The 144,179-nt window shown below is 34.1% G+C and overlaps 6 protein-coding genes across 14 annotated transcripts; 3 read left to right on the top strand and 3 right to left on the bottom strand.

Moving 5' to 3' along the window:
* Positions 1-5,683: 5,683 nt before the first annotated feature.
* LOC128181434 (neuropeptide F receptor-like) lies at positions 5,684-9,567 on the bottom strand. The gene is made up of 2 exons (XM_052849832.1): positions 9,429-9,567; positions 5,684-8,366 (listed from the first exon to the last, which is right to left on the bottom strand). Exon 2 carries the CDS (start codon positions 8,356-8,358, stop codon positions 7,144-7,146), a length of 1,215 nt encoding a protein of 404 aa, XP_052705792.1. The 5' UTR covers positions 8,359-8,366; positions 9,429-9,567; the 3' UTR covers positions 5,684-7,143.
* Positions 9,568-11,597: 2,030 nt separating this feature from the next.
* LOC128182000 (A disintegrin and metalloproteinase with thrombospondin motifs 18-like) lies at positions 11,598-36,397 on the top strand. 2 transcript variants are annotated; one of them, XM_052850588.1, is made up of 14 exons: positions 11,598-11,648; positions 11,746-11,782; positions 12,527-12,717; positions 12,962-13,048; positions 14,508-14,637; positions 15,433-15,656; positions 15,876-15,956; positions 16,053-16,204; positions 19,045-19,079; positions 20,717-20,831; positions 22,966-23,109; positions 27,578-27,713; positions 34,658-34,777; positions 36,277-36,397. In XM_052850588.1, exons 1-14 carry the CDS (start codon positions 11,598-11,600, stop codon positions 36,319-36,321), a joined length of 1,548 nt encoding a protein of 515 aa, XP_052706548.1. In that variant the 3' UTR covers positions 36,322-36,397. The 2 variants fall into 2 exon arrangements, with proteins under 2 accessions (XP_052706548.1, XP_052706549.1); XM_052850589.1 differs by lacking the exon at positions 11,598-11,648 and having other exon boundaries at positions 11,770-11,787.
* Positions 36,398-48,701: 12,304 nt separating this feature from the next.
* LOC128181994 (DNA replication complex GINS protein SLD5-like) lies at positions 48,702-55,373 on the top strand. Its single transcript, XM_052850580.1, has 7 exons — positions 48,702-48,882; positions 50,619-50,765; positions 51,599-51,652; positions 51,743-51,840; positions 52,925-53,013; positions 53,136-53,226; positions 54,216-55,373. Exons 1-7 carry the CDS (start codon positions 48,796-48,798, stop codon positions 54,310-54,312), a joined length of 663 nt encoding a protein of 220 aa, XP_052706540.1. The 5' UTR covers positions 48,702-48,795; the 3' UTR covers positions 54,313-55,373.
* A 9,818-nt stretch (positions 55,374-65,191) lies between these two features.
* On the top strand, positions 65,192-81,010 carry LOC128180913 (protein phosphatase 1 regulatory subunit 3B-like). 8 transcript variants are annotated; one of them, XM_052849106.1, is made up of 3 exons: positions 65,192-65,321; positions 68,543-68,755; positions 78,222-81,010. In XM_052849106.1, exons 2-3 carry the CDS (start codon positions 68,680-68,682, stop codon positions 79,199-79,201), a joined length of 1,056 nt encoding a protein of 351 aa, XP_052705066.1. In that variant the 5' UTR covers positions 65,192-65,321; positions 68,543-68,679; the 3' UTR covers positions 79,202-81,010. The 8 variants fall into 8 exon arrangements, with proteins under 8 accessions (XP_052705066.1, XP_052705068.1, XP_052705072.1 ...); XM_052849108.1 differs by lacking the exons at positions 65,192-65,321; positions 68,543-68,755 and adding an exon at positions 73,146-73,276; XM_052849112.1 differs by lacking the exons at positions 65,192-65,321; positions 68,543-68,755 and adding an exon at positions 74,886-74,909.
* Positions 81,011-82,709: 1,699 nt separating this feature from the next.
* Positions 82,710-96,922, bottom strand: LOC128179331 (metal transporter CNNM4-like). Its single transcript, XM_052846729.1, has 6 exons — positions 95,577-96,922; positions 93,366-93,509; positions 88,395-88,523; positions 88,018-88,173; positions 87,089-87,169; positions 82,710-86,824 (listed from the first exon to the last, which is right to left on the bottom strand). Exons 1-6 carry the CDS (start codon positions 96,886-96,888, stop codon positions 86,202-86,204), a joined length of 2,445 nt encoding a protein of 814 aa, XP_052702689.1. The 5' UTR covers positions 96,889-96,922; the 3' UTR covers positions 82,710-86,201.
* Positions 96,923-100,733: 3,811 nt separating this feature from the next.
* Positions 100,734-142,520, bottom strand: LOC128182156 (uncharacterized). The gene is made up of 56 exons (XM_052850765.1): positions 142,027-142,520; positions 140,301-140,466; positions 139,662-139,820; positions 139,207-139,560; positions 138,726-139,067; positions 137,906-138,259; positions 137,435-137,779; positions 136,744-137,097; positions 136,211-136,558; positions 135,723-136,073; positions 135,248-135,592; positions 133,128-133,481; positions 132,602-132,946; positions 132,078-132,434; positions 131,561-131,905; positions 130,672-131,025; positions 130,130-130,474; positions 129,606-129,962; positions 129,089-129,433; positions 128,200-128,553; positions 127,658-128,002; positions 127,134-127,490; positions 126,617-126,961; positions 125,728-126,081; positions 125,186-125,530; positions 124,662-125,018; positions 124,145-124,489; positions 123,256-123,609; positions 122,729-123,073; positions 122,205-122,561; positions 121,688-122,032; positions 120,800-121,153; positions 120,273-120,617; positions 119,750-120,106; positions 119,233-119,577; positions 118,345-118,698; positions 117,818-118,162; positions 117,295-117,651; positions 116,778-117,122; positions 115,890-116,243; positions 115,363-115,707; positions 114,840-115,196; positions 114,323-114,667; positions 111,043-111,396; positions 110,487-110,835; positions 105,080-105,113; positions 104,804-104,916; positions 104,487-104,594; positions 104,129-104,175; positions 103,781-103,972; positions 103,291-103,482; positions 102,613-102,798; positions 102,294-102,320; positions 101,951-102,142; positions 101,428-101,775; positions 100,734-101,203 (listed from the first exon to the last, which is right to left on the bottom strand). Exons 1-56 carry the CDS (start codon positions 142,240-142,242, stop codon positions 100,854-100,856), a joined length of 17,034 nt encoding a protein of 5,677 aa, XP_052706725.1. The 5' UTR covers positions 142,243-142,520; the 3' UTR covers positions 100,734-100,853.
* Between the last annotated feature and the right edge of the window lie 1,659 nt (positions 142,521-144,179).

The following is a 144,179-nucleotide window of genomic DNA, read 5'->3' as shown; positions in this document are numbered from 1 at the left end:
CCCCACCCTACCCCCGGGGACCATAATTTGAACAAACTTGAATCTACACTACCTGAGGATGCTGCCATTTTAATTTGAGCTTTTCTGGCCTGATAGTTTTTTAGAAGAAGATTTTTAAAGATTTTGTCTATATATTTCTAATATGTAAAACTTGATCCCCTAATTGTGGCCCCACCCAACCCCTGGGGACCATGATTTGAACAAACTTGAATCTACATTATCTGAGGATGCTTTCACTCAAATTTAAGCTTTTCTGATCATATAATTTTTTAGAAGAAGATTTTTTAAAAAAAATTCCATATATTCCTATGCAAAACATGACCCCCCTCTTGTGGCCCCACCCTACCCCCGGGGACCATAATTTGAACAAACTTGAATCTACACTACCTGAGGATGCTTCCATTTTAATTCGAGCTTTTCTGGCCTGATAGTTTTTTAGAAGAAGATTTTTAAAGATTTTGTCTATATATTTATATGTAAAACTTGATCCCCTAATTGTGGCCCCACCCTACCCCCGGGGACCATAATTTGAACAAACTTGAATCTGCACTACCTGAGGATGCTTCCATATTAATTTGAGCTTTTCTGGCCTGATAGTTTTTTAGAAGAAGATTTTTAAAGATTTTGTCTATATATTTCTATGTAAAACTTGATCCCCTAATTGTGGCCCCACCCTAGCCCCGGAGACCATGATTTGAACAAACTTGAATCTACACTACCTGAGGAAGCTTCCACTTTTATTTGAGCTTTTCTGGCCTAATAATTTTTTAGAAGAAGATTTTTAAAGATTTTGTCTATATATTCCTATGTAAAACTTGTCCCCCCCATTGTGGCCCCACCCTACCCCTGGGGACCATGATTTGAACAAACTTGAATCTACACTACCTGAGGAAGCTTCCACTTTGATTTGAGCTTCTCTGGCCTAATAATGTTTTAGAAGAAGATTTTTAAAGATTTTGTCTATATATTCCTATGGAAAACTTGATCCCCCCATTGTGGCCCCACCCTACCCCCGGGGACCATGATTTGAACAAACTTGAATCTACACTATCTGAGGAGGCTCCCATTTTAATTTGAGCTTTTCTGGCCTGATAGTTTTTTAGAAGAAGATTTTTAAGGATTTTGTCTATATATTTCTATGTAAAACTTGATCCCCCCATTGTGGCCCCTCCCTACCCCTGGGGACCATGATTTGAACAAACTTGAATCTACACTACCTGAGGATGCCTCCACACAAGTTTGAGCTTTTCAGGCCGAATAGTTTTTGAGAAGAAGATTTTTGAAAAATACCAACAAATTTTCAATAATTCTCAATTATCTCCCCTTTAAAGAGGGCGTGGCCCTTCATTTGAACAAACTTGAATCCCCTTCACCTAGTGGTGCTTTGTGCCAAATTTGGTTGAAATCTGCCCAGTGGTTCTTGAGAAGAAGATGAAAATGTGAAAAGTTTACAACGCCAACGCCGACAACGACAACGACAACGCCAACGACGACAGACAACGGACAAATTGTGATCAGAAAAGCTCACTTGAGCCTTTGGCTCAGGTGAGCTAAAAAGACTAACCCCAATCAGAATTATTTTAAAATTGAAATTTTACAAAAATTCTGCAGTTTATTCTGAGTAATTGATGATCAGTAAATGATGAATTTGCAAAATATTGATACATTCTAACTTATTAGAATTTCGTTCGTGATTAGTTTAAATCGGGATCGTTTCGATTTTAAGATTTTCCCTTTTATTTTTTAATTTCACTATTTCGTTTCAATTTCTTGCTGAAATATGATTGTACAGCAATTGCTTAATGCGAGTAACAGTTGTTTTTATCCATAGATTTAAAAAAATATCCACAATTCTTGTTTTTCATTTTCATAAATATTTTTTTTTAAAAATACTTTAAAGTTTATATGGCCGTCTTGGGTATGTATTTATAGATAATTGTATTGGGTTTTAATTGATACCAAAGTTTTAGCTCTTAAGTACCCTTAAACAGCTAAAACGATGTCTCTGGTTTCTATAAAAAAACCCACAAAAACATTTATCTAAAATTATTGAAAGTCGATATAGGTGTCATTTTTATATAATAATTTCTCAAAAAGTCTTCATCGATCCATCAAATAATGCATTTTTGTGTGGAGCCATCTTAAATAGCCTTACTTATTTTTGAATTAGATACCGCTATATAGCTTCTTAAGCAAACTACTCGCCCGCTGCAATTAATACTCGTCTTTATAATAGGAAAGCTTTTCAATTATTTCCTCAAGAAAAAATCCTGAAAGGGGTTTTGCAATTATCATAATGCTCCAAGGATGATCTCATGATACGCCTACTCAAGGAAGTAACTTTTGTCTGGACTGTATGATACGTACATGTATTACGTACAAATATTAAAAGGAAGGAAAAAAAAGGTATTGTCAATGTCACTCGGACTAGTCTTGCAAGCATGTAGTTCAGATTAATTAAATGAAAGTCATCATATCCAGTAAAATAAGAGACGTTCACATTCATAAAGCATGTAAACAATCACAATCTATGCTTTTTATGTTTTCGAGAGTGTTGAAGAATGATTCAAGATTTTAAAAAATCCCAGATTTAAAAATATAGCATTTACTGTAACACATTTTCAGATATCCTTCTGATAATTCTATAGATTATGAGTTTTAATTTATCAGTTGTGGACTTGGACGAAGTAATCCGTTCGATGGCAGATGATACAAATGCTTTTGCCTTGAATCAACCTTCATTCTTATGAATTATGACAATTAATAATTATTTAAAGCCTCTTAGATCGAAGATGTATTGGTTTTCATATTTCCTTATTCGTTTCAAACTTATGTATCTGTCTCAAACATAAATGGCCCTTCCTTCTGATGTATGACATCAGTAGGATTATGACATTTCACTTCCTTTTAGAAGAACTGACATGTCAATGTTAATGACTTTTAGATTAGATCAAAGGACTGAAAGGTCTAAAGTCTAGTTGATGATCCGGTTAGACGAATTCCATTCAACACTTAATGCTACATACTTGCAACTAGTTGACGACGAAATGTAGAATCGGATATATTTCTTTGTTATAACAAGCGTTAATAGGTATTAATGACATATACAGTGAGTGACTTATGTTTTAAAGCTACTAATGCAGCAAGGTGGCGGTAAAATAAAGTAAAGTATATCAAGCAAACATGCAATGGTATGGTGGCATATCTCTGCCCCTTGTGTGCAAGTTATTTTTCTCTTAATTATGTTGACATACAAGATTAATATGTTGACATGCAAGATAGTTATGTCAACATGCAACATAACTATGTTGACATGCAAGAAAACGGCAATCAAATAAGAGTTATAAAAAATCTCAAATATCGCCAACATGTGACATTCAAGATGCTAGATACGCTACCTATTGATGTCAATGTGCAACTTATTTATGTTAACATGCAACTTCTTTATGTCGATATGCAACTTATTTATGTCAACATGCAACTTAGTTATGTTAACATGCAAGATAAATATGTTGACATGCAACATATTTATGTCAACATGCAACTTAGTTATGTTGACATGCAACTTATAAGTTGCATGTCAACATATTTATCTCGCATGTAAACATAACTAAGTTGCATGTTGACATATTCATCTCGCATGTCGACATAAGTAAGTTGCATGTTGACATAGATAAGTTGCATGTTGACATAAATAAGTTGCATGTCAGCATATTTATCTTGCATGTTAACATAAATAAGTTGCATGTCGACATAAAAAGGTAGCATCTAGCATCTTGGATGTCACAGGTGGGCGATATTTGAGATTTTTTGAGATTTTGTATAATTCATATCAGATTGCAATTTCTTGCATGTCAACATAGTTATGTTGCATGTTGACATAACTATCTTGCATGTCAACATATTTATCTTGCATGTCGACATATCTGATAGAAAAATAACTTGCACACAAGGGGCGGAGATATGCCACCATACAATGGATATTTATACACATTTAATTTAAGCAGTCTATACTTTGCATAAGGCAATTCTATGCATGGAATAGATTTAGTTAAAACTCTTGGTTTTTGAATATTAAAATTTTAATCATTCCAATGTTTTAAAATATGGTAAAATGCTCTTCTATTAAAGAATTCACTGTCCTTGAATGCACATTTTCTTTGCTCGTGGTTTTGAATCACGTGAATATTAAATCGATGAAAAGACTTAGTGACCAGCGAGCAACATGCTATCTGGACCTCGAGCTTAGAGAGAATTATCGTCCACAAAAGCTTTCTCCTTCCATGGGAGATTAGAAAACGAAGTCTTACCAAGCCTTCCAGAAGAACATACTTTATGCGTTGTGAACGTTATTTGTTGAGAGAGAGAGAGAGAGAGAGAGAGAGAGAGAGAGAGATGTATTGTACTTTTGAGCATGATATAAAGTGCATGTATGTTGGTTGTTTGTTTATTCGGGGTGTTGATCCGACCACCAGGACTGTCTGTTGTTTCAGTGAGCGAGAACGTAATACTGTCATTTGTACAGGCATTCCGGTTATTCTTTTCATAAAAAAATAAAAATATGGTACGGATCCCTATTGTTTACATTATAAAGATTAACAGCTTAAGCTGCACTTATTTCTCTTTCATTTTTTTTATGGAACTTTTAAAATAATTAGAATAATTAATGTTTTTAATATATTCAATTTTATTTTAAAATGAAAACGAATTTGCCCACAAATTCCAAAACTTTCATTGGTTATTCCATAGAATAGGTAACTAAAATGTTTATATAATGCATGACTGATTAATCAAAATAGGTTCGATATATAATTACAAACAATAGTGAAATTTACTAATAGCACATATGGATATATTTGAAAACACATATTCATGTTTCTTGATTTTACTATTGAAAGGCCAGCCATTGGGAAAAGAATTGCTCATGCATGTTCGTTACTTGTCATCAAGTGTGTCATCATCCCAGAGCAAAACCTGTGCTAATTGCATTTAAATTACTGATGCTTAAATGATGAAAATATCATCCCTGTACTTGGAAAAGAAGAATAAATGATGTTTCTTTAAATTTGCCACATGTTCACAATGTAATATCAGCATAATTATTCTTGACATCAAGTTATGTACAGAGTAGCTAAAAGTCAAATGTATTGTTAACTATATCATTAAAGAGGTAGGTAGTAGAGGTCTATTATAACAGTACCAACACAAAATACTCTTATTTGTTTGATTAAAAAAGCAGTATGTCTTTAATAGCAACTTGAAATTTTAAGCGCATTTTTTGTAATATTTTATAGCTTCTACTATTCCTATTCTTTTATTTTTTGTCAGTGCTTGAATTATGAAATCTTTTATGGAATTTTAAGTCATCGTGAAACGTCGTTTCTTCAACAAAAAGATTTAATGAAATTCCTCAAAGCATTTTTTCTGTTCATGTTACATTATAAAGCTGCGAGGAATCTTTTGAATTATATTGATTTTAGATAGTTTTCACGCGATTTTTTAGCACACAGGACCCAAAATGACAATAACACAACTGTATGTGGCAGAAGCTAACAAGATGGTCCATAATTTCAACAAGCCATTTCATACGAGCATTAGTGGCATGCTGTTTTGGCAGAATTAACTCTCGCAGAGTCCGCCAACGTATAACGACAGAAGAGCATTAAGTTATTAAAATCTTTTAATAATATTTTGACAATTGTTTCTAGAAATAGTAAACAGAGTTCAAAAATACGAGGAAAAATACAACAGCTTTCACTTAAATATAATTTAAAGCAATATACCCATACAAAAAATGAATTCGGTTACTTTATCTTACTTTTAAAATCATATACTATATGCACTGTGTGGATTCTAAATGCCTTGATAATTACTCATAGACCTATAATTAGAATAAATATACCATTATTTGTGAGAATCTTTAAAATTCAAAATGTTACAATGTCACAATATGTATATATTTTCAATCGATATGGTGTATTTCTTTGTTAGAATCCTTGAAAAGCGTAAATTATTTAGCTCGTTATCTATGCTCAAATCAATATGAAGCCAAAAGAATGTTGCAAATTTCTAAATAAGAATAATTGTTAACATCTTTACAAAACCATTTTTAAAAAACTTTCAATTTGATGTTATATTACTTTGAAAGCAATCTTAAGATGCCATGGAGCACCAGTCGATACTAATGTGGATAAAAGTACATGTACATCATAATTAAAATACTCTCAATGTTTTAGATTATGTTTACAAGTTTTTGGGAAATGTTAAAATTATGAAACCCCCAGCGAGATTTAATAAAGTCATGACTCACAAATTCATTGCTAATGTTCCAACCCATTATTCTCCATTGTTAGGTATTAATTTGAAGAGGAAAAAAATTGTACAATTATACTGTATTTTATTGTTTATTTCGAAAGGAAGAACGTCCGGAGAAGGCAGCAAATGAAGTATTGAAAAATACAAAAAAGATCTTTTGAAAACAAATTAAGGAAGTACATACATTGGTAAAACAGGTAACTATTTAGAGCTTCCCGATGTAGTGATTTTTTTTATGTTTATTCGACCGTGAACCTAAGAAGAATATTGGAGCAACAGAAAAGATGCTTAGTGTTTCTTGAAATGCACCGCGAACAAATGAACATTTTTCAACATATGCACGCATAACTAAAATCATAGGATGCAACCAAAACAAAACATAGAAATGAAATACTTTTAATTTGACATAAATCAAATATTTTTTCGTTTGTAAAAACCATAAACTCTTGAAACAAGGGCAAATCTGTCACGGGAGTTTCAAATTTTCATCAGAAAACTTAGAGAGGGGAAGAAGAGCAAAAATTGACAATTTATTCTCGAAAGAATGTTGCACATGAGCCTCAGATGTCCTCGTTTGCAATCGGGTTTTCTTGAAATTAAAGTCCAATACAAGACAAAGTACATGTACAATTTCTCTGGATAGTTTTATTGACTGAGATTAAATCTGTAAGGGTTTTTTTCTGGTGGAGGGGGGGGGGGGGGTTAAAAAGGACAAAATTTGAGTTGATATTTTGTTCTACAATTATGAGCGCACTGACTTTGCTGTTATATTACATTATAATATTTTTAAAAAAAAACCAATCTATTCTGACAATGTTTTCAAAGAGATCACAAAGAAACTTTGGAATCAATCTGCGTTTTGTGGGTCGCTATATTACTGATAGAATGTGCAGTGGTTGAATGTCCATCTCGTCCGTGTCCACCTGTAGACATGACGACCACTACACCATTTTCACGATGACTCTGACATAGATGAAACATTTTGATGCAACAACCTTTGCAAAAGATTTTCATAAACTCGTTTTTAAAGTTTTCGTTCAACCATCCGTACAGCACTGGGTTCGTACATGCCGAGCTCAACACTAGCATATGACAAATCACATAAACCAAATTGATATTGATGGATTCAAGAAACAATGCCAACCGAAAGTCACTGAGAATATTGAAAATATTCAGAGGTAGCCAACTTAGTGCAAAGATTATCCCAATAGACGCAAGCAGGATGTTTGTTCGCCGCTTTCTTTGTGAATTTCTCCGTTGTTTTTGTCTTTGAACATTAGATCTGGCATTTAATGCATTCTGCTGACTTGCCATTCGGTATTTTAGTTTATTGCAAATACGTAGATGTGCCACAGTCACGATTACAATTGGCAAAATATATTGAACAACCATTGATGCAACAGAGTATGCACCTTTTTCTTCTTGTAAAGAAGTGTCTTCAAAACACAGACGATATTTTATGTATATATTCATGTCATTAAACGGCATATACTCCTTGTGAATGGAAAATATCAGCAAAGGGCTTGCAATGAAAAAAGATATGATCCATATCGACAGCAATGCAGCCACAGCACCAAGCTTTTTCATACTATCCTTTGTGGGGTAAACAATGACTTGAAACCGATCGAGTGCTATCGCTGTAATGCTGATTGTAGAAACAAAAACATTTGTTCCTTGGAACATGGGAACGAATTTGCACATAAACTCACCAAGTGCCCATTGTGTTCGTAATAGTTTGTATAAATTTATTGGTTGAGTAAAAAGACAAAGCGTCAAGTCCGATATTGCCAGATTAATGATGAAGATATTTCTAGGCGTTCGCATGTGAGGGTTTTTGGCCACAGCGTAGCAAACCAATCCATTTCCAAGGGCTCCGAACACAATCAACACAGAGAAACAACTAATTAGTATATATTCGGTACTTTTACTAAATTTCCCTTTGTCCATGTCTTGGTACAGTATTGAAAGTAGTTGAGAATCCTCCATTGTGTCATTAAGATTCCAATTCGTATAATTGAAATCAGGACCAGCTCTGTCGTCCATCTTGCTTTCTAAAAAAACGGACAACAAAAACAGAACACTTAAGTGGGTATTTAATTTTACAATATTAAAAGATAAACTTATAAAATAAGAATTGTTCATTTACGTTTACACAGTCTCTAGTACTGATTTGAGCTATGTTGAAAATTGTTTTAATTGCAATTTTCCTCTTAACAATAGAATTAACACTGTCATTGAAATTGTATTGTAAAGAATTGTATGACGTTTAACGAATTCCTAATTTAAATGACAACGCTTTCATCAAGATTAGGCTCTTTGTAAACAAAATGTAGAACTTTTCAGATAAGATATCTATTCCAAGAATGAAAATACAATTGAATCACTTAATGTCTATCACAAGTTAGCGAGCTTCGCAGCACATTTTCACCCGATACCTGTTTTCAATCGGCTATAGTGTAATCTCAGCAAGGAAAGCACTGTGGTTTATAACTGCTATCAATATGTTTTGTAATAAGTCAACAGTCTATCGTTCACTAGAACTTTTGTCTGTTTGCAACAGACAGTATAGAAATATCTTATAACATGACAAACTGCAATGTTTTCAGTGAAATTATACTTTATATTATGATTTGTAGAGAGGGATTGAGAAAAAAAAATCTAATAAGCCATGGATCATAATTATTTCTCTTTGTTCGATTCGTATAACACTAATAAAATTTAGGCCATTCGAAAAAAATCAAGAATGGCGTATATGATTTTGCATACAGAGTCCTTTTATATCCGAAGTAAGTGCTAAAGAATTATTTCTAATAATGTATAATATTATTAAGTTTATAACATTATCGGGACATGAACATGTTAAAACACTCAAGATTCAAATATGCAATGAATGTGCTACACGATACAAGAAATTTTTATAAGACATGTTCAAAGTCTAGTTGTCACATTTTGCTCAGGAGCGGATGTTATAATCGCAGATAAAACGGTTTAAACAATAATTTTATGCATAAATTTTTTTTCATGTATCATTACATATATTTCAAAATCAAATTAAAACAGTTCATCTAAATTCAGATGTTAAAATGTTATTTGACGATGGTTTATTGACTTACCAGAAATGCTTAAACTTAATGCTTAAAGCCTCTGTAGAAAAAGCTCAACAGCATACATCCGTTTTCTGAGTATAAAGTAAGACCAACTTCGCGAGAAACCCACGGTGTCTCTAATAATGTTGCCTTGCTCAGACTGTTGTTAATTGCTGGGGAAAGATGGGGCTTCAACCTGTCACTTATAAACGAACAAAAATCAATTTCTCTCTCAGCTCATTTCACAGGTCCTTCACCAATACTGCGGACGTCCTGATATCTGTCTTTGAATTCTGAAAATTAATATTGGCAGTTGAGACAGAAAATATGCACAGAAGTTCACTCTTATGTAATTTTATTCAGCGATTGGCTATGTCGTAAATTTGAGATGACATCGGAACAACATTTTTGCTTTTTAGTATGCACTGTTATGTTTAATGTATTTTGTTTTTAGTTTGTCTATCGTCGTTTTGTATCTCGGTTTTATGACGAATGTTGTTGATTCAATGTATTACTTAATTATGTAACTAGAAATACTGTTGTTTGACACGGATATGTAGATTTGGCACAAAATTATATAACCCTATTCAGTTTGTATTATATTTGTTTAATCATGTTGAAACAATGTTATTATCAGCTGTAACTGCTTTGAGAGTTTGTAGACATCACTGTAAGTATACATGCACAGCAATTTAAGCATACTTTTATGCAATGCGTACTGAAAATAATCATAAAGGTGCTTCAAAAGATATACTTTTCAGAATATTCTTGAAATATGAAATGTACTTCGAACGTTCAACAAACCAAAAATCAACTGGAAAGATGGACAGACATACAACCCAATAACAGGTTAGGCATTATTTGTTTAACCAAAATAGCCAAAGAATTTCATTATATTATAAAGATTGAATCAATCATACTATCTTATTGACCTATTCATCTAAAGATTTCTAATTAAAAACATTATAGTTAAATACTGAGAAAAATGCGTTTTAAATATTTATTTTCCTTTTTACTTAATGACTTTTTTAATTATTAAATTCTATCAAGTACATTATAAACATAATACTATGCTTTGATATATTTTTTTAAAATGACGAGTTTTATTGTTAATTTTAATACTACATGTAATAACTTTGTTAAACCAATAGAAGTAAAGATTATGTTAATTATGATTTAGCTTTTACGTTCTACCTGAAAATCAGTTAAAATGTATCATCATAAAATGGGCAATATCCGTTAGGATAGAATCCGATTTTTAGATACTGCTGTGTATGTGGTGTTTAATATCTGGTCCTTGAAAGAAGTGCGTTAGAGTGTAAACGATATCATTTTGATTAATAAAAACATTTTTACTACAAAGAAAAAACAAAAACAAAACAACCATTAAAAAAAAACACATTTAATCAAACTCTCACCTTAAACTGTACAGTAAATAACCAAAGTTGTTTGCATTTATGGTTAATTATAATTTTGTCGTAATTACCTTAAATTCTAAGAGTATTCAAAGCCATTCTCTCATACCAAAAGGTCTAGCATTATGTTACTTCTACTGGCAAAGATAAGAAATTACATTTTGTCTGATTTTGGGAATCTGAAATGTCATATAATCTGCTATAGAACACATTCTGTGAGATGAAGATGTAAATTTAAATGACGATGTCACTTATTTCGGGATTGTAAGAGGACAATTCTAAAATGACATTGACATTGTTTTTTAGGATGTAAGGATTTTGCCTCAGCTAGGCTTAAAATGCAAATGAATCACATGTTCTAAGTTTGTCTATAAAGCTTTCAAAATGTCAATGAATTCACAAATTTAATGCATTTGTTGTAAACAGCACGGACACGCTATTAAATATCTAATATAAAAATGGTTTTGTTTTCCATCTAGAAAAATAAACTGACAATATCATAATTACAATTCACTCCGGGAGAAATTGAAAATTCAAAACTGCTTCTTTTTCTCAATTTGAAACAATTTGGGTACGTTATTAATTTACCAATGAAATTAAATGCATTCAATTTATATTTGATGCATGTAAAAATGGTATATTGTAAACACGATATAACAAACGAGAAATGTGTACATTTTAGAAGATCCTTTCTTATCTTTGGCCCAGTTTCTTGATTGTGTATGATAACATTGGATTCATTGATAACACAAAATGTACTGATAATCTATACATATCTATAATGGCAGCCACTTTGACACTCATTACTGCTTGTATACAATACGTTGTTGTGGTAGTGTATTTTTCGATATTTTTATAATCTATTTTTTAGAAATTATGATCAACATTAACATAAATTTGTGAACATTTTGGAAAACATTTGCTTTCAGACACGTTGTAGCACACAAGGGATTTATGTTCGCAGAGGTAAGGTATGCATCATTATCTTACGGTCAATGATCTTGCCTTTGGTTCCGCGCTGTTGTACATACTAAACAACAATTTCCTGACAAAAACTGAAAACTCTGGTGGATAACTCATTTTTCTGATTTTTTAAATTATGCATAAGCTTTATGTTAAGACAAATGTGAATATACACTCCATGTTAATCTGTTTCCATTTTATTGACATTTAAATTGTCAATCTGCAAGAAGAACACAAAACAATAGTAAATCATCGATAAAAGTTCGAAACATAACAAAAAGGTGATTCATTTGCAACAGGTATTTTGAATCTAAATATCTATCAGAATTAATCTACACAATTCGCATTTTCTGCATTATTTTTTTTCTTAATTTGGTCAAGGTGGGGATAACGTTTTATGGACCGGACAGAAAAAAGACATGGCTACATAAAAACAACATCGAATATTCCTCTAACAAATAAGAGTATCATTGACAAACAGTTCTATATCAGCATGCAATATTTTCAAAGCTAATTATTCTCTTGCAATAGAGAAATTAAAACTGCAGACCAATGCAAGTGCACAGAAAGACAAGTATCCTAGACTCTTTTTTTCAAACATTGATTCTGAATAACTTTAAGCATTTTCTTGTAGCGGGATATTAAGAAAATTACAGTGAATGACATGTGAATTTTATGCAGACATGTGTTTCGAAAGTTGTCTTCAATCGTTGCAATTTTTAATTCTTTTTTCAATGCATGTGTCAGAAATCTCCCACCACGAGATAATAGATTTGACAATTACGGATGATGGTGCTAGGATACAATTTGTCGCTTTCCAAGAAGAAATCCAATTGTCTTTGCAAAAAGTATCCTCCACAGATTTCATGCCGGAAAATCTACCAATTTCAGTCATAGAGAACAACACTGTGCGCAGCTTTAACTTAAAGTTTAAAGAGGTATATATATATGTGTACAATTTTTGGATTTTAATGGATTTTCATGGGAAGATAATAGATTTATTTATGTTCAGCTTCATGTATTTAACTGTTTTCCCTCATTTCTTCCTTTTTAAACACGGACGTAAGTTTGAAGCTTGTTATTTCACATGATTTCATAAAAGATATGAAAACTATTTATATAAATGTATTCAATTTTTTATATACCAAACATTTATATTGAAATGAACGCATTATGTTTCAGCACGGGATTGAGTTTTACCAAGAAGTGGGTGGTCTGGGAGTTTTCTCTATACAATGTTCGTCCTTCAATAACAATGCTTGCAGAATAGTGAGTAGTCATTGATATATGGGTAAGGACAATTCTTAATGTACGAAACTTATGACGTATTTTCTGTTTTTCTGTACGAATTCTGTTTTCCACTATGGAATCATAAGTCATAAGTGTAATCGAAATGCCTCGAAACACGTCTTCTTGGTGATTCTCTTGAAAACATTTACATGTATCTTCATTTCACTATGTGATTTCAGTGAAAATTATTTCAGATAATATGCATGTTTACTGTGAAAGTTGGATTATTGATGTTAACGTGGCATAAACAAAAGTTGTTGTGTTCCGGAAAGGAACAAAATTATTTAATATTAAGAAATGGTTTTATGATAATAACCAGTCGAGGTGGTAAATAGCTTGAATTATTTAGGCATGACCTTGAGTTTTAATGCTAGATCTGATCCAACACAAAAGGTACTGTCTCAGTAGTGTTTGATACATATAAAGTCAGTTCCTAAAAAAAGTTGCCGAGGTGTGGGGTTTTCAAAAAGGAAAGGACGTTGAACGTATCCGTACTCGACTCTGTAAACTCATTAATGTACAAAGAGTGTTCAATTCGACGCCCTATTTCATGATATATACGGACCTAGGTCTTTTGCCTTCTATATAATTTTAGAAAGTCAAAAATTATGAAATACTGGGAAAAGATTTTAAATTCTCAAAATTTCATATAAAAAAATATATGAGGTCTTCCATCCAACGTGAAAGCTCTTGAATTGGTTTTGCTCTTTGGTTTAAGTAGTGTTTTGTATATACAAAATGTTCCAAACCCTTGAAAGCTGTTTTCAGAAATTAAGCAAAGACTATCTGATGTTTTTTGTCCAGGAAAAAGACGCTTTCTCTGAATGTCTCTCATAATGTTACGTACATGAATATCTGTATGATTCTTTTGGTTTGCAGTACTTTTTAAGGAAATATATATCAAAAAATATTGTTTATCATGTGGAAAAATATAGATTGTCTGCACAAAAACTATCAAGTGAACAAGGTCGTTATAACTAAACTGCACGTTCACGTTTGCATTTGTAGATTCTGTGTCTTAATAGGATTGAATATAAATATCAGTTCATCATATAAATGTCCAACATAAAATCATTAACGGTGTTTATAAATAAAAAAGTATTACTGGTCAAAGCTTATTTTTTCAAAGGTTTTTAAATTAACTATATATATTTTTCTTCAGAAAGACACAGGTTACAGAAATAATTTGTTTTAATTAATATGTATATCTTCGACATGATGTGATAAAATATAATATATAATACATATATGTTTATTTGATTATTACAATGTACATTTGTGGTAATATCTTATCATGACAGATGTGTCTGTGTACTGTCAACACGAATTATGCATTAACATGGATTTATACAATGTCTATAAACCATGTGTTTTTGAGCTAATAAACAATAGTATACTATATCTAAGTAACTCAATGCTTACTTAAAAATCTATTAAGGAAGGATATACAATTATCAACAACTACGAAGTAATAATTACACCTGTGGAAATGTCCGACCACTTTAGACGGGATTCGTCTTATAATGGGATATATAGAATATGGTGGCGTTCAATACCCATTGAAAGAGGTATCTTAGATTAATATTTCACATTAAAAGACTATCTTTAGACTGCATTGTGACTAAACAAGTATTGTATTTTACCTGCGAATGTCTTATACAAATAAAGCAAAAAGTGTGTAATGAATACTGGTAGGTTATGAAAGGAAACGCATTGATTCCTTTGATATGCGTTGTAGACCCATAGAGGCGCTAAAAGCTCATATGTGGCATTGTCTTATTTTATCTTTTCATGGTGATATTATAAAAGGGAGAATGGGTTGTGACAGTAACGCCCTATTCTTGCTGTATTCGTTATTGGCCTTTAATGTTTGATTTGCATTTTCATTTCCTGTTCTTTGCTTTTATCAAAGTCTATGAACTGCTTGTAAATCCGGGTCATTAACTTCAGGATTGTATATCCGTTGCTAAACTACATTCTAGCTCTAATACAGTTGTTAAAGCGTTTTTATTCCACTTTATCTTCCCGCTGAAAGATTCCAGCAGATAATTGACCAAATCATGGTCATTTTCTCAAGTTCGCCCGGAGTTTTAATCAAGGACGAATCAAACGGTTTTGCAACCGTCCTTCTTTTCATTATCTATTTCTTTCTTGTGCTCTTTTGATCAGATATGTGTTCATATCAAGGCAAAAAAAAAAATAAAATCAGAAATTGAATGAAAGCGTTTTACGAATTTTATACATAATGTATGAACTTACACAACTTTTTTTATATGACGATAAACTTCAATGGAGTGATGCACTAAATCGATTAGTTTTAGGCTTATTTCATCATGTCAAGAATAAAAGAGAATGATTTGCAGAATTTCAACCCAAACGTGAAGCAGATGGTCGCATCTCAAAGTTAAAGAAGAAATTCCTCTTTGGATTGCAAGATGATGTTGCTCCAATCCCAGGGACAGTGGATGCAAACGTTGAGGTGTTGGTGTGGACTGACTTGTCGTACATTGACTCCTTTCACCAGCTAGTGCAGCATCCTCATGTCGAAACAGACGTGTTGAAGTACGTGGCTACGGTGGTGCATGCGGTATGTTTGATAGGACCTCGTGACAATTTCTCTTTTACCATCATCTTAAGTCTTTGTCGTAATATTTTGATAGATTTTATAGGTTTTGATTTTTTTTAAATCACATGTATTTAAGAATTAGTGTACGAAAGAAAATATAGCTTTAAAAATCAGTTTTCAAAGAATTTCTTTTGTTGAAGTAAAACTTGTCAAGTAAAAAGTATAATCTTCATTTCGAAGGGAAACCAGATGTTCCACAACGGAATAAAGGATCCGTCTTTGAACATATCGATATTTTTAACGGGTGTTGTAATCTGCAAGGTAAATAAAAAATGCTGTAACTCGACGTTTGTGATGTTTTGTATGTAACGTGTTACGCTAATATAAGGTCTACACTCCCTGATATCTATTATTTAGTCAGCAGACTGCAGTCGATTTACCTCCGACCTGCTGCACAATGGCACAGTGGACAATCACCGGGCATTGGATCTATTTGCAGAAACTCTGGCTTTGGCCTATGGTAATCACACACTGCGGTTCCACTACGATTATGCGGTGGCTTTCACTCGGTAAATACTAATTTAACAGTCGAAAACAAATAATGCAATTGTCAGTGACGCACATGGCTTTATTCAAACAGGCAAATATCAACCCTTTCCTCAAATGTTAACTGATTTTGAACTCATTACCGTACGGTTACTTTGTCTAGAAGAGCATTGATAGTATTGACTAGGAGTTTATTTCGCAAAAATACATAGACTGGGCCTTCTCGGACGTATTGACCTTTATTTGAAACGCAAACAGCCAACAGGATATCTCATCAATTGATAGCAACTTTTTTCATCAAGTATGACAAAGCAGAGTCCCTTCCTCGTGACAGACGAACTAAGAGCAGCCGCGTTAATCTGATTCGTCTGACACTGATTGATGAAGACATAAAATTCCAATGGCGAACAAGCGGCCGCTGTCCACTCACAAACGGTTACACACATAGAAGTACCTTAATTGTAAGAAAATAGTCTTTACGAATCACAGAAAGCCATTTCAAGGCTTGTCTTTGTAATGACGTTTAGATTTGCCAAAGACCGACACCTAGAATAAATAAGCCAACCTTGAGCCAAGTCGTGACGAGAATACAATGTAATGCAATAACCTCTGGGATCCTATATATAAAGATATAAGGGACAACAGTTTTATTTCAAAAACTATCTTTATAAATGATCAGCATAAGCAGAGAGATTCCTGTCGCTAGTAATGCGATCAATCATAACCATGGGTGATGTCAAGCACCGTTTTCATTGTGGAATAAATATGGTAATAAATCCGATTTTCAAATGTTTGCTCAAAACAGCATATAGTGAGTACAACTTCAGGGGCCATGTAACACTATTAAAACCATAAAAACAAAGTCACGCTCAGCGCTTTTGGGCATACCATTATACTTTTTATCACACTGGTGATAGAATTCACAGTGGTGATAGAATACAACGTCTTCTCGATCAATATAATATCAGTCAAATTTGACCTGTGAATAAGGGGTTCCTTTAATAAGTAAGCTTATGGGCTTGCTTAGAGTGTGTCTAAAGTGAAATTTCGTAGAAACTGTGTAAGATTTCTACTAAATAATGGATTGTTTAACTTACAATTTCGGTTTATATATTCTTTTTTTTGTCATTATATTACACAACTGCAGCGCTACTTTTCGAATCTCTACAAAAATCTGTTAGTTTTGCAAACATGTGCATGATACAGTAACCTCGGTTGACCAAACATTGTTGTTTTGTTATTGCTTCATTTGAAGAAAGCTAATGTTCGAACCCCATATGTTACCACTCAAAGACATTAAGTGTTCCTTTTCCCAATATTAGGCAACAGAAGATCTTTAGGGTGAAATAAGCACCGGCAAGATCCGCGGAAGAGCATCGAGTAATACAATATACATGCATAAACGATACCCTCTCACTTCCACAAAAGAACAGTAAAACTAATAAATTTAGATTAATAATGTTTTGATTGTTATTTTCGAAGAATTCACTTGAAGAATAAGTCTAATCTTCTTTTCGGCTTCTTTACATATCAAAAATAGATCTGGCAAAATATATTTTATATTTTGAAGTTTAAGAAAATTAAAAAATCAGAATTTATTTATTTATTTATTTATTTATTTTATTAATTTATTTTTTGGTGACTATTACTTAATATACCTGATAAGGAGTATATTTTTGGCTTATAATTTGTATAGGAAAATACCAATTTTTTTTAAATAAAATTACTTTTAATAACGAATGTAATTAACATTTATCAAATAATAATAATTATAGCTCCAGGGATTTTTTTACTCATCAGTAATATTAATTGCGAATTTTTGTTTATAATTTTGCTAAAAAAAATCTGATATTCCAAACAAATTTCAGCTTTGCAAGCTTTTGAACACATTCAACCTGTAAACAAATTTGTGTAAAAATCCCTAAGATTTGTATTCCCGCTGTATTACTTACTTTGCTTTTGGGTTATTTATAGCCACCTACGGCTACAAGGTTTTCATAAAATGTAATAATGAGAAAATATTCCAAATAAGATAAGAATAGAAAAATTAGCAAAATATCTTAAAAATATTTTAAAAAGAAAAGAGAAAATATGGGCTATGTTTTATTTTTTCAGTTATTTATATCAGTTTGTTAGTATTAAATATGTAAACATGTTGTGGCAATATCATTTTAATGAAGAAGAAAAGCTAAGCATTTCAAAAAAGATGAAGTGATATGCCTTCATCTGTTTTTATAATCATTTACGTGTGTGTGTGTGTGTGTGGAGGGGGGGGGGGGGTATTGGCTTTGACCTTATCTAGCTACTATAATAAGATTGTCAAATTTTAATGAAACTGTCACTTGAATGGTTCCTTGTGAGAAGATTTTACGAATTTCTGAATATTAAAAGTTTGAGAAAACTCCCTCCTTAGTAAACATGTGGGCTCAAAATTATTGCATATATACGTTTGCATACCTCGTTTACTTTGTAAATGACGGTTTTTCTTCTCGGAAATAAAATTTCAAGAACAAGAAATTCATGAAAATGGCGAGCATACTGATGTTAACCCGATCACTATGGAAACATTACATAGGTCATCGACCATTCAATCAGTACCAGTTTGTTTTTTTGTTTTGTTTTTTTGAACATACATAAATCTGGAAAACAACCCAAAATGAGTGATTTGGAACGTTTTTATGTAATTGGCAAATTGGGCAGTAGAATTGGAAAATCAATTTCTTGGGAAATTCGATGTCCAGTTTCTTGACCTTTATGGAAGAGGCATTTCGTTAGAAGGAATAACATACTAGAATATTTTTCTTTTAAATATATCTTACAACTACATTAATAATGGCAAAAGACTTCTTTTTGGTTTTCCCAGATATGATTTAGTCGACCCAAATGGAACACCGATTGGTAAGTTTGCTTTATCTCTGGTTAAAAATATCTAAATGGGAATAAAAAGTTCTTTTTTTGGTGTTTGTTGATGGGTTTAACAGACCTAAGTAATGTTTATAACTTAAGATAAATAAAGTTTAAATATTTTGAATAGATAGTCACAGCTTTTAAGATGTACAAAATCCCATGATGTGTGAGTAAAGCAAGCACGTACAATGTATAACCCAGTCAAGAGAGCATAAAAAAGAGGCCTATGGGCCATATCGCTCACCTGAGCAGTAATAGCCTTAGTAAAATCGGCTTTTAATGTGAAGTCATATGCATGATAGCTGGACAAAGTAGTGGAATAGATTCTGTATAAAAAGATTTTCATATTGTTGTCCAGACATTATCAAGTAAAAAATTAAGCATCTTTTGTAACAGGAATATTTTATGGTTATATTACCAACTGGGTATTGCAGTTCTCAAAAAGACATTAAACAACTGCTTTTATGAATGCATGTATACTTACACCCAACTTTGAACCTCTTGCTGGGTCAAAAAATGTTGAGGGACCCTAGTTTAAACAATAAAGAAATAGAAATATGTCAAAATGCTTGCATTTAAGTACAAAAACTTAGTGCATGGTGTGACCCAATCCTACCACCTGGGATCATGATTTGAGGAGGAACAGAGTGTATCATAATTCCTTGGCTAGCAAAGATGTACTTAGGGATGCTCTCACACAGTTTACAGCTATTTTGGTCTCTATTTCCTATTTTAGAAAATTGAATTTCCTTCACCTAAGAATGCTTTGTATCAAGTTGAAATCGGCCAAGTGGATTTGAGAAGGAGTCGAAAATGTGAAAAGTTTCTAGACAGACGGACAGACAGACGGAAAAAGATAGGAAAAGCTAACTTGAGCTTTCAGCGCAAGTGAGCTATTGATAAATACGTACACGATATGACCTTTTACTTTCGTCCAATATAAAGAAGAGCAATGACACTTCGTAGCCTTTTATTCAATTTATGAAATGAGTTGACGGTTTGCTGTGCGATATTTCATAGAGGGAGAATGTCAAATCCAAAGAGACTAGCATAAAGCTGAATAAGGGACAATGAAATCTAGGATGGTAGACTCAATATCATTTGCTGAACAAAAGACACAACATCAAAACAAAAGTTCAAAAGTTGACAGAGCTTGACTGTTGTAATATCCTCGTACAGATGGAATGAAAGTTTGGACACCTTGGGAATATCTATAAAGCAATACATTCTGATAATGCCATTCTGTCGTAGTAATAAGTTAAGCGTCCAGAATAAGAATTAGTTGGTTTTTTTATCATTCCAAACATAGTTTTCTAATTATCGAAATAACGAAATCAAGTCAACGCTTGTTCCTCGGTTGACATCCTCTGTTACTTTTAATTAGTGAAATAAATTACAACAAATTACCAATCAGATATTCCTTAAAAGTTAATATATATGATATCTCTTAAAATGAGTTAATATTTTTAGTTTTTAAGATTTAAAATTTAAACATTTTTTTGGGGTCAGCGTTTTCTGACATCTTTATACATGTAGAAAGGTCGCCTCAAGGAGACTATGACGGTCGCCATCCAGCCCTCTCAGACTTTATCTTATTTCTGTAAAGACTTATTTCTCTCGTCTTTTAGGTGTTTCTTTCACTGATGATATTTGTTCAATTCGAGACGGAAAGTCGTCCTCCATCATTGAGGATCAAGGCGGTTGCACTTGTATTGGGACATTGGTACATGAATTGGCACACACGTAAGAATTACTGCATAGCGTTCCTTGCATCTATCGGTGCCTCACTGTTTGACAAAGTGGCACAGTATATGAAATTTGTTAAACGTTAAAAACTGTTTAAACTAACACTTGTCTTTTTTTCTTTTTACCCTTTTTTCTTCGCTTTCATTTTACCGAGTAATTAAGTACTATTTCATGTAATGATCATCTATTCAGTTTATTTGAAAATAATGAGAATGATGACGTTCTTATGTGTGTATGTGGATTATAAATGATAAGACTTTTTTAAAATAGGCAACAAAATTCATATCTATTAATAGAGCAAACCAAGACAAGAAAAAGATAAGTAGTGTTCATGTACATGAAGAAATTGGGTAAAAGAAATGTTAAATATTAAATTTTTGAATTGATTGCAACTAAATTACTGATCTCTCTAGCGGGCGAGTTTTAAAAGGAACAAATATATCAAAAGTGATTTCAACAGCAATTGCATGCTTCCAAATGCTGTCATTTTGAATATAAGTACATTTATTCATAATATCAAAAAACCACTGCGTCTAATAAGCTAATAAAATTCATATACATTTTTTTAAGTGCTTTAGTTGTTTAGCCTTGTATTAAGGACGATTCTGGCCGTGATATACAGCATTCAAGACTAATGTTTCTTAATACGAGTTTTAATTATCATGGGTTTTATAGTTTCTCGTTACTCTTTTAGCGGAATATTGAGTACACGTTTTAAAGATACCAGTTAATTTCATTTGTAATCTACTTCAAGCTGGATGCATCTAATGGTGTAGAAAACCTAAATAGCGTTTGGGGCTGAAAGTGATGATCTGTAATCAATCAAATGTCTTTGTTCACGAGTTCCCTGGAGAACAACTGCAATAGCGAGTTTCTAAAAGAACTGGAATTTTGTACAAAGATTTCACCAGAATTTTCAATGTAAACTAATGTCCTTTGCCTGTTTGTCCTCGTAGACAAGAATGTCAACATTAAAAAAACATTCAACACAATGTCGCACTTCTGCAGGGCCATAATACCTTTAAAAAATACTTAAATGTGGACAATTCTGATATACGAGTTTGTTTTTATGACGTGTTGATACTGTTTATGGCAGTATAATTCGGTTAGTGTCTATCAGTTGCACTTGGTGAAAAAAACAACACGTTCTACCTCTCCTTTAATCAAGTTAGTAAATGCCAGTTGTGTCGTCTAATGGCACCTAAGGTCGTTGTTACGACACTAATAATATTTTCAATCTCGTGATGTTTCTATTCTAAACGAAGTAAAGGAACTTAAATTCGAATTAAACAGTAGTATTGACACTTCTCCCCTTATAATTGTATGTTTTGTACGTCTAATGAGAGTTTTTTGCGTTCGAATTCTTTGTAATTTTCTTCCAAGTGATCAATCTTGATAAGGCGTTCTTAAGAATGATTCACAAATCACGAAAACCAAGGCAACGGTTATTTCTTTGTTCCTATTATCTGAAAACCTTGTGGATTATCTGTTTTGGATATCAAAATGAAAAAAGTCTCAAGAATATGCTGTCAAATTACAGGTATGATTTTTTTGCTAATCATTGATTGATTGCAATATATTAACGCAGTGTCAATTTCTGTTGGGAATCATGTTTGTAGTTTTAGGTGGATCAGTAATCATAAATAAACACAACTTTGATTGATATCAAGGTAGCCCAGTACAATTTGAAATAGTATCTCAAATCAGCAAAAAGTTTGCAATTTTGGATTTAAAAAAATTGCTTTCGAAAATTTAATCTAATTAACATAAACAAAAACCCCAGGCGGATTCGAACTCATTGTTCTGCAATTCACAAGCCCGATACTTTATCCACTGGGTTATGAAGATATTCAAAATGATTGATACGAACAAGTTCGAACAACTAAACAAAACATTTAAATGGCGAAGTGTCTAAAAAGTATACGTCTTAGTTCCTTATTTGTTTATATCTCCCAGAAAAAAATTTGTACAAATTGTAGATGTAATATTTTAATAAGCCCCCAGAAAGAGTTAAAATCTTGATATTGAAGTTTCGGGGGGTGGGGGGGGGGGGGTGAAAAAATTATTCTTAAATTTTGTGTTATTGTATTTTCCCAAAATTGTGTTTCAATGATGCTTTGTTTGTTCCTAGCCTGGGCTCTGATCATGATGGATGGTTCCGAGGGACGCAGTGTGACGCCAGCAATGGTTATATAATGGCCTCCATCTCCCCCCTGACCACCAACGGATTCTACTTTTCTCAGTGCACAATCAATTCCATTAAAACAAACTTAATGTAAGTTTTCTTTTTTTCCATTGTTTGAGAAACACTTTGACAGTTGGACACCTTTCTTAATTTCATTCGCACATACTAACGTCGCTCGAGAAAAATGAATTTAAATGCATGATGGCTACACACTCGAGATCATCTATTTGTGTTTTATTGTCAAGGACTGTATTGGCCATTTGAAATTATTTTAGGGCAACAAAAGGACAGTTTAACTATCTGTTTTTCATATTCATTTTCAAATTGCCTAAAGTAACCCGAGTGGTATTTTCTCGTAAAAAACGAACTCTACCTTTAAGTGTAGTGTGTTCTCTAGTAATTTTCTGCGGTTTTTATAATCTTGAAATAATGGTCTTGCGTTCGTTAAAAGTTCAAGTTTATTTCAGTTACTTAGAGTTGTTACATACTTACAGACGTCAATACTTTTGCATTATGTGCCATAAAACTTCGACATTTTATTTTCATTACAGAATAAAACTCCAGTTCTCGTTACAGATTATAGCAAAAAAAAATCCACATTGTTGCTCTATCGATCGTAACTCTATTCCTGCTAGTAGAAAGTCATGTCGATGTCTTTGAATCTCTTATTCTGAGCCTTTGGGTGATTGAATATTTTCATACTTTGAAACAACAGAATCAAGTATCTGTTTTCTTCAGTTCCACTTAAAACAAGTCTCTCTAGAGAAATCATTGACATTGAATTGTCTTTGCTGTCATATCTTGTGAACAATTTGATTATATTATAATCGTGCCAAACTTCATTTGACAATCGACAATACGTTATGCAGACTATAAATACAATGTATGATTTTTCTGTAAAAATATTACCTTTATATTACATTTTTCTCTAGTGATTCGTTGCATTCTTATTCTATCGACTGTTAATTAGCGAATACCATTAATCAAAAAAGGAAATTTTACAAATCTCAACAAAGATGTAAAGCTTGACGGGTTTATATTGTCTGATTCATCTTGTCACTTTGCTTAAATTCTTCTCTTCACTAAAAATATCCTTGACTTTATGGAAACATGTAAGGGATTCGTGATATGGTGCAATGATGGGGTTTTTTTTTTACATTATAAACACAATATTAAGAGCTTTTATTTTTTTCATAAAGTCATACAAAAATACATCTTGTAGTCCTACACAACGAAATCATTTTGTGGATATTTTATCTTTATTGGCCGAGAGCTATGGTCCAAATTTGAAGTTCTTCGCCAGCAAATGATGACGTAGTAATTTGAATGATAATGCTTGAGGCAGCTTGAATCAAATCAAGAAAGCTATACGGCAGGTCGATAACGCACGAACCATTTTCTGTAGGCTTTAAAAATAATTTGTATTAATTATATCTACATTTTTGTAATGCGCTGTTGTTGCGATACTAAGTAGAGTACTGTATCAGAGATATTTCTATCCTTTGTACCATTAGCATGGCGCACTCCTAGTATGTAGTTGTGGTGGATGCATTATCTTTATGATTTTCTTTAAACTGAATTGATTCTTTATCACGTTTCTTTTTAAACTAATCAGTCATTTTTAAACGGCCTTTCCTTTCTTCTTCTCAAAGAATAAATTAAACAAAAATATTAGCACCCCAACTAAGATTATAAAAAAAAACTACTCACTGTTGTGAAGTTTTATGTTTATGTTCCTAGTGCTTAATATCCATGCATTAAGCGCTAGGAACATAAACATAAAAATATTTTATTTACTGGCCGTCTATCTGTTGAAAAGATTTCCGGATAGTTAGTACTGTTGGTTCATTTAGGGATCAGTGTGTAAAAGACATATTTATTTTGCGCATTGGTCGACATTAATTTTATAAAGCTAGCGGTATAAATTGTGGCCAAATCATGTTTCTTCATTTATTGGTTCTTTTTAAATCCGACATTTCTTGGCATCGGTTCAGATCTCCGTTCGGACCACCATATTCAACTATTTACCAGATCGGTGATTTAAGGTTAATAAACTGTCCTTCCACACCCATCCCCTCAATTAAAGACTGATTTCTTGAATTATTGTGTATGAATTACTAGTATTAGATATCTTGTTAAAGACAATTAAATGTCACCCTTCTTGGGAAGTTTTGCGATAGTTTACAATGTAAGATTGCTATTTAAGACTTGACTACACTAAAGGTTCTAGATGTGAATAAATTGGACTATACTTACACGTATGTGGCGATCCTTCTTATGAAGGATTTATCTGGCCCCAGGATCATGAAGCAAACTTAGGCTGAAGTCAAAAATATACACTATCTTAACGTCTATTGATTGAAAACATTGACAAAAATGAAATGTTAAACGAGTATTGATATTAACGTTGTCAATTAAGAAATTCAATCGTCATTTTATGATGTTTCATGATCCTGAGGCCTGGTTTTAGTCTTGGAGCATTTCCTAATGCTAGAAATCTGCATGCACTTTTGTATTATATCATGTTTACTAAGATAATGCTGTTTTGTTTTTAGTGTTGTTTTTTTTTTTTTGTTAATTTTTTTTTTGTTTTTGTATTTTTTTTTATTTTTATTTTTTGGTTTTGTTTTGTTTTTAGGTTTTTTTTCTTTGTTTTCATTTTGCATTCCTTGGCTGTTAATTGTGGATTAAGCGATTATCTGCGATTGTACATGTTTATTTGCAAGAATCCCGCGTTTTTACTTGCAGCAATTTTCTGCTATCTTGAAATTGAGCCGTTGAACTCTCGTAAATAACAAAATTGCAAATTGTTATATTGAACCAAATAGTCAAGCCAAAAAGTTTTCTCTAATACATATAGGATTCCATCCTCCACGTAATGTAATTACGTGTAATTGTGAGAATAGAAACCCAAGTACTTGTTCCGACTTAAAATCCAATCTTAGAAAGAAGCAGTGCTGTAATTAATCGAAGGTAATGCGAAGTTCAACATTCTTGAGAGTATTTATTTGATAATTGTCTTAGAGCGACAAACAATTTTCTTGTACGCTTCTTGTCTTCATGAAATTGTAAAACTTCAGTACAGATTTATCTTAACGTTGGAGGACGTTTGGAGGATTTCCCACAAAATAAGGAATAACCAAGCAATTTTTTCCTGAAATAAATGTAGTTTTAGATATCTGTCTCAGATCCTTTTCATGTTTTGGTTTAGTTTCATTTTTTTATTTAATTTTAATTTTCATAAGTTTATGTGTCAATGTTGACAACATACCAAACTACTTAATATAGTTTTATTGCCAATCACCAGAAGGTGTTTCGTTTAATCTGATTCAGTGTTCAAATGGAGTTTTTTTTCCAGATGTATCTTATTTTAATACAAAATACATGTAATGTAAATCTCCTATCAGTTTATAGCTGTCTAACACTAACACCATGTTTTATTTATTTGAATTTTGATATGCTTGTGTCATTGTGTTACGTAATAATTAAATCAGGACGTCATTGGTCTGATTTTTAAACTATGTTAGGGTTTTATTTATTATGGTATTTAGTACTAGTGGTGTAAATCAAGTTCAAATTCAAGTTCAAGTTCATTTATTTTTCACTCATAACATATAATGTTACATGAGGCGCAGAAGAATTATATACAAAAGTATAAGAAAAGCAGGATTTACAAAAAGAAACAGAATAAAGTAAACAATGAATTTGTTATAGTTGTTACGTAGGATGACCGACCAAATCAAATATTTTTCTAATTAAAGTACACATTTTCATAAGTATTACATGATTTGAAGATGACATAAGTGTTCTAAATTTTAAGATGTTTGGGTTTTTAAGATAATAATTACTAAACAATTTTTTTTTTTTTTTTTTTTTTTTTTTTATCAAACATATACACGTGTATCGTGTTTATCATTGCTTTATTAAAAATACTTACGGAACCAATCAGTGCATTTTTTTTCTATTGTTTTCATTCCTTCTATAATATATAAAAAATTAAACACCAAATAGTATGCAATAATTTCAGTGTTCCTGAATGATAAAAAAAATTAAATCACCACAAATGACTTCGGATGACTTAATTAGCGCCATTTGTTTGAGTTGTACATTTTAAAAAAAACTGCCTGTCGTGTATTATGGTCTTCAGCACGTCTTGGCGCGGAGAGCGTCGTATCAGTGGCGGCACGTCGTTAGGTGGATTCTTGAGTTTTAATAAGATCCCAGCGGTGCCACATTACCCATAATAACCCTTCAGAACTAAATGTCCTAATCATGCAATCTATTGAAAGAGTAGGAACAAGTTTGTTATTTTAACATGTTAATCCACTTTAAACTGGTAACTTTAATCTTATATAGCGGGAACATTTTATGTATTTTATTGAAATTATCATACTGGAAATGCTGAATTTACAAGCTACTATAGTATCTTGGTGTCAGTTTTGTTTTTACACCCATTACGTAAATTCATATTTATTTATTTTTTATTTTAAATTTAAACATTTATATTTGGGCAATAGTGTTATTGTTTGATAATAACTGTCTTTTTTTTAACTTTTAGGAAGCCCAACGCTTCTTGTGTGTTGGACAGCCCCCACTTTACTCCTCACTATGAGACCTTGACCCACGAACTGCCAGGTCAAATCTACAACGCCTCGGAGCAATGCCGGCAGATCTACGGAACATCCTTCTGTCTGGTGATTTTCATACAATACATGTAACACCTGTGTACAAAGCTACAAATCTTACACTTGTACAATGTAGCAATTTCTCTTCATATGGGTTCTTATGTTTTCTCTTATATGGTATTTAATGTTCAAAACGCATGCATTTCTTTCCTGAAAATCAACAACTAAATGGATTCAAATGATGACAAATTACGTCATTGTTTTTTTTACAAATAAAATCAGTGATCAATCAGATATTGAGAATGAAAGTCATTTGGGGTATTTCAGTCGAATCACCACTGGCGCGTTTCGCGTTTTTAGCTCACCTGAGCTGAAAGCTCAAGTGAGCTATTCTGATCACTTTTTGTCCGTCGTCCGTCCGTCCGTCCGTCTGTCCGTCCGTCCGTCTGTCTGTCCGTCCGTCTGTCTGTCCGTCTGTAAACTTTTTACATTTTGAACTTCTTCTCTAAAACCGCTTATCCAATTTCAACCAAATTTGGCACAAAGCATCCTTATAGGAGGGCGAATATAAATTGCAGAAATAAAAGTCAGATCTGTATTCAAAGCGGAGAAAACCTTGAAACTGTAAAAAAAGGGGGGTGCATTTTAAAAAATCTTCTTCTCAAGAACTACTGATTCCAATTCAACGTTGTTTAGCATAAATTATCCTTATGGGAAGGAAAATATAAATTGCAAAAATTAAGGTCTAATTATGTTTCAAATCTGAGTTATTACGAAAATAATAATAAAGGAAAGGCGTGTTTCAATCAGTTTAATAGCTTCGGATTCGGCATTCGGTAAAATGGGTAGACAAGACTTGGCCTGGGCAAAACAAAAGATTGGCAGTTATTAATCTGCCAATCTCATTAAAATTTCAGGATATTTGATGGACCAGTATATTTGTATTTGCTGTAAATATTGCTGCAAAATAATGCGTATTTGGAATTGACGATTGCCGATCTGCCCCGGCTTTTATTTTGCCACGGCCCAGGTTTGCGTACCCATTTTACCAAGACTCGTATTCCATACATCTAAAACGAGGTTCTTTGTTTAAAGCAGCCATGACATTATACGAAAAAGGGTCGATCTGACTATGATGAATTTGCTTGTTGTGCAACAGTTCGCGAATGAAGGGAGAGTTTTGAAACATGCAAAATGTATTTGTGCCGATTTTGTGAAGTAAATTGAGGCTAAATATTTCAATGCGTTGACAGTTTTCACACATGAAGTTGGTGTTAGCTTGTTCTGATTTTCGTTTCGTTTTCATTATTTATGCTTTGTAACCTGGGAACTATCGTCTGTATTTCGTGATTTTTACGTATCAAATCAAACAGAGACTTCGGTAAATCAAACAGTTAACTGTTTACCTGCGCAAATTAAGCAAAATCTGATGTATCAAAAAAGTACTGAAATACAATTCATTCTATCGGTAATTCGGCATTATATTTTGCGTAATGGTATATTAATGCAATAGGTTTTGTTGAGATGCTCGGCATTTTCTCGAGTTTATTCAGTTTAAATAGAGTTTGATATCGCTGTCGGAAATATGTAGGTATATACATGTACATGTATATATATGATTCATTTCGAAAAAATAAATTGTGTTCTTTATTTGTTATAGTGCATGTTTCTTGTGTTTTATATAATTGTTTACAATTTCTATTTACTAACCATATTTGAGTGTTAAGCTTCGAATTATAAGCAAGATACAGAGATTTGCTCACAATTCTATGTTTGTACACAGATCTTAAAAACTAAAGATTAAAAAACTAAAAAAAATTTCAATATTTATTAAGAAAATTTTCAAAGTCTCTTCTTCCAGAAACCAACTTTAACAACTTATTGCATTGTAAACTTAACCTTTTTTAGCTCACCTGAGCCAAAGTCTTCTCAAAAACTATTAGGCCAGGAAAGCTCAAATTTGAGTGGAAGCATCCTCAGATAGTGTAGATTCAAGTTTGTTCAAATCATGGTTCCCGGGGGTAGGGTGGGGCCACAGTAGGGGGATCAAGTTTTACATAGGAATATATTGAGAAAATCTTTTAAAAATCTTCTCAAAAATATTTGGCCAAGAAATCTCAAATTGGCATGTAACCATCCTTAGGAAGTGTAGATTCAAGTTTGTTCAAATCATGGTCCCTGGGGGTAGGGCGGGGTCACAATGGGGGATGAATTTTTATAGATAGAGAAAATCTTTAAAAATCTTCTTTTTAAAGAATTTTTGGCCAGAAAGGGTTTAAACTTGTGTAGAGGCATCCTCGGGTAGTGTAAATTCAAGTTTGCAAAATCACAGTCCCTAGTGGTAGGGCGGGACTGTGATGGCGGTTTGAATTTTTACATAGGAATATGAAGAGAAAATCTTTAAAACTATTCTGGGAAAGTGTTCGGTTCAAAACTCAGTACTTAGTGTGAAAGCAAAGGTTATGCAGATTTAAGTCTGATGAAACCATGATTCCCTAGAGAAAAATGGGGCCATGAAATGGGGGGGAGGGGGGGTATATAGGAATAGAGACAAATCTTCTTACAGGTACAACAACAAAAGGGGCTTGGTATTTACCAAAAAATAAGAGGTTGATAAAAATTGGCAGATTTTCAATTTTTTTTAGCAAGATCTACTGTACTCAGTTGTCAAGATATTTTGATACTGTAATGCTAATTTGATCAGAATTAAGGCAATTGTTGCTCAGGTGAGCGATGTGGCCCCTGGGCCTCTTGTTATTTTAAATTTGAAGTGCAAGAAAATCCAACAAATGAAACTTCCTAGCAGGCATGCATCGTCAGCGATAATTAGTTATTTATGTACTAAATTTAAACAGGAAATATATATATCCATTAACAAATTGATTTGAGATTTTAAAAAAAAAATTCTTAATTGTTGGATTCTACAGATAGTTCATGCACAGGCGCTGCATATCGACAATTTAAATAGTTAGAAGCATCGCCTAAAATATTGATTTCTTTACTTTTTGTACAGAAATAATATGAACTTATTAGTAAATAACATTGTTTTTGCCAGGTTAGTTACTGATTCAAAATACCTGGAAGTGACCCGGAATACGCTATAGTGGTGATGTTTTATGAACCCCTGTCAAAGTCGCTATCTCACAGATAGTAATATGTTATGACACAGATTAGTCTCCTTACATAATTCTTTTCCTGTTGGTACCAAACAGCAAATAAAAAATGTTATTTTTACATATTTTGCAACCAAGTTATAAAACTTGATTTGAAATCTCCCAAATGACTGTATTTTTCTGGCAGGTTTTGTTATAAAATTTATCTGTTTTATCAATATTGCATGACGGTATTTATTCCTAAAATGCAGCAATCAAATGCAACGAAATGATGACACAGCGTAGAGTTTATAGTTAAAAAGAGCTAGAGCCACAAAGCATCAAAATGTGCCTTAAAATTTTCACAAAACTCAAGTTTGAAACAATACAAATTGTAATTACTTATAATGTAGGGCACAATATTCTGCTTCTATGCATATGAATTTTTTTCACTTCGGCCCCACCGTTTAGCACATGCGCATCATCAAACATACTATGATCGTTAAAAATGGCTGAAAATTGTAGATTTTACTGCAGTATTTCCCAAATTTGAATGTGGCCACACTTGAGTACCTCTTTGAAACTTTTAAAACTGAGAGATATTGCATAAATGCTTCCGCCTGCAAAATTTCGTAGAGGTACTCAAGTGTGGCCAATGTGTATTTTACAAATTTTGAAAATTTTAATAACAGAAAATAACACTGACCACTCTATTTTAGGGTAATTATTTGCTTCCTTTTTATTGAAATAGCAGAATTTAATTAATAATGATAAAGAATTATTTGTGATTATTTACAAAATCATCATTTTATTAAATATTTGAGGAAGGAATCTTGAGTTCTTTCAGTATTTTGCCAATAGAATTGACCAGTAAAGTATGCATTTTTAAAAAGCATTATTTCTATGTACCACGGTATTATTCAATTGCAGTAGAATATGAGATACATGAACATTGCTATAAACGGAAAAAAAAATTAATTGGCAAAGTTAACATTTTACGTACGTAAGTAAATATATATTCCTATACCTTTATGTAGAATAAGCGATAGCATGTATACGTAGCTAGTTGTGGGTTTTTTGTCAAACGGTGAAATGTATTAAACGAAAGGAAAGATGCAAGAGATTTTTTTCACACAAGCACGTGTTCCTGAATACCGCGGGAGAAAGACAGTCGACATCACATGAAAACATGTACATACATGATAAACTGAATTTATTCCGTCAAAAAACTTGATTATTTAATTCCTAAGTACAGCCGTAATTGAATATTAAGCCAATCGTCCCTTGCATAAAAAAAATTTGCAAATGCATACGTCTTTTCTTTATCAGCCATCTGTTAATCAGTGTTGATTTGTCGCGTGGTCAATGTATTTCCGGTGAACCTTTACATGCAGTTACACTCCTTTCTTATAAGATTGATTGTGTCCGTTTCGATGAAGATGGCTTTTGGTATACACAGCTTAGAATACATTATCAGCATGTGCTCTATATAGAAGTCTAATCCTAATTGCGATGTCTTTGTTGATAATTTGTCCAATAAAATAAAAAATCACCCTAAATGTGTGTACATCGGTGACTTACTTTTGCCTATAAAATTCTCGATTGAAATCATCTTTGATTATTTTATGCGTATTAAAGTTTTGTATGGAATATAGAAAAAAAATCAGATTGCCGGGCCATTTCTTTTAAAAAAAAAAAAACAACGATGAGTACAGAGAGATTTGAAACAGTATTTGTTTCCATTCACCCCCCCCTTCCCTACCCTCTGAAAAAATCGATTTACGGCCGAGTTCACTACAAATCTATAGATATGATAACACAAATTCTACAGGCTTGCTATGAACTCGACTTTTCAAGACAATTTTACAACATTATTTATGTGCTACTGCTTGATGTTTTAAATAAAAATGTTCATTTTAACCTATCTTTGCTCCGAAATAGTAAACCCACATTCTCTCTCTCTCTCTCTCTCTCTCTCTCTCTCTCTCTCTCTCTCTCTCTCTCTCTCTCTCTCTCTGAAATATGATCTTAATTCTCAAGACATTTACGGATAGCTTATCACTTGTAACAATTCTCAAAGGACATGAATATCACTAGAAAAAATGAAATGTAAATGAATAGACATTATGGCATTTATAAGGAATAATTTTAAAACTCATAAGAATATTATTAAAGAAATCGATATTCTTTTTTCATTTAATTAATAAAAATTTAAACACAGCTGTAATGTCATTCTTTTGTTCCAGCAGTCAAAAATTTTACTTGTGACAGTCCGATATATTAGAGAGCTTCCTGATATCAGACCATTATCAGTGGTTACAACACTGTTATTCTTTAAAATCAGGCTGTCTCAGGAATCAACAATGATATTCAATGGCTATATATGCCTCAAACACTTCTGTACGAAAAAATATCACTGTTCTCGGCCCTATAACGGGCCTCGAAACTGTTTTATATTATTTCATACAGAACTGCTTTCGGCATACTAGTACATCCATTACATAAACACAGTCGCTAAAAGGTTTTATTTTTCATTTTTCACTTGAACAGTTCGTGAACGGTGAGCGCACAGTGATTGCACTCTAAACGAACGGCGAGTGCACGCTGAGCCGAATTTGGATAGCGCTTATGAACGGTGAACTGAGAGCGAACGCAGAGCGCAAAGTGAACGTTGAACGATATATGTACTCTATGTGAACGCAAGATGAACGATTTATTCGGAGTGCCCCGGGCGGTATTGTTACATTGTGTTTCGTTGGTAATCAGGAAATAATAACAATAAACTACATGTTTGTATTGTTATAAGCCTAAATATAATAGTATCTGACTAAATAATAAGTGAACACTGAACGAACGCAGTGAGCGCATGCAAGGCGAAATCTTTGTGAACGCATGGTGGGCGATTTGTGCACGATGAGCGGGAACGGAGCGGAGCGGAGAGCGCACATGAACGCACGGTGAGCCCACGGGAAACTGGGGAAATTAAACATTTCAAAGAACTGAACCCTGGCATCTAACTGCTGTAAAGCGCCAGGATTGGGTAAAAATATCGAAGCCTTGAAACAAGTAAAATAATCATGTAGAATAATGTACACAGACTGTTACAGTAATGCATCAAAATTCGAGATTACATATAACTCTATTAAATTCAAATACCGTATCTCTGACATATTTATATATTTATTTTTGATAATTTGTGATTATATTGGTAGAATTCAATGATTAATCCTTAGTTATACATTGCGCATCATCAGCATTACTTCATGCAGTTTCAAATTGCAGAAAAAAGAACTTTTAAGACACTGACATATATAAATGTACCGCCGTTATATTGACCTTCAGCACTGGTCACTGTAATATGTTTTAAACTATATTGTAAATAAGCTTTTCATGCTATTTTCACCAATAATTTTTTTTTCATAAATTAATTATAATGTCTACATGATAATTTTATTTATGTTTTTTTGTTTATTTTATTAGATTCAAGTCATACGTAGTTTTATCAATTCATGACGTTACTTAACAAAAATGACGTCTGTTCTACATTTTTCATCAAAACAATGCCATATTGTAAACTTCGTTTATAAAAAAGTATGATAGATATCGAAAAAAGAAAAAGAGTTATGAAAAGCTAAGATCCTACCCTATGTTTTACCAAAATATGGTAATTTTTATTGATAGGGCATTTTTTGATGCTTCGTGGCTCTAGCTCTTTGACGCTTAACCACTCTAACAATCAATCAATCAACATTTGTCTTACGTCCAAAGAGAGAGAGAGAGAGAGAGAGAGAGAGAGAGAGAGAGAGAGAGAGAGAGAGAGAGAGAGAGAGAGAGAGAGATCTTTGGTGCAAATAAACCATAGCAAAGTTGAGCTAAGGGACCAGTTGCCGTTTTTTTTTTTTTAGTGTTTATTTATTATAGAGCATCGGGACGACTCTCGAGGACATCTGCCATAAGATTTACTGCTGGGACCCCGTCTTGTCCAATGTTTGTTCCGCCAAGTCCTCGGCGGCTCCCGGAACTTCCTGTGGACGCAAAAAAGTAAGCAGTCTGTGTTAGCGCTCTCTCGTAAAACGGTAAAATAAAGTAGTATTCCGTGGGCGTTAATAAAAATAATAAAATTGCCAGTCTTTCTGGTCGTAAAATTAATCATATAAACAATAGACTTCATGTGTACGATCGACCTTCGTTTGGCGTTATCACCCTATAACACTGTAGAGCAGGGATGGGGTCAATTACAAAAGAAAGTAATCAATTAAATTACAATTACTTGCTTAAATCCTTCGATTAAATTACCATTACCATTACAAGAGTTTTCAAATGTAATTAATTAAATTACAATTACTTTGCAGATGTAATTAATTAAATTACATTTTCATCAAAATTTACTAAAAACCATATATGTACCACCTTGATATTCAATAAACATTTAAAAGTCATATCCCCTAACCTACACCTATCATGTCAACTAAAGTATTTCCTGCATGCAAAACTTTTCTTCTGAAAATTTTGTCCTTTGCATTTATATCCACTATTTTTTCATAATAAATACAATGCCAAAAATACAGGTTAATATCGGGTAGAAGGCAGACTATAATTGATATCAAAACATAATTTACACTTGTTGTTTTATACCTAATTGTTTGCAACAAGGGAATACACCCTGTGGACATGTTTGGCATCTAAAACGTAAAACCCATTTGAAGCCATACATTTTAGCTTTATGTTTTTTAGGCTATCAATTACAAAGCATGACTTGATAGTTCATTTAATTTAGATAACACTGATTTTGTTTGTTAATTAAACAGTTATTTTTGTTTAACTAATTCAATGATAATTGACACACTAACTATTCCAATAAGAATGAAAATAAGATCAAGCAAATCATCAAAATTAATACATGTGCTTAATGAAATTTGGGAAAACTTATGATTAGATATTGAATCACTGAAAAAAATCATTTTGAAAAATATTTAGTATAATTGATATGATAAATTATTAAATAGTTCAATAATTTTTACTACTCTTCCTTACTTTACCTTGTACCATCGATAGTGTGGGAAACAATGGGTAGTGAACAGTTTCATAATTTATATGTACATCAGTGTGTAATTGAAAGTAATTGAAAAGTAATTGGATTTACATGCCTTTTTGAAAGTAATTACTTGAATTACCATTACATGTAATTGAAAATTTGACCAATTACACATTACATACAATTACATCAAAATATGTAATTAATTACACTCAATTTCCATTACAAATTACCATTACCCCATCCCTGCTGTAGAGGAATCACAATCTAAACGAGTATAGTTGACAGTTTTACTTGTATCATCAAAGGATTTGACCTTAATCTTTATATGGACAGGTTTGAAAATAAATATTTATCCACATATAGGCGACACATACCTTTTTTCATCATTATTGCATTTAAGATCATTTTTACAAACCTTTGTTCGATTCTTTTCTCTGTTTTGTTTTATTGCAATCAATCAAGATTTTCTTTCAATCTGATTTTTATTTCATTTCATTTTCAGTGGTGTCAGAATGGAGAATGCATCTATGATGACCGTGCACCATAGGCCTAACTCTTGTTTTTTACTGCTTTGTTCTCGCTGTGTATGGTGTCGATTAATTGAGAATAAATTTGATGTTATTTGTTTGTTTTTGTTTTTTTTTATACATTGTACATAGAACAGAGTACGGGGAGGTATATTTATAGATGTGTGCTATATCCTACTGATTTTACAGCATAAAGCTCTATTTACTATGAATGTAGCTGCGTATCGTCAAAATAAAGTGTACCCATGTCGGAAGACTATTGAATTTTCTTGTAGCTTGATGTGTACATGTGTTGCGACCAAATAAGTATTCTCTTTTGAGAATGGGACGGGCGTTCATCAAGGAATAAGACTACATTGCAGCCATTCTCCAGAAATGGTTCCAAATATGGGATTGCTTTCAGTGAAAAATGAACTTTTGATATTCGTGTTTTAATTGTAATAATATTGAAGTACAACTATTCGCCGATATAATTATGAAATTTGACACACCAAAATTTCTTCGTTCACAAAATATTTGATTTTGACGACCATATTAAAAACCCTGTTACGGAAGTCAGTAGTAAATTAATGCAACTAATCCTCGGCCTGTACAATAACAGTAAACATCACTAGCCACTTTGTTTGATATCATATTGAATACGAATGACATATTTGACGGAATCATGAAGAATTTAAATTTAAGGGGAACATATTTTCAAAAATATCTTTATTCTAAGAAAATCTTTATTTTCAACAATAAAAAAGAAAATAATGCATCATCTTTCAGTCAAATTCAAATGTAAACTAGGAACAATTTCATATGTTCAATGATTTTAATTAAAATATTGAAAAAATATTGAAACAACAGAACATTAATATAGAGATGTTGAGAAATTGTACATCACAAATTGATGTCAGAGGGATTTTTAAAGATAATGACCCAAAGTTACGGAAGTTAGCAAATGACCTTTTCATGGAGAATATAATTTCCAATACATTTTACAACCAAATATTAGAGAATAAAAATCAAATACAGGTTATTCATTGTAGAAAATACATTTTTAACTTAATAAGCACGCTTTTTAAAAAATGTCTTTCCTTTAATTAGTATGTAATCAACATTACATAGATTTAAAAATGTTGACATGAAATATCTGTCTAAAATAGTGAAATACCTAATTGTATTAAAATTACATGCTCTGATGGATGTACCAAACACAATTATGAAATATACCGGTGTTGTATAGCAGTTTTTCCCCCATAATAGCTTTTCCCCCCGGAAAACCTACTATATAGTAGCTTTTCCCCCATAGTAGGGTTTCTCCCTCACGTTTTTGGTTCATATTTTATAAAAGATAAATATGGAAACCCAGTGAAAATTAAAATCAATGTTCCTTCACTCCTAAGTTGCATATATCTGCATTCATCTGTACAGGTTAAGTTTTGTTTTGCCGTTTTATTATTTTTTATAGACAATGCTAAAAATTGAACATGTATTTAATGGAATTAATCATAGAACTTATAATTAAGGTAATTCCATTGATAAAAGTACTTGGTTTTACAAGATATACACTTATATGCATAATTCTGTGATCAGAATTTGTAAGTGAAAACTGTTTTGGGAATTTTTTAATTAAATTTATCAGTCCTTTTGTCTGTTTGTGCAAATTTTTATCCAGGCTAAACCTCTGTTTTAGAGAAATTTTGTTTTCAAATGTTTCAGAGCTCGATGTTTAAAATCCAATTATAATGAATATAGTGCATATAGCTAGAAATAACTGCATCGCCAGATTTTCACAGTGGCAGTAGTTTACCACTTGTAGATGACTGAAAATTTCAACCCTCTGGGTAGGAACCCTCGATGTTTCAGGGCCCGATTTTTGAATCCCCGGGGCCAATTACCGGTATACTGATTGAATAGTGTTCTATAAGTGTGGGCCCGAATCTCAAATTCTAGAGATGACCACTAAACCATATTTTCACAGTGGTAGTGGTATACCACTAGTTGATGACCTGAAAATTTAATCCCCCAGGGTAGGGGCCCTTAATGTTTCAGAGCCCGATGTATGAAATCCAATTATAATGAATAGTGTATTTTTGGGGCCCATATCTCAAAAACTAGAGATCACATCATCATATTTTTCGGTCATTTAAAAGTAAAAACTTCTTTTAAATATACACACTCACTCATATATTTCTTTATCAAAGAAAAAATAAACAAAAGCGCACATGTTTGCAACTTTTTTTGCCAATTGATTAGAAGAACAAGCTTATATCTAAAACAAAATAAGTCAGCTCTTAAAAAAAATTTGTGAGTTTTTTTTTCTAATTACCCTTGTTTCATTGTTCGAGGAAACAATATGGTACACAAGTAAATCTTTATTGCAAAAAAATATTTGAAATAAATAATATGATTACGTTTTAGGTGAGTGAATCGTATACATATATCTTGTTTTATATTGCATCGTTTTCAACATTGTATATTTATAAATCACGTTGCAAAATAAAAAGCAGAAAAATTAGCATGCAGTAAATGATATTATATGCATAAGGGTATTCAGGCTTCGTTTTACATTTTCCAGAGTAACCAGCAAAGTTACCGATTTCGTTCTGGTTGTGAAGCCATTTCATTTTTTAAAAAAAAGTAAAACATTTCAATTTCGCGACATATCATTGCGCTCTGTCTCTCGTTTCATATTTAAAAGTAGAAATATATGATTATATTTAACGGTATTAATTTAAAATTAGTAGCCTTTTGGACCAAGGGAGCAGTACGTTAATTTCCACTTCTTATTCCCTTTCTCCACAAAATTAAGACAAGATTGGTCGGTTAGTTTCTTTGGAGGAGCTTACACATAGATGATAATGCATGGGAAAATTAAAGTTCCAAACCGGCGTAATTTCACTCATATGTATTTTGACGGGTTCTGTGAAAAATGTCATAACGTCGAAGTCATACCTGTAGATAAGCATCGATTAGATGAGAAAGATTCGAGGTATTCCGAAATCCATGTAAAAGGTGTTCCAAAAAGGTGTAACAAAAGGTGAAATAAATGGTGATACACAATAATGTTATGAAGGCGCGTGCCTTTATTCATATCAGAGGTGAAATAACCATATATTTTATTCTATGTGTTGATAAATGCCATAATTAACCTTTTATTATGAGAAATTCATGTCATATCAGTTATTGCAAATTATTGCCACATATGGCCCACCATAAACATGACCGGAATGTAAAAAAGGGGGGAAATTCCACTATGTAGTAGTCTTTCCGTGGGTGTAATCTGGCTATAAAACGGGGGAAAACCCACTATATAGTCAGCTTTCCGTGGGGGAAAAACTGCTATATAGCCATTTTTCCGGGGGGGGGGGAAACTGCTACACAGCCATTTTTTCGGGGGGAAAGATGGCTAGGGGGAAAAGGCACTATATAACACCGGTAAAAAGTCAAACATATAAATCAGTTGTCTTTTTATATTTGATAAAAAGCTTGGATGGTTCGTTACGGATGTCAGAGATTATAATTTCACAAATATCTACTCCTATGATGTTTTAAATAGTCATGAAATTTATTGGTTATATCTTCATAAACCTCGAATTCCTTTTTTATGTGGAGGAACTGGGGTCTTATCCCCATTAAAATATGGGTTGACTGAATCCACATCTCACCTTTTTCGGATTTTCACTTTATATGATTCTCCATGTTTGCCTGCTTTGCATTCATGTATATACGCATATAATGTATTAATGCATATATATACAGATGTATATGTATTGTTACTAATAAGTCAACTAAATAAGGTCTGTTTTTCGCAAGTATAATATTTTGTACACGGATGCTTCAGGATTTTCTATTTCTTACATTCTGGGACAGAAAGATGCTAAAGGGCGAGAGACAGTTGTAGCTTACGGTGGACGCGCACTCAGACCGGCCGAGAGAAATTGGTCGATATCTGATAGAGAGTGTCTAGCTTTAGTAGAGGGAATCAAACACTACCGAATTTATTTAGCAAATAAGAAATTTCAGGTTTTCACAGATCATAGTGCAATCACGTTTGTCAAGAAAGTGAAAGAAGTAGAAACAAATAGCAGATTGGCTAGATGGGCTATATTCCTTCAGGGCTATCAGTTCGATATCACTCATAAGAAGGGTAGAATACACTCAAATGCAGATGCTCTCAGTAGACGGGAGTATCCACAGGAACAAAACATTGCAATGATTCCGGGCGAAAACAAGACAAAAAACATGCAGGTTCAGACAGAAGCCATTTACTCAGATTTTGATCCACTGGCTTGTGTGAATGAGATATCCACAGTATCAAAAGAGGAGTTAATAGAATTTCAAACGAATGACTCTGATTTCAAAGACATCATTGCGTACATGGTAAATAAAGAACTTCCAAACAGAGGACGTGTTGACAGGAGAGTCATTCTAGAGTCTCAAGACTATGTTTTAGATGAAGGTGTTCTATACCATTTCTATTATCCAAAAGGTAGAGGTCATTGCGTTGACAGACTGGTCAAACAACTAGCGGTACCACATCAGCTGCGAGATGACGTGTTGAGGTCATATCACGACTCTTTACTAGGACGTCATCAAGGCAAAGATAGAACATATCAGACAATACGCTACAAGTACTTTTGGCCTTCTCTACATGCTGATATTGGCACGTATGTTCAAACGTGCATTTCGTGTCAGCGTGCAAAGGATGACAAACATAAACACCCAGCTCCCCTCAGACCTTTACCAGTACACGATGTGTTTTCAAGAGTTCATCTTGACTTACTGGGTCCGTTAAAAACAAGTCTAGTGTGTTAGTTATCACGTGTGCATAAACGTGGAAAATACAGCGAGTGTTGAGCTAATTCCCTAGTAATCGTCTGGTACAGAAAATACCCCATACGGTACAAAGCCGGCGGTTATAATGTAGAGAATATCCTTAATGCATAGGCGTCGGAAGCAAATTGAAAGTGGGGGGGCTAGACTAATCCTCAGAAATATTGAGAAAAAAAACCTCCCAAAATCATGGAAATCCTAATCCGTGGGGGGGGGGGGGGGGGGGGGGTAGTATACCTATGCTTCAAAAAACAAAAATTTCTTACCCATATTTTTTTTCCTTCCAAAATCATGAAATTGCTAATCCGTGGGGGGGGGGGGGGCTAGTATGCTTCTGAATCTAACTTCTCAATCTTTCAAGCTAAATTTAGGAACAATAATCTTTCCTGCGAGAAAAAGTGGGGGGCTGAACCCTCTATCATGCTATGTTTCTAATGGTTAGGTATAACTTGGCAAAAAAAGTGGGGGGGGGGGGGGCTAAGCCCCCCCTAGCCCCCCCGGTTCCGACGCCTATGTAATGACAAAATTATGAACGCGGGAAAAAAAATATTTTCGAATAAAATGGGAAGGTTTCAGTTGTAAAGATAATTCGTGGGAACCGGAAGAGAACATTCCCAATGCATTAATACAAGAGTATTTTCGAATCAAAAGTGAGCGCAGGAGGCAAAGACGCCGTAGAAATTGAACAAGTCAATTATCTTTTTAAAATATTAATCCCTATATAATAAATTTTGTTTGTCAAACAGGCTTAGTATATGGACTCGTCACCCATATTCTGACTCTGTTAACGGTTTAGCGAGCAAGAAGTGACGAGCTTGGTCGTCTAAACTCAGACACAGCATCACTAAACAAAAAGAAAAAGTTTTACATTCTTTACAAATAAATATATGATGTATAGGCCAAAATAGCAAAATCAAATATTTTACAACTTACTGCAAGTGATGCACAGGTCCTGTGTTGTTGACTTTTCTAAATAATAACGAGGTAATTTTAACTTCTATTTCAAAAAAAAAAAAAAAATCGTAGAACTGTTACTGTTTGTTGTCTCTCATTTCCAAGTTAGAGATCTACATAGTCAATTCATGTCATCAGTCGATCTTGAACATTTTTTTTCTCAAGTTAAATATAGGTCAGTATTATTGATACTGTGACTTGAAGTGCTGGTGTTTTCTTTAGAAATAAATTAAAATTGTTAATGATTAACGGTTAAAGTGTCAGTCAAACAGCGACAGGGTCTATGCAAATAGTCATGCTTTCCTGTTATACATGTATTCATTTTTTTTAGTATTGTCATAAAATAATTATCAATTGATGACGAGGATGTTCATACAGAATATTTAAAATGTGTGTGATGTTATATTGATTACTGGTGAATTTGAACAGTATTTATCAAATGGATCATTTTACGGAAGCTCCAGGACCGTGAAATTTCTATCGTGGACACATGCGACGTCACTGCGATACCTTCCACGCTTGTTTCCGGATAAAAACTGTGAACATTAATTTGTACATTTAACTATGATGTGTTCGAGCGGAAAATTCCTACTTTAGATTTTTTTTCTTAACGCATGTGAAATAAGACTTTATAGAATAATATTTTTGAAACTGATTATGAACAATCTTTAAATAATATCAGTCATTTATAATTATATGCATATATTAATTTTTAATTGTTGTACTCCACTGCGTTCCACACATTTTTTTCCTTTACTAAATTCTTGATAGCCAATTATTGCACCCCCCCCCCATTTTTTTTTTCAAATAACTCGATTAATTTGCATTTTTTTTTTCGCTTTATTTAGTTTCTTTCACTACTACAGTATATTTTTTTTAATACGTTTCTTTCCTTAATTTTTACGGATTCGGAGAATCCTTTGGGGACAAGAGGGTATTATCACCATGTAAAATGTATATTTTACATGTTGCGAACATTTTCTATAGTTTAGCTTGTTGGTAAATTAACGTTATTTACTCTTCTTATGATCGTGAAATTCCTCCTGACTGTGATGTGATAGAATGTAAATAAATGTTTATCAAACGTCTTAACTGTAACAAAGAAATAGGACATCAAAGTAATCAAGTGTAGCTTTAGGAAATGATACTTATTAGAAAGGCAAGATTGAAGGACAATGGTTTCAGCTAACAAATGTGTGTTTGACACTAATAGAGTTAATGCAATTACATAACAATTAGCGGATTAACGCAGGTGAATAATGGGCGTTTACCTGGGAGATGGTCAGTTTAGGGATAAAGAAATATTCTCTGATTGGATAATTTATACATGTCAATTATTTAGAAGGTCACGCCAGTAAAATATTATACAGTTATTTAATGCTTGAGCAGTCAATAGACCAGAATATTTTTCCCGAGGTGCAGGGACAGCTCAGTATGATCTATTGCCCGAGGCCAACGGCCAAGGGCAATAGATTATACTGGGCTGTTCCCTGCATCAAGGGAAAAAAATTCTGGTCTATTGACTGTTCAAGCATTAAATAATTGTTTTATTACCTAATTCCTTTTATAGTTTTCGGGGTTTACAATTTGCATATTGCAGATGGTTTTCGTGCCATTATGCAATATACTAAGATATTTTTTTTCATCTTTTACATGCACAGAACCTGTTGCATGCATTACAACATCTCAATTTAATAGTAGTTTAAACAAAAGAAGGGGGGGGGGGGCTTAAACCCATTAGATTTTAAATAGTCTTTTACCTTATTTGAGGCTTTAAAGCTGTTGATTATTTGATACTCCATTTTGATAACATTGAATTTGGTTTCACCAAGTACTAAAAACAACGTCTATGTAAAGGAATATACATTCCCTGAGAACTATCGAAAGGATGTAACATTAACATACCCGCGTTCTGAAATACGTTGCCGGTCCAATAGATTGCAGTCTATTGACCGGCGGTCCAATAGATTGCAGTCTATTGACCGGCGGTCTAATAGATCGCAGTCTATTGACCGGCAGTTCAAAATAGACGCAAATATTTAATTGGTAATAAAACAACAAAATCCGTTTGATTAGGTAATAATATTATATGTTTTATATAGATGATAGCTAGTTAGTTGAAGGGAGTCAGAGTTGATGATAAGAGGTTAAGAGTCAAGTTACAAGGCGTCCGTCTAATCCGTTACGTTTCCCGCGCTGTTATATGTAGGTTAACTGTTAACATTAAGTTAGAATTATTACCATGATAAGCGTATGGAACGCCATGGCTGCCTTATGTTAGATGATTTTATTATATGCTGTGGGTCTATTATTATATGCTGTGGTTCTATAATTATATGCTGTGGGTCTATAATTATATGCTGTGGGTCTATTATTATATGCTGTGGGTCTATTATTATATGCTGTGGTTCTATAATTATATGCTGTGGGTCTATTATTATATGCTGTGGTTTTATAATTATATGCTGTGGTTCTATAATTATATGCTGTGGTTCTATTATTATATGCTGTGGTTCTATAATTATATGCTGTGGGTCTATTATTATATGCTGTGGGTTCAATTATATGCTGTGGGTTCATAATTATATGCTGTGGGTCTATTATTATATGCTGTGGGTCTATTATTATATGCTGTGGGTTCATAATTATATGCTGTGGTTTCATTATTATATGCTGTGGTTTCATAATTATATGCTGTGGGTTCATTATTATATGCTGTGGTTTCATTATTATGTGCTGTGGTTTCATTATTATATGCTGTGGGTTCATAATTATATGCTGTGGTTTCATTATTATATGCTGTGGTTTCATTATTATATGCTGTGGGTTCATAATTATATGCTCTGGGTTCATTATTATATGCTGTGGGTTCATAATTATATGCTGTGGGTTCATAATTATATATGCTGTCGTTTATTCGAAACTAGCTATTCGAATTCGGATTTCTCGTTTTGGAGTTTACATTTACAAGCACTTTCAGCTGACACCAAGGACAATGGTCGTGTAACCTTGACTGAGACCCATATGCTAAAAATTGCTTTTCAGAACTTTGTTGTCGCCGGGCGCATAGTGTTTCACAAACACATCTTGTTTCAATTTATCAATATTATACTTTCAGTCAAAGCAGAAAATGTGTTTGTGTTTTAAATCTTTTATACAATAAAAAATGATTAAAATACTGAGTATGCAAAATTGATTTCTTGTTTTATTTACTATTATCATCTATAATAATTTAAGCTTTACTATTAATCGTTGATGTTTTAAAAGATTCTTTAAAGGGAGTACAAGCTTGAGAATCTATACTGTCATTTGAGAGTACGTTACTGAAAGTCCAAGTAGCTCAAAAAATTCATGTCTCGGCATCTCTCTTAGCGCAGCCGTACGTGTTTGCTTACGAATTTTATCAGGACACATTTTTATGCATCCGAATCGTATATTGTTTTTGTCCTGTTTGTCTGTCTGTTGTCAACTTTAACCTTCGCCATAACTTTTGAACCATAGGAGAAAGAGACTTCGTATTTAGTATGCATACTTCACTAATTAGGTGCTTTTAAATGACACCTAGGATAATGAGTTTGTGACCTTAACTGTGACCTATATGCTAAAAAATTGCTTTTTCGAAATTTGTTGCCGCCGGGCGCATAGTGTTTCACAAACGCATCTGATTTTAATTTGATAATTTGTTTGCCCCCCAAATGCACCGTTACTGTATTTCTTTTATGGATCCGCCATCATAAATTTATTAAGAGAGTGAGAAAATTCTGATCTTAAATTCATGTCATTTTAGAATTATGAGTAGTTTTTCAAAGGGAAAAAAGCCAAGTTAACCAAAATAAATACAAGATGTGTTTGTGAAAAACTATGTACCCCCAAATCTTCGATGACAGTGGCATAAAATACCGCAAAATTGAATCTGTGTTGGATTTCCGGGCATTGGGCGAGGCTGAATGCACATCTCTACTTCAGTTCCTCAGACAAATAAAAGATAGTGTTTTCAACATTGCGTACATATATAGAAAAGGTAACGCACTATAAAAATGTGTCCTGATAGAATTCGTGAGCAAACACGTACGGCTGCGCTAAGAGAGATGCCGAGACATAGAATTTTTTGAGCTACTTGGACTTTCAGTAACGTACTCTCAAATGACAGTATAGATTCTCAAGCTTGTACTTGATTTTTAATAGCACACTCCCTTTAAAGAATCTTTTAAAACATCAACGACTAATAGTAAAGCTTAAATTATTATAGTTGATAATAGTAAATAAAACAAGAAATCAATTTTGCATACTCAGTATTTTAATCATTTTTTATTGTATAAAAGATTTAAAACACAAACACATTTTCTGCTTTGTCTGAAAGTATAATATTGATAAATTGAAACAAGATGTGTTTGTGAAACACTATGCGCCCGGCAACAACAAAGTTCTGAAAAGCAATTTTTAGCATATGGGTCTCAGTCAAGGTCACACGACCATTGTCCTTGGTGTCAGCTGAAAGTGCTTGTAAATGTAAACTCCAAAACGAGAAATCCGAATTCGAATAGCTAGTTTCGAATAAACGACAGCATATATAATTATGAACCCACAGCATATAATTATGAACCCACAGCATATAATAATGAACCCACAGCATATAATTATAGAACCACAGCATATAATTATAAAACCACAGCATATAATAATAGACCCACAGCATATAATTATAGAACCACAGCATATAATAATAGACCCACAGCATATAATAATAGACCCACAGCATATAATTATAGACCCACAGCATATAATAATAGACCCACAGTATATAATAAAATCATCTAACATAAGGCAGCCATGGCGTTCCATATAAGCGAGTTCCCCTTTTTAATGTGTACGGAGTGGAGAGTAACTGTTTATATGATTGTGTTATTGACTGGAATAAATGTGGAAAATACAGCGAGTGATGAGCTAATTCCCTAGTAATCGTCTGGTACAGAAAATACCCCATACGGTACAAACCCGGCGGTTATAATTACATGAAAAATGACCACTTTGTTGATTTTAAAACATAAGAATAGATTATCCGTAGTGGAAAATATACATAAGAAGCACTGGAATGAACAGATGCCAAATCTGTTTTTTCCCGATATCCGTAACGCTGCAGCAAATATTTAAAAAATATTGTCAAATGATAAATTGTCTTAGGTGAATTGGTTTTAATCTGCAACAGATATATCTCTTGCAAATAAAAATAAACTAAAACAGATAAATCCACACATAATGATTGATATTTTTTTCGATAGTTTAGCACACTCTCATCATATTTTTCTCAAAAATGCACTTTGTATCAAAATATTAATTGCTTCAGTTAAGAATATCAAAGTTCCTTTACTTTCTAAACTCAGGCCCGTTTCGCTGAACAATCCAAATTATTATCGATGGAAAACCGAGCCATATATTACTGATTGAAAATACTGTTACGGATGTCATACGTTACGCCGGTCAGGGGTTTTGGTAAATTTTCCTCTCACTGTACCATGCTATTACATTATTTTTCTACAGCTTTGGGACACTGTGTTCTCCAAAGGCATCATGAATAAGTTTTTCAAATGCCATGAATTCAGTTGAAAATGTCGTTACGGAAGCCAGGCCTTGAAATGCGTCAAACTCAATTTTCAATTTTATAATCGATGATTAAAAAAACACATAGATTTTCGACACTAAATTGTATATATTTTTCTTTTAATATGCCTATGACATTCAATTACTATAATATCAATAGATATTGTTTTGAATATCATCGCTTACTTTTAAGTCAAACACGTGTTACGGAAATCAGGACTGTTTCAGCTACAATATATAAATCGGGGGGGGGGGGGGGGAGAAAGAAAAGATTGTTATCGACAGGTTTTTACTGACAAAACACGCTATGTGATTCTGAAATAAAAAATGAGTTTTAATTGTCTCTTTCATCACCGTAATACTGTTTAGTATTGTAGTAAAATTGAAATATTCACGCGCGACATGCTGAAAAATACACAAACCGATTTTTTATTGAAATAATTTGACATCATTTGACACTTCAAATGCATATTGTTTGGTATCAAAATTTGTAATTTTTAATGTAGATATCTCCTGAGAAAAGTATCAGCCAAATACATTAAACGGCAAATAATAATTTTGTGATGAATGCTGGCGACAACATTATATCATAATTGGAACCATTTCTGGAGAATGCCTTTAATATGTTCATCCGGGATGAAGGCAATGCCTGTCCACTTCTCAAAAGAGAATACCCAAATAAAGTGATAAACCATGCAGCAACAATTTTTTAAAAAAATTCAGTTAGTTGTGTTTAATTATTTTTTTACCAATGCTAGCTAATGCATTAGTTACAAAGGTAGCTTTTTTTCCTTTATAGTTGCACTTTCATTGAATCGACTTTAAAATTATAGGTTTATTTAAAAATAATAAATAATAAAAATGATAATAATAACACACAGCACCTGGCGTTATAATTTTTTCTCATAATAAAAATAAATACCCTATATCTAGAAAATTTTATTATGTCAGGTGCCTGTGTACTAATATTACAACCGGGATGTGAGTAGAGTACTATTTTTACCGCCTGCTTGTAAGGGAACTCTTCTGTGAAGAAGATTTGGCGCGCTGGTTAGAATTTGCACAGATTAAAAGTACGTAAATTTGCTAAAATAGTAAGTTATTTTAAAAAGGAGAAAACAATGGCAGACATTGACGAAATCGACGGTGTAAGTGATGAAGAAGTGGAAGCTTTAACGGCAGGCGAAGTACTTCAAAAGCTTGAGGAGGTACATCTATAGTAACTTTTTAACACATAGTAGATCGTCCATCTGATTTTTTCAGACTGGGAGCTACGCACAGACCTGCAGCAATGACTTGAGGCATGGATAAGTGTTTTCTTCACATTCTGCTGACTAATTAATTACATATACTCGTACTAAATCAAACCACTAAAAAAAATTTAGTTACAAAAAAAAAAATCAAGGTTGGCACAATTTGGAACCATCTCATCAACTGTGGTTCCAAATTAGCATCAGAAAGTTATGACTATATTGTAACTTTTTGCTTAAGTACAAAAAAGCCATAATAGAGTGTAATTATCATCAATTTTTATTTTTCCATGAAAATAAAATAAGTACAAAAAAATCATATTCATGATAAAGTTTTCATTTAGGTACAAAAAAGTTATAAATTAATATGAGTTACAAATATTTCATTAAAGAAGTAACTGTTAGGTAATCAATCAATTGCCTCAAAACGTTTAAAAGTTATTGTGTAGCAGGATGGGAGAAATGATGACAGACCGGATTGGTATTCTGACCTGGGCTCCCTGAATTTCTAGTCAAGTGCTCTTCCAACTGAGCTATCCAGCGTTGATATTCGAACTAGTCTGACTGTAACATTAAAAGATCCTCGCTCTTAAAGATCACTCCAGACTCTTCCCCTGGCAGAAGTTAACCTGTCAGTTCCAGGGGTTGGCACAGCACCAAATGAAACAGGATGGGAAAAATATTAATAATGGTCCAAACCTGAGATCCAAACCCTGGCCCCCTGAATCTCTAGTCAGGTGCACTACCAAATGAGTTATCTGGCGCTGGTATTGGAACCCGTCTGACCATCTCAAGTGCAAAATCTTTAAAGGAGACACAATTTTAGTGGAAATCTTTACTTGCATTTTTTACAGAACAGTTCAAAGTTAAAAACTATCACTGCACTAAAGGTCACCTTTTATCAATCTATTCTGGATAGCTTAAAAATAAAGCTATATTGCTTATTCAATCTGTAAAGCTAGAGATCTACTGGACATGATTTGCCAAGTTTTTTCGCCTGTTAGTAACACACTGCTTTGATTTGACCTGAATAAAATATACAGATATTTTATTTCACACAAAAATCCAAATAATTCCTCATTTTTCAGTTTTGAAAAATTTCCTCAAAGCTTCAAGTATGTTAGGATAACATTTTGGATTCAAGCATCTTCGCTAGCCAAAGGTTTTCGGTCCACTTTGCTCCCCATAAACCCTTGGCAGATTTCATTACAAAAACTCAGTGACAAGCTCCGTTTACAGGGAGCAAAGTGGACCGAAAACCCTTGGCTAACAAAGATGGGATTCAAGGTGGTCTAAACTGCTTCAGTATTGTAGAACTCTTGTGCACCCTTTTAATTATACAGTTTAATTAAAGCAGCTCTCAGCTAAGAATGATGTACTTTAGTAAGTTCTACGATCAATTTACGGTATCCAGTTGATGTACTGATATATATTTTAATAAATTTACAACCATAATCCCGCATCATCCTCAGAATGTTCATTACTGATTTCAATTACCCAGACAAGTAAGATAAGTTTTGGCTAATTAGAAAAATAGATATGGCCAATAAGTAGTAGTAGTCGGTATCATATCCGATTTACTTTGAAGCATAGAATGAACTTGAATTTTTGTTTGATTATTTGATGAACATGTATTACATGATTAATGGTCATATTTCAGTGAAGCCAGCAGTCAAACTATTTCTTGTTTATAGGCATGGTTAAATGAGAAATTTTCTCCTGAACTCTTGGAGGCAAAAACCGATTTAGTTGACTGCATGTTGGAGCAAGTAACAGAAATGGAGGAAAATATCAAAAGAGCAAAAAAGGGGGATTTCAAAGTTGTTTTGCATCGGATGGAGGTAAAAAAAAAATAGAACTATATGTGTGATTTTATCATTTAAATGATTATTTATAGGACACAAATATTATGAACACTAAGACTTGGCTTTTTATTTCGACACCAAGACCACAGGTGCTTGAGGACAGGACCGACCACTCCCCCCCCCCCCCCCCCCCCCATCCCCCACCCCCAAGTATCTAGACCCCTGGGACTTAACTTATTATTTCTTTAAATTATCCTTTTATGACATAGTTATAATCTAATGTATACATTCATGCATTCAATCATTGCACAAATTTACTTAAAACAAACATTTTGAAAAAAAAATCATATCCTGGCCCTCTGCATATATATGCAGATACCTTTTGCTATACCCCTGGCAATGGCAAAGGTGTCTGAACCTGGTTGAAGTTTTTGGAACTATCATCTAAGTTATTACTGGTCTTATCTTTAAAAAAGTAGCCCTCCCAGGAGAATTTACATCCTCAACAGATAAGCAAAAACCCCACAATCCACAAAAATTCAAATGATTCCACAGTAGCCAAGCTCTTTCATTTATCCATATGCAGATGTAGATTCACTTTATAAGATTTGCAGAGATACTGATATGCCTTGTGTAGATTCACTGATATATTTTAAGTGAAAAGATACAATAAGTCGATAACCAAGGAATTCTTCTTTACTAATTATTTTGTCTTAAAATCAATGAATTATTTCAATGGACTTTTACATAAGGAAGTACACACATGGAATACATGTAATGGTGAAACTAATCCAAAAAAACCATTAAGATACAAATATTGTGACTAATAATATTTCTTTATTTTATTCTTTTGTGGCGTATAACTTCAGATAGACAGAATCAGATATGTTCTGAGCAGCTATCTCAGATGCAGGCTCAAAAAGGTCAGTGTTACTATGTTTGGCTGTTTTACGATCTTTGAGTTAATTAGCAAATTTAATCAACACAATTACCAGACAATTGGTTTTGTTCAGATTGAGAGGTACACGACCCACGTTTTAGAGCAGGAAAGTAACAGAAAAGAAGAAGATGTCTGCCACCTCTCCCCCGAGGAATTCACGTTCGCCAAAGAGTGAGTGCTCTTCACCTGCTGAAAAACATTATTTTTTACCACTGCTCTTACATTATTCTCTTTGGTCTCATTGAAAGGAGTTTACCTTTAGTTTAGCACATAATTTCTGAATCAACAGATCAGGAACAAAAAAATCCAAAAATAGATAATTACTTAACAAATATACTGTCTTGAACTGCAAGTGGATGTATTGTATACTTAGATACTTATCAAAGAGTTTTTCATAAAATCACCTTAAAATCATTCTTTGTTGATTGTATGCTTACAATTTTATTTTAATAATGAATCTGGCAACTGAAGTAAGCAGACACAAGTTTAGAGTCTGTAGAAAACTGGACTGTTGTCCTTCACAATGAAGAGAGCATTAGTTCAAGAAGATGGGAGTATAAACTTGCTGCTTCACTCGGAACCAGTGTATGATTACCGTATATCTGGGGTTTTTTGCGTGTCACAAAATTTGTGAAAATGGGGAAAATATGTACCATTTTTAATTTGTCAGTCATTTTTTGCGATTTTAAAAGTTTTTTATAGAAAATGATACAGGATATAATTTTTGCGTATTCAATATTTTGCGATTTGAAAAATAGATCATCACGAAAATTACAGGATATACGGTATTGCTTAATACCATTCCCTGCACATTTAACATCTGGTGACCCTTCCACTAAAATATTCGAATATATGATGCAAGTTTTCTTCTTTATGCTACATCTTACATACAACACATGAACATACACTGTAGTTAAATGCAGAATGAGTGATTTTCCCTGTTTTGTGAATTCTTTGACATGCAGAAATATTAGAGTTATTTCCCTTTTAACACAAGATATTCTTGTACAAAAGAGGACTCTGAATGTCTCCTTTGTGGTCTCTTTTTGTGCATTCAAATTCTCTTTTTGATGGTATGGTCATGTTATAAGTATAGATACCACTTAGGAAATGCATCAAAACATGATAAAGATATGGCAAAATTAAAATGTTTCAAGACAAGATTAATTTATGACATAGAAAACATCTGTTCAGTAAAATAATATTTTAATTTGGTTTTTGATGCAACGTTCAAGTCTGAGATATTTATTAACAGGTATGGAACCACAATGAAAACACACATGAAGAATTTAGTATTAAGGCACATGCCGCCCAATTTACAAACTATGGACTCCAAACAAACAAGTAAACATCATATCCTTAACCAGTTACTTTCAACTAAATGTTATAATTTGACTTTTATCCCAATTTTAAAGAGTCAGTTTGAAAATGAAAATTTTCAGTAATCTGCTTCTCTTTGTCAACAGCAATCCGCCCTAACTTGGACAGTTACGTGTTCCTGCGTGTGAAAGAGGACACTGACGGAGTTCTAGTGGAGGAGGAAACGTTAGACACGGGGTGAGTTATCCTGATGACACGTGTGTATGTAGCCGACTTACTCTACAGGAAATGTACACATCAAGGATTTAATTCCCTGAAGTTTGTGTGGAGACGTCTGATTAATACATAATCTGTTTCGTGGAAATTATATTCAATGCCTGCATGTTTATACAATTTTATTCCCTTGATTTATTCTGTTTTTAAAAGGGTGCCAATGTCATTATATGTATAGCCCAACAATAACTTTGATATCATTGTTGTAAAATAAAAACAACTTGTAAAACATGGAAATATATTGAAAAGAAAATTTCTACATTCCAACATTAGTTTTATTTTTGTTTGACATGTTTCATATTTAAATCTTATTTTAATTAATTAACATGGCTTTTTAATTGAAAAAATTATCAACATTCTGGTCATTTGGGAAAAACTTATTTCTAATACCATGGCGTATACTGATAAGCTATAGAAGGAAATTGATTTGTTCTCAATCCACCTGTTGTGTGTTGTATTTTGATTTATTGTGTAGTGTGCTCCTCTTTCACTCTTTCAAATCATGAATTCTCTTTTTTGCCAACAAAATTAAATGACAAATTTGTAGTTGGTATTTTCTTGTTGGCTGTTTTATTTCAACAAATACGTGTAACTTTGCTTTTCTAAAGTCTGAATATTTAATGGGCACGCTGATATAAAGAAAAGTAAATTATGATTGAAATTTATTATGTTGTAGAGGTTACACTCATCTTTTCTCACAAATGATGCGATGACTTATCAATATTATAAGAACCATACAGTCACTTAAAATATTTACAAGCACACATTATGATTGCTAAACAAGATAAGTAATGTGAGCAGGCACATTTATACATAGTTTGAACTTGTTACCTACATGTACAAGTATGTGTCCCTATTAGTTTTCCAGACATCTCTCATACCTACCTATCTACCTATTAGTAGTAGTAGTAATAAAAATAAAAGTGAAAGAAAAATTTTATTTTTATTTCCAGGGAAGAAATAGTGGACTTGCAGAAGGGAGACCAACACATAATGCGGTACAAACCCCTGTCGGGTTTAGTCATGTCAGGAGCTGTGTCTCTGATTTAAGAAGACAATACCCATCACCCAAGACATTCTCCTTCTGTACTAGTAATGGTCAGTGCTGAGAGGTTGTTACCATGTCGACAGTGCTGGCCAGACAGGTAGCTTGCTGCACAAGATGCTCTGTGGGTCAGAATGATGATGCTGACACTGCTGTGTTAATTGTCAGAGAGGAGGGGCACCGTTATTGTTTATAGCTTTCTCTGTGTTAAGGGGTCACTCAGTCACTCCTTTAGATTCCTATTTTTTTTCTTTTGTCATAGATATTTGAATGATGAAATATATATGTTTTTCTTTAATAATAATGGTATTTTAAAAAAAATACCCCAAATTATGTATGATATACACGCATGTACTCTTATGTCTCTTATGGGTGAGTGAATCATATAACAATGTTTTTTTCTGTAATTAAAAAAAATGTATTAATTTAAAGAGCAATAACTCCTGCATTCTTAGTTCAAACTCTCAGCCAGCAAGAATAAGAAAGATTAAAGACTTTGAACGTCATCCAAAAAGATGAATTGACAAAGGAGTGCTGAGCTGTGGGGTTTTAATGCTTGCATTTGGTCTAGACTCAAACTCTGTCAGGCCTTTAACAGAGAAAATGTAGGTGATGTAGGTCATTTGAAAAAAATTCAGTCAGTAATAAATTTTCTGGTCTATCTCAGCATTTAAATCACTCCATGGGCATGCTGATATAACATGTCCATAATACCATATAACTCGTGTGAAATACCCAAGTACATTTAAACTTTTAATGTATGTATTAAATGTAATAATTATATTAATTAAATTGATTTCTTATTGAAAGCCAAAGACTTAAATCTAGAGAACAACTACATGTACTTGTTTCTTTTATGATTGTAAGTGCAGTGAAGGATTATTTTATTACGTTTATACAAGTCTGTAGATAAAAAAATTCATTTGATAATACACTTTTTACTTAAATTGGATTTTATTAATGTGGAGCTCCATGTCTTTAACCTTTATATTGACGAAAAAGATTTCATTTTTGGAAATTTATTCTCAACGACAGCAAAATGAAATGAAATAAAATTGCATTGTTGTCAAGTTTTTGTTGGATTTATGGTCAGCTACAGGGAATATCGAAATTGAAGTAGACACCTAGATCTCAATTAATTGTATTTACACTAGTAGGGTTTATCAATCTAGAGGGACGGGGTCTGTAACGAGGACAAAAAATTGCCTGAACTTATGAACTTAATTTTTAACTGTACTTTTAAACTTGCTACTCTAAGCATTTTTTACTTTTTACAATAGCAAATTCTCTCTCTCTCTCTCTCTCTCTCTCTCTCTCTCTCTCTCTCTCTCTCTTCTCTCTCTCTCTCTCTCTCAAATTTTAAACTCATGTGTCCTTGGCATGTATTTTGCATGCACTTCCACTCTCGCTCGAGAAACGTTTAAGCCAATGTCAAGGCCGCTGCTGGTATTGGATAAGTAGGACATGCACGCTTCATGCTAACTACTGCCCGGCGTGTGTACGAGGGTGACGGACTTTACTTAAACCCCTGGGCGAACTGCGGGAAGGACGAATCGAGTGGTACGAGAATCATGCCACTCTTTGGTCTGGCTTATGAAATAACTGCAGAGTCGGCATATACATAAGTAAAACACGGATGGCAGCTGTGATTCAATCAATTTCAAAACTCATATAAGAGACGAGTGCTGTAGAGGGGTATATATAACTGCGTTGATGATATATAACCATAAGTGTTATATAATGAATAGTATTGCCGCATTCCGCCAATCACTTTCAATAGCTCAGGTCTGGATCGATCGACCGATCCTTGGCCTCTTCACTGAATTGTTCAGTGTTTCAACCACACAATTTATTATTGTAACGAAGGTTATGTGTGTGTGTGTGTGTGATACACACACACACACACATATATATATATATATATATATATAATTATAGTCGCGCCGAGTAGTTTCTATGCACCTGAATCCCCATTCATAGGATTCGGAAATACTGCTGTGAGCGCACATCCTGGTCAAATGATTCCCCCCAGTGTCCTTTTCCCCTCTCTGGTGAGTCACACGTGTGTCAGATGGCTGGTAATATTTTTGTATTGTTTGAAACGTGGAGTGACACATCTCTCTGGGTTTTATACTGAAAAATAATATTATGCACTATAATCATTCTTACTTAAAAACAACAGGACATTTATATCGTTCATATTGTCATAAACTTGATGGTACACGTACGGTAGTTTTAGATGAAACCTTTAATATAAGCAACAGTCTTCGGGTGTTGCTAAAACGCGGAACGGAAAATGGAATGGAAAGCGGAACGGAAGGGAAAACGGAAAATCTTATCTAATATTATTTACCTCATAGATTTGTTAATCATGCTAAAACGATATACTTTATGTACCTTTTTAATTTTTTTTGAAAGATTAGCAATATTAGATTATTTATTCAAGAATATTTATTTCCTCAAAATTAACAGTACATGCATTGACCACTATATTCTGTCCCAAAATATCCTCGATTCACTTTTTGCTGTATATTTATATATACAGGGTTCAAGCAATTCTCTTTTAGAAGCATTAAACATTCTCATTATTCTTTCTTTAAAACGTCCTCTCTAGCTTATCAGCTGGTATAAATACACGGCTAAAAATAAAGAAGTCTACGGGGTTTTGCATTTCAACAGACCCGGATGATAGTGTTGAAAAATTGTGCAAGGTCTTCTGAGTGACTTCCAAATGGAGAAAAGATGTCAACATTTTCCATTATAAATCGTCCAAATGTGCTGCATGAATATTTTGGGATCGACAGACTATAGTCCCAATATAATCGGAAAATCAAACCAGGCATCTTCTAGAGCTCTCTATTCGGATCATATGTATATAGCTGCTGGAATAAACAACTGCTTAGTAATGCAAACGTAAACAAAATTGCATTGCTAAAAATACTAGTTTCACAAATTACTAGTCTCACAAATTACATGTACCGGGTATTTTAATGTTAACTGTATTTTAATTTTTAATATCGTCAGTCCTACGGGTTTTTTTTTCTTCCATCTCAATGATACTGTATCGTCTGTATGATAAAAGATCGTCTAGAACACCGAAAATTCAATTTTAATGTAAGTATATACATGTACATCATATTTGAAATATAAAAATACTCAAAACACGCATAAAACGCTTTCACTAACTGCGTACGTTACGCTGTTATGCAAGCAATACCATATAAGAAAAAGAAGTAAAAAGTTATAGCTAATTTGCTCGTTTAATCATGTTAATGTTTCACAAATCGTATACATTTGATTTTCCCGTTTCCGTACTCAACTAAAGCCGAATGAATACAATGCTATAATTGATAGATATTCATATTAATATTAATAAGATAACAACGTGTTGATAATCATTCATTAGATATAAATAAAAGATACAAAGTAAATCGTTTCTGACCAGTCTATACCCTTTTTAAGCAATAAACGTGATGATATTTTCCATTCCGTTCCGCTTTCCGTTCCGTTTTCCGTTCCGCGTTTTAGCAACACCCCCATTCTTCGCATACACCTTCGTGTCTTGTTTACCACATTCTCTTAAAATACCATGACATTACACTGAAATACCGACAAGAAGCTGGTGCATAAGCCATGATGCTGTATTATCCAGCTCCCCTCAGCCTCAAATTAGTTCTGTGCTGGAGAACTATTACTATAGAATATGGATTTTCCAGTCCACGTACAGGGCGCCATTCCGTTTGGTTTGTTATTAGGGAGGCTGGATGGTCCACAAATTCACCATCAGATCTACTTGAAAAGTTAAGATAGGATTTCTGAAGCTATATAATAATTGAAGATGAAGAACATTTTCTTATCCAATGCAGCAAATTTACAAAAGAAAGAGAGGAACTATTTGATTTAATTTCATCTAAAGCAAAACATTTTACTAGTTTACAAGATAAACAAAAATTATTTTGGATTTTAAACTGCGAAGAATTAGATATATTAAACTCTCTTGGTAAATTTTTACAAAAGGCATTGCCTTGATATGTATTTCCTAGTCAAATATTGGTTTTTAACTTTTCAATCATATGATAAACTATTTCAAATTTGTATGTACATTTGTATTTTGACATATTTATGTATGGTGTTTAACATAAATATATAGAAGACACTGTATTGAATGTATATTAAACGTTCATGTCTGTCCAACATGTAGCTCTTTCAATCATCCAACTCTTTCCCTCTTGTATATGTTAATTGAATGTTTTTTGTACATTGGATGTTGTATGTACAGTCTTCATGTTGCCCCTTGAGGGCCCTTAATTGGTTAATAAAGAAATTGAAAATTGAAATTGAAATCTATTATTTACATTGTAGTTACTTAATTTAAATTCAATTTTTAGCTTTTAATTTTGAGGTTTTGTCCCTATATCTCTATACAGAACTCTTCTTATAAAGGCGATAAATTTACTCCTAAAAATGGCCGGGACCGTCAAGCCCTCTTAAGGGTGTTGACCAGTGTTTCTGAGATTGGTTAAGAATTAAAATGTATGTATGAAAAATAATGATACATGTAAATTAATTCAATACTGAAGTTATTTGTCCATATGGTTTGGATCTTCACGCGAGAGACTGATGGGTGGGTCATGGTATGGCCTGTAACCGGCTTTAATGATCAGAGGGGTTTTTTTCTCAGCCGTATATTTTCCCATCTAAAGATAGATAATTTAATTCTGGTTGTAACGCACTTTCTGGTTGGCTAAAAAATAGTTTATATCGTATAAAGAATGTTGCGTACGTCATATTAAGCCTAACGTCTAAAACGTATCAATACGCCTGACGTTACGTTTGAATTTTGTACAATTTTACGTCACTTTAAAGGTCAAATGAGCGTTTTTATCTACAATGAAGAGCTAAAAATTAAATTATAAGCAATGAATTCAATATCTATTAGTTTTATACGATATAAAATGGTTTGAAACAGTTTTCGCTTTTTTATAAACCGCTTCGCGGTTTATAAAGCGTAAACTGCCCCAAACCATTTTATATCGTATAAAACAAATAAATATTGAATTCATTCCTTAAATACTTACAATCTTGTATAAGTTTATATTGGAAATGAAATTAATGAAAGTGCCTCAGATAACATATATATGTCAGAAAGCATAATTTTATTTAAATTCAATCGAATTATGAATGTCATTTTCAAAATAAACATTCTTGAAAATCAAACTTTGTACAATTGGCATGTGCAAGTTGTGATATTTTGTGAAGGGAAACAGCTCAGTCTGGGGTTTGGGGCAGTGTCGGAGCGATGTTCATATCCGAAGTTGAGCAGTATGTTAAAGAGGGTGGATCCCTACCCACACACTCATTGACTCTCATCTCGATGCTCTTTATCTTAAAATCAATATACTAGCATTCAAATTTCTAACCAAATCCAATAGGGATGCAACATCGTAACGCCAATCATTGGATCCGCCATTGCATTTCATTATTTTCGGACCGTACAATTTAGCAAAGCGGATCTTAAATGAGAATTATATCTACGGGAAGAAGCGGAATTAATTTGTATCTATTTATTGTTCTTCTTGTCTCATCATAACATTTCATGAAAGTGTTTTTATGATGATTTCGGTTTGCTTGACTGAATGTTTGGTTTGGTTGCGCAGTTCCTTTGCTCTGTCCGCGATCTGTGTCTTCTGGCAGGGGAATTTCGTTCGACAGGTGGAACGTTGTTCAAGATAATATGAACTTTCTCATCACTTTGATGCAATTGTGTGCATAAGTTATTTTGTTCATACATAATACAGGAGAACTTTTATCAATATATAATTTATTTTTATTATGTAATGCTTCTTCTTGTGTAACAAGTTCAGTCGAAAGCGCATTGGTGATCATATCATGTATTTTCCAGAAGTCCTAAAACTGATACAAAATTACGTAACCGTGATTAACAAAAACTGTTGTAACGTTCTGTACGGAGTCACTATTTTTTTTTCTTCATATTTTGAATTAACGGTGCGTACCCGTATAGGCTCGATTTCCTTGAATTACAATAAAGAGATGTACTTTACTAATTTTCAATCTAACGTAAAAAATTATTACAAGACATAATTTGTTGTGTAATAATATTTAACTTTAGATTAATAGATGGATTTTAGCAATTGAAACTTGTATTATAGATGACCATGACGTCATAAAACTATTTACTAGTATCTTAACAACAAAAATGCATGTATGTAATGAATAGCATTTTTTTTTGTCATGCAGCCCTCTTAGGGCTAAACCGACGGAGAAAATTCTAATTGTTGGCCATTTGTATGAAGAAGAAAAAAAACCCGCGTAATCTTAAGAATATTTGTTAATGACGTAATTCAAACCAAACTAAAAAGGTGTTCTAAAAAGAAAAAAAAGAAAATCAGTTTTTATAGGTGTTGTACATATTGCTGTCAGTATTGCAACATCGTCTAATGGTTCAGAAGTGTTCTTAGACTTGGGAAGGACACTGGTACTCCAACTGAATTTTGCAAAATTTACAATAAATCGAAACTTAACAAAATGACAACATCTAAAAAATATAGGTGTATATCTATAGGAATTCAATCATTTTTTTTTTTAAGATGTGGTTTCTTTGCTGCAACGGTGTATGCAAACATATTTCCTAACGCGTGCAACGGTGTGAGCATGTACAAATTGAATAATGCGTGTGCTATCGCGTTATAAAAATTTATTTGCACACACCGTTGTAGTTACGAGACTACATCTTTCAAAATTTAATGATTCAATGCTTAAATATCGTATAGTTATAACAGTTTTTAAGCTTGAATTGAAGCTGCGCCATGTTTTAGTGTGTTTTTCTTTGTCAAATATATACATGTATGTATATTTTATATCTACGTATAAAAACTGCACTATCAGCGGTCCGAACCAACACGAATTTGTTTACATTTAGTGCATCTGCACGTTTGAACTTTCTCACTATGAAAAACGTGACATGCAGTTTGCATGTTTTGTACCTCAATGTGCAAGTACACATATCTTCTTTCATTGCCCAAAATACAACTTGGTATTCCTCTATTGAAAAGCTGTTAAACATTCTTAATATTCAAAACATTATGACATATTCTTAAAAGGACTTTGTTACTTCATTAAAACAATCTCAGACTAAAAAATATTTGATGGATTGGCAGTACTCAAATGAAACACTTAAAGATGGCAAACTTGTTACTTACATATTTTTGAAAACTAACTTCAGACTGGAAAAGTATATAACTATATTAAGACCTGAATACAGAAAGCCAATCTGTAGACTGCGGATATCAGCGCATAGACTTTTCATTGAATTGGGCAGATATAATAACACACCAAGAACAGAAAGAATATGTAAAAATTGTACACTTAATAGAATTGAAGATGAAGAACATTTTCTTATCCAATGCAGCAAATTTACAAAAGAAAGAGAGGAATTATTTGATTTAATTTCATCTAAAGCAAAACATTTTACTAGTTTGCAAGATAAACAAAAATTATTTTGGATTTTAAACTGTGAAGAATTAGATATATTAAACTCTCTTGGTAAATTTTTACAAAAGGCATTGCCTTAATTTTTATTTCCTAGTCAAATATTGGTTTTTAACTTTTCAATCATATGATAAACTATGTCATATTTGTATGTACATTTGTATTTTGAGATATTTATGTATGGTGTTTAACATAAATATACAGAAGACATTGTATTGAGTATATAGAAACATACATGCAATACATACAATCTTCATGTTGCCCCTTGAGGGCCCTTAATTGGTGCTGAATTTGTTGGGGGAGGATAGGATCCATGTGGGTCGGGGTCGAAGTGATCAAGTTTCCCTTATAGAAGTATTTGATATTTACTGCCCTGTGATTTAGTTCAGTCTTCGTGCTTATACCAGTCTAGATTAAGGGAAGGAGTAAGTAGACAAGTCTTAGAACGTTTACCCACATACTGGATGTTACCTGTTGTAGTCGGCTGGTTAGGAGCCCATGTCCTATCGGTCGTTTGTCTCCACTCCGATTATTTTACTAGCGATAAAGAGCATAAATATTTCCCCATACTAAGTCCAAAATACATGTGAACTTGAGTCAGCAAAATACAGCTCAAAGTATCAAATAGGATTTTCAAAGGATATCAAGTGACTTTAATGACTGTCTGTATTGATAAAGAGACCTCTATCATCAAATCATCAAATGTTTACTTCATAGGCAGAAAATATGATAGAAACATTAACTTAAAGAGTAAAAATGAGGCACATGTAAAATAAAACAAATTATTACGGGCCGCCAAAAGGCGGTCCGTTATTTATTGCCACTGTGTTTCTGCGGGATAGTATTAATTAATTATGCCTTTTTTATGAACTAAAATTAAATTTGCATGTAGAAATATATTTCATGCCTTTTAAAAAATAATACACATTTTTTTGTTTTACTCGTAAATGCGGCCCATTTAACGCTTGCGTCAATATGATTTCTTGTGATTTTTTTATTCGTATAGTATTAATAGTTACATAGTTTGTATTTGACCTTGTATGGTTTATACGTGGTCAGTAAATTTCATGGAATTTCATATATGGAATTTACTGACCAACTACAAAACCAACTACAAACCTCGTTGCATGCTTTCAACTCTAAATACTTTTCAGTACCATAACCGAATGTTTATTTATAGCTGTGACATACAATTTAGAAAATTTGTGCCAAATTAGCGTATTTTGATTCCGTTTACTTTTAACATCAAAACAATTGTTGAACCAAAAAAACAGTCCTGGGTCTATATATTGTAGCCACGCCAAGGACGCTATGCGGCTTGTTTATAAAAACAAAAACCTAAATAGGTCAAATAAGCACGTACACAGTGTTTATTTTAAAATATTCGGGTTACCTGATCTTTTAAATTTTAGTTTTTTTTAGATATACATGTATGTATAGCAATGCATATATTCAAATAACACACATATTACTTGAGTTCAGAGACTGTCGGTATGTTTGGAGCTTGCCGTTGAAGGGGGGGGGGGGGGGGGGGGGTTGAGCGCCGAATTGATTGTGTTTGCATAGGTCGATCTAGATGCGCAATTCAAGGTGAATAGTTTGAAAGTCGGCCAGCTACGTTCCCCGAAATTCGATATTCATGTATTACTAAACGAATCAAAGTTTCATTCATGTTTTGATGACTAAGGGAGTTGATAAAAAAAGGGCAAAAATATCAAATCCGTTTAGCTCACTGAAGTCAAATGCCCGGCGTCTGCCGCAGCTTTGGCGTATTAATCGTTTTCCGTGGCTTTGCATTTTTATCTTTCTCTCTGGACATACTGGACCACTTGACACAACACTTTTTCGGACAATAGCTCTGAAGTTTGTCCATATGAAGGACATGAAATTCTTCCGCGAGGGGGATGATTTTATTTAATAAAAGAAATTAATTAATGAAAAATGGGTTCGCTGTTTTTAAAATTAAATAGCCAGGAAATTTAAATGTAACTTATAGAGTAAATTTGATGAAGCTTTCTTATATGTGTTAGATTCAATGATGTTCATATATAGTAATCAGTACATGTACACACATTGTAATGAAAATTATAGATGTAATCCATTTCCGTAGTACTTCAATTTTCTATGTACATCAACTCATACATGTAGAGAAGATCAACAACGAAGGAGGGGTGGTATGGAAAAATAAAAATAAAATGCGGACTTGAAATCAACAAATTTACATAGCTAGAGGAAAACTAAAGTAAAATTATTTAAATTTCGGACTTTTGAGAGAGAGAGAGAGAGAGAGAGAGAGAGAGAGAGAGAGAGAGAGAGAGAGAGAGAGAGAGAGAGAGAGAGAGAGAGAGAGAGAGAGAGAGAGAGAGAGAGAGAGAGAGAGAGTAATGTATATTTCTCAGTTTTGAGAATGCACATGCTTAGAGAATTGAAATGGATATGAACAAAAGGATGTGTGTGTGTTGAAGGGGGGGGGGGGGGTAGATTTGAGGTTAGTCGGAGGTAATTAATTTATAGAGTAATTAAAGATAAAGAGCTAGAAATGTAGAAATTGACCTGACATGTAGTTACAAATGTACATGTACTACAATGACGTCAATTATTTAACGACATGCACATTTTCATTATGTGACTTTAAGGTGGCATGGGACACCTCCACTGTGTGATGTACTTCCGATCAAAATTAACAATAAAATCAAGCATTTAATAATCTTAATTTTTACAAACTTTTTCTTTTACAAAACTATTGACTTCATGTAATAGCGTAGCGCAATGGGTTGAAGCGTTAACTTAGAATCTGTAACTGAGTTATGAGTTCGAATCTCACTGGGGCTTTTATAGTTTTTACCTTTCCCAAACATTTCGAAACATTTTTTGTCAGATATTTTAAAATTTAAAAATTTGAAAACGGGTGAAAGTAATTTGATTATAATATACTTTTATTCACACTTATAACGACAGGTGTCCCATACAACGTTAATAAATTTGTATTTTCCAGGTGGGCGGACCCCCAATAGTTTCGTGCATGCGATACATATTTTATAAGGACTGAAAATATGTTCAGATTGTTCCATTTTAGAGGAAACACATTTAAGTTTCTTTTAAAAAATGGCGTAACATCCCATCAAAATCCGAAAAATAAAATGTAAAAAAAAAATCGTGTACCTTTCTAATTGCAATTTTTACAATTAATTTTCCACATCATTTTACTCGTAATACTTATTTTTTTTACAAGGTAAACATATTTTTGTTCATCTATTATGATATTTTTACACATACATGTACCTACATCAATGAATAAGGAAATTATTTGACCTTCAAATTATGCACAGAAGTAATTGGGCCTTATAGTTGTTTACTTTTTAAACCACCTTAGCAATGGAATGCTGCATTCATTCTGTTCTTTCCTGCAATTTTGTTCAACAACAATGTATAAATAGACACGTCACGTAGACGCTACGCTCAGTCAGTGGAAATGTCGGGTCAGCTGTTTACAGTCGTCTGCAAGGTAAGGAATCATACCCGTACATGTTTCTATTCTACAATGACGACGCCGGTCAGTTTCACTATAATATCAGATCACTTTGGCGTTTATTTTAATCATTATGTGTAATCAATACAAGGACTAATTATCTATAACCTTCACATACTGCGTAGTAATATTAAGTGTCTGCACTTTTCACATTTCTTCAGCCATGGAGCAGATAATTATGTAAACAACTAATCATGCATAATTTGTGTCAAAAGGCAAAGAAATAGATAATAAAACTGCAGTTTGATCATTAAATCTAAGCCTTTTCATTTGCAAAAAAAAAAAGCCGGTCGATAAATTCCCGTTCGATTTCTTCCTGCCCTTCAGGAACATGTTGTAGCTGCCATTAATGCGCTTTTTTTCTGGTGTGGTGTGTGCAAATGAAAAGTACCTATTGGGTTGGTTTTCCAATCTAAAATCTTTTTCTTCCTTGTAAAATAAAACATAATGTGTATTGTTATTTTAAATGTGCGAGTATAAAGGGCGAGTTTTACTGTCAACTAGAGTGTTAACGTGTCCATCTCATCGCAAAGGAGGATAAATTGAAAGCTGGTAACCATGAATTTTCCCTCAAAATCTCTTAATTAATTGGGACTGATAAGAACATCTAGAACTTTCTATACGAAATTTAAGCAAAAGATAGTGTTGAAATATCAATAGATATCCTAATTTATATCTCATTTGATATAAACACATTCGAGGGTCTAAAATACATTCATTTGTTATATTTTTGGCATTGTTAAGGGCTCAAAATCATTTTAAACACAATCAAGAAAACAAGAGGAAAGCTGTCAATGTGACAGCAAATCGGGTTTTCAGTCTTTTGTGTGAACAGTATCTATCATCCATTTGTCAACCCTGAATATCAATTTATGAACACTACATGTACCTATCACGAGAAATGGGGGTACTCCATATGCAATATATTGCCAAAAAATGACAGCTGGTATATTTTCATAAATTATCAGAAATCAAAACCGTAGCAATATGCACACCTCTGAGATATGTTCGATTGATCTGCCAAAGAACAACTTCCTATCTTGAAGACTGTAGGAGGAGTTATCCGCACAATAGGGCTACCCTATATGCAATATTTTGCCAAAAAATGAATAAGTTAAACAGCTGTGTGTTTTTTCATAAATGGGCATAACTTTGATATATGTCCAATTGATCTGCAAAAGAACAAGTTCCTATCTTGAAAACTGTAGGAGGAGTTATCCGTATACAATAAGGGTACACTTTTGGCAGCCGTCCGACATTTCCACCATTTCAATAATCTGAATTTTCCTTTGAAAAACCCGGTTAAAAATCAATTTGAACTGTTTGAACCCCCCCCCCCCAAAAAAAAAAACCTGCTGTTTATTTCTCTTTAATTATTGAAATTATCGAAAGGGTAAAAAAATACCTAGGAAATTAATTCCTTTTGGCTGCATGGAATCTGTTAAAAATAATTAGATACTTTTTCCCCAGTAAAAAAAAAACATGAACAATGTGTTTTTTTGGGTTCGATACCACTCAATAATTGTATGTTGCTTTTTAAGAAGTTACGATATCAAGATTTATACACCACTAGCAAGTTACTAAGCTTCGATTGGGGGGGGGGGGGGGGGGGGGGGAGCTTTATATAGCAGGCAATGTCAGTTGGCATAAAATTGCTTGACGTAAAACGCACGGATATTCAAAATGATCAGATTAGTGTTACCGTGATACAAACGATCTTCGGAAAGGCAATGTGGTTGCGCTTTGTAATAAATCCAATTCTGTGTAAACGAACATGAAACCTACATAAAGAAGCATCGCAATTTTAACCCCCCCCCCCCACCCTTTTCCAAGCCCGCTCTTATTTCGCGCTACAGACTTCAGTAATAAATTTTAATCTGAAGGAGCTGACGTAACTTTTTTTTATGAGCAAATAAAAATTTAGAGAATTAAAACAGTCATTATTAAAACTACAGGCAAACAAACTCCTAGTACCCCCCCCCCCCCCCCCCCCTTCTCCCTCCCCCATACAGATTAGGATTTTAAAGATAGGGGCGAAATGAAGGTTTTTATTTTATCTAAATTATTTATTTATTTATTCATATTTTGCTTGTTAAGAATTTTGATAAGTCAGCGTGGTCTACCCTTTCAAAAACGATGCTTCTTGCCGGAACTGTACTTTACTGAAACTTGATGTGTTGGATACTTATACTCTAGTGGTTGCAGGTCTGTAGCTTAAATTCCGGTCTGAAAAAAAATTAGATGGACGACCCAGCTGGGAATTTTTTCTTCAGACCGGGAGTAACAGACCTGCAGCCAACAAGCTTTCAAAAGAAAGATCAGGGCTCACATGCAGAATCTAATTTTAACCATATAGAGAGATTGATTACTCCTCTAAAGAAAAACAACAAATAGTTACATCTATATAGGTAAATAGGTCAAATTTATTATTTTGGAAAAGTTGGAACTCATTAATGAATTATTCAGTGTTTTCCACTTCCTTAAGAAATGATAGCCTGGGAGTTTATGATGCACGTTCGCATTATGGTAATATGCAAAAGAAAGCCCCATCAAGGAGATCTTTATCTATCCGGTATATAGAGTCTACTGGCGAATGACCTTTTTCTATTTATTCTTCAAATGTAACAATGGGGTCATCAAAAACACAACTTTGTTGACACTATGAAGTAAATCAAATTATCAGTCTTTCCTTTTCATGAAAATATCCTCAGTGAAAAATTATAGTTTCATGTATAATAATTATTGAATAATATATAAGTTGACATTATCAAATTTCTTCATAAAATTCTGGTTCTAACAAAATCGTTAAAAAAAAGATTAAATTGTTTTTTTTATTGCTGTCATGAGCGTTTCACGATGTTTCTATGATAGTATCTTTCCTTTTCATTAAAACATCGTTCAGTGAAAAACATATAGCTTCGTGTATAGTTATTATAGAATAGAAGTAGTTGACGTTATCAAATTTCTTCATAAAATTATGGTTTAAACAAAATCGTGAAAAAAAGATAAAATTATTTTTTTATTGCTGTCATGAGCGTTTCACGATGTTTCTATATGATAGCATCTGTTTTATCCTTATTCTTGTCATGAAGATGGTATTTAAAAACACATTCATTTTATCTCAAGGATCTGTGTAATACAGTAATGAATGCACGTATAATAGCTAACAATCTTTTTTTGTGTTTTTCTGTGTCCAGTGATGTTGCCTTGACAGTCGGCAGGGACTAATTACCGGGAGGAAGGACCTCACCTTGGCTTCTATATATATATATATATACATGTTTCATATGTATACACCACACACAGGCAATCCACTGTTTCATATGCAAACATCATGGCGGAAATCAATTTTGACAGTATCGGCATCTCGGATGAGGAAATGGAAATCTCCGAAACGGTTCAAACACCTAGTAAGTATTTGGTTAATGTCAGTACTCTCATCAACAAACACATATGCACCACCTGATGGTAAAACAGTGGCCATGCAAATTTGGCCAAAGAAACCAGTTTTTTGGCAATTTTTGCTGTGCACGGGAAACATTGCCCATAAAATTTACATTGTCAATACGCACCTTTTATTTGTTATTCGCATATAAAAATTTAAGAATACATAGAAATAAACGAATGGAAGCAAATTTTTTATCTATCTAGATTAAAATATCCGTGCCAGCATATTTGTAAACTTTTTATATTAGTCATACTTCGTACCATGTGTTTGATTAATGGAATACTCTAATATCTGGACGTTCCTCGTAAATTTTTCTAAAGACAAAAACTTTTACAAAGTCCATCAATAACATTCTCTTAAAGAATTTTATAATCGATGCTTAAAGAATGTTAGAGACTCGAAAAGGACATTAAAGATGCGCAATTCAAATCGGAAAATGTCGATACGTGGTTTAGGAGCAAACACTTGTAAAAGCCCAGAAAAACTGGAAATTTAAGAGATTTGCTATGTATCATGATATATGGTTATAACTACCTACTACGCCTTTGTGTGCAAAGACATATTTCTGTTATTCGTTTTCAGACGGAGTTTTCATCTGTACATATTAACTTATTAAATATGCCCACATATTTTGCCTATTGATCTGGTGAGTCAGATATGTTTATCTATAACTTGATGTATCTTTTGACTGTTTGTCACACGATTGTAGCGTGTGCTCTGTCACCGATAGAGATGAACAGAATACAATGGGTTTTATATATGATGCGCATCCCTGTTTCGGCATAATTCGCGCTATTATATTGCCTTTTGTTTTTTTCTGTGGTTTGTTTCTCGAGTTGTTCGTAAATTATATGCTTTAAATCATTAAAACAGTTATATGATACATATATAAAGGATGGTAGCCAATCTAATTCTTCATAAATATCAGTGACAAAAATCATCATCATTCATGCACATCTCTGAAAGCTCATATACATGTACGTAGGCCTCTTGTAATTCATGATTTATTAGGTTTTCGCCATTTTTTTTTTATCAACGTATAGTAGACTCTTCAATAATGAGTTATATTCATTCATTGAAAGAGGAAAATCGAACATTAGCATAGACACCCAATGCAAGGAAATTCGGACTGAATCTCTCAATGACATAGTAATTAATAGGCGTATTTGTAGACATCCTGAAAGTCTACAAGTAATGCGTGTGCTGTCTGGTTGTCAAGGTTTATTGTTCGTTAAGCCACCACTTAAGCCAACCCTCCCCACTTTTTCTCCGTTCTTTGACTTGAGATTGCTTTATGTGTTGTTGTTTCCTTCAGTTGACCGACGATGATGCTATGTCAGTGACTTTGTGGTTAATGTGTCTGGTGCGTGTCAAGCAGCATGTACAGCTTTACAATGCTGCTGGCATCTTTGAGATTACCCCCCCCCCCCCTTTCTCCCGGTCCCATTCTATCTCACTGAAGGGTTCAGTACATGTATCATGTTACTTCATGGTCACCAAATACTGTCCAACAGATCCAGGCAATGAAAGGACAACGGTTTGATTGGCGGACGTTGGCTTCTTTTCAGAACGCACCCACTGTTGGCTTGAATATTTCAATACTGCAAGAGGATATTACAACAGGAATATTGATAATAACTGGGTTGGGATTTTTTGAAATTACATTATGACGTGGATGTTTTTTTTTATAAACTATTTTATTTTTAAATCTGCTAGCAGTGGATGTTTTTTTATATAAACTATTTTATTTTTAAATTTGCTAGCAGTGCTCTTTTCTAACTGAATGTCTTCAAAACATTGTCGGGCAAAGCAGTGCATATGATTCTTGATTTTATTTTCAACATTTATTGAAAGAACATACCGATAATTATAAACACTGGGTGTTCGTATACATACTTCCTTTGTGCACGCACACAGTAACTGCAATGTCTTGCAGGTTGGTATGGTTGCCGCGTTCAACCTTTTCCTCTGCATCTTATTGATAAGCGTACAGACTGAGATATTTTTGGTAGACGATGTGATATACATGTATGCTTTATCTCTCTGTTTTAACGCGACGTGTGCACTGCATTATGATAGGAGATGCAATTTTAACCAAGAACTCGAATCCCGAACACCACATGTACACTGTATGTCTCTAAATACATGTAATTTATGTTTACAGACAAAAACTATTTTTAAATTTTCATTGCTCAGATTTTTTGTTGAATTTTCACCGCTGAATTAAAACTTCTTTTTACCCCCCCCCCCCCCCCAACCTCTCGAACATTGCAATGTGTTAGTGTTCTTCAAGGAAAATCGAAGGATTTGGTCTTTTTTCATGCTTGCACTCTTAAACCTTTCAAACCGTCTAACATACGTCTTATCTAGGATTAAGAACTCTCTTTGACACCCCGACACCTAGCCCGATACACAGTCCTTGACCCCCATCGCTCGGAGAGGAGTTTTATGAATGAACATTCGCCGGGTGTGTAAACCCGGTGACTGATAACGGGTTTGTTTACGGCAGGTAGCAGACAGGTAAATCCGTCTCCCCGAGATCGTTCTAATTCCCCCAGTGATTCATGGTCTTCCCTTGATTCTGTCGTCTGGTTGCGAAATAAAACAGGGCCCAGTGCCAGGTTTATAAATTTTGCGACAAGTACGATGCCAACGAAATAACAGTACTGTATTTTCTAAGTCTTTCTAATATTTTGTCTAATTTTTCAAATGACAAAACAAAGAATTTTTGAAAGAACTTAATTAGAACGGCCATGACCATATTCTGTTTAGCTCTGAGACTGTTAAAGATATTGGGAAAATTCAAATAAAAGTATTAAATATTTTCCTTTACTAAATTATATTTAATAACGCAACATTTTTAAACTTTAGAGGTAGATCTGATGGTTAATTTATCGTGTTCCTTCTTAAGTTTCACATGGATGAACGGGGTCGAGGTCGGTTGATTCAGCACCGGTCAACTGAGCCTTTAATTGTTAGGGGTCTACATGTACCTGTAAAAGTATACATATATATAAAGAATTTTGTAACACGTGGGCCAGTTATTTAAAACGTGTAGATATCCGAGTAATATAGGGTCACCTCTCTCACTGTCCATTACTAGGTCACGTTCGCATTCCCGACTTGATACATGTAGTTTCTGCTACACGTGTAAGCATTGTGAGTGACCATCTTCTGACGTGCTCTGAAGGGTTCTGTTGGATGCCGATCTGAATTTTTTATGCATAATGCACGCCTGTCTATACAGTTTTGGTTGAAAGGAAAAAAATCATTACAATTTGCAATCAAGTGATGACAATATCCAGCTCGCTTCAGATATCTAATGACGTTTATTGATTGAAACTGAAAAGTTCGATTAATTGTCAGTTGTCAGTACTGTGTCTCTCTACTGAAGTCTGGAGGGAAATTTTAAAACACTATAATTTAATGGTAAGTGATCGAAAGAAATCAGTATGCCAAATGAAATACGCATATTCTGTTAATCGTTACGTGTGTAATTGCAAATAAACATGTAACATGGGAAGATCGAAAGAAGATATAGAGGCATGTGTAACAATAGAAAGATAGAATCTTCAAAGACAAAGTTTTTTTTGGGGACTTCATGCATCTTTAATGCCACAACACACAATGATTGTTAAAATCAGATATGGTGTTTTTATGACCTCAATGACGGTTCTAAAAGCAAGGGTCAGACAAAAAGGTTGATATAGGAAGATTATTGGGGATTTTTTGTGTCTGTAAAATAATTTGAGATTTTTTTTAGCCCATATCACGACATGTGGTTTTGTTTCTTCCATACTTCTATTTTTTGAATTTGTATTTTAATTCAAGATGGACAATCTAACATAAATACTACATGTACTTATACCAGAGGGGTTGATTCATCCAATCGAGAGTACATATATACTTGTCCTTAGTTATGTAATTTATTCCATCATCTCGTGGCCTTTGAAGAAGGAAAAGTAGGATTAACTCAAATAGGATGTCATTGGCAAAATATCCGATTGGTTTTAGGCTTATATCTGATGAGATTTTTCAACTAAACATTCGTTATTGCAATGTCATATCTGGCGCAGCACCAACCAATTGCTTGATTGATTCAGTAAACCTGAATGATTATAAAAGTCTTCAACATACAGCAGGAAAACGCGTACAATTTTAAGATACCTGTAAATGAAAGGAATGGTCTGACTAACTATTGTTTATGTAACACCGTATTAGGTCACTGCGGATGCCCCCATTAACACTTAATCTATATATGAGCTTTCCACAATGATCGTCAATATATAAAAGTAGTTGAGAGTCATCAGAAGTTCCATATTATGCTCTGATGTTTATATTGCAAAGTCTGAAGAGGAAAAGTTCAACGTCCGCGCGGCCAGGTTAAGAGAGCGTTGATACCGCATGTAAAGCCATGTGTGTTTTTGATATTGCTGCATTGTCTGTGTTGGGTAGGAAACCTGATGGATGTCAAACTAAACAGGTTGGTACTCTCTCCTAAGATTCAGCTTCCTTTCCTATTTTAGAACTTCATCAAAAGTTTAGATTTATTACTAGTTAATGAATAACCAATTCGTTAATGGACTATCTGTGGAAAATAGGATCGATGTATATGTTAAGTGCAGTATGAAGTTGGGATCATTAATCTTCTAATTTAGTTGTAAGCCAATATATATTGCGTTGGATCTGTTTCAATTTTTTAATATCGTTGAAGTAATCCCTTCTCTTTTAGACTTTATTTGGCATGAATTCATTTAATTTTGGGTTGGAATTCTCCTTTGATCGGTAGAAATTTGAAACTCTAACTCGTATAACTCTACTGAATCATTAGAATTTCGTGATTACCAGTCGAATCGAATCTTTTTTTTTCTTTTTTTTTTTGGGGGGGGGGGGGTCGGTATTCGATATTCTGTATCTCATTTTGAATCTAACGCCTTTCAATCGCAGCATTATTACAGATATAGGTTTTGTCTGAGGCATACATTGTATTTTACTTAGGACTGTAGAATTTATAACATATATAGGCTGATGATCGACCATATGCATGGGCTTTATAGTACATCTCACACAGAGAGGATATATAATGAATCAACGTCCCCTCAGACAACTACAAGTTGAAGGTCATCTACAGGAATACTCTTCGTATTGTTTATTAATCCCGGACGTGTGGACATCCTGTGTGATCTTAATCCAGAAAACTTGAATGACATAACCCTTTAAGCTCATCCATGGATAAAGGCGATGACTGTCATTTTCTCTGTTGGGAAAAGTTATTAAGGAGTACAGATATCGAGAGGGTATCAATATCAACTTTATAAACATGCATGTATATCATATTGACATCACAACAATGCGATCGCTGTAAAATTTTCAGGATGATGTTTTTACACATAGATCTCCATTATATCAAAAATTGACCGGCACTGCAGGTACCCTTAAAGGTTATTAGCTTTTTTTAAGTTATGTATATTTTAATGAATCAAAATGTTATAATAGCAAGCGACTTCTGTACGAATACCATAAACAAACAGCGGTTCAATCCCTGCACCCCCCCCGTAAATTTCTATCTATATTTTCTGCCAATTGATTTTTCAGAATAAAAAAAATGCACCGGTCCCCCTTTTTTTTGGGGGGGGGGTGTTATAGTTCTATGAATATTTTTGTTTAAAATTTGCAAATCAAGAATTCAATTTAGCATCGCTAAATATGATTAGTCTGTTAGCCTTTTGGTAATTGAACGTTGTTCTTTTTTTTTATAATGTTAATTACCAGCCTCCTGGCCCTTCCACCTCCTCCCACCCCACCACGTGCACGATTCAAGTGTTTATATATATTCTCTTACTTTAAAATATAACTTCTCGACAAAGTTGTTAAAGATTTAATACATGCCCCTCTCCAATGTTTGAAAGTCGATGAACACTGTTTGTCTGATTAAATATTAATCGCACCGTAAAATACTATACAATACAATGTATTTACATGTTTGATGGTCACATCAGAGCATGGTCGGCGCGTGATAGAGAGCGCGGTTCATTGAAGACAAGCATGGCTTGTTACTGTCCAGGTTCCTAACCTGTTACAGAACATTTGGAAGTTAGATGGTTAACTATTCTAAGGTATATAATTATATACATATGGCTGGACTGGTTAATAAACTTTTACTTGCATATCAAGGCTACTTAAAAGGAGACTTTCTGGTTTGCGTGCCATGCATAGGTAAAGTGAATATCTACATACTAGTACATATTTTCTCTGTTAGCGTAGAATTTTTAAATCAGTTGACATATATAGAGATAACTCATTTATCGGAAACCTGTATTGGAGAACGTATTGCACGTGCATGGTTTCCGAAACGGGGTGCACGTCAAGATAAGCCGGAATCTGTTGAACGTTCATAAATTTGATCAATTTGCATCTCTCTCTCTCTCTCTCTCTCTCTCTCTCTCTCTCTCTCTCTCTCTCTCTCTCTCTCATATTGATATATCCATAAATGAAACCGTCCAAAATTGTCTTCATATTGTCAATGTATGAGATTTTATGAGTTGTTGTCACTTGTTTAAAATTGGGGGGGGGGGGGTGCGTCTGTGAAAACGTGAGTCTCGGAACACGTGTGGCTTTATGTACACTACCCTGTATATTAAAGTATATACATACGTCCATGCCTGTATATTGATGCAGTTGATGGGTAGAATTATACGATTGTTGGCCTGCACTCAGTCTGATTATGTGCAAAAGTTAAACGTCAAAAGTTTTCTTGTAATAATGAAAGCCATTCTCCTTAGTACATTTTGTTTACAGTCGTTCACGTGTTCACCTTGCAATCAGCTGTATTTTAGTTGTTTTTGATTGGCTGATATTTTAAGCCACACCAATGCCCGTTCAGTGTGCACGTGAACACTGTGAATATGGCGTGAATTAGGTGAATGTCAGTTGGTTACATGTTTTACAATTTGCAGAGGAAGGAGAAGCACCGATTTAATCGAGAGAATTAACCAAGGTACTTTTGATCTTTGTCTATGTAGGTTTTGGTGTTTAAAGTTCGCTCCTAAGATTTTAAAGGTGAATTTTTCACTCGAAAAGGTGTGTTGTGTAGGTATGTGCAGGGATTGGTATATTCAGTGAAACTCTTGTAAGATCAAATGCAAATTGATTATTTCAAAACTGATTACTAAATTATAACTTAACTTACTGTTATTGTCTTATTGTGTTCTGTAACTCATTGATCGGTGAGCTGACCAAGCTGACCAGTTGTCATTGTGACGTCAACCCGTACCCGGGATGAGTGTGTATTACTGGATGCATCGAAGCATCGTTACTTTCTTTTTCGGGTGTTTGAATACATTATGAATTACTGCAGGTCTTGAGCATGTCAACCAAAACTCTCTCAGAATTCCAGATGTAGTTTAAGTTTACGACAGGAGCTTGAGCATGTTGAGAAGGCTGGGATGTTGATATGCTTAATAATCAAAGATTTATGAAATGACAGTTTCACGGCATTGTGTGTAATATTTGAAAAAAAAAATGATCATACTCTAACCTAGGTGTTTGAAAATAATTTTGTCTACTGTTTAAATACAAGCACAACAAAGCAGAGGGGGGATACATGTCTTGAACAGCAAGATTATAATGCATGAAATATCAGTGGAAGAGTTTCTTATGCTTGCATGTAAACTTTCTAAAATATTAAGACAACTGTTGACTGATAAATATCAAACAGTGACCATTGCAAAGTGATAGAAATTGATAGACGTAAGAGAATAAAAAATTTACTGTATATGATGCTATCAACTCTAACTGAAAAGAATTTCCTTTTTTATAATGTATATTATAATTTGAATAACCAATCAAGGTTTTTTTTCAAAACCACATTAAACGCAATAAATATCTATGATAATTAAAACTTGAAACAGATGTAGTAGAATTTTCTGTGTTATGGCAAAATGGACTGTAATACATGCATTTATTTTTGCTGCTTAGAGAGAAAATGGAAATCATTTAAAGAGAATTCAACAGTCATTGCATATTTTTGTATGATCTGATATTTCCCAGCTATCCCAGGTAGTCCAATCTCAATCCAAACGATCTCTAAGCGTTGAAATTGATATTTCTATTGTAATTCATTTGCAAGTAATTCTGCCAAAACTAAGGATCATTAGGCTAAGCAGAACTTTCCATAATTAACAGTAAAGCATGGGATATACATGTGTGTGTGTGTGTGTGTGTGTGTGTGGATATATATATATATATATATATATATATATATATATATATATATATATATATATATATATATATATATATATATATATATATATATATATATATATATATATATATATATATATATATATATCCCATGCTTTACATTTTATACATATATGTAGGCTGTTTAAATTGAGTAAGATTTGTATTTTAAAAAAATCTTGTACTGTTACTGATCTTATAAATTTAAACTTCTGCCATTTTTACCAAATTCTTTGAAAGAAACCTTTGATTCCCCCTTTCAAACAAACCTCTGAGGAAAAAATCCAAGATCCACACATGCAGATCAATAATTATACATGTTATATATTGTAAAAATATATTTGTTTTCATTTTGATACGATTTATTCATTAAATGCAATTTTACCATGTGGAAGATATATATGTCAGAAAGATGGATGTATATATAAACACTAAGTATTGATTGCAATATGTCATAAGATTGTTTTACCAAAAAAATTTCCATTGACTTCAAGCTATCCTAACATGCGCACTCGATCTTTACTTGCTTTGTTATGGCAGAATTTGTTATCTTATGTGCTATCTTTATATTTGCAAAGTCAACAAAATCTAATTTTTTTATTTTGAAAAGTGCTGACTAAATGTTATAATGTAACAAATTGATAAATCTGATGATGCGACAGCCTTCATTTAATCTTAGTGTCCATGAATTAGTTGAGGCGGCCATATTTGTATCGATTAAAAACAGAATTCAGGTAGTCTGCATTGGTTGAACGATTTGCATTAGCTAATTGTCAACAGAGTAATTACTTCAAAAAAAAGATTTACAATAACATTTAAACTATGCATATTAAAATATTGGTGCATAATACTTATTTGAATACCTTAGCATTAAAGAGGGAAGACGATTAAATGCTGCGTAAAAAACTGCATTGTCAAGGTCTTGATGTTTATTTGGTTATTTTTAGAACATGGCCTTGTTCAAGAAACACTGCAAGCAAACAGATACCTTTCAGTGGCGTTTTAAGAGTCGTGCGGTGTAGGTGTCTAAGATTTTTGGTGTGGTGTTTTAAGAGTCGTGCGGTGTAGGTGTCTAAGATTTTTGGTGTGGTGTTTTAAGATTTTCATAACTTTGCAAGATTTTTTTTACACTTTGTTTTTTCTTAATTAATGGGTTTTTTTAATTTAATTTTTTTTTTTTTCAGATTTCCAAATGCTGAGAACTCTCACTTCACACAGTTTCACAATGCCAATGGACTATACAACCTACCTACTGTCATCTAGTCCCCCTGCTTCCATGCTGGAGCAGATCTTCTCCAACCGCTGTGAAAAATTACCGTCAAATGCACACAATGTGTTTTCGTTCCCGGAGACAGCAGCAGAAGTAAGCTTGATGGAGAATGAAAAGAAGCCTCCAAAATCCATTATTCAGCGCTGCAACAGTTATGAAGAGGAGGAAATTGAATCCTCTTCTGGATGTTCATCAGGGCGGGAGTCCCCTACCCCTCCCTCACCCAAAGGTAAAAAGAGGGTGTCATTTGCAGACAATATGGGGTATGCTCTTGCAACGATAAAAATTATGACAGAGCCATCAGATGTACCTCCGCGACTAAAACCAGAAATCCTGGCTTCCATCACACAGGGGGCTACAGCTGGTGTTTCCTCGGGGCCTCCCCTTGTTCTGGACTTTAAACAACCAGCATCAGACTATTTAAGTTTCCGAGACAAGCTGGATAAATTTTTTGTTTCGTTAGAAAATGTCATTATTAAAGACTACACTGTTCTGGGCACAGTCAAGGTGAAAAATATTACTTTCGAGAAGAAGGTGTTGCTGAGGTGTACCTTTGACTCTTGGGAGACACATATGGATGTGGAATCAAAGTATGTTTCTTATTCAGACACAAACACAATGTTTGATACGTTTTCGTTTGAGTTTGAAGTGCCCACCAATTTTGACCAGCAGAAGAAAATGGAGTTTGCAGTTTGTTTTGTAGCAGATGGCAAAGAATACTGGGACAATAATGAGGGCAAAAATTACAAAATCTTTTCTGCCGACGCCAAACCATCAGACCATGCTGAAGAAGCGGCAAAGCCAGTATGTGATATCTCTAAATTAAAAAATGTGGAGTCATGGACTCAGTTTGCACCTTGGAACAAAGTAGACACTTCTGTACCATATTGGTAACTATGGTGGCCAGTCTCTTAATCCTGCTTCAGACCTTGTGAAGTGCATTAGAGATTAGCAAACTGATCGTGACTGTCCACTTTTTCATGTGTTGCAATGAAGAACTGCAGATCTGTGAATCCGGTCCGAGGGTGTCGTTCCTTGTAAAAAGACATTCACGTTGCAATGTTCATCTGTCCGATAGACGTGTGAATACCAAGGTTGTGTTACTGAGCTGTGATGCCATCAACTGCCTGTGTGAAACGCTGCAGGCATCAGACTGTACATTGACTTGTAAATTCTGATAAAATTACAAGGTGTACATAGTAATGCATACTAATACCAGTATTGTAAAATATTGGTCAATATGGAGTGTTTTTAGTTACTTTATTACAAATATAAGTGTACTTCAAACATCATATATACCACTTAGAGATACAGATGTCTTGTTTTGCTTGGGTACCAAGTTGGTTTGAATGTACAATCATTGGTGCATGCAGTTATCTCAAATACAAAAAAGCACTGATTCTACAAAAATTGTCCTTCATAGACACAGTGATTGATTAAGCTTAAAAATATAATTTTAAGTGAATTTTTTTACTATACTCTACAAATTTATGTTGCCGTGCAATTTTTGTGATGTTCTTGTAGCTATGTTGAAAAAACACACAAATTGTGTTGAATGTATACACCTGTGTTATCAATGTACATTAGGAACAGGTATTCTGTATTTCATTGATATAGGGCAATGATGAACCTTGCTGGTTTGTATGCTCACCAAATGGGCATTAAATATATATATATACATATTTAAAAAAACAGTATATATACATGTAGCCTCTTCTTGACACAGGAACAGTTGAGTTTGTAAGGGAAGACAACTCCATCTTCCAATTCCCTGAACAAGTGAAAGTGCCATTGGAATATATTGTCTGAAAACTGGCAATTATTTCCCCAAAGGTTATGTAGGTTAGGCCTTTTGTTTCTTGCTTTTTGATTGTTTTTTGATTCATCAATTTGATATTTTTTGTTCTGTAGCTTTAACAATCAAAGATGTAGTTGATTCCTGAGAAAAGCAATTTTTGTCTTTCATTTTCACAGTATCTACTGATATATTTTCTAGTTTTCCTCTTTTAATTTTTTTTTATTTTGAAACAAATCATGTGAATGAGAAAAATGTCATAATGGTACATAGATCACTGGGGCTGATGATGATAAATCTGTCTCAGTGAATACAGACAGGCACAGACTTACTCAGTGTAATCAGTAATCAATTTATGGCAGTATATGATAATGTATCAAATAATTCATTCTCATCAGGATATAAAACTACTCCATTTTTTTTAAAAATAAGCAGAGAGGGGGATGTACAAGTCATAATAAGTCATTACATTAAACCTGTCCCATGTCTGCAAGCTTTACTTTATATGATGAGTAACATGAAGTGACTGTGATAGAATGAAGAAGATCCTGATTCCATGTGTAAATAGTCAATACAATTGTAATCCTCTTTACAGATAGACACATATGCATGTATGTGTTTGCTGTTTGTGTGTATATATACATATGTATGGTACATACATAAATTGTTGTTGGGTGCTAAAACATTGTAAATAAGTCTTTATATCTATAATCGTTAATATTAATAGAAATAATATATTTTTATCATGTGTGAAAGTATTTGCAGCTGCATTTAAAAATACATAAGTTTGTGTGAATACAGTATGGAAGAATTTGTCTGGGTCATGAATATTAAAGATCTGTGTTTTTCTGAATTTTGTTTCTGTAGAAAAAAAAGATCAATGAAATGCAATAAAAACTCAAAAGACATCATATCATTTGTTTTTATCTTGCATTTACTGTGGAATCATTATATTTCGTGGTGGCTCAATTTTCGTGGAATTCGTTGGTACCACTCATCCACGAATTAACATCCTCCACGAATTAATAATTTAATGTTTTAAAGTCATATTTCATTGGAATACACAAAATTTCGTCCCCACAAGCCTGTTAATTTTGAGGAATCCACAAAAATTGCCCCCACGAAATTTAATGATTCCACATTATATCCGTGTGTGACATCTTGAATAGCTAGTTTTATTAGAATTTACAGAACATTTAGAAAAAAGTAATTGTGAAACTGTTGGAACTTGGAACAAAGTTGGAACTTAATGTTCCTCAAATACTGTCCTTGACTACTTTGAATTTTTCTTCTAATGGCAGCCTTAATATCTCGTTTTTAGTTTCCTTTGAATTGATGCAGGAGAGGGGTACATGTGCAAACTTGTTATATTCTCTTTTGAGAAGTGGACTGGCAAAGCCTACATCTTTGCCTGTCCACTTCTCACTTAAAAACTTTTTGAAACTAGGATTTTTATATGAATGATGCAATAACATTATGATGAATGATGCAATACAGTTTTATAATTATTATAGTGAATTGTAATAATAGTAACAGTCATAAATTTGGCCGCATGGACTATGCTTTATTGGCCTCGTGAACTCGATAGTAGAGCAGCTAAAGTGTGATGTTGGAGACAAAGATTTATTTCTATATTCTCATTAGAAAGAATAATCTTACATGACCAAATTCAACCGGGTCCGTAGGACATCTGTCATTTTAACGATAGAACTGTACATTTCTTTCTATATTCTCATAGAATTCACTCACTTTTCTTTCTATATAAATATGCATTGAAACTTTATTAATATTTTTGAAACACGTATTTTAATTAGTTTGATTTTTGAAAAATTCATAAAAGGAGAAAAGTACTCACAACTTGCAAAAGCATTCTAAACCATATGAGAAGAATATAGGGGAGTTGAAAGGACCATTGAGTCCACTTTTATTATCTCCCCTTCAAATTTGTTTTATCGAACTTGACACAACCTGTGTGAGCACACTTTCAGAGCTAATAGTGTATCCCTTCTTAATCTTCCATGTTCCTCATGATTTACTTTCTATACATATCCATCATATAACGTTTTAAATATGATATTTGAATAAACTTGGAAAGAATTACCACACAAAAGACTCATGGGCAATATCACCTGAACAAGAGCTTTTTCATCTCTTTTCAAATTTATAAATATGAAACTCGACTTGATATGTCTGAATCAATTTGTCGCTGAATCATATAATAAAACGATTATTGCTGGTTTTTTTCGATCAATATGCTGGTTTAGCTACCATCGAAGTACAATATTCACCTTGCCTCGGCTCCGTGAATATTGTATTTTTCGGGTAGCTAAATCATCGTATTGACCTAAAAACAGCATAATAGTATAATACATGTATAAAAAGAAGTCTTCTTTTTTGGACCATATATATCCTATCATCTAAGGTGTATTAACTGAAAAATCTAATAAATTATTCTAAGGCCTCAACATATCAAATATACCTGCATGTAACAAAATTGGAAAATGAACTTTAAATGTAAAAAGTTTACAAACAAATGGACAGACAACAGGTGATGTAAACTTCACCTCAGGTGAGCTAGAAAAAAGAGAGAGAGAGGAAGCAACTTAATTCTGCTTAACAGTCTTTATTAATAACTTTTTAATATATGTACACATCACAAGAATTGTATTCTTGACCATAGGTTAAATAATCATGGTTAAGAAATAGGCAACACAATTTCTCAAATGTCTGAAAACATTGTCTTGATTCATGTACATTTAATACCCAAAGAACAACAGTAGTTTCTGCACAGTAATTATTATAAAAAAACAGATACTGTACATACACAATATAGATGTCTCAAAGAAAGAAAGATATGATTAAAAGATGTTAAAAAGAACAGCATAATAAAGCAATTTGTGTCATAGTATTTAAATTAATTGCTGGCATGCAACTCAAAAAAATACATGATTCATTTAATGATGCATTTTGATGTCTACAGAAGTCCATACAACCTGCTATTACACAGCTACAGTAATTTGGGCTCAAAACTAATTAAGTCTTTTGGTGAATTTCAGTGGGGATAAGGTAAATAATGTGAATGAAATAATGTAGTCATGAAATAATTTTCAAGTCTAAATTGAACATACACCCCATTTACTTCCAAATTATTTGAATAACCAAAAACATTTTTTAGTTTAATTGAAAATCCATAGAATTTTAATTTCAGGCCGTAAATCACACATTAAATTCTTTTGTTAAACAGCACCCCTCATCTATACCTGATCACTGTACAAAGCCCCTATGTTAATCTTATCCTTCAGAACTAGGAAAAAACTTAGCAGAGGAAGCAACTCAGTTATCTGTGCCTTGTGGAGGTGTAAAGGTAAACAGTCTTGGACATCCTGTTAAATTAAGAGAAACTGATAAAATCATTAACCTTTCAGGCTTTGTGGACACTACAAACAAAATTTTCAGACATTTGCAAGATTTCAGAAAATCTCCACAGGAAAATGTGTTTTTTAAAATACCGGTAAAAGGTTTTTTTTCATAAGTAAAGAAAATTTCTTTATTAGTAGAGTCTAATATAACTTTTAAAAATTAACATTCCTAAATTTTCAAACTAAGCTCTTTTTAAAAATTTACCACAAATGGGAAATTATATTGGTTATTTCAATGGAAAAATAAGCCAATAAGTTTAATTACAGTCATACGTTTGTCCTTATAAAAACAGATTTGTATACATAATGCAATAGAAGCCTACACCATTTCAACATTGATCCTAACAAAAAATAACTAATCTTAGACTGTAAATATCTTTGGCAGTCAACAAAAAAATCTAAATACTACATAATACATGCATTTTCAATACTGAAAAATACCCCCCAAAACATGATAAAAGCTCTGAAAGTCAAAATACAGTAAATGTGTCTCAAACATTTTCCTTCCATTTTAATTATGGGTTAATATGATATTCGCGAAAGCTCTTTCTTTCCTAAACAGTAACAAAACAAGACTAGAACTCAGATGAACATGAAAACAACCAACATTTCAAGATATCAACATTTCAAGTTATATAATATATTCTATGAATATTCAAATCAATACTTTGATTCCCTAATACAGTAGTTTTTGTTGCTGATGACTATTTTTATAAGTGGACGGCTTACAAATCACAAATAGAAAGAAAAAAAAATCAAAAATAAAATCATACACAGATTTACTCAAAATTAATTCCCCTTACTACTTTGATTTACATAATAGTTAAAAAAAGAATGGCATATTTTTTCCCTTGCTGTTATTGTTAAAGAAATATGCCACATGAGGCTTAATTTTTTAGGTGAACATAATGTTGTAAAACAACCTGAACGGAAAAAGATGATTAATTGAAAAAGAAATCATAATATTACTTAAATATTTAGCTTTTTTTTTTTACATCAAAGGACTAGGAACTGTTACTCTTAGTCTTTTATTTAGATTTTAATGTTTATCGGTACAAGATCTGGCCATTCAGTGATTACAGTGAAGATATCTGGAAATATCAAAATATCAGCTATTGGGTACTTTGTTCAGTATAGATTTAAAAAAAATATAAAACAAATATCATCTATAGAATAAATTACATTTTTGACATGTTATGGAATGTAGAGTGAAAATATGCCTAACCAATATTACAAGCCGATGTTATTAATATCAAATACTGGACAAAAAACATGAAATATATCACACAACAAATAGGGCTCAGAATCTAAGCACAATATCTCTTTCCTACAACATTAAGCACTTGTTAACACAGTCAATATTTTCCATGGGATAATATGCTACATTAAGTTATTACCATGTGCAGGTGGATGTATAAAAAAAAGAAAAAAGAAAAAAAATGCCCAAAATAAGTAAGAATATGTGTACCACAAGTCAAGTGCATTTTAATTCAAGTACCATTTGTTCAAATAATCTTGCACATGAAAACTAATGATGATGACTACAAGCATTGACGAGACAGTGTTGACAGTTTTTACTCCATTTTACACCTATCACACGAGTATTACTGCAAGCAAAAATTCGCAATATTAAAAAAAAACAGAGTTTATAGGATAAGATATTTTTTACATGTAAATGGCAGCAAATTAAATTTTTCGAATAAAATTTTCATTTCCTTTTCATGATGACAGATACATGTCTCATGTCTATATCTATAACCAAATGATTTCATGAATGAATGTAGGTTCGATTCCTTTTTGAATATTGAACATAGAAAAAAAGTTAATTTAGTTGACAGATGTAGAAATTATCTCAAAGCATAAATAAGTACTTTAAAAATTGTGACACAAATTTGTGACTTATCTACAATACATTTCTAAATACATTTCTAACAATATCTTCCTAATGTCTCATGATTTCCATTAAAAAAAAAAATACTTATATATTACATGAACATACTATATACAGTCTACTCAGAACACAAGCAAATTCCTTCTAAATGCATATTTTGTCTTGCATGACTGAATTGTGAGCAATACTAATGGTAAGAGCTACATGCACATTGTTTTGATAAAAACCTATACCAATTTTAATACATGATATGCCTATCGAAAAACCGTATTTTATATGTCATATAATCACAATGTATATCACATAGCCGATTGATAATTACAGAAAACATTCTCAAAACACCACTGAATACTGTCGTAATAGAGGATCTCAAATGACTTAAATTCAACAATTAGATCCAACAATTCTGCCCAGATGCCAATATCTTTGTGTTAACTGAATTTGTTGACTATTGCACTAAATGTATGAAATTTAAAAACATAAATTTTCAAGTTTTAAATGTAGGTTGAATTTTTAACTGTATCTTGGTGTTTCTCAAAATCTAATATGTATAAGTTACATTTGTATTGCTAAATGGTCCAAGCTTGTACATGTAGTAACCATGAGATCGTTGGCCAAATTTCATGAAATCAGATTGAATTGTAACCATCAACAAGATTTCCTTCGTGAACCTATAAACATTAATAGGACAATGATATATTCTTTAGAGAGACATACATGTAACAAATAAGTAATAATAACAAGTGAGGCTCAGTTGTTTTGCCTTTCAGGTGGTTTGTACAATGTTTGTCATGACGTTTCGGTGCTTTCGTCCTTGTCTTTACGGGTGATTAAAGGTGTCTGTTCATGCTGCCGCTCTGACTGACCGTCGGGGTCTGATTTTGCATCCTCATATCCTAAGCTCTCCCCTGAACTCCCCTTTGGCTCCCCCTGTTGTAGGTCTAGATGTCCCTCACATGGTTCCGTGGCTGACCGCTCTCTGGTCTCTATCATCTCACAGTCACCTGCCATGTTCTGGATCAGGATCCCCCCGTCCGATGAATTGTTGACCTTCCACTCCCCAGAGCTTCTCCCGGACTCTATCTGGTTGCTGGTGAAGGGCACTGACAAGCTGGAGGCCCTCCTCATCTTATCTGGGTTATGCACTCTGTTCAAGTGATGGTTGTCATTGTTGGACAGATTGGACAAGATCTTGACTTTGTGCCACTCTTTGGCGAAGGCCTCATCCTCGCTCTTGATGTTGGCTTTCCCCATCATGGTGGCGCGTCGTGCTGCTATGTACTGGGCGCGGCGTATCCTGACAAAGAGAAGGTTGGAATCCACTCTGACCGAGAAGTCTGGGACGTACGGCTCTATACGACTGTACAGACTCTCAGTACTGCTGGGGTAGATCATAGAGTTGTCACTTATCTCTGAAACACACAATGTTAGTTCTTTTGTAAAAACAACATCATGTTAGAGTATGGGGCTGTATACATTTCAAAACACAGCATATACCATTTTCTTAAGCAGAAACTCAACAGGTTCAATATTTTATCATAATGTTTAAAACATGAAATATCTGATAAACAGGAAATATTTTCCCAGATTTTTCATTAAACCTGCAATAGGTTAATCAAGTCACAATATCAATCTTCAAAACAAAATTGAATGTCAAATATAACATAAGATCTTACTCAATGATTGAGTGCCATAGTAGGAGAACGGACCGGTGACAAAACGAAGACCTTCTCTGCCAACCAGTACTTCAACGCTACCTGTAAAGTTAATATAGAACGTTAATATAGAACGGTGGAGAAATATCATCTACATTCATAGTCTATTAGTACCCTTATTAATAATAAAACCCTGAAAAGAAAAACTATTTTCATAATTACATGATGAAATAATCATTTGAATATAGACAGACGGAAAATTTACAACATATCATATTTCTGAATAATTTTTATAACACGGGGCTCATAATAATGTAAAAACACTATACATGTGTAATCATTATGTTGGACAAATTTTTCTTATATATCTTATTCTTTTTTTTTTTTTTGTATTTTCCGGCTGCTCCCTGCTTAAGGACACTCTATTTGGCATGTATATTTTTTCTACCAGTTATATAAAAGGAAAATATTTTAATTCAAAAAGATGATAAATTTGTGCTATTTCAGAGAAAAAATACTGTCGGTTTCTCAGGCTTAAACTTTCAATAAGGAGGCTATCCTAATTGGCAAAATGACTCAATTTTTATTATTTTCCTTCACTTCAAAAACAAAACTACATGTATATAACTTATTGTTTTAAGCCTCATCTAAACAAGTACATGTACATGAAATGGCTCTGTTATTTGCAGATGGTGAAAATAAATTCCTCAAAACCAATAATTTACGGTCAGCATTTGGTCCACCTCACTCAAATTTCATCTCCAGTTGAAACTTTTCTGATTTTATCCCAATACATGTATGAAGTTAATGTAAATTCAATGTCTTATAATTTACAAGTTTATCACTGACAAATTTTGTAAATTATAACACTCTATAAATAAAAAAAATTGCTGACAGATCACTTGGTGTTAAGAACCGTAACTCTACAGATTTTCCTATAGCAAGCATACCCTGCAGAATGAGGATGAAGTAATCACACGGCACGTTCTCACGGAATAGGAATTGTTCGGAGGTCTCCTTCTTGACCACCTCTTCCACCACATTCTGTCTGATCAGCTTCTTCAATACGTTTTCAGACACATAATCATCCTTGAAATAATCAACAGCTGAAAAAAAGGGGGAGAAAAATCAAAAGGTGAATAGATAAGGATTTGATCACTTAAGTGCATAATGTATTTTTTTATACTTTTTACAAGAAGGAAATAATGTCAATCTAAGACTATAAATTAATGTTAATTTCAAACAAAATTGTAAGTGTCCTGTATGGAATAAGTCCCTGTTGTTTACTCTGTTACAATTCCTGATGCCAGGTAATATTTCCACTTACAGGTTGATAGGAAGCGGAATGCAGCGAGGGCCAGTTGAGGGGAGATAAGCACTGAGTTAGCCTCCTGGGTGTTGAACACACTGAAGTCCTGCTTGGCAAGAGTACGGCGTGTCTTCTTCCTGTTGTCCGCTGAAAATCATAAACACAACATATAAATACCTTGAAAATTACAGCCAGATTTTGATAAATTGTATAACCATTCATTGTTATATCTTCTTTTACGAATGATCTTGAGTCTATTAACTAATGCATGCAAGATGTATGTGACTTTTAAAAATAAGAAGTTGTTTAAATGATATCATAAGGTCAAGTTTAATTCTCAGGATTAATTTGAAGAGCATTGATATCAATAATTTATAGAAATTGTGATTGAATGTCCATGGAATAAACATTGATTTTTTTATCTTTTGAACCTGATCGAGAGTGGGAAATAAAAACTGAATTTTCTTTTTTGTACATACTGGAGCAAAAGCATCAACTGATAAATGTCCAATCAGGTGCACTCAAGTTCTATCAAGTCACATGTATTGCTATCGATTTTCTGTTAAGATAACAAATAGGGCAATCCCCATCCAGAAATTGATTCCTAACCATGAAAACAGCTCTGGGTATTGATCAATATTTCCTCAACAACTGCATCATATCAATTGAAACAAGAGGCCCATGGGCTTTTAGAGTCACCTGAGAACAATGCAACCCTGTGAAAGATCCATGAAATGGCATTTTTAAGAAATTGCATTATAAACTGTCCAGTGTATTATTTGATTTGTGTTCTTGTACAGGTTAGAAATTTATTAATGTTCTATTTTTAAGCACCACAGCATCAGGTCAAATGAGAATGTATTAATTTTATTGCAATATTAAAAGGGGAATAACTTATTTTTTAAATTTTAGTGAAAATATGAAAATTGAGTTATTTCCCATTGAAAATCTAGCAATAAAAATGTAAAACATACTTGTCTGTCGGAATTTTTATACTTTGTGCCTGAAAAACTAATTATCTTTTTTTTTTTGTTAACCTTAGGATGACATGTTAAAAAGTATAAAGGATAATGTACTTTTAGTTAGACATTAATGGGGTAGGGGGGTTGGGGTCTCTTGCTCGACAAACAGCCACCACTATACAACACTGGTGTATATACATGTACATAATTCGTGTTTCATGACAATGAAGTCTGAAAATTAATTAAATATGGAAAACTTCACTGCCATGCTTGGGTTAAACCCTGCAGTTGAGGATATAACCACCAGTCACATACAGCATGTATTCAGATCAGACATTCCAACTCTGTACAGCACGGTCATGTGACCTAGCTCATCACATGTTGGAAAGAACTCTCCGGAGACAACTTTCAGATCAATATACAATACAATTGCTATGATTTCTGCTGTCTTCCCTAAAGTGATCCAAGACTTTTGAAATTATCATTTGCTTTTTGGCCTCTGCATACTTAACACAGTCCTATCAAAAGGTGTAATCACTAATGAAACGTCAGGCTCATAAATATTCATTGTTACACTGCAATTAATTTTCATAGCAATTTTAGTCAAATTGCATCTGTCAAGTGGCTTAAATGGCATGCTCTACAACCTGTGTCTGCTTTTCGTAATACAAAAACAATGTAAACCAGCATATAAATTGAAACTGTGTTTTGAATGTTTCTATATACCAAAGATGTTGATACAATCTGGACAGTCAAGATTACAAGGTGTCCAGTTAGTTAGTATGAAACAAAATCAAATTTATGCTTGATAAAAGACAGAGAAATAATATGTAAATGTCCCCTGCTAATTTCATATGTACCGGTACAGGAAGTTCCCCAAAAAAGAGAGAACAAATAGTTTTCACTAGAAAGATTACCATTAATTACCTACATTTACATTGTAGTCAGCTTGTTAATACCAGTATGTCAGTTCTAAAAAATGTGCATTAAGTAAAGGAAAGAGAATCAATGATCAACTTTCGGTGAACCGGCATATCCCTTTTGCATCTGTGAAGTATGAATTGCAAAAAAAAATGTGGTAATTAATTCTCAGCCCCTGTGCCAGACCCCTGGAAAAGTCTATTAGACCCATTTTGTTGGAATAATACATGTAAGAGCATCTTTTTTAACTGAGCTGTTAAATTTCATAGACCCTTAAACTTGTGACTGCCATTGGAGTTATTGAACATATTTTATTAGATTTCATTCTCTTCAAGCTTTGGCCTATTAAGTTATGCTTAAAGGAAATGCAAAATGGGATATTATAATACTTTACAGAATTTTTTTTAAAAATCCAACACCCATTCATATACCTTACCTATAAGACTTATAGAAAGTATAGAAAATAGTCCTGTAAAGATAATTTTTTAGCACATTGAAAAACTTTTTCTTGATACAGAGTGTGTATTGATTTAAATGTTTAATGACATTTTCAAATCCTACCCTTCAAAGGATCAAGTTTTCGAATCCCTAGTTATAGAAAGGATAGAAAAACCAATCAAAATTATTAATGAAATCAATTAAATATATAACACAAAGCTAACTAAAGCAATGCAGAACTGAAAGAATCAATGGGGTTGGAACTTGGAAAGGAGGCACCATGCATCAGTTTGATATTATAATACATGTAGTTACAATGTCATGAAGTCAAACACAGGGGCCAAGCCCGTTTTGACATTAATTTCATGGTGACATTGAAATTAATGTCAAAATGGGCTTGGTCCCTGTGGAAGTCAAAGTATCTGTTAAAACTTGTACATTTGGAGATATGTGGTGGGTTTTGTCATATAGGCAACAGCTGTATATTATTGCATTTGGATGGACAGGGCATTTTGGAAAGAGGTGCATGTGCAAACTGTGAAATACTACAGCAATACATGTGAAGCATGTTAAGTTGATCACAGAGTAATGCATCAAACTCATATTATTGCACAGAAATTGATGCAAATTAACATTTTTTTTCCTTACATACTTTTTAAAAGTAGTATGATGATGTACATGTACATGTACCATTAACTTTTAGTAATGTTCCTAGAAAACAGCTTTTTCTTCTTGCAGATGTTTTTTGTCTCATTGATTTGCAAGTTTGTTTAAACTTGGAGATTTATTAACCATTTCCATTGAGCCCTTTCTGACGAGTAACTTCTGGGGTGCCAATTCAGCAGAAAATTTGATGTGAAATCAATCTAAGGCTACTGATCTCCAACACAGGCGGTTTTCTCACACAAGATCACTCCATGGAATTGAAAGCTGGAGGATAATTGAGTTAATGACACTGTTGGGCATCCTATTAAATCAGCCATAATTAACACTGCATAGACCAGACAGAAAAACAAGAGGCCCAAGAGCCTTCATGGTCACCCGATTGTTACAAAATCCTGCACCAGCCATCTCAATGTAACACATGCTTTGAGGGCTTGGTCTCTACAGTTTCAAATTATTTGACCAATATTTATCAATCTAGGCGGTTGGGGTGTCGCAATTTTAAGGCTATATGAATTTATGGACTTTGGTCCAACCAATTGAGTCTCTGTGAGACTCTATCACTTAACTACATTGTAATACTTCACTGAAAATGTAATTTCAAGGGTCTATAATGAAGGGCCTCATTTAAATAATACACAATAGGATGAAAATTATTTCAGAGGATTTTACTTTGACCTCTACCTACATGTATGACTTAGAAATTTTCCAGCTGGCATAGAACTTAAATTCAAGCTCATTACCTCTTGTCTGAGGCATTCTTTTGGAAAATTAAGCCAATGAGAAATAAATTAAGACCTACAACAGATTATAAAGAAGTCTGTTAAGACCTTCTCATTTGACCCTGAAAGACCTTGAAACTTGGTTCAAAGTCACTTCACATCCTTCACCCAAAAGCTCTGCATATGTGAAGTATGGGCCAGATAGGGTTAAGGGAAGAGTGTGTGCTCTGAAAAGATATTTTTTTTGCACAGTCTGATATGACCTTGACTTTTGACATAGAAACTTGAAGGTCACAGCACACCCTTAGACCAAAGGCACTCACTCTGTGGGTGAAGTAAGTGCAAGATTGGACCAAAGGGGGAGAATATCGGTACATGATCCGGACAAATATTGTTCATGCAATTCTGCAATGACCTTTATCTTGGACCTAGAAACTTGGTTCAAAGTCATTGCAAACCCTTAACCCAAAGTCACTCTGCGGGTGAAATATAAGCAAGAGTGGGCCAAAGTGTGAGAAGATATGCTCAGGATAAGTTATCTCAGACAGAAAGACAGATGGATTGACTGACTGAAGGATGGACAGACAAACTGATCACTATAGGGTGCTTGCAGAGCAAGGCCCTAAAAATCCAGACCAGAAGTTTTAAACTTCAGTAGATCCTTATACTTACAATACATCAACTTTTTAGGTACACTAGCTCAGTTTAATATAAATGCCCATAGAAGAAGACTTTAAAAGAATGACATTCCATCATTTCATCTAGTATACAACCAATAAAGTCTTGCCCTCTCCTACTCTACAGGGTATAATGATATCATAATTAAACTGGGCAAGCATATTCAAAACAGAATAAATAAAATCCTAGCATTTGGAGAGAGGCTAAAACTTGATTTCATCTAAATCAATGATGACACAATTGATATACATTTACCAGTAAATGTTTTCTACCAACCACAGCGACCTAAATGTGTAACTGTGATTTATTTAATATGTGTAATTTTCCACAGTTTTTGTGTTCACAGGTCATGCAGACTGTTACAAAATATGTCATCAATTGTACAACTATCAAGATCATTATGTCTCAGCTCTTCAAATGTCAAAATGCATACTCATACATATTGTGACACAATATTGACTTTGTGTCTGTATGATAAATAGTACTTCATACATAGATAACCTTTATCTAAAAGGAGATCATATCATAAGGAGACAGTGCATCTTGAATGCATATATAAATTAGGTCATATACTCTCTCTCTCTCTCTCTCTCTCTGACCCTTACTAATTATGTCCGTTTCGTCAATGATTTCTGATTGAATGATTTCCTCTATGACATCTTCTAGGGTCAGCACCCCCAGGGTTTCATAGTAAGGGTCTCCATCTCCCTCATTGTTAACCCTCCGAACAATCCCCATGTGTGAATGACCTGTAAGAATGTAAAACATTACAAGATGAGGCAACATGTCAACTTTTTTGAAAGTATCTCAAAATCTGTACTTTTAACATTAGTATGGTTGTTTTTGCAATGTCCATTTTGCAAGTGGGAAGCTAAAATAAAAGTTTTATAATCATTGATGTATAATGATTAATTATATATATCTTAGTATGTTTTTACTTTTAAATGAAATCTGACTGTACAAGTTTATTAAAAAAATACATGTAGCTGTAAATTTGCACTCATTATTTACATCATTTATTGTACTAATAAGATTATCTTTGCAATCAATGAAGCTAGGTAATGAAAAATCATAAAAGACACCAAACAAATCAATATCAAACATTCCATGGACTGCTAAATGACACACATACAAATGTTGCCCACTGTGGTAAATGACCTCAGATTCCAGGATCTGAATGTAATACATGTGCTAGTTTTATAAATGCAGTATAAATTAATTGACACAATATATGTTTCCTAACAATGCTTAATTATTTTTAGGTCCTTTTCTATTAAAAAAAACCAAAATACAAGAAACTGTGATTGCTCGTTCAATTTTGAAATATGTTGACAACATAAATTAGAATTAAATTTAATAAGAAATCATAGTTATTTTTTGCCATAAGTACCCTGTAAGTACACTTCAAAGACATTAAATTTCAAAATCACACAGTTAAAAAAAGTGTTTACTGCTCAGTACCAAGTAGCAAAGTTGATGAAGTACTTGCAAATGTACATTATACTTATATAATTTGTGATTCTAGAATCCACATCTTCCAAACTAATTCAGTGCATTTAATGAAATATGAACTAAGCCACCTGACAACCAGTTCTCTTATAAAAGAACACACAAAATCATGTATAGAACAGGCCAGGAACACCAGAGAGATTGATGCATCAAATAAACATGATAAATGACACATCAAGGACTCTATTCAAATGACCAGTAGTGTGACAACCGGATATTTCTTAAGGAGACTCAAAAGTGACATATTCATGATATCAAAATAACTTTACATGTACACAATCTTACAAGTAGAAAAAAAAACACTTTCAAAGGTAGAGCTAGAGGTAGCATATACAAATGTATATATTTATGCAGAACAAAGGGCTGCACCTGTTTGATTATCATCGTCCAGCCTATTAAAAATGGATAGCATACACAAATGAAGACTACCAGTAGCTTGGCTTAGCCCTTGTAATGCAGGCAGATGAATTTGTTGCAGAACAAAAAGCCTAATATGAATTACCCTCTGAATAAAATTTCACTAATTGTTGAATATTAAAATAAAGCAAAGCAAAAAAAAAAATCTGGTGCTTCTATTTGTTACCTTGTCAGTATAAAAGTGTAGAAAAACAAGGCTGTTCTTGACACATTAATTAATGTTGTCTTACTCTTGCTACATTTTTTCCAATGTGCCTTTCAGACATCAGATTATACAATCAACAAACATTTACATGTACATGAAACCCCATTAAATCCATATTAAATTTACAGCAACAAGAATCCCTCCTATATGCCTACATATCCTGGGTATAAGTGCAATCTTGCAAGGTTAAAATATGTGTTTGAATGAGTTTTACCTTGCATAAATTACGATAATGACAAAATAGAAATAAAAACTTCACTTTCAGCGACAGCCAAATGAGATTCTGTTAGTCTACTTAAAAACTGTCTTTTATTTACGGTATTTAGAAAATTTATTTAAAATATATACTGCCTAGTTTGTAATGCAGTGTTTCCTTTTCAGTGATTAGATATTTATATAGAAAATAAACATATGGTCCATTTTTCCTAAATAACAGAGGTCCATTTCTCGTAAATACCGGTAACAGAAAATAGCCTGAAAACATTTTCGTACAAGTTTTATGTATGTTTATGCATGTTACGTCTGTACATTAATATCACTGCTCTCTGATTTTTATATTAAATCAACAAACATTGACAGCTGATATTTGGAATATTTTTTTCTTTTGCATAAATTATCTTAGTTAGAAAAGAAAAAAAAATTCCACTGAATGTGGCACAGGTTTACAGGTACTGAGATAGCTTACCTTGACGGAACTCATGAAGCATAGTGTCTAGTTTTTGGTCATCAAATACAAATATCAAAGGGTGCTGATAGAATTTGATCACAGTTCTTATGGGGGTTTTATCATCAGGGTCAATCAGCGCCAGGTCCTTAATGTTTAGAAGAGCTACTATGTTGCCTGGATCATTTTCATATATAGGAATGCGAGTATACCCACGTTTCATAATCTCAGAAACTGTTTCAAAGTCTAACACACTGTTAATGTCAAGCATATAAACATCCTCTATCTTTGTCATAACTTCCTTTACAGACTTTTTGGATAAGTCCAATGCTCCTGAGATAATGTTGACTTCATCATTTTTAAGATCATTGAACTCTTTGGTTACTTTCACTAACTCTGAGAGCTTAGCTCTGTCATACACATTTCCAATCTCCTCCCCAAGGACTTTGTCCAAGAGTAAACTTATAGGGAAAGAAAGAGGAAATGTTATCAACATAAAAAACCTTGTGATCCAAATTGTCCGAGCTCCAACTGCAAGTCCATGTCTGGAACACAGGGCTTGAGGTATAATTTCACCACAGATAACAATGCCCAATGTTGCACCAATGACTGCGTACAAACCATTGGATAAATCATCCAACAAGATAGTTAAAGAGTTATTTACAAGTACATTTCCCAATAAAAGAGTACAAAGGAGAAAATTTCCTCTTCTCCGCACAGGTTCAATAGCCTTAGCATACTTTTTCTCTGATGTTGAGCCACATTTTGCAATAATTTTTAGCTCAGTTTTATCTAATGCCATTAAACCCAAATTCAATCCACTGAACAATCCTGAGAGACACAAAAGAAAGGCAATGAAAATAATTTGAATCCATAGTGGAAGAAGGGTACTTTCCTTGACCTTCACAGCAACGCGCGTATACGATTCTTTGCCTCCGTGCTCCCATTTCTCAACTCCTTCAACGGAATAACATACATAATAATAACTCCCACTCTCTAAAACAGGCAAGTTTACCAAGATAGTAGCTAATGTCCCGTTATATGCTGTCGAAATGATCGAGAATGTCTGCGTTCTCTGGCCATCACATGTTTCCTTCTGTGAACGTATATCTGTCGTGAAAGCTATGCTGGTCGCGTTGTCAAAGTTGCTCCCAACTAATACAATTCTTTGCTCGGTTCCTGCGTACAATACAAGAGACCCTGTATCATCCCGAGTACTTTCCTTTTCTAAAGAAAGTATTGCACTTAAATGAGGAAGGTCTATCCCCAAAACGATCGTAAAAGTACTGAACATTAACACAAAATTGACAAACTTGACATCTCGAGGTGCCATCTTATTATAACCGGAAGTTGTATTACAAGATAGGTTTCGAGTGGATACAGCTGTCTCAATCCGGATTTTAAAAAAAAATGAATGTTGCAGAAAAACTGTCTGTAAAACTATGTAAATAACCACTATCATCAAAATAAATAATGAAGAATTTCAAATAAAAATAAAGGTAAAATAGGGACAGATAACGATCAAATTAAAATAATGATATTGAAGCAAAAAACTTTTTCCCACCAAACACTGGCTATATTTAGCTCTTAATTAATGAGCACTTGCTTGTTGAGAAATCATGCATCGTAATGCTTGATTTTTTAAAAATAAAATCAATGTTCTACCGCATTTTTTATAACTGTAAACATGTAGATGTTTGACAAGAAAAGACAATTTTTGAAATAGTCTTAGACGAAAAGATTCCCTAACTCCGATTTCTAAAAATTCTTTTCCTGAGGAAAGATCAACTTCATCCGTTGGGATAATTGCTTTTAATACATGTAGGCCCTACTTAAATGCTGCTTGTGGACCACTGTTTTTTGTTGTTGTTTTTTTGTTGATTTAGATTGCTTTTCTTTTTCTTCTTTTTTTAAGACTATCAGTCATCTTTTCACAAACAGTATTTTCATGTGCATGCAGAGATTTTCCGAAAAAACAAATTTTATTTCAACAAATTATATACGCTACATTCTCAGTACATGCAAGTAATTAAATAAATACATTTAAATTAGTTCCACAACTGCATGGCAACTTCATGACTAATAAGAATACATGTAGTTTATAGGTTAATAAAGAACATATAACGGTTTCTTCGTAGAAGTACATGTATGTTAGACATAGTACGAATTTTGTTGTTGTTATTTTATGCAAGAATTTTAATTTGAGGTTTAAGAAAATTATTATCTCAGTACTTGAAATAGAATCACATCATTCTGTTCCTTTAAAAAAAACTATAGCTCTAATTTTCAAAAGAGTACTGTAAGTATCCTTAACGATAGGATAGGATCATCGATTTCTGACACCTCTTTCTTAAAAAGCCCTAAAATGTAACTTAAAATCCTATAAAATATGCATGGTTTGTACTTTAAAAAAGTGATACGATATCAGGGAACATAAAATAGCCTTTATCATAGGTGTTATTGGGTACTTTGTAATTTCAATGGTAATGAGTGAAAAATATTTTATCTTAGTTTCAAGATGTTATTAATGTGCATTTTTAAAAATATTAAGACAAAGAGTGTAAAATCTCCATTTGGTTTCGAACTAATAGATGAAGATGACCAAGGAACAAATTTTTACATTGTTAACAAACATGATTTTTGTGTGTGTAAAAATCCTTAATTAATTGCATTCCTCCTCATGAATCATTACTTTTAAAGATGCAAGTTAATGAACATGTACTGGAGCACCAATACTAGGGCACATTTTACGGTTTTGTCTAACTCAATAGAATCTAAAAAATTTAGGAGCTTCTGAAGACTTTACGTGCACCCCCTTGACTCTATGAGCATACCTGGTGTGTCTAAGCCCCCCCCCCCACTCTAAATATGTCCAAAGCTTACGTGCATTAAATACCACTAAATTTCTAATCATCGCCACCCCACCCCCGCCTTGAAAAATCTTAATATCCGCGCTCCTACGTTTTTAATAGGCACAATAAAAAAACGAATTTAAGGGAGTATTTTTACATACGATGGTATTTTCACAGTTATACCATTCATTTTGTTTCTAGCGATCAGACACGTGTGTATATGTACACAGACGTGTATGTACTGGCTTCTATACTAATATTCCTTTGATGGGAGCAATTGCATTTTAATACATGTTTTGATTAAAATTATAAGTACAACTTTCTTTTGCAAGTAGTATAATTATAACTTGTAAGGTAAGTGCAAAGGATGTGCAAATATATGCCAGTCTGTGTATCGCATCTTCCGTTACCCCCTTGACTCCATGAGCATACATGTTGTCTCTAAGTGTCCCCCTCTAAAAATGTTCTAAGCTTACGTGCATTAAATACCTCATAGCCACCCCCACCCCCGCCGTGAAAAATTCTAGGGTCCGCGCTCCCTTTTTGAACTTAACAAACGTTAAATGCCGATATTGTGTTAAGGCCCTGTCACACCAAGCTGCGTCCCCACGGCGTGTTCACGGCGTTGTAAAATTCATGGAGTCGCCATAGGATCGCAAGGAAAATTCAGAAAAAATGTACAGTTTTATTTGAAAATTTTACAAGTGGAGATGTCATGGCGTCCTGACGGCGACTGAGGCGTTCTTACGGAGCTCCCACGGCGTGTGACTGCGTTTCCACGGAGTTCTACTTGGCGATTAACTACGCTCTCGCTGAGTCTACGCCGAGCGCTCATGACGTGCTAGGAGTTTTTACCGCGCGTCCACGGCGTGCTCTGCGCGCTGACTGCGCTCACAAGACGTTATTTACTTCTTGATAGGTTAATATTAATTTGTACAATTGTATGGGAAACAAGCAAGAATTTTTAACTAGTAAATAAATGATTAAAAAATTATTTTGATTTTATGAAAAGTTACATTGTAATTGAAACATAGTTACTTCTAAACAATTTGTGAAGGACTAGGATTAAACTCATAGAAGTCAGGTCTACAAAAAAGATCCGTTATTAGTTGTTAGAAAACATAGAAAAGATGTGAAAACATAAGAACCAAATGGCATGAATTCCATCTACGTCCATTTATTGGTCTTGGAATATTAGCAAATGCTACTTTTTACATAGTCATCTACATCCAGTTTAATAATTATTACATCGCTTGCTATTGTAGAACAGCCAATTTTCGAGTTTTCGTGGTCTTGATAACAACGCACCAGAAACGCCGTGGCAGCGCGGTATAAACGCAGAAGAAACGTCATGAGAGCGCGATGAACGCAGCAACAGCTCTTTGGGGGCGCTGTGTGAAAATGCTGTGGATGCGCAGTGAGAGCGCGATAGAGACGCAGTGAGATCCCAAAGGACTCCGTGAGGTCTCCGTGCAAGCGCAATTGACGTATCACTGCGTCTACACTGCGATTAGTTGCGTTCTTGAGCGCGCCGACAGAGCTCTCGTGGCGCTGCTGGAGATGTTACGGCGCTGTCACGGCGACCTTACTACGCTTCTACCGCGTGTTTATCTGAACGCCGATCCACGGCGCGTACTTTGTGCATGTTCAAAGTGCGCGCCGTCGCATGGCGTTGTTCAAGGCGATCCCACCGCGACGGACGAAGATGTCGTAGCGTTGTTACGGCGCTGTAGGAGACTCTACTGCATTTACCATGGCGTTTTAAATTATTTAAGGACGCAGCTCCGGTGTGACAGGGGTTATTTTATTGCCAGGGCACAATAAAAAGACGAATTTAAGGGAGTATTTTTGCATACGATAGTATTTTTACAGCTCTACCATTCATTTTATTTCTAGCGATCAGACACGTGGGTATATATATATAAACGTGTATGTACTGCCATCTATACTAATATTCTTTTGATGGGAGCAATTGCATTTTAATACATGTTTTGATTAAAATTATAAGTACAACTTCCTTTTGCAAGTAGTATAATTATAACTTGTAAGGTAAGTGCAAAGGATGTGTAAATATATGCCAGTCTGTGTATCGCATCTTCCGTTACCCCTCAGTCAAATCTCTGTTTACGTTGAACGGTTTTTAAAAATATATATATTTTATTTTTTTAAATAATTTTATACATGTGTGTTCTTAAACTCACGAGAGCCATTTGCTTAAACCGAGTTTCAAATGGTGAGATGGTTGAACTCTTGAAGGGTCAACACCATTCAGTTCCCAAATTGTATTTTCATCGAAAGAGTCGTTACACACAAATGAACAAGTGAACACATGCATTCATTTTATAAATACTCTTGTGACATGGAATGGGCATACCAAGAAGAAATAAAATCAAACACCTTAATATCGGTATGGAACAACATTTCTATAGAATTTTCCAAAACAGCATCATATTTTTACAATCATCCTTCCAACATTTGAATACAAGGTTGTCCTGTATTTACTATCTGTAGCTTTACACCTAAGTTCGCTGTTATCCATTTTTTCAGATACAAACGGTAAACTATACAAGGCCAGAACTTTTTCGCTACAGTCATCGTTTCTTATATTTGAAACAGTCCAATGAGGAGGGCCCCCGAACGCTTCAAAGTCAACAAAGTCCCCGTTGACCTTGATTTGTAAGTCCAGAGAGACCGTCGAGGTAATACCAAGGTCTGCAGTGCAGTTAATGGTCTGGACAGCCTTGTTACTAACATTGTAGTACGATTGGACTCCCAATTTCACATTAGAGGGAGGAGCTGCAATAGAACAATGCGTCCATATAATATGGAATATTTTCTTCAAAATGCTCGATTTTTTTTTAGCGTAATCACACATAAGGTGGTAAAAATAGGTATCAATTTAAACCTACATTGTATATCATTAATATATTTATCATATCATAGTCATATTTTTATACTAAGAGATAAATTGTAAAATGAGAAAATCCCACACCAAAATAAACTTTCTATATAATGTGTACCTGTGATATCCAGGGAGCTCTGGTCAGTAATGGTGTTAGAGTTTACATCGGCCATTTCCACAGTACACGTGTACTCGGACACCAAAGAACATACCCCGGAACCACGTGACAAAGTGAAGAGGAACACAGCCTTCACATAGTCCGCTCGGGACTCTAGACTTCCGGCGACACGACTGTTGTGCGACCGAACGCTCCCGTTGTTAGAGATGTCAACTATTGGCTTGTTCAAAGAATTGTCCACAAGTTTTATGCTTTTCCATTTGGCATCCGCAGGGCTTATAAGGCAGTTGAGTTTAACCACCTGACCAATGGTTCCAATGACATTTGACGGATCCATCACCACGTACTCTACAAATTATGTTCTACAGTGTTATACATGGGCAAGTGTACACCAATATATTTACAGCGTCATGACGAATATAAATGCTTACTGTATATACGAGATACATGTAATGCAAATCTTGTTCGCTCTGTGTTCGAACACAAACTTAGTTCTAAGTTCATATTTAATTCAGAAACACACCTGGGCATTTGATGGTCATACAGGATCTGGTTTTATTCATTGTAGAATCTCCCAGACATGGAAGACCGCCATTCTGAGGGGCGGGGTTGGTACACGTCCTTTTGTATACGAGGGTTTGAACTCCTTCGTTGCATGTCCGACTACAAGCCGACCATACTCCCGTGGTGGTGTACGAGGACCAACCACCATTAACTGTGTGAGAGACGGGTGAAATATAATTGAAAAAAAAAAACCTTTGTATTATCTATACTGCTTAAAATCCTAATCGGGAATAATCTTAGGTTGTGAATATTTACATTAAAATGAAAATTTAATTTGTACAGCAAAGTTTATATAAACTTACCTGGACAAGTATTACCGCCACATACACCTAGGTACAAGAAAAATAATAAATGAGTAGATATTCTTTTTAGTTGGTAAGAAGTTTTTTTGACCAGTATAATTTTTTGCTATTAGTGTAAACAAAAACAAAAAGTGCGTGATTCTGAGATACCCGGTAAGTCATTTCATCAAGTTACTTATTGCTTGAACAGCCTGTTATCAAAACAATTTTAATTAATGTCATTGGTCGTCCAAATAGGTCCAAACCATTACAAAGTATTTGAGTTACTTAGTACTAGTTACAATACTAGTACCTGTACATGTATTTATGACTCACTTACAGTATTTCAACAAACATGTCGTGGTTTCTGTTTTAGTGGCAGATCCTGAACACGGTTTCCCTCCATATTTGGGTTTGGGATTTGTGCACGTGCGTGATAACGTGCGTGTTTGTAGACCGTCTCCACAGGTAGTCGAACACGCACTCCAATCTCCGGCTGCCTCAAACGTATCCCAGCCGCCATCCACTGAAAGTAATAAAGATTAAAAACTTGGACGTTTACGAATCAATTTCTAAAATAATACTAGTATATAATACTGATATATTTTTATGTAAACAGCTGTAATGCAATGCTTAGAAAAAGAACGGTTCCCCTTGGGCCAATCCCCAGAAAATGAAAAAAAAATCGATTATGTAGTTTTCACTTTATCCTACAGCTGTAACATGCGCGGATCCAAAAACTTTTTCCGGGGGGGGGGGGTTCTGAAGGATAATTGTGTTTGTCCCGGGGGGGGGGGTATCCGAGGCATATTTGCGATAACTTTACTATGTAAATTTTAAAATTTTCATTTTCCAGGGGAGGGGGGGGGGCGGGACCCCCATCTAGATCCGCGCATGTGTAAAGTTACATCACCACTGGGATAATTCATATAAAACTTCACAATATGTACAAACAATATTCATATATTAACAAATATAGTTCTGAATTATTTGATTTAAAAAAAAAAACAAGAATAACCTGGACACTCCCTGTCGTTACAGGGCTTGGTTTCTGTTTTAGTGTATCCCCCAATACAGTCTTTGCCGCCATATTGAGGACTTGGATTGGTACAGCTTCTGGAAAGGACACGAGTTGTCGTTCCTTCTCCACAAGACACTGAGCATGCACCCCAGTCACTAGATATATTATAAGACGTCCATTGGCCATCAACTGAGATAGAAGCAATAGAGTGAAATGCTTTTAAAGGTGGGGTTTAAAGCAGTGGTATATTTATCATACTGTATGTTGCTTACTTCAGTTTCCTCTCTCTTTTGATTTTTGGAAGACTATAATCACCGGACAGATATGGCTTTAATTAAATTATATATTTGGCATCACTCTGTAATATTTTTGAATAGAACAATGCATGTACACATAACATGTCAATCTTTTGTAAATATTCTTCTTCATTATTAACAAAAAAATTATGATAGAAGCATATACTGTAAAATTACGGGGTTTAACTTACTTGGACATTCCCGAAGTTTGCATGAAACCGAATCTGTGTTTGAAGCAGATCCTTGACAAGTTTTCCCGTTGTGCTTTGGAGCAGGATTGTCACATGACCGTGTTCGAGCTCTCGTTTTGGTGCCTGTACCACAGGATTTATCACAGCTAGACCAACTAGACCAAGGTTTGTAGTCGGACCACCCGCCGTTTACTATGAAAATGAAAATAATTCATTCATAAGACAAATGTCTACCAATACATGCTATTCGTTACGGCTGATAATAAACCTGTATTATAGAAATTCAAAGAACAAGAACATAGTGCTAGATGGAAAAAGGTAACCTTATATTATGGGGACGAAACTTACTCGGGCAATAGGATGAGCAAGAGCTGTCTTTTGCTTTATAGCCGTGTCTGAAATATTCAAGAACCATAAGACTGTCCTGTAATTATATACTTTGAAAAAAATAATAACATGTTACAGCAGAAAGCATGTTAAGTAAAATTATAATATGCAATATATTTTTACTGTGCGTTCGTGTACATTTGTTTACTTATTTTATTTCACTGCACATCTACATGTACGTTTAACCCTCTAAAAATTGAATTGGCAGCAAACATATTATTTGTAAGAACTTTTCTATGACCACACTTTCCACCAATACAATGTAGTGCAGCAAATAGCAATTTTCGAGAGATATAGGGTTATACAGACAGAGCCTCACTTGTATTTGGCACACCGACTCCACCCCCACCATCCACAGGACGTGTAGAATAACGAGGAATACGTCACCAGCACCTCACACGTCTTGTAACACACCTTGTCTAACTCTCTACAGGAAATATCAAATCATTTAACAACAACAACAACAACGACAACAACAACAACAGAAATAACCAATATCTTTGTCAAATATTAGACACATCGAAAATTGATAAAGATACTCCTATAAACCGGTAGGTCGCCTTTTGCATACACCGAGTGTGTTTTATTTTACCGGTGAATACATGTATATAACTAAAAAGATAATTAAATCTTTACGTTTTTCTGACTGCTCTTTCACGTTTTGATAAACCAATACAACCGTTGAACATTACACAACATATCAAAGACAGGCTGATACTCCTCCGAAAAAATACCACTGTCATTTCTCTCTGCAACAAAATAAGGGGTTATTTATTAGGTTAACCACAATTCAATGTTAAACATCCAGAAAAAGGGGGAGGAGAAAAGAAAAATCGGTTAAATAATTGTGATCGAATTAAAGTCTTTAATATATGCAAAACTTTAAAAGTTGCGTTTTAATATCAAAAATACCGTAGTGAATTTTCGCGACTGACTAGTACATGTACTTATGAATTGACATTGTTGAACATTAGACATTTATTAGGGACCAACAACGGACACTTGTACATGCACCTCTTTTTGCAGTTAGAGGGTATGTTCTTTTTAAATAAATTTTATTCAAAATATAACCACTAAGTTATTTTCAAACATATTATATTTATTTTCCCAGAATTAATGACAAAAAATGCTATATTAAACATTACCTATTGATGAGAAAAGTCGAAATTTCCAGCTCACCAGCATGAACGGAGACCGCTGTTACTTGCTGGGCATGAAATTTGAGAGGCACGCAATACGCTCATTTGGTGATATTGCTAAATAACGAAGTCATAATGTGGCGTGATGAAACACAAATATTTAAAATTCGATACAGAGACAATAAGACTTACTTAATTAGGTTTGCAAAAATTGCAAATACTTAATATTAGTATACAATGATTAGGAATGATATGAGCAATCTTACAAATATTAACAGCAAGTCCTACTTGTTTAGTTTTAAAGTTCACAGTTCGAATCAAACTATAGCACCAAGTAAATTTTGAATTAACGCAAGTAGACATTTGATATACTAGTAATCTGTTCTTTAAGGATGACGTTTACTCAGAGTGTATAAAAAATCACTAATGATAAAGGTAAACCGTATCTCAAAGAACTAGAACTTCGAATGTAGCATTATTTTTCACCATCAAAAACCTAGGTGAATACCATCTTCCAAAGTCAAAAGTTTCTGATCCGCTCCGCTCATACTTAAACCCTTGACAGAAAAGACATTACATATACGGGGTTAACGCCATCTAGAGAGATCACTCATTTTAAAACTTTTGTGACCAATCAGAGAAAGCGTTATAAACAGAAACAATATAGCAATATGGCTGCTCCCATGAACAAATAAAATTTGTAGAAAAGATGGATTCACTCTGACTAAAAACCGATAACAGTAAATCAACTACTTACTTGTCCGTCTCATTTAACAACGGTTCAACATTGATCAATGCACAATTAACATCATTATTGAAACAACGTTTCTTATTTGATCATGCAAACTTGTATGACACTCACCAGCGTACGAGGTTTCAAACCCCGTCAAACTCTGTCGTTTCGGTCAAGGGTTTATGTAGAGCGGAGCGGACCAGAAACCCTTGACTTGGGAAGATGGGCATTAAAATCAAATCCTCGATCCGCTCCTTGTTTTTCTATTGTCGCTACACGAGGAGATCAGAACAAAGTCGGTATCATTGCTTATTACTTTGGAAAATGTGAAATGGGGCCTGAACTAACCTTATGTATATATATTATCATTCACTGCCTGCTCATTTTTCCGCTTATTTTTTTTTTTGCCACTTGATTTATAAATATACAATTTTGAAAACGATGCCATTTAAAGCAAGATATACGATTCACTTACCTAAAAATCTTTTCATACTATTTCTTTCATATTTTTGCAATAAAGGTTTACTTATATGTACCATATTATTTCTTCGAGCAATGAAACAAGGGTAATAACCCCCCCCCCCCCCCCCCCCCCGAAAAAAAAAAAAAAAAAAAAACCCACAAAAAAAACTAACATCTTTTTCTGATGAGCCGACTTATTTTCAAAATGTAAGATTGTTGTTAATCAATTAGCAAGTAAAAAAAGTCGAATACTAGTATCAAATGCGCTTAGGTTGGTTATCTATTTTTTGTTCGGTTGCTACTTTTATAAATAAAAGTTTATTGATTTGTTTATCTAGTTATTTATTATATCATTACTTAGTCATCTCATGAATTTATTAAATGTTTTGAAGAATGATGAATTAACCCAAGTACCTTTTTAAAGATTTTTGTTCCTAAATTTAAAAAAAGCATAATTAACCATTGGGTGAAAACAAATTTCAACCAATTTGATAAAGAAATATATGAGCGAGTGTGTATTTTTAAATGATGTTTTTACTTTCAAATGACCGTAAACATATGTTACGTGGTCATCTCTAGTTTTTGAAATATGGGGCCCTAAAAATACACTATTCATTATAATTGGATTTCAAACATCGGCCTCGGAAACAACAAAGGCGTTCTACCCTGGGGGCTAAAATTTTTAAGGTCATCTATTAGTGGTATACCACTACCACTGTGGAAATATGGTTAAGTGGTCATCACTAGAATTTAAGATTCGGTCCCCACTTATAGAACTCTATTCAATCACTATAAAGGGGTTTTAAACATCCATTCCTGAAACATCGAGGGCCCCTACCCTAAAGGCTGAATTTTTCAGAGTCATTTACAAGTTGTAAACCACTGCCACTGTGAAAATATGGTGATATGGTCACCTCTTGTTTATGTGATATTGGACCCTAAAGAATATGCACTATTTAAACAATAAAATGCTTTCTTTGGTAATTCATTCGGGATATGAAGGTAGTGACATTGCAGGAAAAATACATAACCCGCGTCTTTCCACAGAGTTGACGGTTGGCTTCTTGGGGACTCGGCATATGCATTGCGAAGTTACATGATGACCCCAAAAGCTAACCCGAGCAGCCAGGCAGAGGAAAATTACAACTCCGCCCACAGCAAAACAAGGGTTGTTGTCGAACGAGCTCTTGGTGTTTGCAAATCCAGATTTAGGTAATGATTATTCATGAACAACAATGATGTAATGGGTTTAAAAATATCCATACATTTCTTTTCCTTATACAATTATACGATTTTCAAACGGGATCAAACCCATGAATCAGTGAGGAAAACTACTTTGTTTACTTTCAGGTGCATACATAAATCTGGTGGGATGCTTTTATTTACACCTGCCAAATCGCAGCTGTGTTCAAGCTGCACAACCTGTGTATGGATACCAAGCTGCCAGTAGATGACATGGTGCTCAACTTCAATCTAGATCAGGGGGTCCCTGAGCCTGGAGCAAATGCTGACACTGCTGGCCAGACTGTCCGACAAAGGCTCATCCAGAGGTTTGCTCTATAAGTAGTTTTTTGTATTTGCAGTCTACTTGCCAGAAAAAAAGACAAGATATTTCTATTTGTGATATCAATGAATGTTATTAAATAATAAACACAGACCAATGTTCAAAACATGGAAATTTAACAAATATGTAATTTTCAGTTGTGATAAATATTAATTAAATTAAACACATATACATTTACATACATATAACATTGACTTTAGACAAATATGTATAAATACATATTGACTTAAATACATGTAAATGATAATAAGTATGGATATGCCTACAATTAAAAAAATTACATATATTATAGGGTTGAGAATACATAAAAACAAATTGAAAGTGAAATGTAAATTGGCAATAGAAATCGACAACTAATATGGCGGTAGTCGGAGAAAAAAGGAAAATAATGCGTATTTATGAGTTCATGTCAGCTTTAATTTTTAAATTCGAGGCATTCGGGTTGCACGGACTTCGTAATGATAGAAGTCAATTTTGTCACTGCACAATCTGCTACAGTGTGTGGTTTGCGCATGTGCGATAGTTTAACAGTACGACACAGGGGAACGTTCTACAATGATCGAGGACTTTTGAAAAATGTGTACCTGGATTTCATTCTGTTTTGTTTCGTCTTTTATGGGAAATTCCTGACCAATGCAGTGGCTGTCATATTATTTTTGTTCAAGGCGCGTTCAACCAAAGCTTTCCGTCCAGTGTAACATGTTCGGGAGAATGAAATACATGCGGTGAAGCATGATTAGTGCTATCGGCCTTACAAAGGGGGTGCATAGCGATGGGCGTAACAATAGATATAAATCGACAACTAATATGGCGGTAGTCGGAGAAAAAAAAAGGGAATTAATGCGTTTTTATGAATTCAGGCCAGCTTTAAACTGTTAAAGAAGTGTTTAAAGCTGACATGAATTCATAAAAGCATTTGATCGCCATTTTAGTTTCGATCACTCTCAACTGCAACTGGGGCAGATCTTTATATACCGGTCGAGGCACTTTAGGTTGCAAGGACTTCTATTAATGCATGAACTACAAAACGAAGTTAAATGCTTGTAAAAAGAATAAAAAGAAACTTCAATAAATAAAACATAAAATACAATATATTTATTTTTTCGTATTATTTGCACAGATAATGCTGCCTTACTTCGTATGCACACCGAACGCGTGTGTCGTTCATACAAAGTGCATAAAGCCTGCTGCATTTAGAAGACCTCGGCGGTACTACATCCAACACAATATAGAAACTTGTTAGTAAATCCAAGATAGTAGCCACGTAATATCGTTTCCATTGGTTTTTACAGAAACATTCTGTTTCTAAAATCCATGTGATCGTCAACATTGCTCGATCGACCAGAGTGTGCACTGGAAAATGTTCTACAATTAACGAGGATTTTGAAATATGTGTACCTGGATTTCAGCCTGCCTTTTGTCGTCGTTGGATATACCTTACCAGTGAAGTGGTTGTCATATTATTTTTGTTCAAAACTCGTCTCTACAAGTCTTTTCGTCAAATGTAACGTGTTCGGTTGAATGATATACCTGAATGCCATGAAGCATGAATAGTGCTATCGGCCTTATATAGGTAATGTAAAGCGATGAGCAGAACAATACAAATCGACAACTAATATGACGGTAGTTTGAGACAAAATGGAAATAATGCCTTTTTATGAATTCATGTCAGCTTTAATAATCAAATTACATGTTTATGTATTGATATGAAATCTACTCAAATTCTTTCCAAACAATACTTAGTTTTCGAGAGATTGTAATTTAAAACAATCAATACATGTAGTGATATTTTGTGTTATTACAACATATTTGGCATGAAATCTTTATATTTAAAGCACAAAATGCTAAAAAGATTTTACTCTTTATTAAACGAATACTTATACGAAATTACCTAATTTTTTCATCCGGTATGATACAATATACATCATAATTCATTATTAATGTAATTCTTTAGGAACATCACTGTAAAAGCTTTTTTTCTAAACCGTTAACTTGATTTTGAAAACTCTCTCTCTCTCTCTCTCTCTCTCTCTCTCTCTCTCTCACACACACACACACACACACACACACACACACACACACACACAATTAGTATTCCCTTATCGATTGATTTAATCATGAGCCGTCTTTTCATAACAGAACTTAACTTAAAACACCACAACACGATAAATTATAAAACTAAAAATATTTTGGAAATCAATTATTGGTTTTTTATATATCAAGTACAAATTGGTAATTACTGATGATTAGGTATTTAGATTTATAATCTATAACGTAAAAGACTTGCAAATTGCAGAAAATAGAAATTGAGAGTCGACTGAATGGTATTCAATTTCATGCAGACATGGGGTGTGGAGGACATTTAAAAATCGAATCATACATGAACATTGTGATTGACGACAATATAAAATTTAGTTAATATTGTTCAACACATTAACATTTTTGAATTCTGTTATTAAACTTTGACCAGACATGGTATCATTTGCTAAACAACCTACCCGGTCATATATTGCCAGAAAATTATAAACTTCTTTAAATACAGTTCGTACAGTCGGATAACACCCAATTTTGTTCTCTGAATCCACGATTGTTTGAAAAAATTTTCTTTCGGCGAAAACATAATCGTCCTTCAACTGAATATTCGTTCCGATTAAATACAATACGGTAGTGTCTGGATTCATATTTGCAGTACAGTTTATTGTCTCATTATTATTGCCATAATATTGGTATGATAAAGGCATCGTCTCAACATTCAAGTTTGAAGGTAGTACTGAAAAACAAACCCAAAACAAAATTATGAACACGGGTTTATGATGAATATTAAGTAAAATAAATTTTTTCACTACAATCCAACACTATTTTGGTTAGACCGATCGTCATTTAGAAGCTTTATTTCACATATAAAATTGGTCTTATTATATAACAATTAAAGAAATCATCGAGTCGAATGCAAATTTCAAAGGCAGCATGTACTTACTCTCCAAAATTAATGTACTGTTTGCAGCCGTGGTAGTAATTGATGTGTCCAGTAGTTGAATGTCACAAGAATACGTTTGATTCAGTTCACAAACCCCCGAGCCTGGACTTATATCAAAAGACACAGTCACGTTGATATAGTCCTCGCTTATAGTCACTGACCCGTTGATTCTAGCGTTCTTCGATTCCACCTCTCCATCTCTGGACACATTTAGGAGTAATACAGTGCCAGATGTATTTTGCTGTAGAATATTAACGGCGGACCATGCGTATCCTCTGTAATGTACGGAACACGTCAATTCTGAGGTATTGCCCAATCTTGCATACAGTGTCATCGGTGTCATTTCCACAAACACTAAAAAGCACAAAATGAAAACATTTCTGAAGTAAAACCAACACAAACTTCATTCTTCCATAAACATCATAATTTACGTTATTACACAGTTCAGAAATTGTTTATACATCAAAAAAAAAAACTCAATTCTTTAAAAAGTGTACATTCGTTGTTTTATTAATTCTGTGAATGCAATGCAAAAAACCCCCCACAAATTGTGTCTCACTGAATAAAACATCAAAGTCAGCGAATCAGCGTGCGATATTGATCGCGATGTCATATCTCTAACTTTTTAAGCGCAAACAAACCTTTAATTAATTCATTCACACATTAAAAAAAACAATAATGTATACCTCTAAAACTAATTAATACGTAAGAATAAAAATTGCAAAAATAACAAATTTCAACTACTAAAAATCCAATATTATGAATTAACAATACAAAAAGAACACCAGAGTGGGTTTACGTGTAACGTATCTGACAGCGATGATATACAGCAACCATCCTCCGTTTGCAGTCAAACACAATTATATTTCAGTATTAAAAGCTTCAAATGATTGTAATATTCATCTACATGTATCGATATACAAAGATTTAAAGAAGACGGGGAACAAGATAGCGCAAATGCCCATTCGGTTCAGTCGTTAAATACAATTTCAAATTTATTTTTTTCCCAACTATATATAATTGATAATGTTATAATACAAGTTTACAAAAGCACTATTTCTAACTATGATCAGTTTTGAATATTTAACAAACGATAAAAAAAATAACTTATAAAGTTTTGGTGGTATCGAACTCACAACCTTAAAACCCTATCTCTGTAATGTTACCTAATATCTGGTGCTCTAACCAATGATTTTTCAGTCACAACAAACTTCATTGTTTAATGCTATATGCGACTTCCACCACGAATTTACGGACTATTATTTTTTTTAAACATATTCAATTGTTGCGATACAAAATGGCATTTCTATTGTAAAGTGGGTGATCTCTCCACGTTTTCACTGATTGAAATCGGTTTCATTTCCTTTAAACCATATGTAGACTATGGCAAAAATATGGAGCTCAGACCCACTCTATAAAAGAACAAGAGGCCAATAGGCCTTAACGGTCACCTGAGTACCATAGCCTATACACAAAATTGTCGAGGAGTCTCATCAATGCATTTAATTGAGTTTCATTATGGAGAAGAAGATTATAATAGTAATGACATCCATCTCCCTGCCTGAAATCTTTCGATAAAGACTCTTAACCCTATAGTTTAGCACAAGACTTACAGCTCGTAACAGAACGTATGACATACTATAGAAAAAGTGCACAGTTTCCAATTAAATTGGTTATCCCAAATATGTTATCTGTCAAAATAGGTTTTATGTTTATATGTTAAACTAAAATAAGGTGGCTTGTATACTACTTATAACTTTACTATTAACAACTCTACTTGTTTATTTTAAAAAATTTAAAAAATGTTTTTGTTTCGAATGATAAAAATACTTGCATAACTATTTTAATCATACAACTTCCTAATTACATTATATCTTAATGATTAATTACTAAATATAAACAAGATAATGAAAATAACTCCATTATGAAGAAGAAAGGGAAGATAACTCAATTAACTATGACAATCATCTTCCCTGAACTTTTTTCAAATGCTTTCACAATATCTTATTGATAACGTTGATGGACAGCTTCATTATTTTTCTTTTCTAAACATATGAATTAACTCATTTCTTTCATTGAAATTCCTAAGCAGAAAAAAATAATGAGACAAACACATAACCCCTTCCCAGCCACAACACTTGTCTTACATGCAGGTGACATGAAATATTATTAAAGATGACAGGATAATTTTTTTCTAAATATGCAGTTAGTTTTTATTCTGTGTTCTGTGTCTGTAGAGAAGAAGATTTTTAAACATTATATGCATTAACACTATATGGATATATTGCCCCCCCCCCCCCCCCTTTACGACCTGAACGCCTGACCCAGGGGCCACGAATTTCACAACTTAGGAAGAGGAGTTTGTGGACATAATAACCATGCATTCAGTTTTTTGGGAGTAAAAAAGAAGATTTTCTAAGATTTAATACATTTTCACTATATGACTAAAGTGGCCCCAACCTAGAGCCTGAACCCCAGAACCAGGGGCCATGAATTTCACAATTAAGGTAGAAAAGTCCGTTGACATTATAACCATGTACCAGTTTTATTCAAAAATATACTGGAGAACAGAAGATTTTCTAAGATTTAATACATTTTCACTATATGGCCAAAGTGGCCCAACCTAGAGCCTGAACCCCAAACTCAGGGGCCATGAATTTCACAATTTGGTAGAGGGCTTCACGGATATCATAACTATGTATTTAGTTTTTTCCTTGTATGTGCGGGAGTAGGGAAGAAGATTTTTTTTAAATTTGGCTTTTTTTTTTGCATATTTGGCCCCACCCTGGCACCCCAGGGGTGGTAGAGCCATGAATTTCACAATTTGGATTCTTTCTACCATAGAAAGGCTTTATATTAAAAATGGTAACAATTCGCCTTGTAGTTTTTTAAGAGGATGTTAAAAATGTGAAATTGTTAACGCACAACGAACAACACACAACGCACGATACAAAACGCACGACGACGGATGAAGACAAATTGCATTAGGTCACCTGAGTGACAAAGGTGAAAGGAAAAGCATTGAAGTTCTAAAAATGACATTTTCGGAGATTTTGATATGAATACCCCAGTTTAATTCAACCTGTTCTACTCATTTAAAATATTTAAGGGTTATAAATTGATGTTGTGGTAAATATATATTGTTAACATAAATTTAGAAAGAAATTATAGGATTTGTTGATATTCTAATTTTATAATATCTTATCTATCCTCATATGGGCAGTTTAAACGCCTTATGCATCCATCTTCTTTGTTACAAACATCAACATAGGACTTTTACCTGGACGTTGCAATACTAGACGCAAACACTCTACTGTTGCATTCAGTTTCAAGGTGTTATCGACAGCCAGACATCTAAGAAGAGTACCATTGGAAGCGGTTGTAAAGTTGAAGCTATACACAATGGATATATGATGTGTGCAATTTCCAGCAATCTCGTTATCCAAGGTTTCAATCAGAGCAAAATCAGAATCATCAGTAAGGGTTTTGTAGGAGTTTTCATTACACTGTTGTATTTCTAGACTGACGTTTGTATTGTCGTCAAATGTTGCTTTGCAACTGAAGCTGTGATTTGATTCGCTGTAATAGGGATCTTGAAGAAAGAACTCTGTCACCATTGGCTGAACTGTAAACAGATAAATTACGTTTTTCATTTATAATCTTATTGAAATATCTCTTTCGATTAAATCGAGGTTGGAACTTTTCTCAAGAAACAGGCCTTTATGGAAACACAATCTATGTTTGAATTGACCAATATCTAGGGGAAAAATCAACCAAAAGGAGTCACAAAATCTCACCATGGATCGTAAGGGTTCCACTATCACTCGTTGTTTGTACAGAGTCATCCAGAAGCTCTAGGACGCAGAAATATTTCCCTTCTAAGAAACAAACCGTTGCTATCTCACTAATATTGAACACATACGAAATGTTCACAATTACATCTTTTCTAAGTAGCGTAGCATTTATCATGTTTTCAAGTCCCTGTTTTGTTTCATCATAATATACTGAGATCAGTCTCTGTGGCAACAACGACGAATTCTGAAAGTCCAGATGGATAACCTTCCATTGAAAGATACTTGCATTGGCATGACAAAACATCTCTGCAGTTGATCCAAAGAATCTTTCTTGAGATTTTGGCTCTAGGATTACTTGAACTGAAAACATAGGTCAAGATTAATCAACATTTGCATGAGATTAATGGATTATACTTTTTAGAGCTATACAGCAACAATCACCACATGAATAAATTTTGCAGTTACAAAAGGATGAACCAAAGACAACCATTTCAAACCAATCACACTAAAATGAGTGAAGCGCTACCTGAAGCTGGGGAGATGCTTGGACTGACGCAATCAGAAATGAACGAGGTCTTGAAATAGTCATCGTAAACTCTGCATCGCAATGATACGTTCATTTTGCTGTCTACAACCACGGTGTGGCTCAACATTTTCTGCACAGAACAGTTTTCGTTTTTCGGCATAGAAACAATATCAAAATACGTGGAATTGGTGGCGTTTTCGAGAGGGATAAATGTGCTTTCGTTGACACACACTTCCAAGAACATAGGTGTATACTTGTCTATTGTGTTTGCTGTACAATTAATCCAGTCCGACAAACCATATTGATACTCAGGTTGTAGGTGTATCTGCACGTCTGTCACTGGAACTGAAATTGTCAAACATCTTTATGTAAAGCATTTTCATGTTCAAAGGATATTTTGGTTCGAACAAAAACTATATAGAAAAACATTCGTATCATCTGCTGAACATCACGTCAAACAAAAGACATTATATCAAATAACAAGTTGTATCGTCATTCAAGATTAAGTCAATGCAATGTGTACTTACTCTCTAAGATCAGGGTACTATTTGCGGCAATGGTACCGATAGACGAGTCAATCAATTGAATGTCACAGGAATAGGTTTGGTTTAGTTCACAAACCCCCGAGCCGGGACTCACATCAAAGGAAACGGTCACGTTGATGTAGTCGTCGTCTTTCGTCACTGATCCGTTAATTCTGGTGGTTTCTGATTCTACATTTCCATTGCTGGATACATTCAAAAGCAAGAAAGAGCCGGACTTATTTTGTTGTGCGATATTGATGGAGGACCATGCGTATCCTCTGTAATGTACGGAACACTTCAATTCTGTTGTGTTGCCTAATCTTGCGTACAGGACCGTAGGTGTCATTTCCACAATCACTGAAATGCACAGAAAAGAAAGACTTTCTGTATAAACGGTAATGCAAACTAGAGCATCTCATCCCAACAGAATATATTTCTACAGAAGTAAACACATTGAAAAAAAGAGAAAAAAAACCAACAACGCTAAATTATAGTGCATGTATTCGTCTTTATTTCTGCGTTTGCAATACAAAAATAACTAACCATTCATACACTTCCAGAACAATCAAATTTGGCGGGGTTGTGCGTTATTTCGTTCGCGATGCCAACTTTCACATTTGGTTCAACTTAAACACATTCTTCAACTCATTCACACACGAACACATCCTTTCTATCTCCCTTTTAACGCATCTCATGCCCAAGGAGGAAACATATCAAACAACGACCTTCAAATTTCAAACAACACTCAACTATGTAACTCTCAATATTTCGTGGGATCAGTCATTTGAGGCAGTAATTGATTTAAAGGGGGTCATTTTTGTTGTACATCTATAGTCGTGTATGTGATAACATTATCAAAGGAGGATTTAACAGTCAATATAAAATATTTACCTGGACGTTGCAATACTAGACGCAAACACTCTACTGTTGCATTCAGTTTCAAGGTGTTATCGACAGCCAGACATCTAAGAAGAGTACCATTGGAAGCGGTTGTAAAGTTGAAGCTATACACAATGGATATATGATGTGTGCAATTTCCAGCAATCTCGTTATCCAAGGTTTCAATCAGAGCAAAATCAGAATCATCAGTAAGGGTTTTGTAGGAGTTTTCATTACACTGTTGTATTTCTAGACTGACGTTTGTATTGTCGTCAAATGTTGCTTTGCAACTGAAGCTGTGATTTGATTCGCTGTAATAGGGATCTTGAAGAAAGAACTCTGTCACCATTGGCTGAACTGTAAAATGATAAATTACGTTTTTCATTTATAATCTTATTGAAATATCTCTTTCGATTAAATCGAGGTTGGAACTTTTCTCAAGAAACAGGCCTTTATGGAAAGACAATCTATGTTTGAATTGACCAATATCTAGGGGAAAAATCAACCAAAAGGAGTCACAAAATCTCACCATGGATCGTAAGGGTTCCACTATCACTCGTTGTTTGTACAGAGTCATCCAGAAGCTCTAGGACGCAGAAATATTTCCCTTCTAAGAAACAAACCGTTGCTATCTCACTAATATTGAACACATACGAAATGTTCACAATTACATCTTTTCTAAGTAGCGTAGCATTTATCATGTTTTCAAGTCCCTGTTTTGTTTCATCATAATATACTGAGATCAGTCTCTGTGGCAACAACGACGAATTCTGAAAGTCCAGATGGATAACCTTCCATTGAAAGATACTTGCATTGGCATGACAAAACATCTCTGCAGTTGATCCAAAGAATCTTTCTTGAGATTTTGGCTCTAGGATTACTTGAACTGAAAACATAGGTCAAGATTAATCAACATTTGCATGAGATTAATGGATTATACTTTTTAGAGCTATACAGCAACAATCACAACATGAATAAATTTTGCAGTTACAAAAGGATGAACCAAAGACAACCATTTCAAACCAATCACACTAAAATGAGTGAAGCGCTACCTGAAGCTGGGGAGATGCTTGGACTGACGCAATCAGAAATGAACGAGGTCTTGAAATAGTCATCGTAAACTCTGCATCGCAATGATACGTTCATTTTGCTGTCTACAACCACGGTGTGGCTCAACATTTTCTGCACAGAACAGTTTTCGTTTTTCGGCATAGAAACAATATCAAAATACGTGGAATTGGTGGCGTTTTCGAGAGGGATAAATGTGCTTTCGTTGACACACACTTCCAAGAACATAGGTGTATACTTGTCTATTGTGTTTGCTGTACAATTAATCCAGTCCGACAAACCATATTGATACTCAGGTTGTAGGTGTATCTGCACGTCTGTCACTGGAACTGAAATTGTCAAACATCTTTATGTAAAGCATTTTCATGTTCAAAGGATATTTTGGTTCGAACAAAAACTATATAGAAAAACATTCGTATCATCTGCTGAACATCACGTCAAACAAATGACATTATATCAAATAACAAGTTGTATCGTCATTCAAGATTAAGTCAATGCAATGTGTACTTACTCTCTAAGATCAGGGTACTATTTGCGGCAATGGTACCGATAGACGAGTCAATCAATTGAATGTCACAGGAATAGGTTTGGTTTAGTTCACAAACCCCCGAGCCGGGACTCACATCAAAGGAAACGGTCACGTTGATGTAGTCGTCGTCTTTCGTCACTGATCCGTTAATTCTGGTGGTTTCTGATTCTACATTTCCATTGCTGGATACATTCAAAAGCAAGAAAGAGCCGGACTTATTTTGTTGTGCGATATTGATGGAGGACCATGCGTATCCTCTGTAATGTACGGAACACTTCAATTCTGTTGTGTTGCCTAATCTTGCGTACAGGACCGTAGGTGTCATTTCCACAATCACTGAAATGCACAGAAAAGAAAGACTTTCTGTATAAACGGTAATGCAAACTAGAGCATCTCATCCCAACAGAATATATTTCTACAGAAGTAAACACATTGAAAAAAAGAGAAAAAAAACCAACAACGCTAAATTATAGTGCATGTATTCGTCTTTATTTCTGCGTTTGCAATACAAAAATAACTAACCATTCATACACTTCCAGAACAATCAAATTTGGCGGGGTTGTGCGTTATTTCGTTCGCGATGCCAACTTTCACATTTGGTTCAACTTAAACACATTCTTCAACTCATTCACACACGAACACATCCTTTCTATCTCCCTTTTAACGCATCTCATGCCCAAGGAGGAAACATATCAAACAACGACCTTCAAATTTCAAACAACACTCAACTATGTAACTCTCAATATTTCGTGGGATCAGTCATTTGAGGCAGTAATTGATTTAAAGGGGGTCATTTTTGTTGTACATCTATAGTCGTGTATGTGATAACATTATCAAAGGAGGATTTAACAGTCAATATAAAATATTTACCTGGACGTTGCAATACTAGACGCAAACACTCTACTGTTGCATTCAGTTTCAAGGTGTTATCGACAGCCAGACATCTAAGAAGAGTACCATTGGAAGCGGTTGTAAAGTTGAAGCTATACACAATGGATATATGATGTGTGCAATTTCCAGCAATCTCGTTATCCAAGGTTTCAATCAGAGCAAAATCAGAATCATCAGTAAGGGTTTTGTAGGAGTTTTCATTACACTGTTGTATTTCTAGACTGACGTTTGTATTGTCGTCAAATGTTGCTTTGCAACTGAAGCTGTGATTTGATTCGCTGTAATAGGGATCTTGAAGAAAGAACTCTGTCACCATTGGCTGAACTGTAAAATGATAAATTACGTTTTTCATTTATAATCTTATTGAAATATCTCTTTCGATTAAATCGAGGTTGGAACTTTTCTCAAGAAACAGGCCTTTATGGAAAGACAATCTATGTTTGAATTGACCAATATCTAGGGGAAAAATCAACCAAAAGGAGTCACAAAATCTCACCATGGATCGTAAGGGTTCCACTATCACTCGTTGTTTGTACAGAGTCATCCAGAAGCTCTAGGACGCAGAAATATTTCCCTTCTAAGAAACAAACCGTTGCTATCTCACTAATATTGAACACATACGAAATGTTCACAATTACATCTTTTCTAAGTAGCGTAGCATTTATCATGTTTTCAAGTCCCTGTTTTGTTTCATCATAATATACTGAGATCAGTCTCTGTGGCAACAACGACGAATTCTGAAAGTCCAGATGGATAACCTTCCATTGAAAGATACTTGCATTGGCATGACAAAACATCTCTGCAGTTGATCCAAAGAATCTTTCTTGAGATTTTGGCTCTAGGATTACTTGAACTGAAAACATAGGTCAAGATTAATCAACATTTGCATGAGATTAATGGATTATACTTTTTAGAGCTATACAGCAACAATCACAACATGAATAAATTTTGCAGTTACAAAAGGATGAACCAAAGACAACCATTTCAAACCAATCACACTAAAATGAGTGAAGCGCTACCTGAAGCTGGGGAGATGCTTGGACTGACGCAATCAGAAATGAACGAGGTCTTGAAATAGTCATCGTAAACTCTGCATCGCAATGATACGTTCATTTTGCTGTCTACAACCACGGTGTGGCTCAACATTTTCTGCACAGAACAGTTTTCGTTTTTCGGCATAGAAACAATATCAAAATACGTGGAATTGGTGGCGTTTTCGAGAGGGATAAATGTGCTTTCGTTGACACACACTTCCAAGAACATAGGTGTATACTTGTCTATTGTGTTTGCTGTACAATTAATCCAGTCCGACAAACCATATTGATACTCAGGTTGTAGGTGTATCTGCACGTCTGTCACTGGAACTGAAATTGTCAAACATCTTTATGTAAAGCATTTTCATGTTCAAAGGATATTTTGGTTCGAACAAAAACTATATAGAAAAACATTCGTATCATCTGCTGAACATCACGTCAAACAAATGACATTATATCAAATAACAAGTTGTATCGTCATTCAAGATTAAGTCAATGCAATGTGTACTTACTCTCTAAGATCAGGGTACTATTTGCGGCAATGGTACCGATAGACGAGTCAATCAATTGAATGTCACAGGAATAGGTTTGGTTTAGTTCACAAACCCCCGAGCCGGGACTCACATCAAAGGAAACGGTCACGTTGATGTAGTCGTCGTCTTTCGTCACTGATCCGTTAATTCTGGTGGTTTCTGATTCTACATTTCCATTGCTGGATACATTCAAAAGCAAGAAAGAGCCGGACTTATTTTGTTGTGCGATATTGATGGAGGACCATGCGTATCCTCTGTAATGTACGGAACACTTCAATTCTGTTGTGTTGCCTAATCTTGCGTACAGGACCGTAGGTGTCATTTCCACAATCACTGAAATGCACAGAAAAGAAAGACTTTCTGTATAAACGGTAATGCAAAGTAGAGCATCTCATCCCAACAGAATATATTTCTACAGAAGTAAACACATTGAAAAAAAGAGAAAAAAAACCAACAACGCTAAATTATAGTGCATGTATTCGTCTTTATTTCTGCGTTTGCAATACAAAAATAACTAACCATTCATACACTTCCAGAACAATCAAATTTGGCGGGTTTGTGCGTTATTTCGTTCGCGATGCCAACTTTCACATTTGGTTCAACTTAAACACATTCTTCAACTCATTCACACACGAACACATCCTTTCTATCTCCCTTTTAACGCAGCTCTTGCCCAAGGAGGAAACATATCAAACAACGACCTTCAAATTTCAAACAACACTCAACTATGTAACTCTCAATATTTCGTGGGATCTGTCATTTGAGTCAGTAATTGATTTAAAGGGGGTCATTTTTGTTGTAAATCTATAGTCGTGTATGTGATAACATTATCAAAGGAGGATTTAACAGTCAATATAAAATATTTACCTGGACGTTGCAATACTAGACGCAAACACTCTACTGTTGCATTCAGTTTCAAGGTGTTATCGACAGCCAGACATCTAAGAAGAGTACCATTGGAAGCGGTTGTAAAGTTGAAGCTATACACAATGGATATCTGATGTGTGCAATTTCCAGCAATCTCGTTATCCAAGGTTTCAATCAGAGCAAAATCAGAATCATCAGTAAGGGTTTTGTAGGAGTTTTCATTACACTGTTGTATTTCTAAACTGACGTTTGTATTGTCGTCAAATGTTGCTTTGCAACTGAAGCTGTGATTTGATTCGCTGTAATAGGGATCTTGAAGAAAGAACTCTGTCACCATTGGCCGAACTGTAAACAGATAAATTACGTTTTTCATTTATAATCTTATTGAAATATCTCTTTCGATTAAATCGAGGTTGGAACTTTTCTCAAGAAACAGGCCTTTATGGAAACACAATCTATGTTTGAATTGACCAATATCTAGGGGAAAAATCAACCAAAAGGAGTCACAAAATCTCACCATGGATCGTAAGGGTTCCACTATCACTCGTTGTTTGTACAGAGTCATCCAGAAGCTCTAGGACGCAGAAATATTTCCCTTCTAAGAAACAAACCGTTGCTATCTCACTAATATTGAACACATATGAAATGTTCACAATTACATCTTTTCTAAGTAGCGTAGCATTTATCATGTTTTCAAGTCCCTGTTTTGTTTCATCATAATATACTGAGATCAGTCTCTGTGGCAACGACGACGAATTCTGAAAGTCCAGATGGATAACCTTCCATTGAAAGATACTTGCATTGGCATGACAAAACATCTCTGCAGTTGATCCAAAGAATCTTTCTTGAGATTTTGGCTCTAGGATTACTTGAACTGAAAACATAGGTCAAGATTAATCAACATTTGCATGAGATTAATGGATTATACTTTTTTAGAGCTATACAGCAACAATCACCACATGAATAAATTTTGCAGTTACAAAAAGATGAACGAAAGACAACCATTTCAAACCAATCACACTAAAATGAGTGAAGCGCTACCTGAAGCTGGGGAGATGCTTGGACTGACGCAATCAGAAATGAACGAGGTCTTGAAATAGTCATCGTAAACTCTGCATCGCAATGATACGTTCATTTTGCTGTCTACAACCACGGTGTGGCTCAACATTTTCTGCACAGAACAGTTTTCGTTTTTCGGCAGAGAAACAATATCAAAATACGTGGAATTGGTTGCGTTTTCGAGAGGGATAAATGTGCTTTTGTTGACACACACTTCCAAGAACATAGGTGTATACTTGTCTATTGTGTTTGCTGTACAATTAATCCAGTCCGACAAACCATATTGATACTCAGGTTGTAGGTGTATCTGCACGTCTGTCACTGGAACTGAAATTGTCAAACATCTTTATGTAAAGCATTTTCATGTTCAAAGGATATTTTGGTTCGAACAAAAACTATATAGAAAAACATTCGTATCATCTGCTGAACATCACGTCAAACAAAAGACATTATATCAAATAACAAGTTGTATCGTCATTCAAGATTAAGTCAATGCAATGTGTACTTACTCTCTAAGATCAGGGTACTATTTGCGGCAATGGTACCGATAGACGAGTCAATCAATTGAATGTCACAGGAATAGGTTTGGTTTAGTTCACAAACCCCCGAGCCGGGACTCACATCAAAGGAAACGGTCACGTTGATGTAGTCGTCGTCTTTCGTCACTGATCCGTTAATTCTGGTGGTTTCTGATTCTACATTTCCATTGCTGGATACATTCAAAAGCAAGAAAGAGCCGGACTTATTCTGTTGTGCGATATTGATGGAGGACCATGCGTATCCTCTGTAATGTACGGAACACTTCAATTCTGTTGTGTTGCCTAATCTTGCGTACAGGACCGTAGGTGTCATTTCCACAATCACTGAAATGCACAGAAAAGAAAGACTTTCTGTATAAACGGTAATGCAAAGTAGAGCATCTCATCCCAACAGAATATATTTCTACAGAAGTAAACACATTGAAAAAAAGAGAAAAAAAAACCACCAACGCTAAATTATAGTGCATGTATTCGTCTTTATTTCTGCGTTTGCAATACAAAAATAACTAACCATTCATACACTTCCAGAACAATCAAATTTGGCGGGTTTGTGCGTTATTTCGTTCGCGATGCCAACTTTCACATTTGGTTCAACTTAAACACATTCTTCAACTCATTCACACACGAACACATCCTTTCTATCTCCCTTTTAACGCAGCTCTTGCCCAAGGAGGAAACATATCAAACAACGACCTTCAAATTTCAAACAACACTCAACTATGTAACTCTCAATATTTCGTGGGATCTGTCATTTGAGTCAGTAATTGATTTAAAGGGGGTCATTTTTGTTGTAAATCTATAGTCGTGTATGTGATAACATTATCAAAGGAGGATTTAACAGTCAATATAAAATATTTACCTGGACGTTGCAATACTAGACGCAAACACTCTACTGTTGCATTCAGTTTCAAGGTGTTATCGACAGCCAGACATCTAAGAAGAGTACCATTGGAAGCGGTTGTAAAGTTGAAGCTATACACAATGGATATCTGATGTGTGCAATTTCCAGCAATCTCGTTATCCAAGGTTTCAATCAGAGCAAAATCAGAATCATCAGTAAGGGTTTTGTAGGAGTTTTCATTACACTGTTGTATTTCTAAACTGACGTTTGTATTGTCGTCAAATGTTGCTTTGCAACTGAAGCTGTGATTTGATTCGCTGTAATAGGGATCTTGAAGAAAGAACTCTGTCACCATTGGCCGAACTGTAAACAGATAAATTACGTTTTTCATTTATAATCTTATTGAAATATCTCTTTCGATTAAATCGAGGTTGGAACTTTTCTCAAGAAACAGGCCTTTATGGAAACACAATCTATGTTTGAATTGACCAATATCTAGGGGAAAAATCAACCAAAAGGAGTCACAAAATCTCACCATGGATCGTAAGGGTTCCACTATCACTCGTTGTTTGTACAGAGTCATCCAGAAGCTCTAGGACGCAGAAATATTTCCCTTCTAAGAAACAAACCGTTGCTATCTCACTAATATTGAACACATATGAAATGTTCACAATTACATCTTTTCTAAGTAGCGTAGCATTTATCATGTTTTCAAGTCCCTGTTTTGTTTCATCATAATATACTGAGATCAGTCTCTGTGGCAACGACGACGAATTCTGAAAGTCCAGATGGATAACCTTCCATTGAAAGATACTTGCATTGGCATGACAAAACATCTCTGCAGTTGATCCAAAGAATCTTTCTTGAGATTTTGGCTCTAGGATTACTTGAACTGAAAACATAGGTCAAGATTAATCAACATTTGCATGAGATTAATGGATTATACTTTTTTAGAGCTATACAGCAACAATCACCACATGAATAAATTTTGCAGTTACAAAAAGATGAACGAAAGACAACCATTTCAAACCAATCACACTAAAATGAGTGAAGCGCTACCTGAAGCTGGGGAGATGCTTGGACTGACGCAATCAGAAATGAACGAGGTCTTGAAATAGTCATCGTAAACTCTGCATCGCAATGATACGTTCATTTTGCTGTCTACAACCACGGTGTGGCTCAACATTTTCTGCACAGAACAGTTTTCGTTTTTCGGCAGAGAAACAATATCAAAATACGTGGAATTGGTGGCGTTTTCGAGAGGGATAAATGTGCTTTCGTTGACACACACTTCCAAGAACATAGGTGTATACTTGTCTATTGTGTTTGCTGTACAATTAATCCAGTCCGACAAACCATATTGATACTCAGGTTGTAGGTGTATCTGCACGTCTGTCACTGGAACTGAAATTGTCAAACATCTTAATGTCAAACATCTTAATGTAAAGCATTTTCATGATCAAAGGATATTTTGGTTCGAACAAAAACTATATAGAAAAACATTCGTATCATCTGCTGAACATCACGTCAAACAAAAGACATTATATCAAATAACAAGTTGTATCGTCATTCAAGATTAAGTCAATGCAATGTGTACTTACTCTCTAAGATCAGGGTACTATTTGCGGCAATGGTACCGATAGACGAGTCAATCAATTGAATGTCACAGGAATAGGTTTGGTTTAGTTCACAAACCCCCAAACCGGGACTCACATCAAAGGAAACGGTCACGTTGATGTAGTCGTCGTCTTTCGTCACTGATCCGTTAATTCTGGTGGTTTCTGATTCTACATTTCCATTGCTGGATACATTCAAAAGCAAGAAAGAGCCGGACTTATTCTGTTGTGCGATATTGATGGAGGACCATGCGTACCCTCTGTAATGTACGGAACACTTCAATTCTGTTGTGTTGCCTAATCTTGCGTACAGGACCGTAGGTGTCATTTCCACAATCACTGAAATGCACAGAAAAGAAAGACTTTCTGTATAAACGGTAATGCAAAGTAGAGCATCTCATCCCAACAGAATATATTTCTACAGAAGTAAACACATTGAAAAAAAGAGAAAAAAAACCCACCAACGCTAAATTATAGTGCATGTATTCGTCTTTATTTCTGCGTTTGCAATACAAAAATAACTAACCATTCATACACTTCCAGAACAATCAAATTTGGCGGGTTTGTGCGTTATTTCGTTCGCGATGCCAACTTTCACATTTGGTTCAACTTAAACACATTCTTCAACTCATTCACACACGAACACATCCTTTCTATCTCCCTTTTAACGCAGCTCTTGCCCAAGGAGGAAACATATCAAACAACGACCTTCAAATTTCAAACAACACTCAACTATGTAACTCTCAATATTTCGTGGGATCTGTCATTTGAGTCAGTAATTGATTTAAAGGGGGTCATTTTTGTTGTAAATCTATAGTCGTGTATGTGATAACATTATCAAAGGAGGATTTAACAGTCAATATAAAATATTTACCTGGACGTTGCAATACTAGACGCAAACACTCTACTGTTGCATTCAGTTTCAAGGTGTTATCGACAGCCAGACATCTAAGAAGAGTACCATTGGAAGCGGTTGTAAAGTTGAAGCTATACACAATGGATATCTGATGTGTGCAATTTCCAGCAATCTCGTTATCCAAGGTTTCAATCAGAGCAAAATCAGAATCATCAGTAAGGGTTTTGTAGGAGTTTTCATTACACTGTTGTATTTCTAAACTGACGTTTGTATTGTCGTCAAATGTTGCTTTGCAACTGAAGCTGTGATTTGATTCGCTGTAATAGGGATCTTGAAGAAAGAACTCTGTCACCATTGGCCGAACTGTAAACAGATAAATTACGTTTTTCATTTATAATCTTATTGAAATATCTCTTTCGATTAAATCGAGGTTGGAACTTTTCTCAAGAAACAGGCCTTTATGGAAACACAATCTATGTTTGAATTGACCAATATCTAGGGGAAAAATCAACCAAAAGGAGTCACAAAATCTCACCATGGATCGTAAGGGTTCCACTATCACTCGTTGTTTGTACAGAGTCATCCAGAAGCTCTAGGACGCAGAAATATTTCCCTTCTAAGAAACAAACCGTTGCTATCTCACTAATATTGAACACATACGAAATGTTCACAATTACATCTTTTCTAAGTAGCGTAGCATTTATCATGTTTTCAAGTCCCTGTTTTGTTTCATCATAATATACTGAGATCAGTCTCTGTGGCAACGACGACGAATTCTGAAAGTCCAGATGGATAACCTTCCATTGAAAGATACTTGCATTGGCATGACAAAACATCTCTGCAGTTGATCCAAAGAATCTTTCTTGAGATTTTGGCTCTAGGATTACTTGAACTGAAAACATAGGTCAAGATTAATCAACATTTGCATGAGATTAATGGATTATACTTTTTTAGAGCTATACAGCAACAATCACCACATGAATAAATTTTGCAGTTACAAAAAGATGAACGAAAGACAACCATTTCAAACCAATCACACTAAAATGAGTGAAGCGCTACCTGAAGCTGGGGAGATGCTTGGACTGACGCAATCAGAAATGAACGAGGTCTTGAAATAGTCATCGTAAACTCTGCATCGCAATGATACGTTCATTTTGCTGTCTACAACCACGGTGTGGCTCAACATTTTCTGCACAGAACAGTTTTCGTTTTTCGGCAGAGAAACAATATCAAAATACGTGGAATTGGTGGCGTTTTCGAGAGGGATAAATGTGCTTTCGTTGACACACACTTCCAAGAACATAGGTGTATACTTGTCTATTGTGTTTGCTGTACAATTAATCCAGTCCGACAAACCATATTGATACTCAGGTTGTAGGTGTATCTGCACGTCTGTCACTGGAACTGAAATTGTCAAACATCTTAATGTCAAACATCTTAATGTAAAGCATTTTCATGATCAAAGGATATTTTGGTTCGAACAAAAACTATATAGAAAAACATTCGTATCATCTGCTGAACATCACGTCAAACAAAAGACATTATATCAAATAACAAGTTGTATCGTCATTCAAGATTAAGTCAATGCAATGTGTACTTACTCTCTAAGATCAGGGTACTATTTGCGGCAATGGTACCGATAGACGAGTCAATCAATTGAATGTCACAGGAATAGGTTTGGTTTAGTTCACAAACCCCCAAACCGGGACTCACATCAAAGGAAACGGTCACGTTGATGTAGTCGTCGTCTTTCGTCACTGATCCGTTAATTCTGGTGGTTTCTGATTCTACATTTCCATTGCTGGATACATTCAAAAGCAAGAAAGAGCCGGACTTATTCTGTTGTGCGATATTGATGGAGGACCATGCGTACCCTCTGTAATGTACGGAACACTTCAATTCTGTTGTGTTGCCTAATCTTGCGTACAGGACCGTAGGTGTCATTTCCACAATCACTGAAATGCACAGAAAAGAAAGACTTTCTGTATAAACGGTAATGCAAAGTAGAGCATCTCATCCCAACAGAATATATTTCTACAGAAGTAAACACATTGAAAAAAAGAGAAAAAAAAACCACCAACGCTAAATTATAGTGCATGTATTCGTCTTTATTTCTGCGTTTGCAATACAAAAATAACTAACCATTCATACACTTCCAGAACAATCAAATTTGGCGGGTTTGTGCGTTATTTCGTTCGCGATGCCAACTTTCACATTTGGTTCAACTTAAACACATTCTTCAACTCATTCACACACGAACACATCCTTTCTATCTCCCTTTTAACGCAGCTCTTGCCCAAGGAGGAAACATATCAAACAACGACCTTCAAATTTCAAACAACACTCAACTATGTAACTCTCAATATTTCGTGGGATCTGTCATTTGAGTCAGTAATTGATTTAAAGGGGGTCATTTTTGTTGTAAATCTATAGTCGTGTATGTGATAACATTATCAAAGGAGGATTTAACAGTCAATATAAAATATTTACCTGGACGTTGCAATACTAGACGCAAACACTCTACTGTTGCATTCAGTTTCAAGGTGTTATCGACAGCCAGACATCTAAGAAGAGTACCATTGGAAGCGGTTGTAAAGTTGAAGCTATACACAATGGATATCTGATGTGTGCAATTTCCAGCAATCTCGTTATCCAAGGTTTCAATCAGAGCAAAATCAGAATCATCAGTAAGGGTTTTGTAGGAGTTTTCATTACACTGTTGTATTTCTAAACTGACGTTTGTATTGTCGTCAAATGTTGCTTTGCAACTGAAGCTGTGATTTGATTCGCTGTAATAGGGATCTTGAAGAAAGAACTCTGTCACCATTGGCCGAACTGTAAACAGATAAATTACGTTTTTCATTTATAATCTTATTGAAATATCTCTTTCGATTAAATCGAGGTTGGAACTTTTCTCAAGAAACAGGCCTTTATGGAAACACAATCTATGTTTGAATTGACCAATATCTAGGGGAAAAATCAACCAAAAGGAGTCACAAAATCTCACCATGGATCGTAAGGGTTCCACTATCACTCGTTGTTTGTACAGAGTCATCCAGAAGCTCTAGGACGCAGAAATATTTCCCTTCTAAGAAACAAACCGTTGCTATCTCACTAATATTGAACACATACGAAATGTTCACAATTACATCTTTTCTAAGTAGCGTAGCATTTATCATGTTTTCAAGTCCCTGTTTTGTTTCATCATAATATACTGAGATCAGTCTCTGTGGCAACGACGACGAATTCTGAAAGTCCAGATGGATAACCTTCCATTGAAAGATACTTGCATTGGCATGACAAAACATCTCTGCAGTTGATCCAAAGAATCTTTCTTGAGATTTTGGCTCTAGGATTACTTGAACTGAAAACATAGGTCAAGATTAATCAACATTTGCATGAGATTAATGGATTATACTTTTTTAGAGCTATACAGCAACAATCACCACATGAATAAATTTTGCAGTTACAAAAAGATGAACGAAAGACAACCATTTCAAACCAATCACACTAAAATGAGTGAAGCGCTACCTGAAGCTGGGGAGATGCTTGGACTGACGCAATCAGAAATGAACGAGGTCTTGAAATAGTCATCGTAAACTCTGCATCGCAATGATACGTTCATTTTGCTGTCTACAACCACGGTGTGGCTCAACATTTTCTGCACAGAACAGTTTTCGTTTTTCGGCAGAGAAACAATATCAAAATACGTGGAATTGGTGGCGTTTTCGAGAGGGATAAATGTGCTTTCGTTGACACACACTTCCAAGAACATAGGTGTATACTTGTCTATTGTGTTTGCTGTACAATTAATCCAGTCCGACAAACCATATTGATACTCAGGTTGTAGGTGTATCTGCACGTCTGTCACTGGAACTGAAATTGTCAAACATCTTAATGTCAAACATCTTAATGTAAAGCATTTTCATGATCAAAGGATATTTTGGTTCGAACAAAAACTATATAGAAAAACATTCGTATCATCTGCTGAACATCACGTCAAACAAAAGACATTATATCAAATAACAAGTTGTATCGTCATTCAAGATTAAGTCAATGCAATGTGTACTTACTCTCTAAGATCAGGGTACTATTTGCGGCAATGGTACCGATAGACGAGTCAATCAATTGAATGTCACAGGAATAGGTTTGGTTTAGTTCACAAACCCCCAAACCGGGACTCACATCAAAGGAAACGGTCACGTTGATGTAGTCGTCGTCTTTCGTCACTGATCCGTTAATTCTGGTGGTTTCTGATTCTACATTTCCATTGCTGGATACATTCAAAAGCAAGAAAGAGCCGGACTTATTCTGTTGTGCGATATTGATGGAGGACCATGCGTACCCTCTGTAATGTACGGAACACTTCAATTCTGTTGTGTTGCCTAATCTTGCGTACAGGACCGTAGGTGTCATTTCCACAATCACTGAAATGCACAGAAAAGAAAGACTTTCTGTATAAACGGTAATGCAAAGTAGAGCATCTCATCCCAACAGAATATATTTCTACAGAAGTAAACACATTGAAAAAAAGAGAAAAAAAACCCACCAACGCTAAATTATAGTGCATGTATTCGTCTTTATTTCTGCGTTTGCAATACAAAAATAACTAACCATTCATACACTTCCAGAACAATCAAATTTGGCGGGTTTGTGCGTTATTTCGTTCGCGATGCCAACTTTCACATTTGGTTCAACTTAAACACATTCTTCAACTCATTCACACACGAACACATCCTTTCTATCTCCCTTTTAACGCAGCTCTTGCCCAAGGAGGAAACATATCAAACAACGACCTTCAAATTTCAAACAACACTCAACTATGTAACTCTCAATATTTCGTGGGATCTGTCATTTGAGTCAGTAATTGATTTAAAGGGGGTCATTTTTGTTGTAAATCTATAGTCGTGTATGTGATAACATTATCAAAGGAGGATTTAACAGTCAATATAAAATATTTACCTGGACGTTGCAATACTAGACGCAAACACTCTACTGTTGCATTCAGTTTCAAGGTGTTATCGACAGCCAGACATCTAAGAAGAGTACCATTGGAAGCGGTTGTAAAGTTGAAGCTATACACAATGGATATCTGATGTGTGCAATTTCCAGCAATCTCGTTATCCAAGGTTTCAATCAGAGCAAAATCAGAATCATCAGTAAGGGTTTTGTAGGAGTTTTCATTACACTGTTGTATTTCTAAACTGACGTTTGTATTGTCGTCAAATGTTGCTTTGCAACTGAAGCTGTGATTTGATTCGCTGTAATAGGGATCTTGAAGAAAGAACTCTGTCACCATTGGCCGAACTGTAAACAGATAAATTACGTTTTTCATTTACAATCTTATTGAAATATCTCTTTCGATTAAATCGAGGTTGGAACTTTTCTCAAGAAACAGGCCTTTATGGAAACACAATCTATGTTTGAATTGACCAATATCTAGGGGAAAAATCAACCAAAAGGAGTCACAAAATCTCACCATGGATCGTAAGGGTTCCACTATCACTCGTTGTTTGTACAGAGTCATCCAGAAGCTCTAGGACGCAGAAATATTTCCCTTCTAAGAAACAAACCGTTGCTATCTCACTAATATTGAACACATACGAAATGTTCACAATTATATCTTTTCTAAGTAGCGTAGCATTTATCATGTTTTCAAGTCCCTGTTTTGTTTCATCATAATATACTGAGATCAGTCTCTGTGGCAACGACGACGAATTCTGAAAGTCCAGATGGATAACCTTCCATTGAAAGATACTTGCATTGGCATGACAAAACATCTCTGCAGTTGATCCAAAGAATCTTTCTTGAGATTTTGGCTCTAGGATTACTTGAACTGAAAACATAGGTCAAGATTAATCAACATTTGCATGAGATTAATGGATTATACTTTTTTAGAGCTATACAGCAACAATCACCACATGAATAAATTTTGCAGTTACAAAAAGATGAACCAAAGACAACCATTTCAAACCAATCACACTAAAATGAGTGAAGCGCTACCTGAAGCTGGGGAGATGCTTGGACTGACGCAATCAGAAATGAACGAGGTCTTGAAATAGTCATCGTAAACTCTGCATCGCAATGATACGTTCATTTTGCTGTCTACAACCACGGTGTGGCTCAACATTTTCTGCACAGAACAGTTTTCGTTTTTCGGCAGAGAAACAATATCAAAATACGTGGAATTGGTGGCGTTTTCGAGAGGGATAAATTTGCTTTCGTTGACACACACTTCCAAGAACATAGGTGTATACTTGTCTATTGTGTTTGCTGTACAATTAATCCAGTCCGACAAACCATATTGATACTCAGGTTGTAGGTGTATCTGCACGTCTGTCACTGGAACTGAAATTGTCAAACATGTTTATGTAAAGCATTTCATGATCCAAGGATATTTTGGTTTGAACAAAAACTATATAGAAAAACATTCGTGTCATCTGCTGAACATCACATCAAACAAAAGATATTATATCAAATAACAAGCTGTATCGTCGTTTGAGATTAAGTCAATGCAATGTGTACTTACTCTCTAAGATCAGGGTACTATTTGCGGCAATGGTACCGATAGACGAGTCAATCAGTTGAATGTCACAGGAATAGGTTTGGTTTAGTTCACAAACCCCCGAGCCGGGACTCACATCAAAGGAAACAGTCACGTTGATGTAGTCGTCGTCTTTCGTCACCGATCCGTTAATTCTAGTGGTTTTTGATTTTACATTTCCATTGCTGGATACATTCAAAAGCAAGAAAGAGCCGGACTTATTTTGCTGTGCGATATTGATGGAGGACCATGCGTATCCTCTGTAATATATGGAACACATCAAATCTGTTGTGCTGTCCAATCTTGTGTGCAGGACCGTTGGTGACATTTTTACAATTGCTAAAATATACAGGAGAAAAATATGTTCACACTGCAATGTTTACATCTCTTTAATGCTTAACAAATTAGTTTAGTAATGTTGTCGATTGTTATATGCAAGACAGTCGATATCATTTTTATTAGCAGTACACTTTTATAGGGTTTGATGGTCACAGCTATTTTTATACGTTATTGGTGTCTAATAGAGAGCATGTTTTAAAAATAAAAACTAGATCATAACCCGTGCAAGCGCGGATATTAACACTTAACAAATGAATGACATAATGCAATAATGTTGAATCCTTTTACCGTATATATTGTGTATGATTTTTTTCTTATTCTTTAAAATTGAAATTTAAAAAACTGCATAGCTGGATATTTAGAAAAGGGATGAAAATTTAAACTGAATTGGAAGATATAATATAATACATGAACATGGACTAATTAATTCTTTTTTTTTTTTGCAGCTGAGTGGGAATTGATAACAATGAATTTTATTTAAACCAGTGAGTTGGTATTTGGAACGTCATATATCTAAATTTTGTTCTTTAGGTCAAATTCCACTAATGTTTTTATCCCTGTCCCAAATGTGTAGTTCAGATAAAAGACTGTTTCGAAAAAAAAAATTAAGGAGAGTAACCCCCCTTCCCCAATTTAACTTCCCCGTTCGATAACACAATTAATGTAAAAAGTTCACTACCAATCTGTCGTGGTATCAAAATGTATGAAACTTTAAAAAAAACCAAACGCTAGTGTATGCATATCTATTTGCATTTTTTAAAACCAAAGTTGTCATTTTCAGAGTGTCTTGCTCTACACTTTCCGCCATAGTGTAAATTAGTCAAACCGCGTTCATGGGCACCCCATTCTGGAAAAATAAATTCTTTGATCAAAACTAAAATCGCATCAAATTTTTCCATTTCATTTATTCACTTTTTGTATTAACCAACAATGTCGCATTCAATGTATGAATATCTACCCGCGATGCATGATGAACCCGTCCTACACTTTTCGCTAAGACATTAATTACTAGTAGTCAAACCGCATCCTTGGTTACCCCGTTCTGGAAAGCTCTATACCATTCTTTCGCTAGAGTTTGCGCTTGGCTAGCTTCTATCTATCAAAACTAAAATCGCTCACTCAAGAAACGAAATGCCTTATTTCATTTATTCAACATTTGTCAAATCTTAACTTCTATGTGTAATCCAGGTAAGTGCCTAATATATATATTCACTTTTTACGTAATCATTCAATATTATTTCATTGGAAACATATATTTTGATGCAAACGATCTCTGTCTTGAATCTGCCAAAGCGTGTCCACCACCTTACTCTCATTTTTGCTCTTTCGGGCTTATTTATCGAAAATGAAAGTAGGTTTTTGATTAACTTCACAATAATAACTTATCAGTTAAAATTAAAATATACCTTACGGACATCATCACGCATGTGTTGAAATACCAAAGGTGTAAGCAAGTACTCTGGTGCAGGCATTTTATAGTTTATTTGCAAAATGCCTTAATTTATAAGTATAGATATTGGAAAACATCCAAATATAAGAAAGTTATATCTTTTTTAAAAGTTGATGATAGTTTAAAGGTAAACAAATCATGTCTGAAAATTTTAGGTAGATCTGATAAGCAATTTGTCGACTATCCAGCCTTTTAAAGAAATTAATAAAAGATGTTTTATTGATATCTAAGATTATTGATATAGCTTTCACATAGACATCATTAAAGCTTTTGCTAACCAAGAGTGAATGTAAACGTTCAATCATTAACTCTGTACCTGGGGGATGCAATACCAGTGGAAGACATTCTGTTGTTGTGTTTATGCCGAGAAGACTATCAACAGCTATGCACCTTAAAAGAGTCCCATGAGAAGCCTGAGTAAAGTTGAATGTATACTCTACAAATTTCCGCCGAATGCATTTTCCTGTGGTCTCTATATCAAAAGATTGACACCGTTCAAAGGCAGGATCACTGTACAGAGGGTGATGTGTATTGTTTTTACAAAGCTGCATCTCTAAACTAATCGAAGAACCGCTTCCATATGTGGCGGTGCAATTAAGGCTGTGATTCGAATCACTGTTGTAGTGGTCCTGTACCAAGAACGTTGTAATGTTTGGTCCAGCTTAAACAAATAGATTTATGAAAACGTTATTCTTGTACATGATCACATTTTGTATTGCTGATTTAGTTTTACTTGATATACTAATTTAAAAGCTGGATATAAACAACCGTATAGGATTGGTTCAACACACCCTTCACCGTAAGGTTTCCGCTGTGAACACTTGTTTGTATGGCATCATCCAGGAATTCTATGTTGCATGAATATTCACCGTCCAAGGTACACACGTTTGCGTCATTGATGTTAATGACGTACGATATGTTCACGATATTATCTTTCTGAATTATTACACTTTCGATCATACTTGCAAATGTATGTATTGTACCATTATTATACACAGAGATGAATCTCTGTGAAAACAAAGAATTTCGGTAGTCGAGATGAATAACTTTCCATTCAAAGGTACTAACATTGGCATTGCAAAACATCTCTGCTAGTGCTCCCAAAAAAGCAATTTGATCTTTGGGCTCCAGCTTGATCTGCACTTAAGTAAAAAAAAAAACCAGAAATAATAATGAACTACAATAAGAAAGCTTTCAGGTATCTTATTTAGTGCTGTATCAAGTGATTTAAATACAATGTTGTAAAAACATTAAAGAAAAGTAAAAACTAAGAGGCTACCTAAAGCAGGTATGATATAAGGCAGGTAACATGCTGTCTCCAACGAAGTCTTGAAATAATGATCTTCAACTCTACATCGCAAAGAAATGTTCATATATTTGTTGAACAGGAATCGGTGCCCTTGTTTTCTGCCCAAAGAACAGTTTTCGTTTCTCGTCACGGAAACATCATCAATCGTCTCCGATTTTGTAAAATTTGAAATGGAAATATGGGTAGTTTCGTTCAGACACACTTCTAAGTACATAGATGCTGCTGATTTTTCTATTGCATTTACTGTGCAATTGATCCAATCATAGCTTCCGTATTGATACTCCGGCTCTATGTGTAAATGCACGTCTGCCACTGGAACTGTAATTAAAGTACTGATAATATATCTTACATCATGTATATTGTTTTTATCTAAAGAATATCAAATTCCAGACCGAGACGAGGATTTTTTTTAAAATTTCCATTCATCTACTTCATTAAATGAAAAAATGTATATTGAAAATGACTGGTGTTAATCAATCTTCATATGGTGTACTCGTACTTACTTTCTATAACAAATAGAGTAGCTGCAGCAATTGTACCAATGGACGCGTCAATTAGTTGAATGTCACAGGTATAGGTTTGGTTTAGTTCACAAACATCTGATCCAGGACTTACATCAAAGGAAACAGTCACGTTGATGTTTTTGTCATCTCTATTCACTGATGCGCTAATTCTAGAGTTTTTTGTTTCCACTTTTTCATTACTTGATACATTCAGAAGTAAAACAGAGTCAGTAGTATTTTGCTGTACAATATTAATTGCAGACCATGCATATCCCCTGTATTGTATAGAACACATCAACGTTGCAGTGGTGCCGATTCTAGCGTACATGACTGTCGGTAACATTTTCACAAGCACTGAAATGCGCAAAGATAAAAGCACAAGTGTTAGTAAGCATCGCATTACAAGAGGGCATGATCATATTTTAGTGTTAACACTAAAACAACAACGCTCAAAGTTGTAAATGTTTTATTGATTTCTATTGTAATGATGGCATCATCAAAAAAATGATAAGAAAAAGATCAGTACAATGATATACAAAAGTCATGTATATGTTATTCCGCGATTCAGCGATATCGACTCCGAAGTTAACTTTGACTTCCGTTACGCACAAACCGTCTTTCCAACTCACACACACCCGTATGTCTCATCAATCATATTGTATTGTTATATAATAAAATAATTCTGCCTTACCTGGAGGTTGCAGTACTAAAGGTAAGCACTCAGTTGTTGCACTCATATTCCTATTGTGATCAGTAGCCAGACATCTAAGACGAGTTCCATTAGAAGCTTGTGTGAAGTTAAAGTTATAAACAACAGATTTTGGACTAGTGCATATTCCAGGAAAATCCTCGTCGATGGTTTCCTTTAGCGCAAATGCAGAGTCGTCAGTGATAGGCTTGTAGGATATTTCATTGCATATTTGAATTTCTATAGTTCCATTTGCATTGTCGTCAAATGTTGCCCTGCAACTGAAACTGTGATTTGATTTGCTGTAGAAGATATCTTTAACCAAGAACTCCGTCACGGATGGTTGTGCTATAAAGAAACAAACAGTTTTTTTTACCGGAATATTATCTCTATAGTTTTTTGGAAGGAAACAACAAATTGTTGTTTAAAACGACAAGGTTTGGTTTGTATAAATTAAGCTTTTAAAAATCTCACTTGCAACTTCTAACGTTCCTCTTTGGTTATTTGTTTGTACTGAATAATCTATGAACTCTACATCACAATAATATTCTCCATCCAGTAAACAAACCATTTCATCTTTATCAATGTATAAAATATAGGAAATGTTTAAATTATCGTCGTTGTTAATTATTGTAGCATTAATTATATATGTATTCATTTGAACTGTTTTGTTATGATATATCGAAATCAGTCTTTGGGAAGATGAGGAATTCATGAAGTTAAGATGGATAACATTCCATTTCAAATTGCTTGAATTGGCGTGGCAAAACATCTCTGCTGTTGATCCCAAAAAAGCCACTTGATGTTTTGGTTCCAAAACAGTCTGAACTGAAAAAAGAGGGCTTGCAAGTTATAAACATTAGACTTAAATTCCTTGTGAAAAATAATTAAAATTCACAAAGTAGATATTATCAAGGCGAAAGGGAGAGTTTTATAAAATTAAATATAAGCACAGCGTGTACAAAAGTGTATGGATAGATAATTGAGATGGAGTGAATTTGAGAAGTTAACATATTTCCCTGTGTTTAAAATGAAATGAAAGCATATCTTCTATCTACAAGTCAATCAATCGATTGAATATTGATCTATCTATCCGTCTATCTATAGATCGATCCTTCTATTATATTTAACATTCGTTTACTTAAGAAATATCTACACGTAAAACAAGTTATAAATTTTCTCTCTTTTTCTCACTATCATTCTATGATACTAGTACACTATTCTAATAGATCAACGTGTTTTTCATATTATAAAAAAAAAAACAAAAAAAAAACACAAAAAAAAACCACATTACCATTGATAATGCCAGTTATAACATTGATTGGAGAACCATCTGATCCCATTGTTTCTCCACTTAAATCATCTACTAGGGAGCATTTCGCAATCGATCCGTTTAGTTCTTTAATAGCTTTAAATTGGTACACAAAATATGTCAAGTTGGTGCATTTTGCATCCGAAGATATCACTTCTTTATTTACTACAAAAGTTGTTGAATTACGAGTCTTGTTTTTGCTGTCAATAAAAATCAGTTCGACTGTTGATGTTGGATTCGCTAACTGTAACGAGCAGGTGATGTTGTCCATTGAACCTTCCACATACTCAGTTTTTGTCTCGATTTGAAGACCATGTGAAGAGTCTGCAAAATGAAAACTCGTTTATATCATGTTTCCTTTCAGTCAAAAACGATATATACCTTGTAATGATATGGTTTGAATTTCAATTCGAAAATGATCATTGGAGAGTATAAAAGAATTCATAGTTTCACAAAGGTATACCTTGTACAAGCACAGACAGGTTAGCAAAAGAAGTATTAAATTGTTCCACCATATCAAACTGGCATTCATATAATCCTTCAAGGTCACAGTCATCTTCTCGAAATTCAAAACTGAATGTAATGTTGTCTGCTTCCTCAATTCGTGAGGTTTTACTTATCCTAGCATTTAGTCTCGGATCAGACGTAGAGACCGTCTCCAGATAGGGTACTTCTATCTTAAGGTGTGTATCCGTCCCATTGTACACGGTGAGGTTAACAGTGCTTATGTTGTACCAAAGCTTGAAAATACTGCATGTAACTGTATGCTTTGATTGCGACTTCGCATTGATTGTTGGCTTATTAAAGATTGAGTAAACTGAAATAAAATTAAATGAAAATAAGCATTTTATTACGGGGAGGGGTAAGGAAAATGAAATGTAAAAACAGTTTTCCAAGATTTGTTGGTAAATGCCTTACTGATTTGGCAGTCTTCTCCTCGCCACCCGCTCATACATCCACTCTCACAGTGCCCTGTTAGTTTATCACAAACCTCGGATAAATTAAAACAATGACATCTAAATTCACAGTTAAGGCCAAACCTTGGAGGAAAATGGACGCATCCTTTTGGTCGGTCGTCTATTAATGAAAACTGACAGTTTCAGCAGGTAATACAAAATCATCAACAAAGATAAGGGTATTGGTCACAAGAAGGTTAATTTGCTGATTGGGAGAGGGTGGTCTAAGTTTTTGAACGTGTGCCCAATCCCTGTTGTAATTTTTGTACAATACAAATATGTGAAAATCAAAGTTAATTTGGTTTGTTTGGGGTTTTCTATCAGGTTAATGTGTTTGTTATTTATTCATGCAAAATTCATTGAAAACAGGAACTTAAAATTAAGTATTATTTATATAATGAATTCGAATAGGCGATACTAAAACATTATTTGAAGTTTCTTAATCACCTATTACTTATACATGAGGGTTGATTTTTTTAACTTTTTCATAAATATGTAAGTAAAATTGTTTATAAATTTGCGTATTTTATACAATGAAAAATACTTCAGCGACAGTTTCATTGATAAGTGTAATGAAAAGTTATATTCATTTAATATTTACCTGGATACGGAGGTAGAAGGAATATAAGCAGTGCCACGCCCCCTCCAAGAAGAGCTAACACTAATAACCCGATAACGCTGAAACACGTGACATGGCTTTGTGGTCTATCAGTACTCTCTAATTTATCATAGTCGGTCGGCGGCTCAGATTCTTCGTCTGAGGAAATCTGAAGAACATATTTTACTATGATATAAGTTACACATCCTAATAGACATAACTATTTAAAAAAAAAATTGGATAAAATATACATGTTAATGTTTAATTATCAATAATGTAAAATAAATATAAAACAATATCAAATTAACATTATCAAAACAGTTTTTGAGATACCGAGTTTAAGTTGATGAAATATGATTACTATTCCTAATATAATATTAATCGTGTGCCTTATGGTTATAAAATGGGAAAATATTGTATTTTTTATTAAGGTTGTTGATATTAAGACCGCGGAGATTGGAAATATGAAGCTTACTTCACTTGTTAAAGTCAAAACATTTGAAATGGGCGGGAACAAATTGACACGGACGTCTGAGAAAACATTGCATCGAAACTGTAGCTATAGGAAATGTATTTTCAATCCACCTCAGCATTTTTAACTTGCTAAATAATTTAAAGCGATCGAAAAACATTTTAATTAGTATCAGAAAAGCGGTTGAAAAACATTTTATTTCATCAGTAAGTAAATAATCAGCAAATGTGAAAAGATACCAATTCGGAGATATCATACGCAGGGCAAAGCATTGTCCGATGACCTCTTATATGAAACATTTTATAGGTTCTATTATTGGATATAATTTTAATCTTATAAATGGGAACTTTGATTGTTCTCTGTGAATAAACCCCGTTTCAACTATGGCCCCACTTGATTTCATACTTGTGACGACTGATTCTCTGAAGTCATCGCACAATGCCTTGCCTTGCGTACTATATTTGCTGATTATATACTTATTTGGTGAAATAATTTTTATTTTCAATCACTTTGCTAATACTAAATATAATGTTTTTCGATCTTTAACAAACATGTATATAGCAAGTTTGAAATGCCGAGGTGGATTCAAAATACATTTCCTATAACTACATGTACAGTTTCAATCCAATGTTTTCTCAGACGTCCGTGTCAATTCGTTCCCGCCCATTTCAAACGTTTTGACTGTGCACAACAAGTGAAATTGACGTACGCTGTATATTTCCAATCTTGCCAGTTAATATTCTGCGGTTTTAGAAAATATCGACGTAAATATGAGGCCAAATATATTGCAATAAATACAAGTCATATCTAAATACATTTGGAAACGCACCGATAGTATGTAAGGAAAAGAATTAAGTTAATAACTTTAAAAAGTTCCAAAATATTTTTTGATGAAAGGAAAAGATAATGACCTTGACCTGACCTTGCTACGGAAATAAGTTGTTTTCAATACCAGTACTTCCTTAATAGTCTACTGAATTGTGTGAAATATGAATTATTGAATCAAATATAAATAGCGAGGCCGCAATCCGAGAGAGGTTTTGTTGACACTGGAGAAGAAATTCAAAACACGTGACACCTTGTTTCATTTCAACTCCTTAGAAGGGCATGCATAATTTAATTTTAATTCACCAAACAATTTCTTTTCATTAAGCATACTGAAATTATTCCAATGGTATTGGACGACAGCCAAAATCAAACAAAACATTAAGACCTCCTTAATATGGAATGGTTAATTAGAGTGAACAAGGAGCCTACCGTCCAGTTGGTGCCGTCTGCCCACCACGGCAAGGTGTGGTGGTGGTGGTGGTGCAGGATGTCCTCGTGGGGTCTGCCCGTGTGGTTGTTATGATGCACGTCTTCATTAAACTCCTCGTCGGGGTGATGGAAGTAATTTTCCAGTCCATCAGGGTAGTGTTCCACGAACGGGTGTTCAAACGGCACTATATGCGACGCCGTGTGTTCTTCGTCCATTTCTAAACAACGTCACAAATTCGTTCAAGTCTGGTATATTCTGCAGCTACCAAAAAAATCCTCATCTACTGATAAAAGTTTTTAACTAATAACAGACATATTTCTTTTTTGGAAGGCGGAAGTATAAAGTCGTGATCGTAAAAAATGTATATCAGGTAAACAAATCAAAATTCCTTAAAATCGAGGGGTGTATTCACAAAACCGGTTCATTCGGAACGATGAAAGCACCAGACAATTATTTGTAAAATAGGTAAGGATTTAAAGGCTGCAATATGTCGCAATCAACCAAGTGCGAAGAAAGCCCGTTATCACCCGATCCGCGTTGTTGTCGGGTAACCCGATGTTTTAGCTACTGATAAATGGTGCATATGAGTAGCCATGCATCTTTATTTTAATCGCAAAATTAAATGTAGGTAATGATTGAAGCAACTAAGAGAAGCAGTTTACGGTAATTGATTTCTTGCATGTAAAAAGACAACGTCACAATTCATACTGGATATGCGAAAGTATTTACTATTACATCATACCTGTAATCTGATAGCATGTTTTGAAAAGATTTAAAAACATATACGTGGCTATTATATTTTATTTCATTATGCGGAAATTTTCCCCCTTTTTCTCTCTATATTTCTCGGTCCTATAAAATGACTGGGTTTTTGACGGCATGACCTGTTATTATATTAACCTGAACAATACTGTTGATCCTCTATTTACATATCATAGTATACTTGGTAATAATATAACCCAGAACACAGATTTCTCAAAACATGATTTGCGTTGATACAAATAAACGCTTGTGGCTTTAAAAAAAGAAGTAAAATAGACTAAAGAATAACTCCACATACTTTGGAATAAAAGATCTAGTTAAAAAACTAAACAAAATACGACAGGTCTAGAACACCAATATAAAAACCAGCTAAGCAGAGCCAGTAGGAGACAGAACTTTATGTGATGGTTTCTTTATTTCTCTAAGATATCTTTAAGAAATATTTCATATCTATCTCAAAAGCCTATTATTTTCGTTGTAATTGTTATTTTTGAGTGTATTTGGATGGTAAGGATCAGGTAGTTTTACATAGGATATACTCTCCCTGTGGTTAGTAATAGTCTGAAGATATAATATTACATAATCTAAATTCACATGAAGTCAGTCTTATGATTGTATAGTCTACAACACACGTCCTTTTTCTTTTATAGTCTACGTTCTATTTTTGTTATCTTGACTTTATAAATTATAGGTACTCAAAAATTCACAGGCGTCCATATTCAACTCCAACCCCTCCTTAGAATGGGCTATGTACATGTGCATCCTTAAGGAGGATGTGCGGCCATCTTGTACATTTAAGAATAAGAATGTAAACATTTCTTGAACTGGCTTGTTTCTGCCCGAAACTGGCCAACAATGTTGCCAAAAGATATAAAAGCAATAAATACGAAGAAGTCCTACATGTTATTTTGTTTGAAAAGTATGCACACAGGAACAAAACAATGCCTTTTTAATCACTCAAAACAGCTGTCGAACTGCGCAGCTACAGACTTATTTTGAAGATTTAAAAATCTGAAAAATATGAAAGAGGTTCATTCGTGTTCTCTCTACAACTATTTCATTGAACAATTCTCTGAATTCAATCTATAAAGTTATTAGTTTCCAGGGATATCTAAATACAGATGAAGAGTTAGTCCAATTTCAATATTTGTATACACCACTGTATTCAGGTTTTTACAAACACAACAGTCCTAAGCGCTACATTACTAGCCTGGGACTAAATCAAATATTTAGCTTTTATAAAACACTAGTACTGCAATATAAATGTATTTCTTTTCGTTTAAACGGATCAATTACGATGGAAAATATTTTTTTCTGTTATAATAGTGATTAATTATGTAGTTGGCGGGTTAATTAAGAAAGTGATTACGGGTAGAGTGTATTCGAGTAG

Source organism: Crassostrea angulata, chromosome 4 (genome assembly GCF_025612915.1).
Source record: "Crassostrea angulata isolate pt1a10 chromosome 4, ASM2561291v2, whole genome shotgun sequence".
NCBI lineage: Eukaryota > Metazoa > Mollusca > Bivalvia > Ostreida > Ostreidae > Magallana > Magallana angulata.
The sequence above is the reverse complement of the archived record's forward strand: the minus strand, read 5'-3'. Positions and strand labels throughout refer to the sequence as shown.

Bases quoted from the DNA above. Each gene is read 5' to 3' on its own strand.
- LOC128181434 (XM_052849832.1), bottom strand. From the start codon at position 8,358: ATGGACGACAGAGCTGGTCCTGATTTCAATTATACGAATTGGAATCTT.
- LOC128182000 (XM_052850588.1), top strand. From the start codon at position 11,598: ATGGCAGCCACTTTGACACTCATTACTGCTTGTATACAATACGTTGTT. The intron at 12,718-12,961 runs GTATATATATAT...ATTATGTTTCAG, and splicing joins TTAACTTAAAGTTTAAAGAG to CACGGGATTGAGTTTTACCA. The intron at 34,778-36,276 runs GTAAGCAGTCTG...TTTCATTTTCAG, and splicing joins CTTCCTGTGGACGCAAAAAA to TGGTGTCAGAATGGAGAATG.
- LOC128181994 (XM_052850580.1), top strand. From the start codon at position 48,796: ATGGCAGACATTGACGAAATCGACGGTGTAAGTGATGAAGAAGTGGAA. The intron at 50,766-51,598 runs GTAAAAAAAAAA...GTATAACTTCAG, and splicing joins TTGTTTTGCATCGGATGGAG to ATAGACAGAATCAGATATGT. The intron at 51,841-52,924 runs GTGAGTGCTCTT...ATTTATTAACAG, and splicing joins GAATTCACGTTCGCCAAAGA to GTATGGAACCACAATGAAAA.
- LOC128180913 (XM_052849104.1), top strand. From the start codon at position 77,929: ATGCTGCGTAAAAAACTGCATTGTCAAGGTCTTGATGTTTATTTGGTT. The intron at 78,056-78,221 runs GTAGGTGTCTAA...TTTTTTTTTCAG, and splicing joins CGTTTTAAGAGTCGTGCGGT to ATTTCCAAATGCTGAGAACT.
- LOC128179331 (XM_052846729.1), bottom strand. From the start codon at position 96,888: ATGGCACCTCGAGATGTCAAGTTTGTCAATTTTGTGTTAATGTTCAGT. The intron at 87,170-88,017 runs GTATGCTTGCTA...TTAACTTTACAG, and splicing joins CTTCATCCTCATTCTGCAGG to GTAGCGTTGAAGTACTGGTT. The intron at 86,825-87,088 runs GTAAGATCTTAT...TGTGTGTTTCAG, and splicing joins CTATGGCACTCAATCATTGA to AGATAAGTGACAACTCTATG.
- LOC128182156 (XM_052850765.1), bottom strand. From the start codon at position 142,242: ATGGACGAAGAACACACGGCGTCGCATATAGTGCCGTTTGAACACCCG. The intron at 139,068-139,206 runs GTATACCTTTGT...TTCATTTTGCAG, and splicing joins CCTGTCTGTGCTTGTACAAG to ACTCTTCACATGGTCTTCAA. The intron at 125,019-125,185 runs GTAGCGCTTCAC...CTATGTTTTCAG, and splicing joins AAGCATCTCCCCAGCTTCAG to TTCAAGTAATCCTAGAGCCA.